The 142,738-nt window shown below is 49.0% G+C and overlaps 3 protein-coding genes across 8 annotated transcripts; 1 reads left to right on the top strand and 2 right to left on the bottom strand.

Annotated features, from left to right (window-relative positions):
• Window positions 1–34,230: 34,230 nt before the first annotated feature.
• Window positions 34,231–62,970, top strand: CTSB (cathepsin B). Its single transcript, XM_030555216.1, has 10 exons — window positions 34,231–34,334; window positions 47,244–47,395; window positions 51,089–51,174; window positions 52,366–52,480; window positions 53,531–53,649; window positions 55,336–55,421; window positions 56,910–57,056; window positions 58,834–58,950; window positions 59,938–60,066; window positions 61,207–62,970. Exons 2-10 carry the CDS (start codon window positions 47,270–47,272, stop codon window positions 61,302–61,304), a joined length of 1,023 nt encoding a protein of 340 aa, XP_030411076.1. The 5' UTR covers window positions 34,231–34,334; window positions 47,244–47,269; the 3' UTR covers window positions 61,305–62,970.
• A 1,575-nt stretch (window positions 62,971–64,545) lies between these two features.
• Window positions 64,546–122,879, bottom strand: FDFT1 (farnesyl-diphosphate farnesyltransferase 1). Of its 6 annotated transcripts, none has more exons than XM_030555210.1 (8): window positions 88,067–88,202; window positions 85,352–85,449; window positions 78,971–79,154; window positions 73,006–73,134; window positions 71,559–71,750; window positions 70,474–70,650; window positions 70,059–70,211; window positions 64,546–67,009 (listed from the first exon to the last, which is right to left on the bottom strand). In XM_030555210.1, exons 1-8 carry the CDS (start codon window positions 88,166–88,168, stop codon window positions 66,788–66,790), a joined length of 1,257 nt encoding a protein of 418 aa, XP_030411070.1. In that variant the 5' UTR covers window positions 88,169–88,202; the 3' UTR covers window positions 64,546–66,787. The 6 variants fall into 6 exon arrangements, with proteins under 6 accessions (XP_030411070.1, XP_030411071.1, XP_030411069.1 ...); XM_030555214.1 differs by lacking the exons at window positions 64,546–67,009; window positions 70,059–70,211; window positions 70,474–70,650; ... (3 more) ...; window positions 85,352–85,449; window positions 88,067–88,202 and adding exons at window positions 105,079–105,607; window positions 109,316–109,468; window positions 110,044–110,220; ... (3 more) ...; window positions 116,140–116,237; window positions 122,745–122,879; XM_030555211.1 differs by lacking the exon at window positions 70,059–70,211 and having other exon boundaries at window positions 88,067–88,203.
• On the bottom strand, window positions 91,097–100,516 carry NEIL2 (nei like DNA glycosylase 2). The gene is made up of 3 exons (XM_030555215.1): window positions 100,377–100,516; window positions 92,948–93,147; window positions 91,097–91,426 (listed from the first exon to the last, which is right to left on the bottom strand). Exons 1-3 carry the CDS (start codon window positions 100,514–100,516, stop codon window positions 91,110–91,112), a joined length of 657 nt encoding a protein of 218 aa, XP_030411075.1. The 3' UTR covers window positions 91,097–91,109.
• Window positions 122,880–142,738: the final 19,859 nt, after the last annotated feature.

The raw sequence follows: 142,738 nt of genomic DNA, 5'->3' as shown, positions 1-142,738 counted from the left end.
TAGGCAGCAGGTTCGCACAACACAACCTGTGGAACTCCTTGCCAGGGGATGTTGTAAAGGCCAAAATTATAACAGATTCATCAACAGCTATTAGCCAAGATGGTCAGGGATGCAACCCCATGCTCTGGGTCTCCCAAGCCTCTGACTGCCAGAAACTGGGACTGGACGATAGGGGATGGATCACCTGATGGTTGCCTGTTCTGTTTATTCCCTCTGAAGCACATAGCATTGGCCACTGTTGGAAGACAGGATACTCGGCTAGATGGACCGTTGTTCTGACCCAAAATGGCTGCTCTCATGAGCATCTTGCAACTTTCCATAAGTTCTTTCTCCACACCCCTGAGAGGTAGACAAATGTTGTTATTCCCATTTTCCAGACGAGGATCAGATGCACAGAGGTTAAGTGGGTTCTGCCTGTCTTTATCTGAATAAATCTAGTCGTCTACACCGGTCATGACATTGTTTGAGTGTACACAGAACACAGAAGAAGACTCCCATCAAGCCTAGCCTTAAGTCCTTCATGTGTGAAATGCCTGATGCACTAACCTTCAGCCACCAATAGGTGTCACAATTCTCCCAATTACCAATTGAATGTCGGCTGTAGGCAGGACTCAATAATTTTAAGTCTGCTGCCTGGCAAAGAGAAGTCATCCATTGTTGTGTACAGTGCTGCTGAAGCCCGTGTCAGTTGCAGGATATTAGAGAGACAAAGTGGGTGCGCTAATTTTATTTATTGGGCCAACTTCTGTTGGTGAGAGAGAGGAGCTTTCGAACTTATACAGACGAAGAAGGAGCTCTGTGTGACTCAAAAGTTTGCCTCTCTCACCAGCAAAAGCTGGTCCAATAAATGCTATAACCTCACCCACCTGGTCTCTCGAAAGAGAAGTCAGTCATATCATGGGTCTTGTGCAGTATTGCCAACCCTGAGTGTTCACCTGTCACGAGTTAGGCCCCCAAAAACCATGAGACTGGCTTAAAGAGAATGAAATCATAATTATTATAATGACTAACAATTATGACAGAAAATCGACAGCTCACAGTCGGAAAGGTTTGCCCTTCTGCTGCATTTTTGATGCCTAAATAGTTACCTCTGGCGCTGTGAACCTAGTTCCGTAGCAAATCGTGGAGGTGGTAATTGTTTTTATCTGTAGCACCTCAAGGTTCCAGCCACATCCCCAATGACTGGCACTGAACACGCACAATCCCTGCCCTGAGCAGCATTTCATTTAAACAGACCAGACAGACAAAGCTTGGAGGGGAAAGGCACAGAGAGCATGAAGTGACTTGCCCAGAGTCACGCCACAAAGCCAGGAATAGAACAATCTCCTGACCCCCAAACAAAAGCTCTAGCCACAAGACCATGCTGTAGAGGACACCTTCTGATACATTCCATACACTGCTGGGTATCTGCAGCCATATAGTGAAGGTATGGGAGCATTTTCCAACATCTGTCCCCTCCCCTTCAGAATGAGGTGCAGCCGCCCTGCGGCGAGAGCTCCAGATGGCTGACAGGAGCGTTTGAGGCCGTTATAACCCAGCCCCCTTCAAGCTAGTGATGGTTTCTAAACAAAGCAGAAATCCAAGCCCAGAGGCTGCTCCTCACCAGGAAAGCTGGAGAGGAAGCCCCCTCTGGTTACTTCAAAGCAAGCAGTTTGGCTGCACTATCTCGGGGTAATTTGTGAGGGAATCACAGAAATATATAACCTCTTTGAGAGCAGAGGGGAGAGCTGAGATGCTCCCGGATGGAATGTTAAGAGGCTTATCTCCCTCAGGAGGACAGTTATGAATATGCTGCCCTGGAAATCCTGAAGGGGCTAGTTGGAGAGAGGGCTATGAATGGTGCCTGCCTGTGTAAGGACAGGGGCATGTGCTGGTGGGTGGAGGATGCAGGCTGGGCTGTATGACAAGGCAATCTCTCACATATTACCCACAGTCAAAGGGCATCTGAACCTGAGTGACAGACATCTCCTTGCACTGAGCACATGGGAGGGGAGGTCCTTTGTACAGGCCAATAAGATGACTTGGTTATTTCTAGTGGCGAGTGTGGGGAGGGCTAATGACTGGGGAAGGGGGCAAGGTCACGTCTGACTTCGGTGATGGATGAGTGGTTTGCCCCACACAAAGTAAAGCTGCTCCAGCAGTCACCCTGCAGAGGGGCAGCGCCCGGGCCCCTGCTATCTGCTGGGAGCTGATGGACTTCAGGCACAGTTCATTAACAATATCTCCTGAGGTTGACTGACTGCCTGAGGGTTGAGTGCAGCTGTACAGTGGTAGTTAATCACCTGACATAGAGTTAAGGTTAGAACAGGGGCCCATTTCACACTTAAGACAAAAGGCAGGGAAATGTGTATGCATGTGGGTATCTTCATGTGGTGGCCACCAGCTTGGCTGACACTGTGAGGCTTGCACTGGGGACCTCTAGAGCTAAAAGCATGAGAAGTTATAGCTTGAGCTAACACTTTGTACTGGTGTGGGTGCCAGGGGCTCCCCCTTGAAGTTTTTCACATGCTACACCCAGCTGTTTGCCAGAAGCTGGGAATGGGCAACAGGGGATGGATCACTTGAGGATTCGCTGTTCTGTTCATTCCCTCTGGGGCACCTGGCATTGGCCACTGTTGGAAGACAGGATATAAGGCTCGATTGCACTCTGGTCTGACCCAGTATGGCCGTTCTCATGTTCTTATGAACCTCTCTCACTTTTACTTAGCCTGGCACCACTCAGGCTTGGCTGCCAACTCCTCCATCATGATCGCCCATCCACCAGGCCAAATTTCAGTGTGTGGGGCTGTGACCAGGCATACCAGGTTGCAATCCCATTAGGGCACTGGCCAATACCAGTGGAACGCAGTGTGCATAACATGCATAGGGCTGCAGCCGCCCCTGCAGGTCTACAAAACTCATATCTTCTGTGGATCAGGCACAGAAGGGGGGACCTCTAATACACACTGCCCAGTGGGCTAGGTATGCCCCCGTGTGTGATAGAGATTCTCAGACCAGAAGGGACCATTTTGATCATCTAGTCTGACCTCCTGCATAGCATAGGCTGTAGGACTGCATGCAGATGTGCATGAATTTGTGTGTATTGTGTGCCACACTTTGAGAATGAAGGTAAGAAAGAGAGCCTGCAAGGTGGGCTAGGCCTATGGAAATCATTCACTGCTTAGCTGGTACCGCAAGTATAGGCAGTGTAATGGATAAAGAGTCCCCATTTAATCCAAAGGAATACCATGAGGGGTGGGGCTGATTGACAGGCCAGACTTGAGCTGTAATAGCTAAGATCATCAGATAAAAGGCACCAAGTCTAGCAGTGCAAAGCACTCTAATATTATTACAAATCACTGAATCATACAAACGTAGGACTGAGGGACACATAGACACATAGACTCTAGGACTGGAAGGGACCTCGAGAGGCTTAGCGACCAGGAGCTGCTAACAGGGAGTTTTGCAAGGGAGTTCTCCAGGTGAAGGAGGAGCACATACAGCATCTGTGGGGTAAGTGACTGTCTGCAGTGTTTGTGTTTGTGTTTGGGGGTTACTGGCTGTGTGCTGAGCTTGTGTTTGTCAGTCTGTTTGGTTTGTTTGTTTGAAGGACCGTGTGCTGTAGCTGGCAGTTGGAGGTGGAGCTACTAGGAAGGTTTGAAAGCTAGAAGCCTCTGGTAATTGGCTGAGCCTTAACCAGTGGGCGGGGCATTCACTCAGGCCAGGGCTTTATAAAGCTGCGCACAAGCGACCAGGGACGTCGAGAAGTTACCTACTACAGAACCCCTGTGCCAAGGCAGAACCAAGTAAACTTAGACCATCCCTGAGGGGTGTTTGTCCAACCCGTTCTTTAAAATCTCCAATAACAGGGATTCCACAACCGCCCCTGGTAACTTAGTCCAGTACTTAACTATCCCTATAGTTAGGAAGTTAGCTAACTGAAATCTCCCTTGTTTCAGATTAAGCCAATACTTCTTGTCCTACCTTCAGTAGACTTGGAGAACACTTGTAAGAGCCCTTAACACATTTGATGAGTGTTATCTGGTCCCCACTCAGTCTCCTTTTCTCAAGACTAAACATGCCCGGTATTTTTAACCTTTCCTCATGGGTCATGTTTTCTGAACTTGTTATCACTTATGTTGCTCTCCTCTGAACTCTCTCCAGTTTGTCCACATTTTCCCAAAAGTGTGGCATCCAGAATTGAACACTGTACTCCAGCTGAGGCTCCCCCAGTGCCAAGTACAGCAGGACAGATACCTCATGTGTGGTCATACCACCCTCCTGTTAATACACCCCAAAATGATATTAGCTTTTTTCACAACTGCATCACTTCGTTGGCTCATATTCCGTTTGTGATCCACTAAGACCTATCCAGTGATTCCCCATTTCATAGCTGTATATTTGATTTTTCCTTTAGTGAAGTACTTTACACTTGTCTTTATTGACTTTTATCGTGTCAATTTCAGACAGATTCTCCAATTTGTCAAGATCATTTGAATTCTAATCTTATCCTCCAACTAGCAACCCCTCCCAGCTTGGGATCATCCTCAGATTTTATACACATACTCTCCACTCCATTATCCAAGTCATTAATGAAAATATTGAATAGTACCAAAGCCAGGATTGACTCCTGTGGGACCTCACTAGATCCACCCTTCCAGTTTGACAGTGACCCATTGGGAACTACTCTTTGAGTAGGATCTTTCAACCAGTCGTATGTCCATCTTATAGTGATATCGTCTAGATCCCATTTCCCTGGTTTAATTGTGAGACTGTCATGCGGGACTGTGTCAAAAGCCTGACTAAAATCAAGATATATCACTTCTACTGCTTTGCCCCTCTCCTCGAGGCCAGCAACCTTGTCACAGAAGGAAATTAGGCTGGTCTGTCATGATTTATTCTTGACAAATACTTGTTGGCTATTATTTATTACCCTGTTCCATAGGCGCCAACTCCATGGGTGCTCAGGGCTTGGAGCACGCACGAGGAAAAATTAATGGGTGCTCTGAACCCACCAACAGCAAAGCTCCCCTCCCCCCTGAGAGCACCACTTCGCCGCTTCTCCACCTACCACCCAGCATTTCCCACCCGGCCATGCATGTTAGCATGCTCGGGGGGGAGGAGGGGGCAGGAACGTGGCGCACTCAGGGGTCACTTGCTGGAGGATTCCCTGCAGCTTCAAGTTTTCAAACCACAATTTGAGGACTTCAGTAATTCAGACATAGGTTAGGGTTTTGTTATAGGAGTGGGAGGGTGAGATTCTGTGGCCTGCGTTGTGCAGGAGGTCAGACTAGATGATCATAATGGTCCCTCCTGACCTTAAAGTCTATGAGTCTATGAGAAGGCGGGGAAAGGGCGGTGCTGGGGTGGGGATTTGGGGAAGGAGTTGGAATATTGGCAGGTAGGGGGCAGAATTGGGGCGAGGACTTTGGAGTTGGAATGGGAGCAGGAAAGGGGTGGGAAGAGGTGGGGCCTCATGGAAGAGGTGGACTGGGGGCGAGGCCAGGGGCAGAGGCGGGGTCGAGCACCCACGTGAAAGAGAGGAAGTTGGCACCTATGCCTTGTTCTTCTCTAGGTGCTTACAAATTGATTGTCCTGGGATAGCAGGAGACCACACCAGCTGACTGAAGGCAGCTTGCATTTGTTCTGCTGCATCTCTCCCACCTTCCAGTGGAGAGGGGAGGTTAATACAAAGATCATGGGCAGCTTGTTAACCACTGGCTGGGGGATCCCCATCCCTTTCTTCTGAGGCTCCACCCTTTCCATGCCCCCTGCCCCCCCGTCGGATCTCAGAGCCTGTCTCACTGCAGCCGCTGGCCCCAACCCAGGTTAGTGCCCCCACTCCAAAGCGCCCCTGGCCTCCCCAGCCCCAGAGCAGGCAACATGGCCACAGCCTCCCCAGCCCCAGAGCACCAGGAGAGCGGGCGGCGCGGCCCAAACCAGAACCACCCCAGGACACTGGAGCCACACCAAGCAGAAGCAGGGGGGCGTTGTGGCTGGAGTGTGAGCAGGACCACACCTGGAGGTTTGGGGAGGCACAGTAACCCCCAGCCTACGATATCTGCCGCCCGTGACAAAGATGCTATAGAGTCACATGGCCCTACTTTAGATAGTTTCCAGGATGTGATGTACAAGCTGGGATAAAATTATCTTCAACACAAAGGAGCCGCTGAGCCATAATGTGATATCTACGTTAGGGAAACACGGAGTGATAAAAAGGTGGACCTGTGGACCCCATGCTTTGAGCCACTTTCCAGAAGTCCTGGATCATATGAAATTCACTGGAAAGTGTTTGTTGCATCCCACTTCAGTGGTTTGGCTTCTAGAGGATAACAGCCTACTACTGCTTGTAGCTAATAAAATTATTCCTTTTGTGCAAGAGTAAGGATTGATGCTGCAGTACTAAAGATCTCAGGTTCATATCTGATAATCCATCTCATCTGGGATGTTACAAATGCACTAGAGACATGCTGTGGGGAGAGTATTCTGGACTGCCCACAGGAGAATGGAATGGGTGAGCTAAAAGGTCTTTCCCACCTCATGTTTCTGTTCCAACACAGAAAATTACATTAAGGTGGAATTAAGGTTGAGAGTGTGTATCAGTGACTTAAGGATAAAAATCATCCCAAAACTAATTATTATCCCAAAACCAAGCATTATAAAGCCAGGAAATTCACAGCTAAGGTTATACTTAAATGAAATCAAAACATATTAAGGGATGGAAATGCAGAGACAAGGCATACAAACAACCTTAATTCTGCCCTGTTGTGGTACCATGCAATGACCATACATTTTGGATTATGGCATTCTAGTGTGTGGTCTTAGATTAGATTTCACTGCTTTTGAAGGACCTTTTTACATACTTTGTCCCCTCTGCGCTTTCAGGGCTTCCCCTGTGCTCTTGTCTCAGTTCCCCTAGCAATGCTGACTTGATGGGTTTTGGAACAATGGCAGAGTGCCACAAAGAGTCTTTCAAGGACTTATGCCCAAGATAGCAAGCACCCGCAGAACCGCTAAATGCAGTGACAGCTGGGACAAGTCATCTACCAATGAGAACTCATGACCTGTGTCCAGTTCCCCTCATATCACTGACTCATCACAGCCAATAATATTGTTGCATGCAATTTAGTTGCACAGGAGGTGTGGTGATTGGCTGAGTTGCCTCTCATATCAGAATTGCCCCACTTAAGAGTTACCTGAGCTGTTGACATACCCTCTCTATAGCCTATTTAATACAATTAAAACAATTAGATACAACAATAACTTAATTGCAACTGTATTTCTTCAAATGTAGTCTGCGCGCAAGATTTCAGTTACTTTTTGCTATGTGAAAAAGGCTGAAGAGTTTGTGTTATTCCGTTACTGAGATCATTCTGGACAATGATATGGCTGACACAGATGCTCAGTTTCTTAAAGGACCTGTTAATGTCATGAAAGGATCCACCAATATGAGTTCATGAACTAAGTAACAGATTTATTTGTTCTCAGACAGCACGTGCTGGAAGCTTGGGCAGGGAACCCTGTATTTTTCATGCATAACAAAGAGACTGGATTCCTGGTGGAGTTCCAAAGTGGAACTCGACACTAGCTATGGAACTGTGACTGGTGTCTCCCCCAATGTTTCTAGCATAAATGACAGGAGATGCCCTTTAGGCATGTTGTATTCTCGTGAAGAAGATGGGTTCTCTCTTTATCCACCAGACTCCTTGGAGCAGCAAAACTGTCCTTCTGTGTCCCAGAACAGTATTATTAATTATAATCAGGGCTTAAATTCATCTGGAGCTGTCCGGAGTAGAGCTCTGGTAAATATTTTCAACCCCCCTGAGTATTTATAGCATGTTGGGGAGGGTGCATGAAGTAGCACTTAGAGGCCCCAGCTGAGATCCAGCCTTAGAGACATGCCCTGCCCCTCACAATCAAAATAGATAAAGGGTGGGAGAAAGGGAGAATTATCCCCTCTTTACTAGGGGAAAACTGAGCAGTTAGGGCCCAGATCCTCAAAAATATTTAGGCACGTAACTCCTGCTGAAATCAAAAGGTTTTAGGTGCCTAACTAGCTACAAGGAGTGTGCATCCTAGCTGAGAATCAAATCCAGATTGCCTAAATCCCAGGCCTTAATCACAAACACATCCCTTTTAAAATAATCCCATCCATTCATTCAACCCTAGTACAAACTAGCTGTGGATAACATGTGCTTTGTACATAGGCCTTTCACCTTTGGGAACACAATGGGTGACTTCACTGCATAAGCTGACCAGGAATACCCCAGTGTAATGCATCTGGCCCAGGAAATGATCCTAACACTACAGGCAGATCTGCTCAGTTCATTCCTGCCTGGGCTGAGCCTGTCTGAGTGGACTGTGCGTAACAGGAACACAATGGGACAATCGGTGCTGGCTGCGTGAGAGCAACGACACAGGATCAAACAGCCTGGGCAACTTTTTTTTTAAACGTACAACACTTATTCAGAATTATTTGCTAGCTGGGGGAGTAAAGATGTTCTTAAAGCACAGGGCCAAGAGTGAGGGTGTCATCAGGAGGAGGGAGAAAACTTGTTCACCTTAGCCTCCAATGATAGAACAAGAAGCAATGGGCTTAAACTGCAGCAAGGGAGATTTAGGTTGGACATTAGGAAAAAGTTCCTAACTGTCAGGGTAGTTAAACACTGGAATAGATTGCCTAGGGAAGTTGTGGAATCTCCATCTCTGGAGATATTTAAGAGTAGGTTAGATAAATGTCTATTAGGGATGGTCTAGACAGTATTTGGTCCTGCCATGAGGGCAGGGGACTGGACTCGATGACCTCTCGAGGTCCCTTCCAGTCCTAGAGTCTATGAGTCTATGACTCTATTCCAAGCTCTGTTACTGACCTGCAGCTTGAGCTTTGGCAAGCCACCTAATTACTCTGTGATTTCTGTCACAGGGTTTCTGAGCTTCCACTCCACACAGAGATGAGGCAAAGCTAAATTCACGAATGTTTGGGGAAAGCTTTAAGATCCTCTGATGGAAAGTGCAACAAAGATGCCAAGTGTTTTTATTATTTGCCCTCCACAGTAGTTTGGACCGACCTACCTCGATACAATGAATTAGGCTGGTCGAAAAATTTGCTGTCAAAAGATTTTGTCAACAGAAAACTGGGCTGTCAACCAAACAGAAGTCTCTGCTTTCGTCAGAAAACTAAAAACTGAGGGGGAGGGGGCGAATTGGCTGAAAATTTGACAGCTTCTGGCCAAAAGCCAAAAGTTTTCAGTTTTCATGGCAAAAAAAAATGGGGTTTGAGTTTTCATTTGCTAATGAAAATCAAATATTCATTTACAGCAACATTTGGTAGTGGAATAAATACCCATTTTTCAAGCAGCCCTAACAAGGAGGTACCTCCCCTCCCCACCAGGCATGGAAGTCCTTAGGAAGATAAATAGTTAGACAAGAATTAGGTCAACCCAGGTCTGGGACAGGATCTGTAGTGACAGCGCCCATAGACTGGCTGCCTGGCTCGCCCCCTCTCCTCTCCCTCATCTCGAATGGGCCTGAGCGATGCCTGAAGAGGCCGTGGGAGTTTGGCTACCGTTATCCGGCCCTTATCACTACTAATGTGCGGCTTGTCACTGATCCCACTTTGCTCAATGACCAAGAGGCGACCCCGAGGTCAGGCCCGTCTCCAGAGAACCGGCGCTATCTCCGTGACCGGCTGAAACCTTGGCAGGAGCTCAAGTTTTCTGACGACAAAGAGCCCCTCTCCCCTTTATTCCCCCCAACTCCTCTCCGGTGTCTGGCACGGACCTGGGGAAGGCTCCACTCATACTTAATGAAATAGCAACACAGATAACTGCCCCAGACAGAAACATGCTGACAAATGTCCATTCAGAAAACAGTCCTCCCCCATCCCCGGTCTGCTCACACCAGAATTTGACTCATCCCAGCTGTCTGTCAAGCTCCTGAAGAAAAACACGGCTGGCTGTGTGATGTGGATATCACTGCCAACCCTCACTATTGACTCCAGTGAGGCAGAATCAAGCCCATGCTGCAGCCTTTTTTCATCATGAACATCCACCCTTGGCACCCCTGCAGGGAAGGCTCATTGTCACATAGGGAAACTGAGGCACAGCAATTCACATTCACAATCCTTCCCTGCTGCAACTAGAGTCTGCTGACATTAAAGCAGAGGGAGTATTGAAAGAGAGAGGATGAAAGCCAACTTGCTTTAGTAAGCAGGATGTTTCATGTGGGATACACCCCAGCAGGGTGGCTGAGCTGGTTATTTCCTGCCTCTGGGTGACATTCACCCCTCTGCCAATGGCCCGCTTGCACAAGGCTATACACGACTTACATCCACACAGAGGGATAGAAACCCCACCTGCTTCAAGGTATTACACTTAGCGGCAAACTTTCCTGGGGGCAGTTTATCTCAACACTGCCCACTAGGGGGCATCTTGCACCTTCCTCTGAAGCCAGCAGTGCTGGGGATGGGATACTGGACTAGACAGACCCCAGGTCCCATCTGGTCTGGCCAGGCCTGTGCTAGGAACCATTTGTCATTATAATCACAGTCACTTTTTTTTTGTTATCATTACGGTGAAATAAGCTTTTAAACTGTGCATTCAAACTGGAGTTGTTTTGGGGATGTTTTCTGGCCTGTTTTATCCAGGAGGTCCGACTAGACCATCCCAACGGGCCCTGCTGGTCTTAGAATCTATGACTCTATGAAACTACAAAATCAAGTTTAAATCTAACACCCAGCCCTGTGTCTAGCCAGGGCCCCTCCCCATCCATCCTGCCGAGAAGGCTCGGAAAATGCATGGGCACTGCAAAGCCAGAGGAAAAAGCAAAGATTTGGCCACAAACCAGCATGCCAGAGTGACCAAACTAAGCAAGTGCAGGCGCCACCACTGAAGGCCAGGCTGGGGATGGGGTGTGGTGAAGGCTTCCTGTTTTTTGCTGTGTGTCAAGAGCTGGGTGCCAGGCTGAGCGGCCCCCAGGCAGACTGCTTCTCTGTCAAGCCCGAAGCCTGCTGTCAGCTCAAGGACTAAGTGAGAGATCACTAAGAATGTGCTTGGATCCGGCTACCCCATGCGCAAACAAGCGCTGAGGAGCCAGCTAGTCTGCCGGGTTCACAGATCTCAGGTCTGCCGATTGTGCTGTCTGTGTTTGCTGTATTGCCAACCCCAAATGTTAAAAAAATCATCAGGCCCTGAAACTCATGAGATTGCCTTAAAAACACTGAGATTTATTTACAGCATGAAGGTTCCTTTCATTTGCCTTCTGGTTTTTGAGCTTTCAGGGTGAACTCTGGTCACATTTTCAAGCTTTTCTCCATATCTATGAGGAGCATAGGTGCCGACTCTGTGGATGCTCCGAACAGCTGTTTGGTGGGCCCTGCTAACCAGCTGTTTGGTAGCGGGTGGGAGACACTGGTGGGAGGGGCAAAGCAGGGGCAGGAAGAGGCAGAGTGGAGGGGACCTTGAGAGAAAGGGCAAAGTGGGGATGGGGCCTTAGGGCAAATCGGGGGTGGAGCACCCACCTGGAAAGAAGAAAGTCAGCACTTGTGAGAGGAGTAGCAACTTTTTTTTTTAAAAAAATTAAAGCTTCTCACTTATTGACCTGTTTGCAGCAGCTGGGGCTTCAAATAACACATCACATATCTTGAGTGTTGGCAATATGGTAACCACCACAGACCTTGCCAATCTGTCACAGTTAGACAGCCAGCTCAGAGAGTGTTTCACAGCTCACCGTGTAGATCCTGGAGCACACAACTTCAAGAGAGTGCACCCTTCCTTCCTGGCAGCCCTCTAGTTCTGAGCTCTGTATACAGCAGTGTGCTTAAGGTGGGGATCCTGCCCTACTACAGGCAATGGGCATGTTGCTAGCATTTCAGTGTGCACAGGATCAAGCCCTTAGTATCCCTGTAGGATGTTATGTGGAGCCAGGGAGTCTGCATCCACCCAATCCCCTCTATTGTGAAACTGGGCAGTACTAGGTGTGATCACAATCCACTCAGGTAGTAATGGGGGCCCCACTGGCAGAGTTCAAGCACCTCACAAATTGTAATTAAGTTTAAATACATGGGAAACTGAGGCACCCACCAACTTGTGTAGCTTGCCTAGGGTCACAAAGGAAGTCTCTGGTGGAGCTAGGAATTGAACCCAGGGTTTCCAAGTCCTACGTTAGCACCCTAACCACCAGACCATCTACCACAGGATGAGTAGCCCCTTTAAGGGGGAGGTAGGGCCAGCCACACCTGTGCCATTATTAATTAGCTGCTTCTAGCCTGATGGGGCAGGACTAAGGAGAGTTAGGTGCTAGTTCTCAAAGGAGCCCAGCACAGGCTAGGAACAGGACCCCAAGGATGAGGTGAAGAAAAGCTCTGAAGGGCAGAGGGACCGCTTTGTTTGTTTGAGATGCTTTAATTGGGCATTTTCTACCCTACATTTTTTTATCAGTTTGACAGAGGGGGACCAACTTCATGGAAGGAAACTGAATCAGGGGGCCAGCTGTGCCACCCCTGGTTGGCAAGAGGTGCTATGGGGCAGCCATGTCCTAGGACACCATCCTTCCTCTTTTCCACAAAGCCTAAAGTAATGTTGTGGCGGCTGGATGGTCAAACAAGGTCCACTCCAGTGTGATTCGAATAAATCAAAACCTGAGGTTGCAACACCCCAATTTGGAGAAAGTTCAGACCCAAAGCTGGGTCAAAACTCTGAGCGTCAGGCCCGTCTCCACTGCTTAAGCCAGGATTTGGATTTAGTATTAGTACTTTACAATTGCATACAGATAAAGCTTAGTTCTGAGTCTGACGTCTTTGAGAGCCTTTTACAAGCATCCCAGGGGAACCTCCAAAACCTCTGTAAAAGCCAGGTGTTGATTTTTCATATGAATTTTGGAGGATGTGGGTATTTGGGGTTCGTCGATCCACATTTACCAAACACCCATTGAGTGCGGTGGCTTCTATCAGTGTTTCCCATCCAGGAAGACACCAATGCGCCTTTCAAGCCAGCATCTGTGTACAGGAATTGCTGCCTCCACTGCTGGAGTGGCAGATGGTTCTCAGGGCCCAGCATCCCTACACCACAGATCCCGAAAGACAGTGACGAAGAATATTGTTGCTTATGCTTATTACTAACTATTATTTCCATTATCACAGTGCTTAGGGGCCCCAGTCATGAGCCAGGACCGCATTGTGCTTGGTGCTGTACAAACAGAACAAAAAAACAGTCCTTGCCCTAAAGATTTTACACTCTACAACAAGAGACAACAGAGGGGTACAGACAGGCGGGAGGGGCACATGGAAACGAGACAATAGCGATCAGCAAATCAGGCTGTGGTCTCGGCACACTGCCAGCTGTCCTCAAGGATTTCGTAGGCGTCTGGGCAAAGGAGAGTTTTAAGGAGGGCTTTGGGATGGCTGATTATGGGGATTAAGCATGGGGGCATCCTGGGAGAAAGCATAAAGATGGAGGCTGGCATCATGGGCCAATTGGAGGTGAGCGTCGACATCTCGATAGTGAATGAGAGGTGTTAGGTAGGGTGCGCAGTGGCTGTGAAAGGTCTTCAAAGTGACAATAAATAGCTTATGTTTGATGCAGGGGCAACACCAGCTTCTTCACGGTGGGGGGGCTTAGGTGGACCAGACAGAAAAATGGAGGAACTGTGCTCCCTCCTGGCCACGAGGCCCTGCCCCTTCCATGGCCCTGCCAGAAGCCAGAGCTGGGTAGTGCAGGGTGCTGGCTGCTAACAGTCAGTAACAGCTGCCTAGGTGGGGAACCTGGCTCTGGGGATGGCAGAGCCCTCAGGGAGCAGTGATTGTGAGGGAGGGTGTGCAGGAGCCTGGGTCAAAGCAGGTCAGTCTGGGCTGCTGTGAGGAGACCTGGACCTTCCACCTGCCCTGGGCAGGGCACCCCAGTGGGCGGGGACACGGGCCGGGGACTGGTCTCCGGCCCCCCAGCCTCTCACCTGGTCTTATTTCTCTGCTGCTGCTGGCTCTGGGCATCTGGCCAGCAGCCGCCTCTCTCCATTCTGCCTTCACAGCTGGGTGACTGGAGAGCAGCAGTTGCTATGGGGTGGCTATGGGCGGGGGGGGGGTTAAGTCAAATTTTGGGGTGGCTATAGCCCCTCCAACCCCCCCACAGCCACCGCTGATTTGATGTGAGAGAGAAGGGAGAGCCTGTGGAGGGATTCAGAGAGAGGGGTGACGTGGTCAGAGCAATGGGCTAGGAACGTGACCTTGGCAGCACTATTCTGAAAGGCGATGAGCAGGACAAGACTGCGTTTGTCGAGGCCAGACAGAAGGACATAGCAGTAACTGACACTCAAGCTGACGAGGGCCTGAACTAGAGTTTTAGCTGTGTAGATGGACAGGAAAAGCCGTATCTTAGAGAGGTCATGCAGCAAAAACTGGCAAGATTTAGTGAGATCTTGGTTATGAGGACCTAGAGAGAGATCCGGACTGACAATGACGCCCAGGTACAGGTCTGAGCAACAGGCAGGATGGTGGTGTTGCCCACGGTGATGGAGAAAGGAGGAAGGTAATTAAAATAATCTCGGGACTTGCAGCAGGAACTGTGGAAGGCAGAGCAGCGTTACGCAGGATGGAACTGGCCAAGTTACCTGCCTACTCTTGTATAAAGAGCCATGGGATATTTAATTAGCACAAGCAGCAAGGCCCTTGGGTTTACACAAGGTCTCACGCACTCAATGGCACCTCCATGGAACGATTGCCATGCTGCGGCCATGGCTGGGTGCAAAGGGCGCCACCTACAGACTCACAACCACCATTTCACCCCAGGCTATTCTCTGAGGTCTCTTCTCCAGGCACCGTGGGAGCTGATGAGATCCCGGTGGAGGGAGGGGGAGCGGGGGCTGCCTCAGCATCCCCAGACCCCCTCCCTTGCCATGTAAGTAGAGCCCTGGGCGCTTTGTTGTTTGGGGCTTGTTGTTGTGACCCGCCAAGGAAGACGGTTTTGGAGCTCTCTTTGTCTTGGTGGCTTCCTCCAGCGGCACGATGTCTGCTGTGCAAGAAGCCAGGATTTCCATTCCCCTTTTTTCCCCTTTATTCTTATACATTCTCTTCCCAGCGCTTTTCCTTATCTCCTGCCATTTTCCTGTTTTCTCTCCTGACCTGACGCCCTCCGGTCTCCCAGGCAGCTCCGCCATTGGCCACTGTCGAAATGTTTCCTCCTCGGACAAATGGCTTCCCTGATATAGCTACAAACGGCGTCTCAGGACAGGCGTTCAGGGATAGCTCTGGCCCTCCAGTGCCAACCAACTGGACCCCCTAGGAAGAAGTGACCCACCTCACTCAGAAGCCAAGACTGAGGAGGTCAAAGGCTTTTGAGTCCTAGAATATCTCCGCAAAGAGAGGCAACACTGTGTCTACATGTATATGACGATAAGCAAAAATCCTAACATGTTGGGCAGGGTCAGGGCTGCTTCTTTCAGATGTGTATTCATTTTCTGGCACAAACAACTTGCCTTTCTTTCACAGCACGTCCCAGTGTCTTCGTCTGGTTCTCTCAAATTGTTTTTCCGTCTGCGATCACCTTTGGCTGAGAAGGTCAGTGGAGCGGAGCAGGGGAAAGATGCGACAGGGAGCTATGTTACTAAAGTACTTTGCAAACACTATGGGCTAAGATTCTGCAACCTTCCCTCCCACTAATTAGCACTTTGCCATACCTATCAGTGGCACCATGTATGAAGTAAGGTACTCCGTGGCGGGAATGAGGAATGCAGCAGAAATCTGGGCCTTAGTAGTTAATCTGACTCCACCTGTGAGGTATGCAAGATTCATTTTACAAATAGGGAAACTGAGACATAAAACATGGATTTAAGTGACTTGGCCAAGGTCATGCAGCAAGCCAGTGGCAAAGTCATGAACAGATCCAGGAGTTCTAACTTCCAATCCCCGGTTTAACCACTAGACCACACTCCTCCCTTCCACAAGACCCTACACCTTTTCCTCTCAACATCAGTGGGTTACGGGCTGTGTGTGTCCTGGAGCTGGGGAATGATACCTCTGAACTTCTCAGTTCTGGCTGGTTTGGGAAGCAGAAACGCTAGACACTTTGTTAGAAAGTCTGTCCTGTGAGATTTCCAACACCTTTCTGGAGATTCATGGAGAGCCTGCTATTTTCACAAGCATCAGGCTTTTGGGTGTGTATTGAACACATTCCAAACGCCATCTCTACTATAAGGAACAGTAATATGTTTTTGGCATGATTTCGAATTTACAGTGGTAACACAAGAGGATTAGATATATAACTTGGCCAAAGTCACTTAAATGTTTTCCTGACTCAGTTTCCCTATCTGTAAAACATATCTTACATACCTTGTAGTTAAATAAGATACTTTTATATCTCTCACTCTAGCTGGCTATAAAGCTGTCCAGCTCCAGATGTTACATTTCACCTGAATCCGTATGTTTCACTGAGCCTTCAATACAGCAGATATTATGCTGTAAACATATGCTGAAATTTAACCATGTGGCACTCCCATTGAAATCAATGAGTCTACTCACAAAAGCTGAGCAGATCATTGATTTTTTTTATTTCAGGGCCAAACCTGAAAATCCGGGGGGGGGGGGAACCATTTCATTTTTACCTGAAACTGATATTTTATTTTTTTCTTGCCAAAATGAAAAACAAACAAAAGCTCATTTCAGATTGAAAAAAAAATTCCCCAGAATAAAAAACCAAAACAATTTTTTCCCCCAGTTTTTGTTCATTTAGTCTTTGGGCGGTTTCACCTTTTAGGGTTTTTAGTTTGTTTGTTATTTTTAAGAAATGTAGCTAAATTTCTAAACAAATCATCAATCTGAAATGAAAAGTCAAAACATTTCATTTCAAAGGGGTAGAAACTAATCTTTTTTACTATTTCAGGGGAAAAAATTCATTTTTTGTCTGAAACTTTTCACCAAATTCAACCCGAATTCACAAATTGTTTTGTTACCCTGAAAAATGCATTTTTCAACTAATATATTATTGCTGAAAAAAATTCACCCAGATCTACTTGCTACCCACACGCCTACAGTTAAACGCATGCTTAAGTGCTTTGCTGAATCAGAGGCTGATTCAGCCTTTCTTTTCAAGTCTCAGCTGAATGCCTCTTAATTTCTCTTTCCTTATCCTAATATTTAACACTTAACAAAGTTGCAGAGTATTTAAGGTTTCAGAGTAGCAGCTGTGTTGGGAAACTACTACAGAAAATCAAACCCATGGAAGTCCAGTATCTTGAATCAGTTCCCTCTGCTGACCAAATCTAGCTGTTGCAGACAGCCATTATTTCTTCCCAGCCAGTTCAACACGGAAGCAGAGTTTTTGGTTGTCCGCATTTACAATTATTTATTGAATGAATCATTTTTACTTTGCAGGTGACGTTTAATTTTTTGGCACCTAGGAAGGGGATGGGAGTATTTGCATGATTGGCTATTTGTCTCTGTGCAAGTGACCTACTCCACTATGAAGGCTGCAGATATCTTGGCACTGAGGGCTTACAAAGGAAACAAGTCCCGTCAGGCTGAGTTGGTGCCACTCTTTCTGCTTAGTGGAATAGAATCCAGTTGCTCTTGGCATCTCACGGTGCAGAAGTCAGAGTTAGACGTTCTTTCCCTGCACAAACACGTAGGCATCACACCTTCAGTTACACTTGCAGGGGATCTCAGAAGAACATAAGGTATCTCTACACTGCAAAGAAAACCCCCTGGCACCCCGTCTGAGAGCCCAAGTCAATTGACTCAGGTTTGCAGATCTCAGGCTGCAGAGCTAAGATTAGCAGTGTAGATGCTCAGGCTCTGGCTAGAGCCTGGTCTCTGAAACCCAGCAGGGGAGAGAGTCTTGTAACCTGGACTCTAGCCTGAGCCAACATATCTACACAGCTATTTTTAGCCCTGCAGCCTGAGCCCTGCAAGCCCAAGTCATTTGCCCTGGGCTCTGAGACTTGGTGCTGGGATGGGGAGGTTCTTTGAAGTGTAGGCATACCCATAGAAACTGTGGTCCTTCTAGCCCAGCATCCTATCTCTGACAGTGACCAGCACTAGTTATTAAAGAGAAAGTCATACTTCCTCCCTATCTCATCCTCAGGTGCTCTGAATTGTGGAGTACTGGACTACAGGGGAAATTCGTTCCTGACCCCAGAAGGACTCCAGCTTGAGCCAAACGATTAAATGGATTGCCCTTGTAAATGGAGTCCTGGCTAATGAAATTTCAGAGGTTATTCTCATAGACTCACAATCAGAAAGGACCATTATGGTCATCTAGTCTGACCTCCTGTGCAACGGAGGCCACAGAACCTCATCCACCCCCTCCTGTAACAAACCCCTAAGCTATGTCTGAGTTACTGAAGTCCTCAAATCTTGGTTTAAAGACCTCAAGCTGCAGAGAATCCTCCAGCAAGTGACCTGTTCCCCATGCTACAGAGGAAGGCAAAAAACCTCCAGGGCCTCTGCCAATCTGCTCTAGAGGAAAATTCCTTCCCGACCCCAAATATGGCGATCAGCTAAACCTTGAGCATGTGGGCATAACTCACCAGCCAGCACCCAGGAAAGAATTCTCTGTAGAACTCAGATCCCACCCCATCTAACATCCCATCACAGACCATTGGGCATACTTACCTGCTAATAATCAAAGATCAATTAATTGCCAAAATTAGGCTATCCCATCATACCATCAACTCCATAAACTTATCAAGCTTAGTCTTGAAGCCAGATATGTGTTTTGCCCCCACTCATTCATTTAAAGGCCTGATACTTTTTTGAAACTGCTTAATCGAGTTGCCTCCTGTGGCAATGAGTTCCACAGTTTAGTTACATAATGAATATATCACTAAATACACATATTTCTATCGAAGGAAGCCACCCTATGGGAGAAGGTAACCTGATGACCTCTTGCTGCAGGTATTTCTCTGCTACCTCCACACAGACCTTTTCTCAGCAGGAAACCCTGATTTCATTGACTGATCAGTAACGGGAGCACCACTTGTCTATTACTGATGCCTTGCGCACCGTAACGGAAAGCCAACTGGCTTTGCAAGCAATTAGGTCTTCTACTCCACACTCCCTGGGACCATTGCTACCTCCAAGTAATGACCATGTGCAGCACCCTTTGCAGGAACTCCCTCATATACATGAGCTGTGGTGGCACCATGCTCAGAGAGTAGCTGATCCTGTGAGTGGGAGGATGGGCCAATATTTAGAGCATTAGCCTGGGACTTGGAGGGATGCAGGATCAGTTCCCTAGTATGCCCCAAACTTCCTGTGTGCCATTGGGCAAGTCACCTAGGTCCAGATTGTCAAAGGTAATTAGGAGATCAGTGGGAGTTAGGCACCAGGGCCGGCTTTAGGAAGTGCGGGGCCTAATTCAAACAGTTTCGACGGGGCCCCGGCAGGGATAACTATATTAAAAAAAAAAATGTAAAAAAACACATGGAGCTTGTACTCACCGGGCGGTGCTCCGAGTCTTCGGCGGCACTTCGGTGGTGGATCCTTCACTCATTCCAGGTCTTTGGCACCACTGAAGGACCTGGCGCTGAAGTGCCGCCGAAGACCCAGAGCAAGCAAAGGACCCACCGCTGAAGTGCTGCTGAAGACCCGGAGCGCTGCCGGGTGAGTAAAAATTAAAAAGGCGCCTCTAGCCAGGGAAGAGATTCTCACTGGGCGCGGGGCCCGATTCGGGGGAATTGTTGAAATTGGCCTAAAGCTGGCCCTGTTAGGCACCAACATACCTTCGAGGATCTATGCCTCAGTTACCCTAAAAATGGGAATAGTCACACTTCCCTACCTCCCTGGAGTGTTGTGAGGACAAATCCAGTACAGATTGTGAGATGCTTAGCTACAACAGGGGTGGGGTAGCTCAGTGGTTTGAGCATTGGCCTCCTAAACCCAGGGTTGTGAGTTCAATCCTTTAGGGGGCTATTTAGGGAACTGGGGTAAATATCTGTCTTGAGGATGGGTCCTGCTTTGAGCAGGGGGTTGGACTAGATAGATTGACCTGCTGAGGTCCCTTCCAACCCTGATATTCTATGATCCTAAGAGGGGCCATATTAGTACCTTCGGTTAAATCAAAACTCCCTTCTCCCCACACTCACAACAAGGGCTTTAACTCAGTCTAGAATGTGCTTGCAGCACAGCTCCTCAAGCCCACTGCCTAAAATCCTGGCACCACTGAACCTCAGAATTTCCTGTGCTGACAAGCCAGGCTAGCTAGTTTCAAACCAGCCTGGCTGGATTCTGATTCCACTTACATCAGTGTAAATCAGGAGTAATTACATGGAAGTCACAGGTGTGAGAGGGGGATGAATCTGCTCCAGTGTAAGCAAGAGCACAGTTCGGTCTGCAGCATAAACTAAGGTTTCATTGGGATTTGTTTTCCATCCAGGCAACAGGGATTCATTCCATCCTAGTACTGGAAATCCCCGCCTGGCCACCAGATGGTGCGATATAGCAATATAATACCTGAGAGCTCTTTTCTCCAGTACTGGCTAGATACCTGCCACAATTAGCACCAAGGAAAAGCTTCCAGGGCAGATGCTGCCTTCGCTTTTACCCTGTGGTATCCCAATGAGTGTACATCAGAGTGGAATCTGTCCCTGGATGTTTCTCTTTGTGCCTGTGGAACATTTCTCATTCATTTTCGCCTCTATCAATGTCACTTACAAAAAAAACCCCTCTGAATAGTCCATGAAACCTGCCTGGGGTATCCCACAGAGGGTGCAGCCTGGCTCACCTTTTTAAAGGGACAGGGAATTAATGCTTGGATGGACTGTGCTTTAGGAATGAAAATTACTTGGAAAGCAATTCCTGGCAGAGTAAAAGGATCAAGGGACAGGAGCAGGAGCTAGTTTCTGTTTATCACTCACCTAACTCAGAGCACAGACAGGGGAGAACATCCTTACCCCACCCTTGCCCCTGCATCTGTCTTTCATTTCCTCTTTTCACTTGATTTTCTCCTCCAGTGCTGTCCTGAGGTTTTATTTTTAACCACAGCAGCTGACTTTCTGCACTGCTAAGCCTTTTGTGCTGTTTTCCCATTTTAGCACATGGTTTTTGTTGCACAACCTTGTCATCCAAGCAGGGGCTGAAGATGATGGAGCAAGAGGAGAAGATGCCAATTCAGAGCTTTTAACCACAAGTGCAGAGAAAAAGACAAGAGATTTCAGGCTGCAGCACCTACTACACAACTGGAAGTTGAATGAAAAAGCTCTGTGAATGGGAAGCCAGAGAGAAAGTGGGGGGCAGAGAGAAGGTGAACGATGCATTTGTCTGAGCTGCATCTCAGGCCCAGCAAATTATCATCGCTATTCTCTGCTAAGGCGCAGGGCCCGATTTTCCTCTTACACTGGTGTAAATCACCAGTTCAAGTCAGTGGCATAATGCTGGTGTTTGTGGAACTAATATCAGGCCCTGATTCTCTGCCCCAAGGATTGTACTGTCAAACTCCGACATACAGAAACACGCCAGGCACAGAGGCCCAGATCTTCAGAGGTATTTAGGCATCTAACTCTCATAGGCATCGGCAAGGGAGATCCCCAAAGGTAGCTGGGGGCCTAACTCCCAGGGACATTGATGGGAGTTAGGTGCTTCAATGCCTTTGAGGATCTGGGCCAAATAGAGCGTGAATGGTGCTGTGAGCCGAGACTGCAGGGGACATCAGAGCAAGGTGAAAAAAGGAGTGTGCTTTCATGAGAGGGAGGCGCTGCAGCTCCTGGATGGAGGTGTTGGGGATTGTCCCCAGAGTAAGTAGCGGCATGTGGACAGACGTGATGGGAGTAGGAGAAGGATACAAAGGGGGCTGGGGAGAGGGTGGCTTGGTTGGGGGGCACATTTCAGGCCAAGTCCCTACCATTTCTCAAGTCACATAGGCCTCGGAGGTCCCATCTGTTATGAGAATGCTGTGTATGGAGTGAGGAGACCAAGAGAGGGAGCAGGCAGGGCTGAAAGCAGAGAAGGGAAGCCAGCGAAGGGGCTCCTGGTGGACAGGATGTGATGAGGGGGATGAAGGAGTCAGCAGCAGCATTTTGGACACTCTACAGGGGAGTGAAGTGGGTGTCTGGGAAGCCAGAGTGGAGGGGATGGACATCATCAAGGGATGAGATGACCACATTGGGGACAGGACTTTTAGCCAGGGCAATGGGGAGGGAAGGACAGAGGATAGGGGGGTTGTCATGGAAGAGCCAGAAGGGTTTGGCACCAACCTGCTCTGGAGGAAGAAAGAGAGAGAGGAGCCACCAGTGACAGGTAATGGTAGAGCGAGAGGGGAGAGCTGCTGTGCGAAGTGATGGAGATGGGAAGACTGGGGAGGGCAGAGGAGGGGTCGTGGCTTTGCCCCATTGAGTTCAAGCTGGCAGCAGGGCATCCATGGCTTGATGCCGTGGAGACAGTCAGAGGTGGGAGAAGGAACAGGCTGGAGTTGGAGGAGCAGATCTGGGATTTGCTCTGAGGAGATGACAGTGGAAGGCCTGAGAACACATGAGGTGACCTGTAGAGGAAAGAGAGAAGATGGTCCAGGAGAGAATCCCAAGGGATGCCAGCAGGAAAGAAGAGGATGAGCAGCCACTGATGGAGCAGCTGGAGAGGAAGGAGAATGAAAAGAGACAGAACCAAGAAAGCTCCAGGTGGGGGGAGATCAGAGGAAGAAGGAGCCATCAGAAAGCGGTTGGGAGACCTAGGAAAACAGAGTTTGGCCAGGAGGAGATCACTGGTGACTGTGGCAAGAGCTGATGTCTGCGAAGAGAAGACGGGAGCAGAAACAGTACTGTAAGGGAGCTCAGAGCACACTGAGCAGTGGAAGGAAGGCTGGCAAGTCCCCAGGGAGAGCAGGTCTCAGGGAGGAAGGAAAGTGGAGCATGGTCCAGACTGACCACATCTGCAGGGCCCCACACCCACTCGTTGATGGAGTCTCAAGATGCAGGGTCCCCACTGTGTGATGCACAGTCCCCACTGGATAATTTGTGGGTCCCTTTGAAAAGCTGAGGTTCCTACAGAAGACCAGAGAGCCCCTTTGAGAATATATGGCAGAGGACTCTTGGAGTGCATGGCCAGGCTCAGCTGATCTGTTCTCTCCTGTCCTGTTCCACCTGAGACACATGCTGTCTGTTAAGCTGATAACATGCTCCCCGGCTCACTGCGCTTCATAGCACTGGCAGAAAGAAGGCGTCCCCTTTGGAAACAGACAGGGAGCTGCATTTCCTGGCTTAGGGACGCCTCCAGCATCACATGATCCATTGTCTACAGCCAAGCTCTAAAATACAACCGCATTTGCTCCGATTCCTCAAACAGAGACAAACACCTACAGGATCTCTATCAAGCATTCTTAAAACTACGATATCCACCTGGTGAAGTGAAGAAACAGATTGACAGAGCCAGAAGGGTACTCAGAAGTCACCTACTACAAGACAGGCCCAACAAAGAAAGGAACAGAATGCCACTAGCCATCACCTACAGCCCCCAACTAAAACCTCTCCAGGGCATCATCAAGGATCTACAACCTATCCTGAAGGATGATCCCTCACTCTACAGACCTTGGAGACAGGCCAGTCCTCGCTTAAAGATAGCCTCCCAACCTGAAGCAAATACTCACCAGCAACTACACACTACACAACAAAAACACCAGCCCAGGAACCAAACCCTGCAACAAAACCCAGTGCCAGTTCTGTCCACATATCTATTCAAGGGACACCATCATAGGACCTAATCACATCAGCCACACCATCCGGGGATCGTTTACCTGTACATGTACCAATGTGATATATGCCATCAGGTGCCAGCAATGCCCCTCTGCCATGTATGTTGGCCAAACCGGACAGTCTCTGCACAAAAGAATAAATGGACACAAATATGACATCAGGAATCATAACATTCAAAAACCAGTAGGAGAAGACTTCAGTCTCTCTGGTCACTCAATAACAGACCTAAAAGTGACAATTCTTCAACAAAAAAAACTACAAACAGACTCCAATGTGAAACTGCAAAACTGGAATTAATTTGCAAACTGGATACTATCAGATTGGACCTGTAAAGACTGGGAGTGGTTGGGTCATTACAAAACCTAAACCTATTTTCCTTAATATTTCCCCCTACTGTTACTCACCCCTTCTTGTCAACTGTCTGAAATGGGCCACTCTCATTACCACTTCAAAAGTTATCTTTCCTCCCTTGGTATCCTGCTGTTATCTTTCCACCCTTGGTATCCTGCTGTTAAGTGAATTGTCTCGTTAGACTGACCTCACACTTGGTAAGGCAACTCCCACCCTTTCATAGAAAATACAGGAGCAGGTATAAATCTATTTCATGCATTTGATGAAGTGGGTTCTAGCCCACGAAAGCTCATGCTCAAATACATTTGTTAGTCTCTAAGGTGCCACAAGAACTCCTCATTGTTTGTACTTAGAAGTAACTTGAAGCCGGTCTCCACTGGCCGCAATGCTAACTAAGCCAAGCCAAGCCCCGAGAATCCAGCTAATCTGGCTGCCTCTCTGTGTATTTACATTATGCTGCAGTGCCGTAGCAGAAGGTCTGATCCAATGCCCACTGAAATCCAATGACAGGCTCCCACTGATGGATCCAGCCCTGAGCAAGCACACGTAGTACTTCAGGAGAAAAAACAATGAGGAGTCTTTGTGGCACCTTGGAGACTAACATATTTATTTGGGCAAAAGCTTTTGTGGACTAAAATCCACTTCATCAGATGCATGGAGTGAAAATACAGAAAGCAGAATATATATCACAGCACATGAAAAGATGGGAGTTGCCTTACCAAGTGGGGGGGCAGTGCTAACGAGGCCACTTCAATCAAGGTGGAAGTGGCCTATTCTCAACAGTTGACAAGAAGGTGAAAGTGTCAACAGAGAGAAAATTACTTTTTGTAGTGACCCAGCCACTCTCAGTCTTTATTCAGGCCTAATTTGATGGTGTCCATCCTTGCAGCTAAGGACATAGATGGCGCTAATGGTGTCTCTCACTGCACCAGACCTGGAACAGGAAGCTTCCTCTGTATGGCCAACCTGTAAAGTTGGCATCACAGCGTGTGAATGCACATAACAAATACCCACCTGTTTCACACACACGACTGCATAGAGAGAGCAGAGACTTTTAACGTACATTTTTTCGCTTTTAATTTCCCAGGGAATGAGAAATGAGGAAATTTACCTTCCAGAAGCTATTTCCAATCCGTGCCAATAGGGAACAGAGTTTCATATACAGTGGAATGTGGGTTCAGTGTTTTCCACCTGCCGTTCTTTCAGCTACAGATCAGCCAAGTCTTGGATGGACTGATTAAATATGTCAAACAGTGACAGTAAGACCGCACCATTCGCCTGTCTAATTTGATTCAGTCACAGAACACGTTGGCTTCCCCTTTCGTACGCTGAAAGTGGAATTCTTGCTATAAGGACTGTTCGGAGTAGCCTTGAGTTGATTATTCTGTGCGACCCCTTGTAACACCTCCCTCTGCCCACTCACCCACACCATCTCCCCCTTCCCCTCCCCCGCACACACCCCATTTCCCCCTACCCCCACACACCCCATCTCCCCCTACCCACACACACACACCATCTCCCCCTGCCCGCACACACACACACACACACACACACACACATACACACACCATCTCCCCCTGCCCACACCCATACACACCATCTCCCCCTGCCCACACACACACACACATACCATCTCCCCCTGCCCACACACACACACACACACACACACCATCTCCCCCTGCCCACACCCACATCCACACACACATACATACACATCATCTCCCCCTGCCCACACACACACACACACATACACCATCTCCCCCTGCCCCCCCCACACACCATCTCCCCCTGCCCACAGACACACACCATCTCCCCCTGCCCACACACACACACATATACTATCTCCCCCTGTCCCCCCACCACACACACACACATTAGGCACAGACTACATCTGAAGGGTGGCAAAATCTGCCTTTAAGTTATTTCTTGGGCATCTGCTCCAGAGTGAAGTTGTACCAATAACTGCTGAGCAACTTTGAACAGTGCCGTGGAGATGGCCCTTGTCCAAACTGCAAAAGCAAGAAAGGGATGAAAGGTTTCTGCCCTGGAGGAGAAAATAACATTTGGACTTTGAGGCTTTAAAGTTATTTTTCAAACCAGAGGGGGACAAATGGTGCTCGCAGCTGTACGGACGCAACCTGTACTGTCCTAGGGGTTGCGCCAGCTGAGCTGAGAAGAGAATTTGGCTTATGGACGCTTGTACAGCTCAGACGCAGAGTAGCTGATTGCATTGGCTCTAAGTCTGAGATGCTCCAGAGAAGGGGAGTAGCCCTGAAGGAAAATTAGATTGGATGGACCAAAAAGATCCCCTGTCTGGTACAATGAATGATGCAAAGGTACTAAAAAGAGCTTTTACGGAAAAGACAGAAAATACCATCATGGATGGAAAGGAGCCAGACTAAAGCAAGCTGAGGCCCTGATTCCACAATGGATTCACATTTGTACCTGCACGGAAACCCCTGGACTTCAGTGATGCTCCACATGGGTGCAGCAGTTTATCTGAGCAGATCAGACTGCAGGAGCATGACCTTGAGCGTTATTCCAGTAAAGAATTTGCATTGCCAACTGTTGCATTTTTCCACCCACACAGAGCAAAGCATCTACTTTCAGTTTGTTTTCCTTTTATTTTAGAGTCAGGAAAACAGCGAGGAAAGAAAGAACAAAAGTAAAGTCTCCAGGAGAGAACACAAGGGGTGTGTCTCCTCTGTGACAGGGCTGCAGTTACTGGAATGACAAAATGGAAGCTGCCTGTGCACACCGGCAGAGCTGGTAGGAAAAGAGAGACTGTGATTTCAGAGCTGCACAGACTATCTGACGTGCATAAGGATAATTATAATAGTAATTAGAAATGGGCCTTAGTTTCCAGAGGCTGTATTGTATACATTTCCAGCACCTCCTTATTACCTACTGAGAGGAGACTGTGTGGGCTAGGGGACAGGACACTGGCCTGAAACTCAGGAGACCTGGTTCTATTCCCAGCCTGGCCACTAGCCTTCTAGGTGATGTTGGGCGAGTCACATCACCGCTCTGTACCTCAGTTTCCCCATCTGTAAAGTGGGAATAATGCAGCTGACCTCCTTTGTAAAGCACTTTCAGCTCTCCTGATGAGCCCCTCTTTAAGGTAATAGAGTGGAAGCCAAAGGCTGGAACCAGAGCCAAAGGAAGCCAGAGGTACTGTGGAAGCACAGAGCCTCCACACAGCTGGCCCTGTGGATCCCTGAGATATCTCAGGCTATCTGCAGGGCTTGTGGGCCGGATCCTCACTTTCTCCTCCAGGGGGCAAACCTTGCCTTCTAACAGAAGAATTCAGAGGGACTTTGTGCCACCTTTCACCCTAGGTAGTACTCCCTTGTACAGGTACGATCTGCCCTCGCCTGGAGGGACCATCAGAGACAAGGGGCTGTCATAAACAGATAGCTAAGGGTTAATGTCTCTTTCACCTATAAAAGGGTTAACAAACAGTAACCTCAAACACCTGACCAGAGGACCAATCAGGAAACAAGACTTTTTCAAATCTGGGTGGAGGGAAGTTTTGGGTGTGAGTCCTTTGTTCTTGGTCTGTTCTCTTTCTTGGCTCTGAGAGTGACCACAGGAATCTCCAGGCTTTCTAATCTTCTGTTTCCAAGTTGTAAGTACAAGGATAGTAAGACAATAGGTTTATATTGTTTTTTTGTATTTGCATGGGTGTAGTTGCTGGAGTGTATTCTTTTTGGATAAGGCTGTTTATTCATTTTTCTTTTAAGCAATTGACCTTGTTTATTGTCACCTTAATACAGAGACCATTTTATGTCCTTTTTCTTTCTTTTTATACAAAGCTTTCTTTTTAAGACCTGTTGGAGTTTTTTCTTTAGTGGGGACTCCAGGGAATTGAGTCTGCAGCTCACCAGGGAATTGGTGGGAGGAAGAAGTCAGGGGGAAACTCTCTTTGTGTTAGAGTTACTAAGCCTGACTTTGCATACCCTGTGGGTGAGGGGAGAGGGAGATTTGATCTCTCAGTATTTGTGTTTCAAGGACTTGAAGCAGGGAATCTCCAAGGGTCGTCCAGGGAGGGGAGCCTGGGAGGAAGTAACAAGGAAACAAGGGGAGGGGGTTATTTCCCTTTGCTGTAAGACTCAAGGCATCTGAGTCTGGGGGTCCCCCAGGGAAGGTTTTGGGGAGACCACAGTGAGCTAGGCACTGTATAATTCCTGGCTGGTGGCAGTGATATCAGATCTAAGCTGGTAACTAAGCTTGGAGATTTTCATGCTAACACCCATATTTTGGACGCTAAGGTCCAGATCTGGGAAGAAACGTTATGACAGGGGCCCTGGCTCTAACATGGGTGGTAAGGAGTGCGTGGCGAATGCATGCTGATCTTGGCTGAGCCCGGCAGCTGGGGGAAGGTGAAGTCTTGCCTCCTGTTGCTGAGAATATAGGAGAGCTCTTGGCTGAGGTGTGCAGGGGAAGTCGCTGCTGTGAGCAGCACCAAGAGGAGATCCCAGGAGACCATGCGGTACAGAGGCTGCTGGAGTGACACAGTTAGTGCGTCACTGAGAGCTTTCCTCCTGTGCCCACTTCCCACCCTGGAGCTGGCTCCTGTATTAAAACAGAGGAAACCTTGGTGATGCCATTGTCAACATCACAACTCCACAACTGCTATTTTTGACCACCAGGGCTCTGCCCTCCCTGCCCTTTTGCTGATCTGAAGCCAGAGCCAACTACTTAGCTGCATTTTTCCAGTCTATGCTTGTGGGAACAGATTCTTGCTTTAGTCATTGATTCCTCATGCATCTTCTCGTAAAATAGCCAACTTCCCTGAATCATGTGAGTGTCACCAGAAAGCTGCCCAGGCAGAGTTCCCTGTGAGCAGCAAATCAGGGGAAAAGGCAGCTGATTAGCTTCCTGAATTATGGAGGGGTCCCCAAATTTCCCCAAGGGGGGGGTCTTGTGTAGGTACTTGTGTAGCCGACATTAGCATAGTATTTGAAGGCTGCACAATCACTTAATGTGTTAATTCTTGCCACACCCCAGTGAAGTACAGATTGTCTTGGGTGTGCTCACGTAGCCTGTCCTTAAGCAGCTTCATTGCTACTAGTGCCCAAGCTAGCTAGGGAATGCGACTACATGCTGCAGTCACTCTCCTCCCAACTGCAGTGTAGACATACCCAAGATCACAGTGGAAGCTCGTGGTAGAGCAGGGAATTGAATCTGGGTTTTCCAAGTCTCAGGCTGAAATCAGCAGGGCTCTGCCCAGGAAGAGGGGTCTGCCGGTGCCGTACAAATTGCAGGATCATGAGGCTTTGTGGCTTGTCTAGATGAACAGTTAGTGCACAGCAAGCTGGGCTGTCTATCTCGCACTAACAGGCCACAGGCTGGAAGTTCCCTGGTGCGCTGTGATCTGCTCCTGTTTCAAAGCAGGCAGCTCAAAATGCACTAAGGGAAGTACTAGTGCACGGCAGCAGGGTCCACACGCCTCATTCTCAGTGCACAGAACGGTTCTGCCTTGGAGAGGAATCAGTGTTAGGCATTAAGGAGACTTGTTTCCAACAGGATCCAGGAGGTCCCTACGTTTTCTGCAGCATTCATCACTGTTGTAGCTGAGCACCTCACAAACATGAAGAAATTCAGCCTCCCAAGAGCCCAGGGAGGTATGGGAGCATTAGCTCAGCAGTTTGAGCATTGGCCTGCTTAACCCAGGGTTGTGAGCTCAATCCTTGAGGGGGCCACTTAGGGATCTGGGGCAAAATCAGTACTTGGTCCTGCTAGTGAAGGCAGGGGGCTGGACTCAATGACCTTTCAGGGTCCCTTCCAGCTCTATGAGATAGGTATATCTCCCCATATATATAACCTACTGTTGCAACTTTAAGGAGGGGGTAACTGAGGCACAGAGAGGCTAAGGTCAAAATGTCATGGTTCTGCTGAATTTGGACATCCCAGTTTAGACGCCAAAATCCAACACTTCAAAAGTATCCCTGTGTGTGGGTGTCCAAGTTGAAAATATGTGGGGTTGTGGTTCAGAGGTGCTGAGCCCCCCCGGCTCCCACTGACTTCAGCTAGAGATTGAGATGCTCAGTGGTTCTTAAAAGCAAACCAAGAGGTCTCAAATCTGAGGCATCTTGACCTACGTGACTTGTCCACAATTATATAGCAGAGCTTGGAAGAGATCCCAGGTGTTTTGATCTACGAGACCAGTGACTTCTGTGGTGTCCGGCGATTATACAGTGCTTAAGATGCTTGCAAGCAGGGCTGGCTTTAGGCTGATTCAGCCGATTCCCAAGAATCGGGCCCGGAGCCTTTTTAATTTTTTTAACTTACCCCGGCTGAGGTCTGCTCCGGGGTCTTTCATGGCCCCGCTCCCCTGACCAAAGAACCAGTGGGAGCGTGGCAGCCCCACAGCCCCGCTCTCCCAGCTGGAGCTCCGACCGGAGCTTGGGAAGCTGCCCCACGGCCCCAGCTGAAGCTCCAGCCGGAGCGCAGCAAGCAAGTCCTGCAGCCCCGCTCTCCCGGCTGGAGCTCCGGCCGGAGCGCGGCAAGCAAGCCCCACGGCCCCACTCTCCTGGCTGGAGCACAGCAAGCCACATGGCCCCAGTTGGAGCTCCGGACGGAGTGCGGCAAGCCCTACCCTGCAGTCCCGCTCTCCTGGCTGGAGCTCCAGGCTCTTTAAATAGCCCCCAGAGCCCTGGGATAGCGGGGGGGGCACCGGGGGCTATTTAAAGGGCCAGGGCTCCAGCTGCCTCTCCCACTTCGTCCTTTAAATAGCCGCCGTAGCCCCGCCACCCCCATGCATTTCCCAGGGCTCCCGCGGCTATTTAAAAGGTCCGGGCGGGGTAGAAGCAGGGGAGCCCCGGGCCCTTTAAATAACCCCCAGAGCCCTGGGATAACGGGAGGCTTGGGGGCTACTTAAAGGGCTGGGGCTCCAGTTGCCTCTGCTGCACCCCCTGCTCTGCCCGCACCAGCCCCACCCCCCCTGCCTGCAGCCAGCTCTGCACCCCGTGCCCACAGCCAGCCCCTGCCAAACCCCCTGCTCTGTCTCCAGCCAACTCCTGCCACACACCCCTGTGGCCGTGCCCAAAGCCAGCCAGCCCCCAACACACCCCTGCCCGCCCTGCCCACACCCAGCCCTGCACACCCTTCCCTGTCTCCAGCCAACCCCTGCTGCATCGCCGTGCCTGAAGCCAGCCAGCCCCGCACCCCTTGCCCTGCCTGCAGCCAGGCCGTACCTCCAGTCAGCCCCTGCCCTGCTCCAACTAGCCCCATGTCCACTGCTGCCCTGCAGTTCCCAGGGCAATAAACCTGCACACCTGATTCAATGAGGGGGGCAGGGAGCAGCTGGGACCCACACATGTGCACACCAGCAGGGAGTGGTGAGGACCCACACATGTGAAACGGCAGTCATTAATAACCAATCAACGGCATATATGATGCAATGTACATAATATATAATTGTATTATTTATATAGTTATGGAAAGTAAATAATACATGGAAGAAATTTTTTTTTTTTTTTTTTTAGTCATCCCTGCCAGGACCCCTTCGAAAATGTTCGAATTGGACCCCACATTTCCTAAAGCCGGCTCTGCTTGCAAGAGCTCTGCTTTATTCAATGTCTGGTTCAAACTGGCTGGGCATAGCAACAAGAGCTTCACAGTATGTTGCCCAGACTCTCCCTCTGGGGAGCTCAGCCCTCAAAGGCAGGGACATCATTTGCTACTGAGCAGTTAGCTTCCCCCCAGCTTTCCCGAGGTCTATATGCGCCATTATGTCTTCTGCTCCTCTGGCCCCAACTTTGCAGGTTATGAGATAATCACATATAATGTACGTATGCTGATACATCCTTGCCTCCTACACCCCCCTCAATTTTTCTGTGCTTAAAGGCGGAGTTTCCACTAGAACCTCTTCCCTACAAAGCAAAAAATTAATAATAAGAACACTTTTAAAACCACAGCATTAATATAACACAATTACAAATACTTATAAACAAGACTGTTACGGAAAACAAATATAAGAGGTAAATATCAGTTATGAGCAATGAGCTGTTTCTGATTTTTATATCTGGCAGGATTCCTGTTGCTTTATCCACACCAGATAAGCAATTGTCTAACTGGTTTCCTTCGCGGGCCCCTTTTCTCCCACTCCATCAGCCTGGTGTGTGTAGAATTTTGAAGTGAGTTATATACATTTAGAAGACAGACTTTGATTGCTTTACGTGTATAGATTGCTTTGCTTTTCTGGGTGTTTCTAACACACGTACCTATACACTTAATTAGTTTTTTAATAACTAAAAAAAGTTGAGTTAAAAATGCTAGTTTCAAAAGTGACATCCTTGCTTAGAGAAACAAGGGCAGGGCGAGGTAATATCTTTTGTTGGCCCAGCTTCTGTTGGTGAAAGAGACAAGCACAGGCCCAGATCCTCCAAACTATTTAGTATCTGAGCCAGCCCCTAATACCGCATCCTACACATTAGGAGGCCTTAGAGTAGGCCACCCAGGTGTCCACCCAGGGTGCCGTGATCAGGGGGCACCATGCAGCAGGGCAGAAGTGTATGTTGCCGAAGTCGTGTGAGAAACTGCTCCCAGCTGCCAGGGCAGCGCCGTGTGGGGGAGCCCCCCAGATTTCTCCCTGCTTCCTCCTAGTGGAGGAACATGGGATGGGGGATGAGCAATGATGCGTAGATACTCCGCACTCCCACCCCCATCAGAGTTACTCAGGTCCCTGTACAGGGCTGTGAGGGCGGGAACAAGGAGCAACGCCAGGGCTCCCTGCATCCAGGTCACTTTCCCCACCTGGGCTGTGTTGTGAGGTGAGCATCAGGAGCTGCTGCTCTCCAGGCCTGCCCTCCCCTTATGCAGCCCAGGTGGGGAAAGTGACCTGGATACAGGGAGCCCTGACATTGCTCCTCACTCCCCGCCTCACAGCCCTCTAGGATCCAGGTCAGTTTGCGGGGGTGCAGGGTTGGGGCACAGGAGCGGAAGTGATTGGGGCATAGGAGGGGAGTGCAGGGGTTGGGGCAAAGAGGGCACAGAGCAGGGACCAGGAGTGCAGGAGGGGAGTACAGGGGTTAGGAGCAAATGGGCCACAGTGCAGGGACGAAGGGAGCAGGAAGCCTGGCGAGCCTGCTGGGGCCAGAGACAATGGAGATGTACCCACAGGAGCCAGGGCAATGGGTTGACGCCGTGCCCACAGGAGCCAGGGGCACCAAAATACAAGTTCGCACAGGGTGTCATTTTCCCTAAGGCCGGCCCATTACTCTAGTGCACTTTGGTAATAAACCAAATGACCTGGTCAGTCTTTTCCACTTGTGACTGTTGTGATTGCATGAATGTTCTGTTGTGTAATTTCAGGGCATATAAACATAAGGACAGGGTTGTGGGGGGCATGGGAGATAGGCTGTCGCTAGGAGCAACGGCTGCAAAAATAAACGGGGACTTTGCCCTGCACAGCAAATGAATTTGGTCCAGGGGCCTGAGCAGTCCTCTGAAGCATGAGGTCATAGATTCTATGCCTGCCTTTGCTGTGGGACCTTAGGGAATGCGCCGTGCCTGGAAAATGAGGGTAATGGGTGGGATACTTTATCATATAATAACTGTAAAGCTGGCAATCATTATGCAGAGGACTGTACATTCTATCTGTCACCAGGTTCTGTGTGATGCATCCTTGCAATGCCTGGAAGGGGAGGGGAAGGTGGCTTTACAGAGCTGCATCCTCGCAACACCTGGAAGGGGTGTGCGTGGGGAGACCAGCTTTGCAGGGATGCATCCTTGCAATGCCTGGAGAAGGGGGAGGGCGGGCTTTGCAGGGATGCACCCGTGCAATGCCTGGAGAAGGGGGGGGCTTTGCAGGGATGCACCCGTGCAATGCCTGGAGAAGGGGGAGGGGAGGCTTTGCAGGGATGCACCCGTGCAATGCCTGGAGAAGGGGGAGGGGGGGGCTTTGCAGGGATGCACCCGTGCAATGCCTGGAGAAGGGGGAGGGGGCTTTGCAGGCCCCAGAAGGGACGCTGGGAGCTGGGGCTGTGCTGCCAGCATGTGTGCACGATCCCCTACACCCCAGGCGGGGGGAGGGAGAGATGCACCTGGGAAAGGTCTAGCTGTGCCCGCCAGTCCCAGGGCTGTATGTGCGGGGCGAGGGGAGGGAAAATGACGTCATAGGGGTGGCCGCCCAAAGCAGTCACATGACGCGGGGGGGGCGCAGTCACATGACACGTTAGTAGGGTCAGGCGGTGCTGCTGCGGGCTGCCGGGGGGGGGGGGGAGCACGTGGGGTGAGTCAGCGCCGGGCGGGGGCCGCCTGCAGATAAGGAGGGAGGCGCCGCGAGGCTGCGGCGATTGTGGGCAGGGGCCGGAGAGCGAGAGGTTCCTCCGGTAAGGGAGGGCAGGACAGATGGGGGAGCGGGGCCGGGGGGATGATCTGGGGCAGGATGGATGGGGGAGGGGCAGTTTGTCTGGGGCCGGGGGGGGATGATCTGGGGCAGGACAGGTGGGGGAGCGGGGCCGGGGGGGATGATCTGGGGCAGGATGGATGGGGGAGGGGGCAGTTTGTCTGGGGCCGGGGGGGGGATGATCTGGGGCAGGATGGATGGGGGAGGGGCAGTTTGGTATGGGGGGAACAGCTGGGGCAGATCATGGAGGGAGGGGTTGCAGGGATTCCCATGCAGGCTGTGGATACGGTTTCCGGATGGTGGTGGTGAGGTGTGTGCAGGACAGGCGGATGGGGGGGTGCTGGAGGATGTGTGTGTGTGGTGGGGGGGAGATGCATGGCTGTTGTCCCATGCCACAAAGAGCTGTTGGGGGCTGGGAGGGGAGAGGAGCTGTGGAGGGATGGGGGGGCATGTTTGGAGGTGCAGGGGGATGGGTAAGGGCTTTCCCCTGTCCCCTAGCAGTGGACTTTCCCTGGCTGCCCTTCCCTGGTGGGAAAGGGAAATAAGGAGACTAGTGGGGAGTTGGCTCAAATTGTGCAACCATCCTGGAGTACCAGGAAATGTGAATCAGGGGCTTTTCTTTCCCTGTTTAATCTTCCCCGCAAGGCACAGGTCTAGCCTCTCAGAGGTGTCTGTATTAGCAAATGGACATCGTACCCCATGAACACACAGCCTCTGCTACTGCCTCTTCCCCTTCTGGCTTCTGATCCATGAGTCCAGATTCCTGCTGGGGCCCAGGTAGTGACTGCAGAGCTGGGGTAGCCCCTCTGCTCCGGAACTTGCAGATGGTATTGACAGACATTTCCGTTTGCTGGTGCTGAGCTGCCTTCTGCGGGCCTAGGTATAGCCAAGGTCTGTATTGTGTTGTTTACAGGAAGTGACTTTCTAGCAGCAGGTTTGATCGGTGGCAGTGAACATGCAACCAGGTACCTCTGCAGATGTGTGAACAAATCACAGCTTCCAGGGAGCCCCAGATGACTGATTTTCCTTCTGGGGAAGTCATTCCTCTTATGAATTCTGTGTTGGCCTGTTCCAGGTATTTTTTTAGGTGCAGCTGTCAGCAAAAAGAGATTCTGTAGATTCGACCCGCTCACTGCAGAATTTAAGTGTCTTCATCCTTGTCTGGAGGGGATGAGGAGCGTACAGTTGCCAGGCAGCTACAATTCTGGGCAGCAGTAAGATCTCTGCTAATACTGGGGTTTTGCAGAAATTTTGCAGTCTGTGGTATTGTTGGTAATATCTCTGGTGTAGTGCATGGATAAACAGTCAGTACACAGAAAGGAAAGATGGTCTTGTGGTTGAGGCACTGAACTGGAATTCGGCAGATGTGGATTTTTCTCTGCTGAGAGCGTTTGGTGTGACCGTGGGCATGTCATTTTGAACCTGATTTTCAGAATTACTGAGCAGCCATAGTTCTCACTGAGTTCAGTAGGACCTTGAGGTGTTGAGCACCTCAGAAGATCAAGCCCTTAATCTCTGGTCAGCATCTTCAAAGCTATTTAGGCACCTAACTGCCATTGATTTCAACATAAACACCTTTGGGGATCTTAACCTCCACACTTCTGTGACCCACCACTAAAACGGGCATAGTACTTCCCTAGCTTACAAGGTAATGGTGAAGGTTAACTAATGTTTGTAAGCCACTCTGATGGGGGGGTCCAGGGCCATGTGAATAAATTGTGGATGGGGCAGGGAGGAGTTCTGATCCCTCTAAGTTTGCAGAATTGGCAACCAAAGGAAGAGGAACTGCAGAGAGCAGAATCTGTGGTGTTTTTAATAAATGGATTTAAGTTAGGGCTGGCTCTTATGAATATTGTGTTTTGGCAGCAAGATGGTGGAAAGATCAATAAAGAAACTAAATAGAAACTGGTAGAAGGAGAAAGAAGTTCCACTGTGAAACTCTACCAATGAATCGCCTCTGGTGCTAGTCCTGAAAATCTTTAGCAGTCACCTGCCAAAGTGTTTTTTACTAATAGGTGTAACTCCTTGAGGCTGATATTATCTGACAAATTTTGCAAACACCAGCAGTTGACACTAGCTAAACTCCTTACTTATAAATACAACCAATTGGTTTTAGAGCTAAAACGTAGGGTTGTCCTTTTGTGATGAGTACGGAGTCGGGTGATTCCTGTGATAGCTGAACATGGGCCCTGGTTCTGCATGGTGGGGCTCTGTTCTAGCTGAGGAGGGTGCCGCTCCAGGCCAAAGTCCTCTCTTGTTTGTGGTCACTTGATCTTGTGCTCCTTGCCCCTTATCCAAATCTACCTGCCTGATTGAATTGGATGCCTCCCCCATTGGTAAATATCAATGCTGATTGTAAAGAAGGTCTGAAGTCCACTTTCCAATCTGGTGCAGTAAAATCAGATCCCAATTTGGAGACAGCCACTCCTGGAGAAGCTTCTTTCTTCTAGTTGGCTGTTCACCTTTTCTGACTTGCCTGTTTTTAATCTCACACTGGTTTTAAGAGTTTCACTTTAGCAGAGGAATGACACAGGAGCAGCTGCTTCCTCCTGCCCGCCCCTGTGGTTCGTTGCCTTTGCATTGCTCCCATCTGGTGTACAGGATTAAAAACAGTGGCTGCTGCCTTATGCTCTGAGGATTAGACACAAGCTTTCTGCAGCCAATGGGACATGCCCAAGGGTAGCCCTTGTACAGTTTATCTGCTCCTGATGTTGGTCCCACCCTTCAGCAGGAATCCAGCTGTAAAAAGCTGGATAAGTTGAGGCCATGCCCATATGAGGGCTTCAGTCACTGGTGTAGTTATCCTGGTGCAACCCCCCCCCAGTGCATGTAGATGTGTTGCACCACACAGGCTATCCCACTGCCGCGCCTCTGCTATAGCACTAATCCAGCTATCCCCAAATGTACACAAGGCCTGAGGAAAGGGAGTGTTAACCCCTGAATGTGTGGTACGTTTGTGGATTGTGAAAGCCTGAATCACTTCTGAAATGCCATCATAGGAGCTGCCAAGTAGAATTCTTGGGGCAGGGACTGTCTTCCTCTGCCTCATGCAGTCCCAAACTAACTGTGCACAGCCAGTCAGTACTGCAACATATTTTCGGACTGGTGTATCCAAAACATGGGGACCTGATTACACAGCTTTGGCTTGAAGTGCTGTTGAACGCATGAGACTGGGCTACTCCAGGCTAACTTTGCCAAAAACGCTAATCAGTTTTTTAAACTAAATTTGTGTTAAGAGTGCTTCACTGATGTAGGAATGCTGGTATATCATACTGGCAGCATGCTTCTAGTGTGCACACAAATATACTGGTGTGGCTGTGTCTAACACTAGGGGCTTTTGCTGGCCCAGGTGTGTCTGTCAAAACTCATGCCTGATTGACATGGCTATATCTACAGAAATCTGTAGTGTAGATGCAGGGTCAGTTAATGATTTTGTAATTGATTCCACGAAAACTGTTCAGACCACATGGAAGCCTCTTCTAGGCCAAGGCTCCAACTGCTTATGAAAGCAGTTTAGCTGAACTGGCTTTGAAACTAGTTAATTCTTGAGGGGCAGCGGGAAAGGAAGGTGAACTTCTAGTGTCACCAAGCGTCTGGGACTCTGGCTATAGCCTGAAGATAGTTCTGCTTAATAACTGTTTAAGAGACTAACCTAAATGCTGCAGCAGGGTGGAATGAGTCACATGCTTCAATGTTCAGGTTTTCTTAAGATGCCCCTGAGATGTCACTAATCAACAGACTGGAAAGGGCCAGTCTCCATTCTTGCCTAAAGGACATTGCTTCAAGTAGCTGTGAGTTGCTGCCTGAGTCTTTAATAGCAGTTCCTCTGTAAGTGTTCCAGTGTGTTCAACTGGAATCTAGGTCTTGGGTAAGAATCTGGGATTTAATTTGGTTCGTACAAAGCCTGATTTCATTCACGGGTGTTTGTTTTAAAGAGAAACAGCTTTTTAACATCAAACAAAGTCTCACACTGTTTAGACAAGATCTGTGAGTGGCATCCGGTTTTGCAAAGAAGAGTATTTTGCTAACTTTCTAGCCTCCATAACAGATGGAGTTTTGCAAGAATGATGGGGAGATATGGCTGATGTGAGTTTAAAGCTGTTAACCTTTGGTGATGATGCAGTAATGGATACAATAAATTGGGTCTGGTAGCTGCTTCATAACAGTATGAGTTACCAAGTTAAGCTGGCAATTCATCAAGCAAAGCAGTGTTTCTTTGTGTATATGCTTGCTTTGTCATGGCTTTAGCGTTATGTAAAAAACATTGGCAACTAATGCAACAGCCGTAACTGAGGGGCAAAGTTCAGATTTGTGTACTTGGCATAAATGAAATAGTTGCAGGGAGATGCCAAACTTTGTTTTCAAGTACGTACAATCCCAGACCAACCTTTTACAGCTCAGAGGTCGAAGTGATTTATCTCCACCTCCTGCTCAAGGATATGAAAGTGTTTTGTTTTATGAGTAGTAAGCCCTTGTGAGAGGGAGAGTATTGTGGCGCTTACAGATAGATAAACTGAAGCACTGATGTGACTTCTCCAGGTCCGAGGCAGAGAGAGAACCTGGGAGCCCTGGTGTCCAGTTTCTGCTCTAACCACTCCTACCCTGGGATGTGGAAAGGCTTTCTGGCTATTGGTTTGTGAGTGTGTAGTTGCTAAAACTCCAGCATCTAGTGAGAACTAGGTTCATTTTTGGCTGGGTCTTGCAGTGATTGAGACATACCACTACCTCCCACAAAATCAGAATGGTACAGCAGTACATGAGGGAGGATTGCATTCTTCAGTCCTCTAAATCGCACCAGCATAACATGCTGCCTGCTTTGGATCTCTCATTTCCATTGGATAGTTAAGTGAAATAGACAGACATGGCTCTGTCTGCCCCTTCCAAATCTCTGTCAATTGGGGAAATAGTTGAAATATGGTTAGGTGGGTGGGAAACACTACAGGACTAGTCTCATGAGCTGAAGACAAGTTTCTGGGTCCAAGTATCTGTTCCTATTTTCAAGATACCAGCTTCCTAAAGGGATCTGGATTTCAAATTGGATGGTGTGACACAAAATGAAACCACTGATCACATGTCTGAAGTGTCCTTAATGCAGCTGGAAGTCAAATAACCATTTTGGAGGCTTCTGACACGCATTAAACTTGTGACCAGGGATGAGAGAGCTGAGGGTGGGGGTGGGACTTCCTCAGTCTGCAGAGTTTCTGGGTTTTTAAATCTGTGGCTCCCACTGGGCCCTAATTGTGTCTTAATGTGAGATTATCACTTTGCCCCTTTCAAGCCAAGTGGTGAAATTCTCCACTCAGCATTATACTTTGACTCCCTTGCAGAATCAGACATCAGGGCATTGTTCTGCATTGTAAAAGTTACCTGTGCTGTCAGAAGAGGTAGACAGTTTACATCTATGGAGGAACTCTTCTATATTCCTATTATAGTTGTTCACAGAACTAGTAAAGCAGGGAGCATTGTACTAGATGCTATATAGTAAAGTAGGGAGCATCTCCTATAGTGCTTACTATGTTAAGACAATGGGTAAAATGTTCAGAAGCACCAACTCTGTCCACATATCTATTCAAGGGACAGCATCATAGGACCTAATCACATCAGCCATACCATCGGGCTCATTCACCTGCACATCTACCACTGTGATATATGCCAGCAATGCCCCTCTGCCCTGTACATTTACCAAACCGGACAGTCTCTACACAAAAGAATAAATAGACACATCTGACATCAGGAATCATAACATTCAAAAAACCAGTAGGAGAACACTTTAACCTGTCTGGTCACTTAGTAACAGACCATTTTGCAACAGAAAAGCTTCAAAAACAGACTCCAACATGAAACTGCTGAACTCGAATTGATATGCAAATTAGATACAATCAATTTCGTCTTGAATAGAGACTGGGAATGGCTGAGCCATTACAAACATTGAATCTATCTCCCCATGTAAGTATTCTCACACTTCTTATCAAACTGTCTTTACTGGGCTATCTTGATTATCACTTCAAACGTTTTTTCTCTTACTTAATTGGCCTCTCAGAGTTGGTAAGACAACTGCCACCTTTTCATGCTCTCTGTATGTGTATATGTATCTCCTCAATATATGTTCCATTCTGTGCATTTGAGGAAGTGGGCTGTAGCCCAGGAAAGCTTATGCTACAATAAATTTGTTGGTCTCTAAGGTGCCACAAGTACTCCAGTTCTTTTTGCGGATACAGACTAACATGGCTGCTACTTTGAAACCTATATACAGTAAGTATTTGTAGAATAGTCTAGTCCTGAGCATTGCTTAGTGCAAGTGTCAATAGCTCTGTGCTTGGGACACCCGCAATCCTTCATCTAAGGGAGAAACCCTTCCAGGCTCTGAATTTCCTGCTCTTTAGGGTGTGATACCAGCTGATAAAAGAGAAACTGATCAACTGCAACTAAAAAAGAAAACCGTGCAGAGAGAAGAGGAAGTGGTGGGGGCAGTTCAGAGTACTAATCATTACTTCAGTGTGTAATCCAACCACACCTGGGGTGCGGGGGATTGGGCACAGAAACTGGTGCTTAGCTGAGTCCTCTTTTCTGCTTTGCCTCTCATCTTGAACAGACTTAAAGCCTCTTCAGGATCTTTATGCCCCAGGCTAGTGTGTGGAAAACTGGCAGGAAGACTTCAGTGAACATTCTGCTATTTGATTTTTGTGAGAAACTTAGCAGCAGTTTCTTCTGCCAGACTCACTCACTGATACGTGTGGGCTGTCTCTTAAAAATAAAATTAAAAAAAATTGTGCAAAGTACCGAATTGCTTTGCTGAACAAATACAGTAGAAGAATCAGGCTGCTTAAAATCTGTCTCTCTGGGCTAGTCTACACTAGGGGAGGGGATCGATCTAAGATATGCAACTTCAGCTACGTGAATAACGTAGCTGAAGTCGAAGTATCTTAGATCGAATTAGCTACTGTCCTCACGGCGCAAGATCGATGTCCGCGGCTCTCCCTGTCGACTCTGCTACCGCCGCTCGCGCCGATGGAGTTCCAGAGTCGACGTCGACAGGAATGCATTCGGGGATCAATATATCGTGTCTAGATGAGACGCGATATATCAATCCCTGAGAAATGGATTGCTACCCGCCGATACGCCGGGTAGTGAAGATGTAGCCACTGGCTGCGGACCGAATTTAAATGCAGAGAGTGTGTATTTGTTTTCAATTTGGTTCTGGCTCACTGGAGAGCAATGTTCTCTCTACCTCAGTGTGTCAGATTGCAGAATCTGATACCAATTCACAAGCTTCTCTGTCTCAGATTTTGTACAAACAAAGTATTGTCAACTGAAACTCCGTAGACCTGTCCTTGAGTCCCACCGTCTAAAAACAGAACCCCACAATTTACAAAGCGCTTTTATATCTTAAATGCTGGGGAAAAAAGGCCAGTTATGTATTCTGACCTTTTTGAGGTAGGAAAGTACGTGCAGCCTCATCTTACAGTAGCAGTTCAGAGACCTGCTCAGGACTGCAGAGGGAATATTTGATTAGAACTGAGTTTTAGGCTAACGTGCATGCTTGGGCCTCTTGGGGCCAGATTTTTCCAAAGAGCTCTGCACCCGTGGGAGATGTGGATGAGCGTCACTCTTGAAAATGTGGCCACTTCATTTAAGTGCCTAAAATGAGATTCAAGTATCAAGGGGTAGCCGTGTTAGTCTGTATCCACAAAAACAGCAAGAAGTCCGATGACATCTTTAAAGAGTAACAGATTTATTTGGTCATAAACATCTGAAGAAAGCTTATGCCCAAATAAATCTGTTACTCTTTAAGGTGCCACCAAACTCCTTGTTGTTAAGATGGGAGTGAAGCTCTTGAAACTCTGGGATCCAAGTTGTGCTGTCTTGAGCCCTTGGAAAATCTGGCCCTCAGGCAGTGCCTCTCTCAGCTAAGAATTTGGCAAAAGTTTGCCTGATACAGCAGTTGTTCCATAGGATGGCACCACAGCCTGCAGCACCAGAACAGAAGTGTTGGGTAGCCTGCATCTGAAATGATAGCCTGTCTAAACCGTGCCTCCCAAGAAGACTGTTAAACACGTTCTCTCTGAGCTAGAGCAATCTGCTGGATGTTTTTGTCAGACCCATCCTAGAAGACTACGGTTCTGCAGAATTTAATATTCTATGTAAGATTCTAGCTCTTGTGGCTGCGAAGAAAGCCATCGGGATTTGACTCTGCAGCGCTGGCTCACTTGGGTCTACAGCCGCTGGCGGTCTGATTCAGCATTACCCTGTGTGGCCTAGCCACTTACGTCAGTGGTGAGTGAGTGTAAAACGGCTTGATAGTGAGTTATGCTAGCTTTCCACTGACATAAATTACTACTTGAGACGCAGGGTATTAGTGAATTGAGCCTATAACACGCCTATATTCAGCCCAGGTGTTGATTCTGAAACCTAATGACATTATTACCGGCTTGCTGAATGTTTCTGCTAACATAAAAGCAGTGAAATGCTTATCCATTCTGTTGGCAGCAGCAGCAGATCTAGCATGTGAGGCAGCTTCTTCTTGGTGCCTTCTGAACCCCCTTGCCCAACGGTGATTGGAGGTGGGGAGAAATGAGCCCTGTGGCTCTCACTGGTAAGTGATGCTGAATGCAATAGCTAAGAGATAGTATAGTTATTCAATGGCCATCTGTACCTCTGCAGGCTGGAGTGGTGGAAGGAGGAGGTGGTTGAAGTAGAGAAGGGGATCTGGAAAGTACAATGTAGATGAGGCATTGACTGACTTGTGCTTGTTATAGTTGGCATTGATGGGCTCTCTAGTCAGGTGACCTTGGATCTAAACGGAAGCTTACTGTTTGGGAAATAGCGGCTAAGAAATCTATTAAAGATTTGGCCAAAGTATCCACCTGTAACTGCCAGTGGCTTGACTCCTTTTTTTGGTATAAGGAGGCTTTCTGGGAGGTGGCAGGGGATGTAATTAAGAAAGTGTTGCACCTTTAATGGCTACTGGGAGCAATGGTTGGGTGTAGAATTCCTGCACTTCTCTCTTCTGCAGCATAATCTAAAAGAGGATCATGAGGAATGCTCCTTTCTGGGCATTGGGTAGGGCCAGTACAGGTTAGCCTAGGGGTAGGCAACCCATGGCACGCGTGTCGAAGGCGGCACACAAGCTAATTCTCAGTGGCACTCTCACAGCCCGGGTCCTGGCCACCAATCCGGGGGGCTCTGCTTCTTAAACATTTAAAAGCCCGTATTTACTTTACATACAACAATAGTTTAGTTATATATTATAGACTTATAGAAAGAGACCTTCTAAAAATGTTAATGTTAATTGCTGGCATGCGAAACCTTAAATTAGAGTGAATAAATGAAGACTCGGCATCCCACTTCAGAAAGAGGCTAAACCAGGGGTCGGCAACATGTGTTTATCAGGTTACCATATGTAATTAGAGGATGTTTTACAGTTTAAAAATCACACTAGTGTTTAAAATATTCCTACAAGTAACTCCCAAGAGCTAAAAGTGACTAGTGGCAAATAGAATATTTTTCTCTTGTCAGTATTTGTGAGTTCGCCTGTTTTTTGTGTATTGTCAGTTTCACAGTCCATCTCCTTCTCCCCCCCCCCCCCCCCCCCCCCGCAGTCAGTTTCCCTTATTTGTGTAGGTCTTCTCACAAAGCAATGGGGAGAGAAACATCTTAACTGTACAGGAAAACGTGACTAAAAACCACAAACTAGAAGGGGATCTGGGGGCAGCATCTGAAACTACTAATTTCTCTGTGAAACGGCACCTAGATTTCAAGTTGTGTCCCACTGAAAGTGCAGATATCAGAAGGGTTAGCTTAAAAAGAAATAACATTTGCAAGGTCAGACTTTTCTTCCAGGGGATTTCCTATGGTTTCCCCTCTCAAAGAAAAAAGTACATGTCATTCTGGCCATTTCCAGAGTTTACATTAGCAGTAAAGATCACCCAGAGATGTGCTCTGCACAGCAACCCGTCTTCATCTGGCAACTATCTGGCATCTTACCTCTGAGTGGGAGAAGGTAGCTGATGGTCAGTGAGTGCCCTTCACTTGAATCGATCTCTGCCTTAAGGACTCCATCAGCACTGCTAAAGCTATTGGCACTGGGTACTTGGCAGGCCACTGAGGGTATGTCTACGCCACGATTAAAAACGTGCAGCTGGCCCAGGCCAACTGGCTTGGGCTAAGGGGCTGTTGAATTGCAGTGTAGACGTTTGGACTTGAGCCTGGGGTCTAGGACCCCATGAAGTGGGAGGGTCAAACTGAGCTGCAACCTGATCCCAAATGTCTGCACTGCAGGTAAACAGCCTCCTAGCCTGAGCCCCATGAGTCCAAGTCACTGGCACGGGCTAGCTGTGGGTGTGTGATTGCCGTGTAGATGCAACCTTATGCTTAGTACTTGCCCCAAAGAGCTTTCTGATTGTCGCCTGTGCAGGGCTGTGTAGGCTCGAAGCATGTTCAGGCTGGGATAATCTGCTGTGTGGCTGCGATGGGAATCTGGCCTCTAGGGGATGGGGAACTACACTTGGCGGTCTCTCTTCATCCCTTGTAAAATGGCTCTCGCATGGCTTGAGGTTTATTTCCCTGGGCCAGGAACAGGGTTTGCCAAACAGCTCAGCGAATGGGGGTTCTGGCCCAGCATAGCTGAGTCTCTAAAGCCTGGTTCAAAGCCCATTTGAAGATGGAGTATTTCCACTGACTACATGGGACCTCACGTCCTGCACTGTGCGTTTCAGCAAATAACTGGTGCGTACCCTGTTAGAAGTCACTTCGTGGGTTTGACACCATTGGCTCCCTTTCCCATCCTGAAGGGTGGATGAATGGGAGAGTAGCTGGTATACATTCTCTTAGGCTATGTCCAGACTACCCGCTGTATCGGCGGGTTAAACTCGATTGCTCGGGGATCGATATATCGCGTCTCATCTAGACGCGATATATCAATCCCCGAGTGCGCTTATATCGATTCCGGAACTCCCATCAACCCCAACGGAGTTGCGGAATCGACAGGGAGAGCCGTGAACATCGATCCCGCGCGGTGAGGACGGGTGAGTAATCCGATCTTAGATATTCGACTTCAGCTACGTTATTCACGTAGCTGAAGTTGCGTATCTAAGATCGATTTCCCCCCGTAGTGTGGACCAGCCCTTAGGATCGTCGGCATAACTGAATTTATAACCACTGCTAACTGCCGTGGGAGGGAGTTCAAAATTGGGCTTTGCAGAAGTTCTGTTGTACCAAAAAGCCGTAAAGAGAAGAGACAGGTCACTTGTCTTCATTTTACATTTCCTCTGCGATGGAGAATATTTTTGTTCTGTTTTAAGCCAGTTAAATCCCGTGATCGAAGCCATGGAGTATCTGGGGCCTTATCTATATTGGAAAAGTTGCATGAATGTAACTAGATCAATCTTTAAAAGCAGACTTTTGAAAATTTGACCTTTTGTCTGTATTAGAAAATTGCCTGAGTGATTTAAGAGCCTACGTTTCATTTTTGAGTTGCACTGACTCGTTAAAAGTCAACTCCTGAATCACTTCTGAAATTGGAAGCTTCAGGGTAGACCTGGCTTTGGTATTTGTGTGCAAACCAGTTGAAGTGCCTGGATGAATTTGCTTTCGCTGTCTGCCCGCACTTTACCAACGTGACGTGCTAGAAAAGTATTGCCAGAGTGGTAAAAAAGTGACAGACCTCTGAGTCTCTGTCCAAGGCTGATCTGATCCATCCATAATGGGAGTTTGGTCACTATGTTCATTTTATCAATGTGCCCTGGGTTGGTGGTTAGCAGGGGTTAGCTCTGCATCTTAAAGCATGAGCTTCTGTTGCCATACTAAAAGACCCAGCTCTTAGTCAAGGCCCGTCAACCTTTATCTGTGACTCAGTTGTCACTGGAGAGCAGCGGAGTTCCACACGGGGCACATGTGGGTTACATCAGCTGTGCCCTTTCCTGACCTGGGGGAAGGTTGCTACATGGTCTGAGATGATCTGTTGTCTGTCCTCAATCCTGGAATTAGGTGTAGCTTTTCTGCATTGCTTGTACCCCTGTGAGGTACCAAAAAGGCCAAGCTGGGATCACCGCAGCGCCCTCTGGGGTGGAACAGAAGAAGGTTCACCAGAGCACAGCAATACTACATAGGAGGCAAAGAATAATGTAGCTTATTAAAAGTTACTTGTGGGGGAGGAAATTCTGGTTAAGCACAATGGAATTTCCTGAGCTCGAACTTCCTGAGACACACAGAGGTTGACTCCCTATCTCTCTTTAAATCCTGTCTGTGCTGGGGGTGGGGAGAGGGTCAGCAAAAGATTCCTGCTGCTGCTAAAATTCCCCAGTGTGGGCAGGGCCATGCTGACAAAATGTCAGGACTCAGGCCCTCTCGAGCAGTACAGTGCACCCTTACCCATCCTGCTGCAGCACTGATTCAAAGGGTAGAGTGCCACCTGCTGATTTGCCATGAGCACTTTGGGTTGCGGTTTGGGATGGAAGTTCGAGGGGAGAATTGGGAAGTGGGGTAGTCCCTGTCAATTAATTTGCCTTGAAAACAGGACGACAGTCCTTTCACAAAGATCTTTTGGCATTATATAGAACAAGTGAATAGTTTTGCACTGAGTTTTATTTAAGTTGTTGGCAGGGGAGAGGAATGAATGGGTGCAATTCTGGAGGTCTCTGCATGTGATCCTTCTGGCAACCAGGGAGGTACTGTGAATCTACCAAAGCAGCACAGCCCCCTCCCTCCAGTATCCTTCTCGGCTCACTTGCAGGGTAATGCTACATACTCCATGTAATCACGTGACAGGCTCTGCCTAACAGTAGCTGGCATCTGTTTCTACAAGTCCTTGCCAGGAAGAATGCCAGTTCGGAAGGGGTTAGCTGTGCCTCTAGGCAGACACAGTGCATGGATTGACGTGCGGATCTCTTTCCAGGTGACGAGTACTGCTTTGTGGCCAAGATGTGGCAGTCTGTGTCTGCCCTGTGTGTCCTGGTGACTCTCGTGAGTGCCCGCAGCGTCCCCTACTTTGCTCCCCTCTCGCACGATTTGGTCAACTACATCAACAAACTCAACACTACATGGCAGGTGAGTAGCAGTGCTTTTTCTCCTGTGCTCTTGGGGCCTGTGGCCAGGTTGCTGATGGAGAGCAGTGGCCCTGTGCACTGGTAGTGCCTGCCTGGATGGATGGGATTGCTGCCCTGCAAGCATGTTCCAGCCCTGACTCAGAGGGACCACCTCACACAGCCAGGATAGCTGTGTCTAGGCAAACTTTGCCTCTCCTAAGGTTGCCTGCCATGGCTGGATTTTGCTGGCAGCTGTTCACTGGGATCCAAAATCCTCTTGCGTAGGTCACTAAGCAGCCATTAATGTATGTTTTCACGTAGCACTTCTCCTTTGCAGAAGATCTCAAAGCACTTTGCAAACTGTATAAGAAACTCGGATCTGTGTCAGCTGTTCAACAGCCCCAAAGAAAACTAAGCAGGAAGTGATAAATCCTATCATGAGCGTCCTGCTCGCAGTGCCAGTTTGCTAAACAGGATGTTAATAGCACACCTGAAATTTGTCTGGGTCTGATGTATGTTTGGGGGAAGGGGAGCTTTAAGCATGTGGGCGCAGCTTGAGAATTCCCATCCTGGGAGCAGCACGGTGCTTCCTTTCGCCATGTTAGGGCACTGGCTTGCTGAACTGCCAGCCTCGCTTCCTGCAGCCCCTGGGTCATCTGTGAAAGTCGCCAACCAAACGCTGACCGGGCCTCTGTGTTCTTGGCTTATAAGATTTGTTGCAGTCCCAGCCAAAAGTGGGTGTGATGGCAGATGGTAACTATTCTTGGTCACTGTCCTGAAATCTAGTGGCCTTTGAGCGGTGTGTGGCCTAGTGGATAGAGCACTGGAGAAGGGGACCTGAGAGACTTGGGTTCTATTCTTGGCTCTCCCACTGGGTGATCTTGGGGAAAGTCACTTCACTGATCTGCCTCCATTATCCCCATTGTACAGATGGGGAAATACTGACCTCCTGTGCAAAGTGCTTTGAGACCTGCTAGTGAAAAGTGCTGTCTAAGAGCTAGGTATAATGATTAGATGTAAACCTGCATCTTGTTAACCCAGCCTGGATGCTGCTTCAGACACACCGGGTAGCCTGTCATTCATCTTTCTTGTATGCTGCTGCACCGTTTCCCATAGCTTGGACCAAAATCACGTACTGCCAGCAGAAAATACCTGCGTGTATCCACGGATGCTGAAGGTCCACATGTGCTAGGACAATAACCCATAGCTCACAATGGCTCTTACCCACCAACTGAGCTGCTGCTGCCCATGGGCCCCATATATTCTCCATACTCCCAGTAACAATAATGGCTATGGGTTTAACCTCACCTGGAAGGCCATGTCTGTACTAGAGACTACGGCAGCATAGTTTGGGCACTGTAACTATGCTGGCATAACCCTGTAGTGTAGACACGGTCTATTGTAGAAAGCCCACTCTCCGAGCGATAGTAGCTTGTTGACGGGGCCTAGCTGTGCCTGCTGACCTAACCTCATAACTTTGGTGCTCAGAAAGGGTGGATTTTTCACACTGCTGAGCACCGTAGCTATGTCGACCAGGCCAAAGCATGTTTGGGAATGAAGGAGATGGTGGTTTCTGCTGATTCAGCCATCAGTAAAGAGCACTTTGGAGGAATCCTGGCTAGCCCAGCCTTGAAATGCAGAATGGGTGTCTCCATGCATGACGGTTGGTTGTATGTGACCTGGGGTTGGGGGGATCCATCTAAGTTACTCAACTTCATGTAGCTGAAGTTGACGTACTTAGATCAACTCACTGCATTGTCTTCACCATGGTGAGTCAACTGCTCCTGCTCCCCTGTCAACTCTGCCTGCGCCTCTGTGGCGCTGGAGTACAAGAGTCAAGCATTCGGGGGTCTGTTTATCGCATCTAGACTAGACACAATAAATTAATCCCCGCTGGATCGATCGCTGCCCGCCAATCGGGTCAGTAGTGTAGATATACCCTCAGTAAAGTGGTACCGAATGAGGCATGGTCCCAATCTGCCAGTCCAGTTGCTTGCACCTACACCTACACAATATCTGCATACGACTGCCATTGACAATGAAGAAAACGCAATTGAGAGCAAGCAGTGCAGCATATTCAAGATGCTCATTGATTCTAACTGGAAGTAATGAATAGACAGGAAGAAAACTGCTGCAGAGAGGTGGCTTTGCAAGGAACACCCCGCCGCTCGCTCTGCGCGAAACACAGCAGCCTTAACTAGAGAGCTGGGTGAGCTGTCTGACCTAGCCCGGGTGCTGGGGAAACCCAACTGATGGGTATCCATCAGGCAAGACTGGCCATGCTGGGCCATGTTGAAACCCAAAGCTCCATGGATGAGTAGTATCCCTCCTTGCTGGAGTGCTGGGCACAGGCAGCTGTGTTTACCTGGACAGGAGGAGAGTGTTGCTGTCATTTGCAACGGCTTGTCCAGTTCACATTGGCAGGTCAGGCTGCTTCCTAATGGACCAGGATAGAAGGACAAATGAGTAATAGCAGAATGAAAGGGATCCAGCTGATGATCACGTGTGTGTCTGAATCTTACCTGCTTGTGTTACCGCTCAGGCTCTGGCTACGGCTCCATGAAGAGTTAGGGAGGTGACTCCCAGCCAGAGCCGTCCCTTGGGTACGGCGAATCGGGGGGGCTGCCCCAGGCTCTGCACTTCAATAAAATCGTGAGGAGGTGAGCGGGGTGAGGAGGCGAGTGGCAGACAGGCGGGGGGCGAGGAGGAGCCCCCTTACCAGAGCCTCCCCCTTCTCCCAGCACCTCCTGCCTGTCAGCGCCTCCCCCTTCCCCCTCAGTGCCTGCCACCTGCTATGGATCAGATGTTTTTCAGGGGGAGGGGGTGGAACTGGAGGTGGGAAGAAGTGGAGTGGGGGAAGGGGTGAAGTGGGGGTGGGGCCTGGGCAGAGCACCCCTGGTAGATGAGAAACTCAGCGCCTATGTCCTTGCACCCCCTAGGGAAGGCCCTGCTCCCAGCTCACGTACACGGACTCGCACTGGCTTGAGGAGATAAGCAGAAGTATAGATCGTAGTGTAGCCAGAGTAGCCTGGTCAGTTTGTCCTTGGTGTTCAGCCGGGTTTGTACTTGGCATGACTAAGCTGTGCTTCCGCTGCCCATGCTCTTGCAGCTACAGCGCCGTTTAGATTCATGGAGGCCCAGTGTATTGTTCGTGAGCTGCGAGTCACCTCCCTAGCTCGTAGTGCAGACGCTGTGTGTGTGTGTGTGTGTGTGTGTGTGTGTGTGTGTGTGTGACACAACTAAAAGGAGGGAGAGCAGGGAAGGGTGATCCAGTGGTTGGGGCACTCTCCATCAGGCTCGGGAGGCCTGGATTCAATGCTGTTCTCAGCTACAGACTTAACCCCTCCCTGGCTAAATACCCTTGAGGATCTGGGCCTTAGTCTCTTAGCCCACCTGTAAAATGGGGGTAGCACTTCCCTCCTTCCCTGGAGTGTTGAAATCCATTGGAGACTGAGGTGCTTAGATGCAGTGGGCATGGGGGCTAGAGAAGTACCTTGGGTAGAGCAGAGACTCGTTTCCTTCAGCGAGGGTGCTGTGGGGCGTCTGGTTTTGGGTCGATCTTTCACTAGCAGAAGCAGAAGGACATTTCAGGAACTTGGCAATTGTGATTATAAAACCCACAAGAATGGGCAGAGGGAGGATCTAAGGGACAGGCCCAGTGATGCTCACTGCTGGTGCAAGTCTTGGGGTTCAGGCCTCTCTCTCTCCCCCCCAGGCTGGGCACAATTTCCACAATACTGACATGAGTTATGTGAAGAAACTGTGTGGCACGTTCCTGCATGGGCCCAAACTGCCAGTGAGGTGAGTGCTTTGGGGTGCAACACTTGAGGCTCTTTTGAAGGGTTGCAGAGGAGAGGTGTTTCCAGGCCAGAAAACACCTACAATGCTTCAGATCCTCCTCTTCCCTCTCCACTGTACCTCTGCCAGCCTTTCCCGGCACAGGAGCCTAGTGTTGTGGAGATCCCTTGCTAGGGAACTGAACGGAACTTCCTCCAGACCTTGGCTAATGCCCACTTGTGAGCTGGCAGCGTTTAGTGTTTTTTTGAGGATGTGGGAAACTCAAACCTGGGGCTGACTTAGGACCACCCTTCTCTGTCCAGGCCTCCACACCTTTCCTTGCCCTTTCCTGCACCTGTCTCTTAATAGTACAGTGTGCTTCGATAGCTCCCTCATCCGAAAATCTGTGCTGCGCTCCCAGACAGCACCCTGTGTCTTATAGACATGGGGTCGGGGGAGAACCGAAGCGAAGCGACTTGTCCAGCATCCTATCGGCAGTTTGGAAGTGCTCGGAAAGGAACCCAGACCTGACTCCCACTCCTGTGCTTTCAGAACCCTGCTTATATTTACACAGCCAATGTCCATCTAGCTCGGCTGGAAGTTATGGCCTGGATGCAGGAATCGTGTGGTGGAATTTTCCAGTCTTATTTTGCAGGAGGCCAGATGAGAAGTGCAGCGGACCCTTCTCACCTTAATCTGTGAACCAAACTACAGTAAAACCCCATTTATCTGACCATTCTGCTCTCTGTATTGACCAAACAACCAGTGCATGCAGGTCCAGAAGTGGGCCATCTCAACTGTGGCCACTAGACGGAAGTGCAAGGCTGCAGTGCCCATTCTCTGGATTATCAGAGTTTCAGATTATCTGATCTGGCCCTGATCCCAACTAGATTGGATAAATGGGGCTCTGCTCTACTGTTGAGTGTAACACTTGAGGCTCTTTTGAGGGGTGGGACAGGAGAGGTGTTTCCAGGCTATGAAACACCTACAGCGCTCCCCTTCCCCCTGCACCGTACCTCTGCTCTGGGCTCAGAGCAGTGTGGTGGGGTCTGCTCTACCCTGAACCCACCTAATCATTGAGTATCTTACTGCTCAACCTTGAGACATTTGTCTTGGGTCTCTTCTAAAGAGTCAGTGTAGAAACATCAGTTTCTGTTAACTTGGTCTTACGACATTAATCCTCCATGTAACCTGGATGCCTGTCTCCCATTACAGGGCAGAGTTTGCTGGAGATGTGAACTTGCCGGACAGCTTTGACTCCCGGGCACAGTGGCCAAATTGTCCAACCATTAACGAGATCAGAGACCAGGGCTCCTGTGGCTCTTGTTGGGTAAGAGGATCATACTGTGAAAGGGTTGGTCTACCCTGCAATCAGATGGGGTTGCAGCAGTGCCAATGTACCTGAATGAGCGAGATCAAAGCTAGCTCCAGGAACAATAGCAGTAAAGCTGTAGCAGTGTGGGCTTGCCTCTCAAGTCTGTACCCAGAGTCCTGGGCAGACAGGGCTAGCTCGGGTCAGCGCCTGTGCGACTGCAGCTTCACTGCTGTTGTTTCTGGTGGCTTAATTAGCTCTGCATGCACAGAACATGCTGCTCAGAATTACTCCAGGGGTGTGTGGGTTTGTCATTAAACTGCAGAGAACCTTTCTCAACACATGACATAACCACTGGGCTGCAAGGTTTCATTCCTCACAAAAGGAGGGGACCTGTCAGTCTGTGCAGTGGGAGGTCATAGAATATCAGGGTTGGAAGGGATCTCAGGAGGTCATCTAGTCCAACCCCCTGCTCAAAGCAGGACCAATCCCCACACAAATTTTTGCCCTGGATACCTAAATGGCCCCCTCAAGGATTGAACTCACAACCCTGGGTTTAGCAGGCTAATGCTCAAACCACTGAGCTAGCTCTCCCCGAGAGAGATCAAAGGTGAGTGTGTGAGATCTATGCTGCCTTTATATTTTCAAGGGAATCCAAGCCTCCGTGGGCTGCAGTAGCATCTCTATCTCCAAGCAACTGGACTGGGACATGCACTCATTAAAAACTCCATCTTAGAATAGCCCTGCACAGTGATCTGTGGTCCACCTGTCGAGGAGGGACACAGTGCTGCTATTACCTAGTAGTGAACTTAACAGCCACCTGCAGTTGACTCTCTAAAGATATGTGGCTCTATTTGCAGACTGGATGGAATGTCCATCAGCCCAATATGTGCAGCCCTGCCCCCATACCCCTCCGGCCCAGCCAGCCATCACCACAGTCAGAACAAATTCCCTTGGGGCTGGAGCCACCTTAGTGCGTGGTCCAGTTGTGTCTCCTTAGTAGCAAACCCTCCAGCCCCTCCCCTTCCCTTGGAGGGTGTGTGATGCTCTTCCCTCTGTGTTTTGTAGGCATTTGGTGCGGTGGAGGCCATTTCGGACAGAGTCTGCGTGCACACCAACGGGAAGATAAACGTGGAAATCTCAGCAGAAGATCTGCTGTCTTGTTGTGGCTTCAAGTGTGGGATGGGGTGAGTGATTCTCATGCTTCAAAGAAATGCCTAGCAGGACCTTTGTGCCAGCCCAGAATAGAAACCAATGAGCTAGATCATGCACTGCACTGACCTCCCCCTGACTCTCCAGTCTAGGATCAATAAATATGAATGTTTTTTGTGTAGCACCTAGGGCATAAAAGGGAGACCTTGTGTTCTCCGCTCCGCTGCCGAGGACCTTTGGTAATGCTCATCAGGCATCTCTCTGGGTTCAAAGGGAAACCAATGGAGCAAAACCTCCGTGGTGGTTGGATGTGTGCTCCCACGCTCCCTGCAGCTTAAAACAGCTCAAACCCTGCACCTCTGCAATGTTCCAGCTCGACTAGCTCCTTTCCATCCTCTGGTACTCACTGTGCCTCTGAACTGTGTCGACCCATTGGCCCTAGTGTCTCAGTGCCGTTCCTTCTCCTTTCTGTATTGTATTGACATAAGCAGGCATGCAGGGGGATTTCAAACCAGCTGTAGCCCGTCTTGCCAAGTGGCAAGGTTATTAGAACCTTGGAAGAAGGTGGTATTGAAGAAAAAACTCCCCATCTTTTTGCTCCATCTTAGTGCTGGTCATTGCAGATCTTACAGCTACGTAAAGTCCTAGATCTAACTTGCAACTTCCAGGCCAGCTCCCTAAATTGAGGCTTTGACAGAAATGGAATGAGTTTATACTCTCCCCTTTTGAGTTGGGACTAGAAGTTTCAGTGTTACAGCCACGCTTTTCTGTGACTCCTCTCCAAACTGGAACATTGGCAGAAATATTAAATCGTGCAAACTCCAGAGTGCCACCTTTGCCTGGCTGTTGGAAGACTCTGCATGAGAGGGAGTTAGTGTAAAGCCTTGACCTGCAAGCAGATTGTGCCTGATCTTAGCTGTGAGCACGTATGGACTCCCTTTTGCTGCAGGGGGGCCACTCTTGTTCTTTGAGTTAAGCATGTGTGGAAGTGTCTGCAGGATTGGGGTCTGTGACCACCTGGGCTGTGTGCAGACCCCCGTGTTGCTGTATTTCCCTGTCTCACATCATGCACAAACTGAAGAGTTACACTTGGAGAGTGCAGAGCAAGCCCTGCCTCTTAGACCAGGAGCTTGGGAGTCAGGACTCCTGGGTTCTCTTCCTGTCGCTACTGGCTGTCTGGCCTCGTTCCAGTTAGCCTTCAGTTGAGTGGGCACAGTGTTCCTTGGGGGCAGAGGCGTGCAAAGCAGCTGATGAAAAGGTGACGGAGGCTGCAAATGCTGCTTGTAACCAAAGAGGAGGCCATGGCCAGAGTACTGACTGGGACTTGGGAGACCTAGGCCCTGTTCTCAGCTCTGCCACTAGCCTGCTGCAGGACCATGAGCAAGTCACTTCACCTCTGTGCCTCAGTTTCCCCATCTGTAAAGAGGGGCTATGTATTGCTACCTCCTTTAAGCACTGAGATCTAGAGGCAAAACAGCTAGGAATAACCCTTTCACCCACCTGGCTACTCCAAGCTGTAACAGTTCTATTGTAGCGGGAGCCTGACGATCAGCGATCCGCTTCCATAGTCACTGAGCATCTGAATTCTCAAGTGTTGCTCGATGAACTGGCTTGTGTCGAAAGCAGCCCTCTGGCTGTGCCAGAGACCTTCACCCACCTATGTAGAAGCTAAGCACTGTGCCTGGGATTTGTGACTGATGTGTTTGTGGTGGTTCTTGCAGGTGTAATGGTGGCTATCCTTCTGGAGCGTGGGCATACTGGACTGAGGAAGGCCTGGTATCTGGCGGACTCTATGACTCCCACGTGGGTAAGCCGGAAGCCATGCAGGCTGTCAGTGCTAACCAAGGGAGTTGGACTATGTGGGTGTCATGGTTACAGGGCTAGCCTCTGAACCTTTTGCTGCTCTGAAAGCACCCACCCACACACCCTGAAACAAGCATGAGGCTTTATGCCCTCTCCTTCCTTGGGGTAGAATCCCACAGTCTTCCCGCTCTTGGACAGGGTCCTGGGCTGCAGCGCCCTGTGCATGACTCCAGCAGCCCTTTGCCCTGGTGGTTCTTCCCTTTGTGACCTGTGGTGAGCACAGTGACACAAAGCAACCATCTTGAAAACCTAAATATTGTTTGTGTAGCCACTGAACAAAGCATAAGAGAAGAGGTTTCTTTAAAACCAGAGGGTGTCTGTCTTGCGTTGGCCTGTTGGTCTTACTCACAACTCCACCTCATCCCTCAAGGTCCGGGTTCAACATGGTGTGCGCGCTCTCTCTCTCTCTCTCTCTCTCTCTCTGCCCTTGAGGGACTGACTTTTAAATGCAGCCAGAGGCTTTCTCCCTCCCTTTCTTGAGCTTGGCTCTGCTGCCAGTTAGAGCTCGCCAGGATGTTGGAGGCGGCTCTAGTGTGTGTGTGAAAGCGTACTGGGAAGGATACATGTCCACACTGACACCCTCCTCGTCGCATTAGCAGACAATCAGTCCACATATACGCGCACGGTAACCATCCTTACAACACAGCCACAGCATTCATAAACAAGCGCAGGGCAGCTCCAGCTGCCTCACTAGGGACCAGCTACTAGTTCGTCTTTTAGAGATGACGAATGGCTCTAATGTAAGGAATGTAGAGATGGAAGGTTTGGCTCTAGCAGAGACCTGTCCCTTAGGGTAGCACAGGCAAGTCGCCATGAGTCATTCTCTTCTCCACGCACTGAAGGGTTTGTGGTGCATAATTGCCAGGCCCCCATGGCAAACTGGACCTAAATTCCAAAGGTCCCTGGATTCTGCAGCAGGCTGGGATCTCTGCGGCAGTGTTAAACATTTGAATTATGAAAGCTAATACATCAGTTGTCATGCTAATATTTGTGTCAAGTTTGATCATGCTGCAGACTTGTACTGATGACCCAGTTAGACATCATGGAGGGGATGGAAGTGCTAGTAACTGAGTTGGGGATTCTTGACCGTAGGGAGGCATAAAGGAGGTTGAGTATGTGAGCTGAGTGCATTTGCTGGCTGTTCATTTCTATCCATCAGCAGTGGACGTATCAGAGATGTGACTTGGTTTATCATTAGGTTTCAGAGTTAACACCATGAGATAATGGGTAGGTTGTGTCTGCAGAAAGAGCTGTTTCAGGCAGACTCCGGAAGATATCACCGCATCACTTTACACTTAGGGATTTGAGAGTGTTGGGGCAGGGGGCTGTGGAGTGGTGGGGTACGTGGGGCCCTGCAGCACTCTGGGAGAGCAGCCTCTGAAAGAGGTTGGTGGGGGAGAAGCTGTCTGACCTCTTCTGTCTAACCCAACAGGCTGCAGACCATACTCCATCCCTCCATGTGAGCACCACGTCAATGGGTCTCGACCCTCGTGCACTGGGGAGCAAGGGGACACCCCAAGGTGCGACAGACACTGTGAAGCAGGCTACTCACCTTCATATGAGAGTGACAAACACTTTGGTAAGAGGAAGCCACTTGCCCCAGCCTACCAGTGCACTTCTCTTGCCTTTAGATTCCGAAAGACCCTCCTGTGCAGGGTCAGAACCATGGCCTTGGTTCGTAGCCTGTCGCCGGGAGTTGTGAGCACTACGTGAACAGTAGTATTCAGGTCCCTAGTGTAGTAAGATGAGGCCCTGAAATATAAACTATTGTGTCAGAGGCCTAGTCTGAGGCCTGAAGCCTGAACCAAAGTACTTCCAGGCACTGCTAAGCCTGGTAGCTACTGACAACACGTAGCATGGCTGATTTCTTTAATGAAAAGTGTATGTCGCAACCACTGGCCTTCCTGTGCAGGGGTGGAATGTCCCTCTGGCTACCACAGCACTTGGGTGTCCAGTGTAGTTTGAGCTGTTGCTTTTTAATGTGCTGCAGCAGCTAGAAACAAGGAGAGCCAGCGCCGCATGGCCAGCAACTAGTGTCCCCGGGCCAGCAACTAGTGTCCCCAGACCAGCGTGAGACCCTCTGGCTGTGGGTGGATGGGTGACTGCTTAGAACCACAGTAAAAACGTGCCCCTGCTGAGAGAAGAGGAACCGCACAGGAGCCCACTATTGCATCCCTTCACGGGAGAGCCATTCCAAGTGCACAGGCACTGCGCTCTGGAGCTCTGACATCTGCTGGCACCCGACCAAGCCCCTGCAGTGCCCTTGCCGTGGTGCTGTTCAGGCATAGAACTGGTGCAGAGGGCACTTGGCAGAACTTCCACTGGCTCTGGGGAGGTCTCTGGTCCTGGGATATTCACATTCTCCAGGAGCCCTTGCCTTGAATCCTCCTTTCCCAGCTGGATTTGGTGTTTGTCAGCTGAGGTTAGTCCGTGCCAGAGTGAACCCCATATTGGAAGTTCCCTGAACTCTCCATGTGTGTCCCTGTACTCGGGCTTAGCCAGATGGTGAAACTGAGGCACATTCTGCTCTCACTTGTGCTGGGCACTCTAGGGTTTGCAGGAGGTTCTGTCTAGCTGCATCCCTGCAGAAAAGCCCAATATCCAGCATCTCAAAGTGTCTGTAAACTGCACTGGCAAATCGGTAGCTAGAGTGGCATGATGCTGTATGATGAGCCCTCTCCTGCTGGAGCAGCGGCAGCTTTCCTTTACTATGCAGGAAAGTTAAATCTGTAAGATGGAGGAAACTCATCCCCTGCCACGAGGGTAGTGAAGCGTGGCGCAACCAGTTTGACAGACCGTTGTTCTCTTTTTTTCTTTTGTTTTTTGACTGGGAGCAAAGTCAATTAGTGGTTTCTGATTTCACATCCTCCAGTGCTCAGGAGTACGCTCACCCCTCAACGGCAGGGTCCCGCATGGACCTCAGAGCAGACTGGCTCGCAGTGAAGATACTAGAGGCTAATCCAGGGGTAGTTAACCTATGGCACATGTGCCGAAGGCAGCACGTGAGCTGATTTTCAGTGGCACTCACACTGCTCGGGTCCTGGCCACCAATCCGGGGGGCCCTGCATTTTAATTTAATTTTAAATGAAGCTTTTTAAACATTTAAAAAACCTTATTTACTTTACATACAACAATAGTTTAGTTATATAATATAGACTTATAGAAAGAGACCTTCTAAAAACATTAATGTATTACTGGCACACACAACATTAAATTAGAGTGAATAAATGAAGACTTGGCACAGCACTTTTGAAAGGTTGCTGACCCCCAGGCTAACCACTGCAGCTTCCACTGGGTCTGGGTGAGTTGATGTAGATGCCCACAACTTCTGAGGTATATCTGCTTCTGATCTGCAGGAGCTACGTCTTACAATGTCCCTCCCAGCGAGAAGGAGATAATGGCTGAGATCTACAAGAATGGCCCAGTAGAGGGAGCATTTGCTGTGTACGAGGACTTCCTCATGTACAAGTCTGGTAAGCATTACAACCAGGCCTTGGCGTGTTAGCTGAGCAAATGCTTCACAGACAGAGGGGGTGAGTGTTGCTGGGTGAAGTTTTCTGGGTTGCGTTAGGAAGAATATCAGACTGATCACAGGCACCCTCTCTTGGCCTTTAAAATGAACATGCTGGGCAAGTGTGACACTTCACACAGGGTAAGGCACATACTGTTATCTTTGGGTGCATGCCTGGCCCTCCTCATTGCAGTTTTATCACGTATTTGGGGAAACTGAGGCAGAGGTTTAGCCAAATTTTAAAGGGCAGCCTTTGATTTTTTTGAGTGCCTAATGTGAGAACTTGGACACAGCTTCCAGAGGCTTTCAGCCATAGCTTCTGCTGATCCCTGTGGGAGTCATGGATGCTTGACACCTCTGAAAACCAGGTCCAAGTCAGGCACCCAAACAGGTCAGTATCTTCAAGTGACCAAGTGCCTTGCCTAAGGGCACCCCAGGGAGTTAGTGCCCAAAGTGGGCACTGAGATCATGACTCCCAGTTCGCCAAGACTGCTCCCTCTTCAGACTAATTCTTCCCCACTCACGCACTCCTCTCCCTCAGCCGTCTTCGAACGTGGATTGAGTGTTTGTTGCTGCTTCCTTTTGAGACTTGGCTATGCAGTGTGTGAGGAACACACACAGCCCCACGGCCTTTCTGGAGTTTGGCAATACTAGGAAAGTCACCTCTGGTTTTGTATTGAGAGAACTTTTTCATAACTTCAGGTGTGTTTGAATGAAAATTTCCTTGCCCAAAAATGTTTTTTGTTGGTTTAAAAAAACCCAAAAAAACCTTACCCTTCATTTGTGCTTCCTTCATCTCTTGGTGCTCTGATACCATAAGAACTTGAAATAAACTAATGAAATAACATCAATTCTAAGTCCCCATCCCTTCCACCCGCCCCCAAGTGGAGTCCACAGTAGGAAAACTAGGGCCCTTGACTAGGATCTCGTTTCATATCACCCCCTGCAGGTGTTTACCAGCATGTCTCCGGAGGAGAGGTTGGTGGCCATGCTATCAGAATCCTTGGTTGGGGCGTAGAAAATGGCACCCCCTACTGGCTGGCTGCAAACTCCTGGAACACTGACTGGGGTGACAATGGTAAGCAGCCAGGATGTACTTTGGAGCAGACGAGAATGGTGGATTTGTTTTCTCTTTCTAGAGGGTTAATCTGCCTGCCTTTAAACCTTGGTATAACTGGAGCGCTCATAGGAAGCAGGAGTTTAAAGACCTTCTCTTCCTTCTAGCAGGCTGGCTAGGAATAGCCAGATTCTGTTTGTTTAGCAGGAAAGTACTGACCTAGCTGGCAGAGCCTGGAGCTAAACCTTGCACAGTCCATGAGCTTGTGCAGTGGGCATTTCATGCAGTGCTGCTGATCTGGTTGTATGACCTTGTAGGAGATGGGTGATTGGGTGTCTCCAGCAGGGCTCTCCAGATACTGACTGATCCTGCCTGCGTAAGCTTTTCTATGGTTTTCTTCACCCTGGTGCTCAGAGCATCTCCCATCTGTTCTCACAACACCCCTTTGAAACAGGGAAGCCTCCTCCTCCACTGAGGGGGAACTGAGACAGGGACTTACTCAAGGTCAGCTAGGAAGTCCCTCCCAGTGGCATTTTGGACCCATGGGAAGTCTCTTGGGTTTGGGTTTTGGTGAGCCTTCCCTGCCCCATGGCTTCAGATAGGGGGCGAGATAAGATGGAAGTAGCTGATCAGTAGTCTTCATGCCCTTAATTGTGTGACTGACTGACAACAGAGAGGAGAAACAGTGGCTGAAGCAACTCTGCTGGGGAAGGGGAGGGTGGTGTAGTGGGTAGTTCACTGGGCAGGGGGTTCATAGGTTCAGTTCTGGGCTTGGTCAGACTCCCTGTGTGATCCTGGGCCAAGTCGTTCTCTACCCTGTGCTTTAGTTCCCTCTGTCAGAGCTCCCTCCAGGGGTGGGAAGGGGCTAAATCCAACGGCTGAGGCACTCTATGGCCCTCGTAAGCATAATAAAAGGATCTCACCTGGCCTAACATGGGGGGCTGACCTGTGAGTAACAGGGAGCCTTAGCAGAAGTGCAGGAAGTGAGCATACATCTTCTAACAAGAGAAGAGGGCCTGGAGCTCTGATGCCCAGAAGGAACTCAGGCCATCATGCCACAGGGAGTGTTTGATGCCAGTCTGGAGAGTAAGAATGCCCTAGGTTGACTTTTTTTTCCTCTCCCACGTGGGATTAGTGACTCTCTCTTTAAAACCTCTCCAGGTTTCTTTAAAATCCTCCGAGGGCAGGACCACTGCGGAATCGAATCAGAGATAGTGGCTGGCATCCCCAAAACAGAATTGTACTGGAAGAGGATCTAACCCCCTGGCTTGGGTGCAACTGAAGACATCAAACTACAGATAATCATGCCTCTGATTCTTATATCCAGGAGCAGGCTGGGCACAGAGCCTGCACTCATGAGACTATGGTTGAAGCTACTTATTAAAACCTTTTTATCTTGTTTAGTTGTGTGTTGGGGATGAAGGAGGTGGTTTCTGTATCCATGCGCTAGCTGCCTTTTCTACTGGAGCTCTCTGCTCCCCAGCCAGTTTGTGTGGCTTCGCTACACACAAGCATTCCCTTCTCAAAGGACTGAGCTAGAAGTGACAGCTCATCACTCACCACAATATTGGGATGACTGAGAAACTCTGGTTTTTACCAGCCTTGTTCAGTGAACCCTCTTGTCCGAGCTTGGGTGAAGCAATCACTTCATTTTGGAAACACACCAGGATAGGCCAAAGTACCTGGATGGTCTGGGAGGCAGGACTGGATGACCTAGGGGGTCTCTTCCATCTCTAAGACAATGCATGCAGCTGCAGCCTTGCTGGCTGCTGTCCCCAAGTTTGACTTCTGCACTGCTGTGTGCCCAGAGACCTAGCTGCTCAGAAGTGGGTATGTGCCAACCCTTGTCTATGTTGTAAACATTGCACATGCACTTCTGAAAACATATGCCTAGGTTTATTTGCTAACCTTGTTTCCTGAGTAGGGGGAGCCTATTAATGACACAATACTGATGGGCTGGCTCTGGATGGAGTAGAATAAGGCTCTCCTACAACTAAGCTGTTCATAATATCTTCCTCTGCTTAGTGTTTTTTTTTTAAATAAACCACTTGGCTCCTCAACCAGTTATCACCCCCCAGACCTGTAATATGATCAACTAGCCTGTTTATACTGGCACATGGATGCTAAGAACATCTAACTGAACTAAAGCAACTGTGGTGTTCAAATGAAGGTCAATGTGGGGCTTGCGGATAAAATTAATTGGGCAGGGTTGCTGCCTCTCTTCTTCTGGCAGATGCTTATCTCAAAGTGTGGTTCAGCAGATTGGTTGAAAGCAGCCTTTGGGCAGTAGGCTGACTCTGCAATGGCAATTCTGTCCTATAGTGCTTTAGTGACTGCAAATTTGAATTCAGGCTGGGTAGGAGAAGAGGGTTCTGTATGATTCTCAAGGCTTGTCTGTATGATGGGGAATGCACACTCCAGGGGTGAGGCTTCTAAAGTGCACTAACCTAGAAATGGAACTAGGTTGAGCAGGCACCAGCAGGGTCTACCTGGACAAATCAATGCATGTTAGAATGCTTTAAGAGTCACCTGCCTGTGGTGCTAATGGCCTGTGTAGTCAAGCCGTAACTTCAACTCACTTGTAGCTTGTGCAACTAGTAATCTAGCTAACATTTTTAGCTGAGGAGGGGGAAGGGGCTGGAATTGGATGGATGAAGAATGGTGTGTGCATGGGAGGTGGTGGCACTAATTTAGTTAACTGCTGCTAGTGTAACAAGCTGGAAGAGCCTGGTGGTTAAAGCAGAGGGCAGGTTTTGCTTACTGGAGAGATTCCCTGCTCCTGCAGTGAGTAACACCTGGGGAGTAGACTTGCATTTTGTGTTTAAAGATGGACTCTAACTTCTGTTGCAATCACTTATCCACTAGTAACATGGCTTCAGTGTAGCTGAATGGAACAATTGTGCCAATAAAAGATTTCTCCAAGCTCTTGTACTGTGTCCTTGGAGGCAGTAACAGGAATGAGTTCACAATGGGCCTCCCAGGTTAGGCTTGAAGTGGAGCATAGGCAAAAAAATGTGATTTCATGCCTCTCACAAGGGTGTTCTTCTACCCTGTGCAAGCTGTAAGGTCCCTATTACTATACTGAGCACCTCCCACCTTCAGTATTTGTCCTCACAGCCCCCCTCTACTTTAGGGAGTGCTACTCTCCCTTTCCCCAGTGGGGAGTGGGGGCCCACAGACTAACCAAGGGGATTTAAACTGCACTACCTCACTCCTGCCTGGATCCCCCTCCAGTGCATGGTCAGAGTTTAGTAAGCCAATTGGATTTATCCAAGCCCCTGTGCTGAGCTGGGGCAGTAGGGACTGAGGGAGGTTTGGGCATACCCCCCCCCAGCAGGAATTCAGGCACTCTGGAGGTTAGGCACCAGCTGATTGGGTGGTCACACCCTCCAATGTTGGCTTTAGGTGCTTACAGTAACAGTTGTCCAAGAGCCTCTAGTGCAGCATGAAACTGAATTGAGATGTACAGTGCCAGTCTGCTGCTCTAAGCAGGGCCTCATCCTTCTCTACCTCAAACTCTTCTGGCATGAGACCTCCTTCAGCAACTGGCACTAACCCCCCTTTAACAGCTCTGGCTCCACCTCTTTTACATGCTTGGCCTGGAGCAGTGATTTGACAGCTCAGGATTGAAGCAAGCAATGCCTCTCAGTGCAAAATTTATTCTTCACTAGTCCAGCAGATACCTCAGGGTTTTAACAAGCACAGTGAATAAACAGCCTCAGCTGTTAACTGATTGAGAAGCTAAGGTCTTGGCTACACTGGCACAGCCCTGCAACTGTCTTGCTCAGGGGTGTGAAAAAAGCACCAGTGTAAACAGTGCCCCAGGCCTGTAAGCTAATCCCCTCAGGGAGGTGGAGTACCTACAGCTCTGGGAGAGCTCTTCCCTCTTCCCTTTCTCTCTCCTCCCCCCCCCCCCCCTTGCTGGTGCCTTGACAACACTCACACTTCAAAGCACTCCTGCAGCAGCGCTTTGGAGTTTCAAGTGAAGGGACCACAGATTGAAGCTCAATGTACAATACAGGCCATAAGACTGCCACATACTTCCTGCTTGAATTAGAAAAACCCATCCACTTGTTGATGTAAAATTTGCCAGCACTAGAGAATCCATCACACCCTGAAGTAAGCTGTTGCAATGATTACTCACTGTTAAACTCAGACCAGCCCTAAGGTATAATTTTATCTAGCTTCAGTTCCAGCCATTACATCATGTTCCACCTTTGTCTGCTAGACTGAAGAGTTATTACATATGTTCCCCATACACCTACTGATTAAGTTACAGAATGTTAAGCAGTGACTCAAATAGCTTGAGATCCCAGAGTCTACCACTGCCAGGCATCTCTTTAATTTGTGCTGCTTCTGCTTTTTAAGTGTAGAAGTGTTCCTATAGGAAGACTGAAATGTTGTGCAAAGCTTTCCCAGGTAGAGCAATGTCTTCCCACCTGTCAACTAAGATTTCACTACACAGTGTCATTAGCCAGCTGAATAATGGAAGCTGACGACTTCTTGGTAAAGAAATTTATTGTTGAGAAGGGAAGCTGAGAACTTAAGCCCAGACCTCTCAGCATAAAGAGCAAACACAACAATATTCACATCAACGTTGAATTAAGCTAAGTATGTACACAGATCACCATGGAGTAGAGCTCACCCTGTAATAGCATTGTAGTGCTGTACTGGTCAAACACCGAACCACGAGACAGTTCCTGGTAGAGATCCCAACTCCTAAACGTCACCTACCTTTCCCACAATGGGTGCACATCTACCACTCCAGCTGCTTCTGCTGTTTAAAAGCAGCCACATCAAGCTTGCTTTGGGGAACAAGGTTTAATGGGGGGAAAGTTGCTTCCCAGAACAGCACTGATAATAGCCCGTCAGCCCTCTCCTCCAGGGCCATACTCCACTAGACGTTAATGAAAAGCAGGGGAGTCACTTATGGCACACTAGTCCACAATGTAACAGTAGGTGGGGTGAGTCAGAGCTACAGCAAGTGTCTATCCTCCTTAAAAACACACTTACCTCTATTCAAAGACACTGCTTTAAAACTTGAGCTGTGCTAGCTAAAAGACAAATGGGGGGAGGGTTAATATTGAGGACACCTTCTGAACACAGCCAACCCACCTGTTTTTAAACAGACTTCCTGGTGCCAGCCCTACTACTTCTACAGTCATCACAGGAAGAGCCTTTAAAAGTTTGTTTCAGAGCTGGTTGGAGAATTTTCTTGAGTCCAGAGAGACAAGTGTGTGTTTCCTTCATGAAGGTCCTTCAGGACAGATTTGTGAAGATTGCCACCTGCTGAAATTGGCAAGACAAGGCTAAGTTCAGAGCTGCAGTAAGTGGAACTCCGCCAGTGCAGCTGAAAGCAGCCCATAAGTCTCAGTCTGAAGAATTTCCATTCTTGTCTCCAGCAGAGGCACTTTGAGTTTTACAGGAGCTGGAAGCAATCGATAACATGGACAGGTAACAATATTCACTGTAGACTACATCTGAACAGCCAGTGTCCCGAAGGACACAGCCATAAGGGGTCAAAACCAGCATTGTGTGTATCTTCATTGCTGACAGTCCTGCAGGCTGTATCTGCGCACCTCAGACGGCATGGGTGAAAGGAACGCTGCTTTAGCCACAGAAAACTGGCATGTGACGAGAGTTATGTTTCTAAAGGAAGTTTGAATGCACAGGGAGCAGGTATGCAATCACCGTCCTTCCAGAGCCAATTAGTTGCCACTCTAACGAGGATACCTATATGCCTCTAAGCCATACTATCAGCCTGGGTGGAGGCACAAATACAGGAGAGGGACCAGGGGGAGAAAGATTCCAACATTCCACTTGTTCTCTCCAACCTCAGGAAGGTTTGCTGACTCCAGACCTGCCTTCTTGGCTCCCGTCACTAGCAGTACAGCTGTATCCTACCAGACTTCGCAGTCATTCCCCACCTATAAGCCATCCAGCCTGCCCCCACACATTCCCCACCTTAACTTTTGCTGAGAAATAAGCTTTGCATGTACTGCCATCTACTCAGCTTTCAGAAGACAGCACACGTCTTTCAGCCTCGGAGCTCTTTAAAAACTGTACAAAATGATCTCACGGGAAAGCTACATCCAAGTTATCACAATAGCTCTAATATTTAAGGCTAGTATCTCTTCACAATTCTTTAGCACAAGGATGGGAAGTCCCAGAACTTACGCACTCATCTCTGTACTGGAAGATCCCCAGCTATTTAGAGAAAGGGTCAGAAAACAGCCAGACATTGCCCTGGTGAATCGAAGGAATGGTGGCTTCCAAGATGGCTGACTTGCTGGAAACATTCAGTTGCTGAGCAATGAAAGTATGGAGTTCAGAACACACACAGGCCAGATGAGAGAATGCAAAGGCTCATGTCATGCAACTTTTTACAGGAGGGAAGTGTCAAAATCACAAGTGACAGACAATTTAAAAATTTGCTGGCCAGAATTAAGGTAAAAAAAGTCTCCCACAAAGAGGAAAAGTGAGTCTCAACCAGTCTTACTTGTAACCTGTTCATCCGAACAGCAAATGCAGCCAAATCCAGCTGCTAGTTAGTGACTGAAGCACACAATACTGTGAGCCAACCGACACCTTCAGACTTGCCATTCCATTCACAGCTTTAAGGGCATACACAGTCTGGCATCCCGCAGGGCAGCAGATCCAACAGGGAAGAGAGAAGAACCTGTCCCAACTTTATCCATCCACTGACCTTCACTCTCCCCATCAACCCTCTCCCCATCAACCCTCAGTTCTCGCTGGCCTGTACATACTCCTCTGATGCCTTTGACATCGCACTCAGATACTGCCAGCTCAGCGCTGCCAGAAGCATGGCGCACGAGAGGTAGATAGGGGAGTAATGGTTACGGGAGACCTCGACACCATTGGGCAAACTCATTGTCCGGATTGAGACGATGATCTGCTGGGTCTTGTTAGATGAAGGGTCTGTGCTTGGGACCTTCCGATAGATCTGGAGAGAGAAAAACCCATACAAGGTTAGGGAGTAACCCTAAAAACCACACCCCACAATTCCTATGACAATATATGGCTTCTGTGGAGGAGGTGCTATGCATATTCCAACAAGGTAACACTTGTTACCAGCAATCCAGCCAGTTTTTAAACCAAGGGGGGGATCAGAACCATGCTAACTTCCTTCTAGGCAGGGAAACTCGCCAAGAGGGAATATTTTACCTGAGCACTGTGCTAACTGAACTGAGTTTAGAGGATAAGCCCCCAGTTCAAGCCACATTAGCCAGAACTTGGTTTAATGTTTATTAATCCTGCTGATTCTCTGTTAGGGCACCTACAGCCCTATACGGGAGTCTATTATATAAATAGGGCCCTACCAATTTGACATGAAAAACGTGTCATGGACTGTGAAATAAGCCTTTCCCCATGAAATCAGATCTCCCTGAAATCTGCTAGTCCAGCCAAGCTGGGGAGGACAGAACTTGTCCTTCCCCAACACGGCCATTATCGGGGAGAGGAGGAGATGATCAGACCTACTTCCACAGACAGCACAGACATGAGGGTAATACACCCTCACATCTGCACTGCAACAGCCCCAGAGCTAGGGTCTGGGCTTCCACCCCCCACAACTCCTGCTGGGGACTGGGATGCTCAGGGTTAGGGCTTCCCACCCCCTGCGACTCTTGCTGGGGCTCCAGGCACCTGGTCTTGGGGCTTCTGTCCCCCACAGCTTGTGCCCAGGCTCTGGGCTTCTGTCTTTCTCACAGCTCCAGCTGGAGCTTGAGGTGCCTGGGCTCCGGGCTTCCCTGTCCCCACGGCTCCTGCTTGGGCTCGGGGCACCAAGGCTCGGGGCTTCAGTCCCCATGATTCCTGCTGGTACTCAGGGCTTCAACCACCCCCTGTGGCTCCTGACAGGGTTTGGGGCATCCATTTTTCAAATGGCACTGGCCCCTGGCCCATAGGCCCGTGCATTAATCTAGCACTGGCCATGACTAGCACCTCGGAGCTCCTGGCTGGGGCGCTCCCAGGAGCGTGGGGAGATCAGACCCACCCCAGGAGCCCATTCCAGCTGCAAGAAGCTCCACAGTTGCTGCCTTCAGAGCCCAGCTCTGAAGGCAGCACAGAAGTGAGGGTGGCAATTGTGTAAACTCCCCCACTCACCATGATCGATTTCTGAGTCAGGACCCCCACAGTTACAACACTGTGATATTTCAGATGTAAACATCTGAAATCATGAAACTGACCAATTTTAAAACCCTCTGGCCATGAAATTGGTAAGGACCTATATATAAGTCTAAGTAAACAAACATTAAAATGGTTTTTGCTTTGAAACCCTTGCTAGCTGCTCCAAATCCCAATGAAGACAGGACCTAGACGTGTTGTCATAAGACATGTTATTCCTATGGTTAGGTCAGGTTAGGCCAGAGCTACAAGGAATCTGTACAGCCACTAGGAGCTGTCTGACTCAAGGATTTGGAAAAGTATTTGCACCTTGCTAGCAAGGTCTATTAGACAAGTAACTCTGATTGACAGAACCAAGATATTTCCTGGCATGGACTGACCATACTGTTCTCAGACACTTCAGACAAGATGCTATCCACACAATGCAGGAAAAACAGGACAATGTTGTCAGCAGCAGCCACAGACACAACCATAGCTGGCCCTGCCTGGGGGGATGTGATGCCACCCTAAGCAGCTTCTTCCAAGAATCAACATTGTTTAAGCAGAATTCTCGGTTTCAACCTTCGTATGGAGGATGACAAAGGGTGAAATCTGGGCCCTGGGAAAGCAGAGAGTTTTGCTCTGGACTATAACTGAGGCAGGATTCTCCCAAAGTCCGCAAATGTAAATACTAACAAAGGGATTGTTTAAAGAGAAATTCCCCAGCAGAGAAGGGGCTATTAAATAACCCAGCTGATTGTGTCAGGCTTGTACCAGCCCTTAGTACACTTCCCTTTCCACCCAGCAGGGAAAAGCCACAGAATGCTTTACTGCGGCCTATTCGCTATTGAACTGAACAACAACAGGTAACTCCAGGCACCGGAAAAGGCTGCTTGGTTTGTACAACAGACACTTTGGTTTTTCAGTCTAAAAAAGTATGTGAGGACCCCAGGGCCATGGCATACAGCGTTTGTGATTGGTTCATTCAGACACTGCACAGCCACATCAGTGGCTTGGCGAGACTGGGGACCTAACCTATTTTTGTAACCCACCCCTCCTCTACCTTTCCCTTTCACCATCCTCTGCCTACTCATCTTGGTTGGGACATGTCTAACTTCAGACAGAGACAATCAGGTCAGCTGTCCATGGTAATGCAGCTCTCATTGATTCCAACGGGAGTACTGCAATAAGTGCAGTGGTACCTATTTAAGGAATGCACCACCCTGAAAAGACTGTTTTAGAAACAGATCAATCAGATCACTAACGTTTGTCACACAGACAGGGCAATTGACAGCCACAACAATTAAAGCTCTTTATTTTTTAAGATGCACTGGAAATATATGAACCTACCAGACTGGCATAAAGAAAATGAGAAATCCCCCGTTATATTTGCTCAGTAGGATACTGTGCAACATCCATACAAACCAGTACGTGGGGTTAAACACCCATACATGTTACACAATTCCATATAAAATCTGAAAATTATGAGTGAGGGCAGAGGTTAATACTGGCAGTTAGTCATCTCAACAGTAGTTTTCACTTCTGCAAAAAACGATAATTCTATTCTGAATTTATTATAAAAGCCACTCTTCTGTTTTCAGGGAAGTGCTAACACTTCTGGAGAATACACTTTCGACTATAAAGATTTACAGCACTAGAGAGGGGGCAGGGGGGAACTATGTTCCAGACTTTACTATTTCAAGCTTTTTCATGCTAATATCCTTGTTCCTAGATAATCTTCAATAGTTTTAGCTAAAGCAAAATGGCAGTTGCTAAACTGCTGGATATAGTGGAAACCCCAGTTTAACCCTAACAGCAGAACACTGAGGATTAAACAGGGAACAGCTACATTTGAATATGAGTCTTTCAAAGCAGATCACGAAACCTACCTCTTCCACATACTGGTACATTATAGCCTTGACTGCTTGTATGTTTGTGGCGTCCATCATTAAAGTGACAGCCTGTCCTTTCCGAATCTTCACTAGACCTCTAAACACCTGTTTGTTATTGTAACAGGCCGCCAGAGTGGCGATGGCCATCACCTAGGGAGAAATGACAAGCAGCACTGAATAGAGTGGAGTCATTCCTCGGGGGAAAGATCCACTCTCTCAAAACGAGGCAAAGACTCAAAATGCTTGGCAATCTCCACGTTGAATTTATTTAATATTGGAGAGGAAAAAAGAGGATCAGTATTAAATACTGTGTATAGAACTGAGAAGACATCCAGCCCCAAAGGGGGTGAAGGTGGGAGGGGGAAAAGACAATGAAAATATCTGGTTCAAACATCTGGAAACATTAACCTACCTGTGGAATAGCGCAGAAGTTGAAGACACTTTGGTTTTTCAGTCTAGATAAGTAGGTGAGGACATCGGGGATGTGGTGCAATGCATTTGTGATCAGTTCATTCATACACTGGACGGCCACATCAATGTTCTCTGGCTTGGTGAGATCTGACAACTTCTTGGCATACCTGCTCCAAACCTGGGAACGCCAACAGTACATAGGAACACCACTCAGCCATTAGCACTTTTCAGACATTCATATTCATAAGAGGGCCTGTATCAAACTGTCAAATACAAAGATCTTATTTTACTGCACCTAATTATTGTAATCAGACTTTGTTACAGTCAGAAGCAAGATCCTTAACACACAGTTCACTCTGACCTACTATTCCATTCAGTCCCATTCCCTTTCGACAAGGCACACTGGGAAAGAGAAAAATTGGACCCAGCTGGTAGCTCTGAAGTTAAGCATCCATGCCTTTGATTCAGAAAGGCACTTACACACACTTTAAAGCACAAGTAACTGCACTGACCTCGGTGGGCCTACTCACATGCTTAGAGTTACATGGTGTGTGTAAATGCTCTTCTGGATTGGGGTTGGTGCAGCAGACTCCCCTTGTTATGAAGATGGTCTCCCAATCTGAGTTTGGCCAACTCCTCTTAGATTACAGGAACCCTGTCCCATCCTGCAAACAGGGCTGGTGCATGGAGCAGAGTGACGGCATTCAAGATTGTCTGGAGAAACCTCCGCTGCCACAGACACTCTGATGAACAGATTTTATCCATGGGACAGGCATGCTGACAATTGACTTTCTGGCTATACCACTGTGAGATCTGACAGAAGAGTTTTGCCTAACTCCCTAAAGATTTGTGCAACTTCATTTGAAAAAAAACTAGAAACCTTTTATATCCCGAATAAGAACCAAAAGATAAATTCTGTGAAATAAGTCTCCTAACAAGTAGTCCTGCATAACTCTGTATCAAAGCAGTAACAGTATCTCCAGAGCTCATCAGAAAGGAATAGGAGTCTGCATCATTGCTCTAATACTTCCCTAATAAACCATATTAGGCAGAAGTTGTCATCTGAAAAGTGCTGGTTTCCCTTACCTCTCGGGGCCAGAATTCTCTTCCCTCCAGTTGGTCCTCCAGATAATCACGAATGATGTTGGTTTTCTGAAGAAAGAGGCCCATGGAATTGGCAAGCTCTGTGTCCTGTCCTACGATAAGGTCTTCTAGCTCTGATGCAGAGAACAGACGGGAAAGGCCAATCCCCACCAGCCCAGCAACATAGTGACAATACTGCAAGGTTTGGAAAGAACAAAATGAGTTGTGAAATGTCTCTCTCCTAGTCCATGTGGCTACATCCAAATTACTCCCCTAGGTTATTTATGGTTATTTAAGGTTGTTGGTGTCTTCCAGGGGACATTTCCCAAGATAGCTCCCATGCAGTTCAACTTGCTGCATATCAAGCCCATTTTGCTGAAAGTGTCAGTGATATTTGAGTCTGGGTTGGAATACACTGAGCGAGGGCTCTCTGGCATGTGTCTTCATGCCAGTTCTCAACAGCCAACATCCGCATACCAAGAATATGCTTCTACGGTGTGGATTCTACCACCAGACCATTGCTCCATGCAGGAAAAATAGCAAGCGTGTCATTCACCGCTGTTAACGGCACCGGGCTTCCATCACTCAGATGAAAGACCCAAATGAGAGCAGATCCTCCTGTGGCCCATTTTATACAGTGCACGTTCCAGGAAAACTGCTCAAGGCTTTATGGTATGTACTTGCATTTCAATGAACAGTCTGGCAGCCAAAGCAGGGGCCTGAATGCTTTGTGTTCTTAGTCAAGGAGCTAAGCGGGCAGGGAGTAAGTCAGACCACCTAAAATTCTGCACTACAGCTGTGCTATGCTTTACCTATCAATAATGCACACAGCCACTGTCATCCACAAGATCAGTGACAAAAATAGCTAATCGATGCCTTGGGAAATTTACATAGGGATCTCATCGCTCAGACAAATCTTTATGTTCACGTGGAAGCCGCCCACAAAACAGCAAGACTCAGAGTTAACACTTTGTCCTTTACTCATCTTGGATACCTATGTACGGCCAGGGTGAGCGTTACAATAAGCAACTGTAACCATCACGATGGAGCAGCAAGTGCAGAATGCCAGGCCTCCAGCAGGGGATACGTGCGTTGCCCTGAGCATAGAATCATAGGACTGGAAGGGACCTTGGGAAGTCATCTAGTTCAGTCCTCTCCCCTCATGGCAGGACTAAGTATTATCTTGACCGTTCCTGACAGGTGTTTGTCTAACCTGCTCTTAAAAATCTCCAGTGATAGAGATTCCACAACTTCCCTAGGCAATTTATTCCAGTGCTTAACCACCCTGACAGCTAGGAAGTTTTTCCTAATATCCAACCTAAGCCTCCATTGCTGCAATTTAAGCCCATTGCTTCTTGTCCTATCCTCAGAGGTTAAGAACCTTTTTTCTCCCTCCTCCTTGTAACAAACTTTTACGTATTTGAGAGCAGGGCTCTCAATGCTCACTTACCTTATCCCACTCATGCTGGGTGTCAACCTTCTTTTCCAAGAACTCGGCCATTCCAGCTCCCATCTTGTGACAAATATCTGCAATCACATCTCGATACACCTTTGCCAGGTTTCTGAACTCCAAGGAGATCTACAGCAGAAACCACAAAGAAATAAACATTGTGCTGAAAGTGGCATTTGTCAATAAACCAGGAAGCAGGGTGGGTGGAAAAAGTTACAGGCTACTGGGGTCTAATCCTGCTCCACTGAAGGGGCTGACAAAATTCCCCACTGGCTTCAATGGGGGGGATTCAAGCCCCTCAGCAGTAAACACAAATTCAGCACGTGCAGAAACAAAAACTCCTGTGATCTCTGGCCACAACTCAGATGCAGCTTGTAATTTCTTGAAGGCAGTACAGCCTTGGACAGCATCACTTGGGAGCTGGTGCATGAAGGAGTTACAAAAGAAACTCTATACACCAAGTGTACCTTTATGAAAGAGTCCCACCAAGTGAACAGCTCATAGAATGATTTCCAGTGTTTTATTGCAGCTCTGTTCTCTGTGGGCTCACAAATGTCAGCATGAGCAGCACAGTTTAAAGGCCAGAAGGGACCGTTATGATCCTCTTGGCTGGCGTCCTGCACAACACAGGCCAGTTGCAACCAGTGATTCCTGCTGCCAGCCCAACCATTAGTGCTTGAACTAGGACACCTGTTTTAGAGCACCCAGTCTTGATTTAAAGGCTCCAAATGACAGAGAATCACTACATCACTGGGCAATCTATCCTCATTGTTAACAGCGTGCATCTTATTTCCAGTCTGGACTTTGGTGACATCCACTTCCGGCCATTTCATTTTATTCCTTTGCTACGTTAAAGAGCACTCCAGCATCAGACCTCTTCTCCCTTTGTGGGTAATTACAGACAGCCTCCTAGCAGTCTTTTTAAAATAAATAAATTGAGAGATTAAAGGAGTTCACAGAAACTTTCTGTCCACAGTTGAGAACACTGAGCTGGGACTGAGGAAACCTGGACTCTATTCCCAACTCTGCCACTGGCCTGTTGGGTGACCCCGGGCAAGTCACTTCCCCCTCCATGCCTGTTTCCCAGTCTGTAAAATGGGGGTAATGATTCCGACCTCCTTTGTAAAGTGTTGAGAGATATACTGACAAACAGTGCCATGTAACTGTCTGGAATTGTTATTCAGCAGTTTGAGACCTTCTGTATCTAAGTTGTATTGTAATATAGTTTGAACGGGAGTGGATGTGTTAGAAGAGCAGGCCAGTTACATGAATGCAGCAAACAAAGATACTTCACAGAACAATGCAGCCTCCTGTAAATACCACTTACAAGGACAGATCTGCTAAATTAACACGTTGTTTGTATCCCAAGCCTACATAATAAACTCTTTTGTATTGCGGTAATATTTCTGAGCACTGCAGCAATTCTCCGACAAGCAGCTATTCGCATAGATGCCTTCAGGCCATTCACAGCAATCACTGGACTTCCCAAATATTCCTTTGGGCTAGGATTATCAGAGGGGATTTACGGGAGTTAGGTGCTCAAGTCACATTGAAATTCAGAGGGCTTCGGGCACCGAACTACTCTCAGGGTATGTCTACACTACAGAATTATTCCAATTTTACATAAACCAGTTTTGTAAAACAGATTGTATAAAGTCGAGTGCATGCAGCCACACTAAGCACATTAATTCGGCAGTGTGCGTCCATGTATCAAGGCTAGCGTCACCTTCCGGAGCATTGCACTGTGGGTAGCTATCCCGTAGCTATTCCATAGTTCCCGCAGTCTCCCCCGCCCATTGGAATTCTGGGTTGAGATCCCAATGCAAAAAACATCGTCGCAGGTGATTCTGGGTAAAAGTCATCACTCAATCCTTCCTCCGTGAAAGCAATGGCAGACAATCATTTCGCGCCCTTTTTCCCTGGATTGCCCTGGCAGACGCCATAGCATGGCAACCATGGAGCCCGTTTTGCCTTTTGTATACCCTGAAACAACCGGGAAAATGTTTTTGACCTTTCAGGCATTGGGAGCTCAGCCAAGAATGCAAATGCTTTTCGGAGACTGTGGGTAGCTGGAGTCCTCCATGCCCCCCCCCCCATTTGATTCTTTGGCTTTCCGTTACGCTTGTCACACAGCACTGTGCTGTGGCCTCTGTCTATCATAGCCTGGAGATTTTTTCAAATGCTTTGTCATTTCGTCTTCTGTAATGGAGTCTGGTAGAACAGATTTGTCTCCCCATACAGCGATCAGATCCAGTATCTCCCGTACGGTCCATGCTGGAGCTCTTTTTGGATTTGGGACTGCATCGCCACCCGTGCTGATCAGAGCTCCACGCTGGGCAAACAGGAAATGAAATTCAAAAGTTTGTGGGGCTTTTCCTGTCCACCTGGCCAGTGCATCCGAGTTCAGATTGCTTTCCAGAGCAGTCACAATGGTGCACTGTGGGATACTGCCCGGAGGCCAATACCGTCGATTTGCAGCCACACTAACCCTAATCCGATAGGGCAATACCAATTTCAGCACTACTCCTCTCGTCGGGGAGGAGTACAGAAATCGGTTTAAAGAGCCCTTTATATCGATATAAAGGGTTAAATCGGTTTAACACTGCTAAATTCGGTTTAAACGTGTAGTGTAGACCAGGCCTAAGGCTCCTATGAAAATCTGAACCTTAATCTTAAATTACCATAAAATTAGCAACAACTACTCCACCTAAAAACATCATCTCCCTCCCACCCTATGATTTCAATGGAAGTAGAATCCAGCCTTTAACTGATCAATTAAAATTCAGGCTATTTACAAATCCTGTAAATTAACTGATTTTTTTCAGAAATTGTACTGCTCCTGTTCTTGTGAGAATTACTACGCAATGGGTTAAGCGCACTCCTTGGAACACTAACCTAAAATCTACTACAGAACAACTCCATTCAGTGAGTGAATCCCAGCCCGGTTTCCGGCACTGGTGGCTCACCAAATCCCAGCACGACTCTCAGCTGGAGCACTGAAGTAATGCTGTAACTAGAGGGCAACTACTCCAGTATGAAGCATGCGTCTTGTTCCCATGCGCATTCCCAGATGGTGTTTGGGTGGCAGAGCTGGGAGAAGAGGAATTTTATACCAATAGAAATAAGAAAAGGGAGGGTGGAGTTAACTAGACCCCAATAAAAAAATAAAGAGAGAGTTAGTTTATTAAATTACACTTCCGTTATGCACAAAACTTTTTGGTTAAATTACTGGTAAACGGTTCAGGAAACTTGTGCTACAGCTCTATTTATACAGCCCTTTCATCATCTCACATCTGAATGCCACAGCAGCATATAATGCAATGGAAGTGTAAACGTGTGCTGTTGCAAATCAGTTTAAAATTGTGATTACTTTCATATTAAGAAACCTTGCGTGAAAATTTCAAAAGCATCTAAGTGACCTGGCATCTAAATGATTTACTCTGTCAGGTTTTTGCATTTCTTGACTTTGCAGTTTTCATGGTGCTTGATGTTGAATACAACACCGATTTTTACATTATTATGCGCTGGACAGGCATAGCATCAGAATTATAAACTCGTCCTTAAAAAGAAAAAGCAAGAGGTAGAAGCTGACAATGGAATATTAAACTATAGGGAATAAATAAAGTTTCTAAGAGCTGCTACCCTGTTCCTTTACTTTTAATGTATTCCACATGAGGCTCACTCAAAAAAAATTTCAGCAACTGTTTCTGCAATAGATCTAAGTGTTTAAATAGTTAATACAGTAGGTCTGACTTCTTGCTGTTAGCCACATAGTGAAACATTCTTGGGCTAACATTTTCCCCTGTGTGCTTACACACTTTAGACTGAAACTATCAGTAGGCTCAACTGCTGGCTCAGCAAGGACTGGGGCCTTCATCGATTCTGAGGCCTGGGGGCGGGACCACTATTATCATCTCATCTGACCTCCCGCATAGCACAGGCCTAAGAATTTAACTCAGGAATCCCACATCGAGCCCAGTAACTCTTGGGTGAACAAGATCATAAGACATCCAGTCTCGATCTAGAGACTTCAAGTGACAGAGTCCACCACATCCCTGGTTAATTTGTTCCAAATGTTAATTCCCCTCACTGTTATTTCCAGTCTAAATGGGTCTAGCTTTCCTTCTTAGTCATTGGGTCTTGTTATGCCTTTGTTGCTAGATTGCCCTCCATAGTATCAGGCATCTTCTCTCTCTACAGGTACTTGCAGACTGTGATCAAGTCACCTCTCAACCTTCTCTTTGATAACGAGGTCATTCCATTTAGCTTAAGCCCCTCATAAGAAAGGAACAGATTCTCCAAAGCCACCACCCACATTACTCCCTCTGTTAACTGAGCAGCTTGCTCTCTGACCTCCTGCCATCATCCCCCTTTCCTCCAGTGGGCAGGGCCTATCAATCCCATGACACACCTGAACTCTTCCGACATGGAATACAAGAGTTTGCAAGTCTGCCATTTTGCTGAGTGAAGCTGATCTGCTTTTTCAAAACCCGAGGGAATATAGAATAGTTAGCACCAGGTTTTCTGAGTGGTGCCTCATTTGCATACATGCAACGTTGATCAACATTCAGTTTTCCAAATTGTGAATGCAGTCTCATATGCAAGTGACTAGCCCTCTGAACACCTAGTGCGGCACAGAACTGCAGTGAAACACACACAAATGCAAGTGGGTGAATGCATAAGATCTTAGGCCTCTGTTCTTTAAAATACAGCCCTCAGTGTCAAAACTGAGAAGTGCCGGAAAATCTGGGACAATTTAGAGTTACAAATGAGTTGGTTTTCTACATCCCTTACTCATCTATTGGGCAATAGTCAAACAGCAAACCCAGGGACACATCAGCAGCTGCCACCAATGACCGCAATCTCAGTCATCTCCAATGTACAACCAGAGTGAAGAACCAGCTGGGTTTTGGCATAGATGGCAAAAGCCATTTCTAACAGTACTGATCAGGAGAGCACCACAGTGTATCATACACGATGATAAATCTGCTCATGAGATATCCTCTGTTATACTGACAGTTTTCCAAGTTTTGAGCTCTGCCAATAAGACCAGTAATGGAAATTTGATTATGAGTTCCACAGTCTGCTGTTATTATTAACGATAAAAATTTTGAGACTGAGATATTAAGTCTTTGGCTTTGAGACTTCAATCAATCTCTAGCTGTTAAAGATCACGTTGGGTTGCCTCCTGGGCACAGATTATCCCACATTTACTTAATGGAACATTCTTGCACATTCCTCTGAAACAGATTCATAGATCATAATGCCAAAAGGGCCATTGTGATCATTTAGTCTGACCTGCATAACATCGGCCATAGGACTTCCCTGAACTACTTCCTGTTTGAACTAGAGCAGATCTTTTAGAAAAACATCCAACCTAGATTTAAGAATTGACAGTGATGGAGAATCCACCACAACCTTTGGTTAAGTTGGTTCCAATTAGCCTCACTATTAAAAATTTACACCTTATTTCTAGTCTGACTTTGTCTAGCTTGGACTTCCAGCCATTGGATTTTGTTATACTGCTGCCTGTTAGGTTGATTAGTCCATTAACAAAGTTTTATTCCCCAAGCAGGTACTCACAGGCTGTAATCAAATTACCCCTTAGCATTCTCTTTGTTAAGATTTATATAGACTCAAGAAGCTCAATCTATTACTATAAAATATGTTTTCCAATCCTTTAATCATTTCTCATGGCTCTTCTCTGAACCCTCTCCAATTTATCAACATCCTTCTTGAATTGTAGGCACCAGAACTGGACAAAGTATACCAGGAGTGGTCGCACCAGTGCCAAATAGCATCTGGTACTGGCCACTATTGAAGTCACGTTACCAGACCAGGCAGACTTTGGGTCTGATCCAGTCTAGCAATTCTACTTTAAACCTCTTTGCATCTTGATACGTAGCTATCAATATAATCAGCGGGTTATAATTAATAGATTGAAACAAAAAATCTAACAGCTCACCGTTGGGAAGTCCTCAAGCACCTGCTTGTCCTTTTCCTTGCTCTCCATGTATCTCCAGTCCGGCTGATACAGATAGGAGTGGAAGTCATGCAACATTGGGACCTTGGTTTCTAAGTTGATGGTCATATCATCTTCTACAGTGTCCAGAGCTCGGAGAACCAGATAGAATATGCACACAGCATGACTACGGAGGGAAGGAAGGATTTCCTATTTATCAAGATTCGCTATGACATGGGCGAGTAGTTAAAAATCATGTGGCTTTTGTGAAAGACATTTGAAAATTAAACAAAGGTCTTTCCAATTCTGCAACCTGGAAAGTATTTCTAGTTCTGCATACAAATCAGAGATGGGCTCAAGCTATAAAATTCATGTCAATATTCGAACATCCTGAGCGTTTGAACATGTCAGAACCAGATCTCTGATTCAGGCCCATATCTACCAGAAGGACACTTACAATTAAAAAATCATGAGGCAAAATGTAATTTCATACCATAATCTGTCTCTGTAGTAGCTATGCTAGTACCAGTGATCACCATTAAAATGGCGATACCTTTTTAAACAATTTAGTGGCAACCACTGTAGATACAATTCAAACATATTTAGATACTACATGTGCCTAGATGGAGAATCAAGAAAGGATCCGCTACAGATGCTGGAAAATCCTTGGCCTCCGATACACCTGGGCTAGCCATTCAGATGCTAGAAATGAAGGACAGTCCAGTAGCTAGAGTGCCAGCCTAGACCATGGAGACCTCAGTTCAATTTTCTGATCTGCCACAGGCTTCCTGTGTGACCTTGGGCCAGTCACTTAAGGAGCTGAAACACAGAGAGACTATAACATGGGGATAACAGCACTGTCCTACCTCACAGGGGTGTTTCAAGGATAACTACACCGAAGGTTGAGATGCTCAGATGCTACAGTAAGGGAGGCCATGTAAGTATCTTGGATACCCACACATCATGAGAGTATTTCCCTGAGGCTGAGCATTCCACTGCAAATGTATCACTCACCTCAGGGTTAAATCACAAAGGAAAGTGCCTTGAACCTTTATGCTGTGGGTTTTATGTGCTTACATGTGGAATCTTAGCACTATGGGGCACAACTAAGTGACTTACAACGTGCAACAGTTTCTTTAGACACCAGAATAGTTTCTCCTTCAAACCAAGTTTTGTGTGTGTGTGTGTGTGTGTGTGTCCTTTTTGCCAGAGTAGGAGGAGATGGAAAGCTCAGCTGTTTTTTAAACTTATTAGTAAAGGTACTGTATCATTAACAGACTAATGTAATACTGATCTAAAGTGCCAAAAGCAGCACAATCCACTGCTTTACTGAGAGATCCAAATTTGCAACAAGTCTTGGTCAGAATAGCGGTAAAAGAAAAGTTACTAAAACCCAGCGGCCACTAGGACCCAGGGACCCAAGTCTGAGAAGACTGGAATAGTAGACTGATCCTGGGGCCAGGATCTAGGCATTCAAGCGGCCATATTCCGGGTGTCTTTTTAAGCACTAGAATCTATGAAGAGTTCTGCTAAACATGGATGATGCAATACAGCTCCTGAATTTGAATGCTGTCTCTGCTCTGGCTTGCTGTGTGGTTTTGGTCAAGAAATCATCTCTCTACTATGCTCAAAACTCATAAATCCTAGTGCCTTCAGCAGAAGTTTTGGGAGTGTGAGGAATGCAGGTTCCTGCCCTAGGATTATAAAAAATCCCTAGCTGTTAAATTAGGGTAATAATTATTTCAAAAGAGTTATTGCAAAGGCCAATTAGGTACTGTGTTTCTAACACTCTGGAAATGTTTAAATGCTAATTAATAAACAACAGCATAAATGAGCTAGGACAAGAATGAGCAATGAAAGATTATATGGTAATGGGAAAGTGAGTGAATCATTTAGCTATTCACTACTACACTTAACTTTGGGTTTGTTTTATTAAAGGAGGTATTTTGGGGGGAAATAAATTGTAATTAAGGCTATGTTTTGTCACAGGTATTTTTAGTAAAAGTAATGGATAGATCACAGGCAGTAAACAAAAACTCATGGCCCGTGACCTGTCTATGATTTGTACTATATACCCCTAACTAAAACTTAGGTGCTCTGGGGCGGGGGGGTGGCCCAGGGGTGCCACGGGTGCTCTGCGGCGGGGAGGGAAGGATGGCCCAGGGATGCTGCAGGTGTTTGGGGGGGGGGGCAGAAGGGGCCACCATGGGTGCTGGGGGGGAGGGGGCAGCCTGGGGGCATCACAGGTGCTCTGAGGGGGGATGGAGGCAGGAAGCAGCATGCAGCTTGGGACCCCGCTGGTGCTAGGGGAGGGTGAGCTGGTGGGGCTGGCAGACTCCCTAACCGGCTCCCGCATGGCTCCCAGAAGCAGCCGGCATGTTCCTGTGGCCCCTAGGAGGAGGCGTGCCCAGATGGGCTCCATGCGCTGCCCCCATCCCAAGCGCCTGCTCCGCAGTTCCCATTGGCTGGGAACCATGGCCAATGGGAGCTGCGGGGACGGTGCCTGGAGGCAGAGGCAGCACACAGAGCCACCTAGTCGTGCCTCCGCCTAGAAGCCAAGGGAAGGACATGTTGCCACTTCCAGGGAGCCCCTCAAAGTTAGCACAGCCCAGAGTCCTTGTTCCCTCCCTCCCCCAACACCCGTTCCCACACCCCAACTCCTGCTGCTGGGGGGGTGGGGAAAAGAGGAGTGCTGTGGCCCAAGGCTGCCCCAGCAGCAGTTGGTGCAGCTGGCCCAGGGGCTGCCCGAGCTGCTCAGGCAGCCGCCGGGCCAGCCACACTGGTTGCTGTAGAAGTCACAGAGATCCCAAAAAGTCACAGCACACATAACTTTCGTGACAGCCTCACAGCCTTAATTATAATTATTGGGGGATGTCTGGCAAATGTTCATGGAACACACTTAAAAAAAAAGGTTGAAAGTTTGGCTTTTGTTTGGGAATCGCATCCATAGGATGCCTTTTTTTTTTTTAATTTTTCAGGCCTGTTCTTATCACACTTCATTTTTACATAATCTCATACATCACCTTTTATTCCCAGAAGGAGTATTGGGAGCTGGGATTGTACATTAAGGAATGCTAAAAATATGTTTACAAAGCTTATTACCATTTTAAGAGGCAATATTTTTTTATGTGGTGCTTTAGCTCTGGGCTACTATAACTTACGTTGCAAAAACTCCAAGCAAAGCTTTCCAACACTGTTATGTGCTAGTTTCTAATTACAGTAATTGAGGGCATTCAGAGTTAAAACTGGATCTCTGCCCTTGACACATGCAAGATGGGTGTCTATACCGCACCACGAGGAACACGAACACTTGCCCACTGTTCAAAGACTCCTGAGAAAAATAGCTACTGGCTAAAGTTAAAACACACAGCCAAACACATCCCAGCGCACGAAGCTTAATTGTGAATTCCGAGGCTTATTATTATTAGTGGCTATAGTACCAATACTACACAGCACCTATGGACCCCAGTCAAGGACCAAGACCCCTGGGGCTACATGCTGTACAGACAGAACAAAAAGACTGGCCCTGCCCCGAAGAGCCTAAAATCTAACTAGAAGACAAAAGACAAGATGGATACAGACAGACAGAAAGTGAATAAAAAAAAATTATAATAATCGTGAGACAACACTGGTCAGCATGATAGGCTTGTACATATGTTAAGGATTCAATACTTTCAATTTTTATATTGTTTGTTTATAGTGCAATTCTTACCTTATACAAAGTATGTATCTGTGCTATACACATGTATCTATAGCTAATCAAATATGAGGGGGAAACAGAAGTTGGTGAAGAGAAATAATTTAGGACTTTCACTCTGCAGTATGAGGAGTTTCATCATTTCAAATGTTACTCAGTTTACAGTAGAGATAGCTATTAAGAATTACATAACATGTAAGTACATAGCAAGTCTCTAATGAAAGAACCCCAAAACTGAGGCCCTCACCACTTTGGTTCATTAAAGTCCCATGACACTTTCGACAAGAATTAAGGTGTTCCCCGTGCTGTTGTAGCCATATTGAAAGTTAAGTAGTTCTATTTTGAACTCCATCCTTTCTACCCTAAACTGTTAAACAGTGTTACCATGCAATGTTATAGAGCTGCCTTGATCCACTCCAGAGTTAGCTATACTACAGTGGCAGGAGAAGCAATCCCTCTGTATCCATTAATTAAGCAGGTGTTGCAAAGCTTTATAATTATTTGTATTATGGTATGTAACAAGGTGGACCACTGCTCTGGCCCTGAAAGGGTTAAAACAGCCCTGGATAAAGGCTGGGGCTGGAGAAAACAGCCTTTCAGGCTGGGCTGATTGGGGAAGTGGCGGCAGCTGGGGCCACGCCCCAAACTGAACAACAGGCCCTTATATAAGGCAGAGAAGCCAGGCACACAGTCTCCTTCTGCCTGTAGAGGGAGAAGGGCCTGGCTGCAGGGAGCTAGTGCTGGGGGTTGCAAGGTGCAGCCCAGGGGTAGGCCAAGGCAGCAGGTCCAAACCGTCCTTGTCAGTGATGAGTTGGCTGATACTGCAGTCTGCCCTAGGGCGTGGGGCTAGACAATGACTGGCAGTAGCCATATGCTGAGGCAAGGTGGGAATAGAGGGTGGGGGTTCCCTAGGGAAGGGAGACCCTGAGAACGAGGGGTCACTGCCAGGGGGCAGCACCCTATGTAAAAGGGCACTGGGTCCAGGGAGGGACACAGGGCCAGTAGCAGGAAAGGTGGATCACCAGCCTGCAGAGGGCGCTCTGGACTGAGCTAATTCCCGAGGACAACCAGTAGGAGGCGCTGCAGGGGTGAGTCCACCCAGTTACATGGTAGGATCCAGGAACTTGATTCAAAACAAGGGCCCAATTGTACTGGGCTCTTTACAAACACACTATGCCCAGAGAGCCTATGATCTAGATAAGACCAGGAAATGCAGTCAGAGACACCAGTTATGGGCATAAATGGCAAGTTTTGAAGTGCTATTTTTTTTTAAGACATCCAGAAGAGATTAACCAATCTCTACAGTAGTTAATGTTTACAGAGTATACAGAGGGGGAGAAAGGGATGGCCTTTTGGTCAAGGCACTGCACTAGGACTCCAGAAAGCTGGTTTCAGGTCCCGGCTTCACCACAGCCTTCTGGCATGACCTTGAGCAAGTCACTCAATCTCTCTATGCCACCTCTGTAAAACAGTAGCAGTACAGCCTTGCCTCACAGGGGCACTGTACAGTGTTTAGTTAGTGAGTACAGGGATGAGGGACATAGACGAACCAAGGCAGAACTTTGGATGAGAAGTACTGAATGTAATGGGTACAGTTTACTAGTGTACTTTGTACGTTGTTTGGGAAATCCAATTAAATGAATGTTATATATTAAAATATATGAACATCTGTATAAACCTAAGCCCTGTCTGTCTGTATCCATCTGTTGTTTCTTGTCCTACACTTAGACTTCAAACTCTTTGGGGCAGGGACAACCTTTTTCTTCAATGTTTGTACAGCAGCTAGAACATGGGGTCGTGGTCCATGACTAGGGCTCCTAGGTGGTATGGTAACACAATAACTAATCTGCACTCAAGATCATAGACAAGGCCTGACTGTTGACATAAACATATACTGTGTCACCAATAACACTTGCAGTGTCTCTTACATAGACTGTTATATTGATATCTGCAAAGTACTCCATGACCATTACATGAAAGGTGCTAGAGAAATGCAGGGTATTTTTACACTACATTAGTACATTTTCAAACAACTCTAGTGAGCCATTTGCATGGAAGGTGCTGAATACAAATGCATGACTGCGACGCAGACCCCAGCCCACCTGGAACTAAGAATCTAACTCCACAGCTAGGCTTCATCCCCAATGACCATCTCAAAATCCAGACCCTGAATCACCATGGGTAACAAGCACTCAGGTAAAGGCAAGCTCAGCTATAGCTCTCAGACAACTCCCTGCTACCAGCACACCGTGAGAATGAGCACGTACCTTGCATATGGCCAGTGACACATGGGCTATCTACAGGCTGATGTTTAACCCTCTCCTGGCCAAAGCAGCCAGGGCTCCTGCTCCTGGGATATAACTCTCTCCTGGCCAGCGAGCTAGATGCTCATGCAGTTTAGGCCTGGCCATAGGGTGACCAAATGTCCCGATTTTATAGGGAGAGTCTCTGTATTTGAGGTTTTTTCTTATACAGATGCCAATTACCTCCCACCCCCGTCCCGATTTTTCACACTTGCTGTCTGGCCACCCTACCTGGCCAGCACGTTGCACCAGTGATCTCTCCCCGGTGCAGGGCTGGCTCCTGCAGGAGGTTGCCCAGTGAACCCTCTCCTGTCCCGGCCAGTCTGTGACGGGCTCCTGCTGCCGGGACGCGGGCTAATGAACCCCGCGGCGGCGGACACTCACCGCAGCTCCCCGTCCAGCGCCTGGATGACGGCGGCGAAGCTCCGGCTGGTCTGGTTCAGGTACCGGTAGCAGGTCTTGAGGCCGTCGCTGAGCGCGTCCTGCGGGCAGAGCAGAGGGGACACGGGCTGCTGGAAGCGGGGCGAGGCCGGGCAGGCTCCGGGCGGGGAGCCCTGGTGCAGGAGGCGGCTGCCCCCGCGGCGCCGGCCCCCCGGCAGCGGCAGCGGCGAGGACGAACAGCGCTGGCCGCCGCCGCCGCCGCAGCGCGGGGGAGACAGCGCCAGGGTCCGCTTGAAGAGCGCCACGGCCTTGGTGCTGGCGGCCATGGGGCCGGGCCGGGGCGGGGCCGCTGCCCAGCCGGAGTCCGCGGCCGGGACGGGGCCAGGCAGAACCAGGCGCGCGGGACTCGCTAGGCCACGCACGCTGCGGCCGACACACCCACGGGCGGTCCGGGAGCCCCGCCCCCGGGTGGGGGGAACCGCCCCGTTAACCCCGCGCGTCCCGGGGAGACCGAGACTCCCCCCCCCCCCGTTAACCCCGCGCGTCCCGGGGAGACCGAGACTCCCCCGCCTCCCTCCCCCCGTTAACCCCGCGCGCACCGGGGAGACCGAGACTCCCCCGCCCCCCTCTCCCCGTTAACCCCGCGCGTCCCGGGGAGACCGAGACTCTCCCCCTCCCCCAGTTAACCCCGCGCGCACCGGGGAGACCGAGACTCCCTGGCCCCCCTCCGTTAACCCCGCGCGCCCCGGGGAGACCGAGACTCCCCCGCCCCCCTCCTCCCGTTAACCCCGCGCGTCCCGGGGAGACCGAGACTCTCTTTCCCCCCCCCGGCCTATTAACCCCGCGCGTCCCGGGGAGACCGAGACTCCCCCGCCCCCCTCCGTTAACCCCGCGCGTCCCGGGGAGACCGAGACTCCCTCGCCCCCCTCCCCCCGTTAACCCCGCGCGTCCCGGGGAGACCGAGACTCCCCCGCCCCCCTCCGTTAACCCCGCGCGTCCCGGGGAGACTGAGACTCTTCCCCCCCTCCCCCCGTTAACCCCGCGCGTCCCGGGGAGACCGAGACTCTCTTCCCCCCCCCTCCCCCCGTTAACCCCGCGCGTCCCGGGGAGACTGAGACTTTTCCCCCCCTCCCCCCGTTAACCCCGCGCGTCCCGGGGAGACCGAGACTCCCCCGCCCCCCTCTCCCCGTTAACCCCGCGCGTCCCGGGGAGACCGAGACTCTCTTCCCCCCTCCTCCCCCCGTTAACCCCGCGCGTCCCGGGGAGACCGAGACTCTCTTTCCCCCCCCCTCCCCCCGTTAACCCCGCGCGTCCCGGGGAGACCGAGACTCTCTTCTCTCCCCTCCCCCCGTTAACCCCGCGCGTCCCGGGGAGACCGAGACTCTTCCCCCCCTTCCCCCCGTTAACCCCGTGCGTCCCGGGGAGACCGAGACTCCCCCGCCCCCCTCCCCCCGTTAACCCCGCGCGTCCCGGGGAGACCGAGACTCCCCTGCCCCCCTCCGTTAACCCCGCGCGCCCCGGGGAGACCGACACTCCCCTGCCCCCCTCCGTTAACCCCGCGCGCCCCGGGGAGACCGACACTCCCCCGCCCCCCTCCGTTAACCCTGCGCACACCCGGGAGACTGAGATAGTTGTTATCAAATTCCTAGTAAATTCTATGTCACCCTCTTATCCTAAAGAAAATACTTCAGTACAATAATCCAGAATTCATGACCAACCCTACAATGAGCCAATAGCATGTTGACATATGTGAAAAAACAAGGGAGGTCTCAAGACAGGAATACCATTGGTCATTTATTTAGCATTGCTGTATATGTCAACAAGATTGAACCGATCTTCCTACAGGCACACCGGCAGGTGCCTTGGTATTTGTGTTTTTCCTCCAAGAGCACTGAATACAGATCATCCTAGATGAGAAAGGGGATTACAGGAATAGTGAAGAACGGTTAATGCTAATCTCTTCTATCTTTTGTACTACTATGGAAAAAGAGAAGGAAACAGGACCAAGATTTCAGAATATGGGAGGGGGCATACTATAAAAACCAACAGGGTTCTGACAAGAAGGGGGGTTAACTAGGAAACAGTGCCTGTTTCTCCCTATTTGATTAACATACTAAGGTCCACCTCTTGCAGAAAGAGTAGATGGCTACTGACATCAATGAGGTACTGTGTATGTGCCCATTTGTGTGTGCCAGAGGCAGCACAATTCTGATTTTCCAAAATGCCTTGCACAAGATCAATGCTTGGGATAAATGCACCGGACAGGCTGCTTTCCAAGGGACACGACTGATAGTCAATTAATCCCGATTTGTGATTAACCAGGGGTCAGACAATCATGCGCAGGACTGGATTTTAAACGTTTGGGTTACAGCCCCAGGCGTATTATGAGCCTATGGGCAAGCACCCTGTGCCGAAGAGGACCCCACTGAGATCAGTGGGGCACTGGGCAGGTGCGCGGTTCTGCTTGCAGGGAGGCGCTTACAGGATCGAGGCCCAGGTGGGTTATTAGGTGGCCCGGCAGGGATCTGGGAAGTGAGTGAGTGGGTCACGTCCCACGGAGCCCGCATTACACAGACAGCGGCTGTGCAGCTGGGGAGATGCGCTGGGCGGAACTACCCGGACCAGAACCGGCGGATTTCTCTGGCCAGCAGCGAAACGAGACGAGCCCCCCCCGGGGCCAGCGCCCCCGGCCCAGCCCGCCCCTCCCGCTCTGCTCACCTGGTCCAGCGGCGGCATCACCGCCGCGCCGCCGCCCATCTTAAACCGCAGCAGGTTGTAGATCTCCCGGGGGCGGCCCAGCCACTTCCCCACGCGCTCCATGGGCAGCCGCGCGCACGCGACAGCTCCCCCGCCCGCTCTGCCCAGCAACCTGCCCCTCCGCGGCTCCCCCGCCAGAGCATCTTCCGCGGCACGGCGCGGAGAGAAGAGAGGAGACACGACCCCGCCCACAGCCGCTGACACCGGCCTATCAGCGCGCGGCGCTCTTGGCTCCGTGGGTGGACGGGGCGCTCATTGGTCGCCCCCTTCTCGCACCAGAAGGACGCTGGCCAATAATCCGGCTCCGGGGCTGGTGTGACGGACGTCGAATTCCTCTGATTGGCTGGAAGGGAAAGGTACCGCCCACCCCTCCCTCGCGAGGGGAGCAGGAGAGGAACAGGCGCCGGGTTTCTTAAAGGGGCCGCGGCTCATTTCGGAGACAGGGAGGTTGCGGTGTGGTGGCCTTGGAGGGAGGGGGCCTCCGACAGCCCAGAGCAAAACCCACCCCAGGGCAGCGTGTCCTGCCCCTGCCCGACATAGCCCCACCCCCTGCCTTGCCAGACACCCCTAGTTCCAGCATTTGGAGACAAACTGCTTTGATCCCCCAGAACCAGCCCTCAACAGCCCAGCTGCTGCCAGCTGTGATGGTCCCTGTGCCTGGCACCACCAGCCCGTCCCACTTGTCACCCACCCTTTTGTGCATGTCCTGGAGAGCCCCTCTCCCTGCACTGCATCCTGCAGAGACCTTGTGCTGGTCTTGATCCCGCCACTGGTCCAACAGCCTGAACCCAACTGCCCTCTCCCCTCCTCAGATCAGCAACGTGCTGCACCCCATGGGTCAACTCCAATGTCTCTGGACAATGGCTAGTGTCCCTACAAAGGCAATGAGGGCCCAAACAACTACCTGAAAATGATCTCTGATCCCACCACCTCCGCCCCAGAGGTATTTCTCCATTGTTTCTTTCTAACCCCAGCATTTCAAATGCCCTTTTGATTTGGTTTTCACCTGCATCAGCCTAAAGGGACAAGTGACTGGCTGCTGGTCACAATGTCTGGCTGGAGGGGTCAGGCTGGTTCAGGTTCGGTTGCACTATAAATTATGAAGATTTGAATTTCTAATGCATCAGTTCCTCTTGCTAGTGTTTCTGCTCTGTACTAAATATGAATGATTAATAGAACAAAGTGTGTCACTTTTGGAGCCTTCTTTGTTCCAGGAGTCCCTGGTGGTTCAGTGGCCAGTTGTGCTTTTCTCCATCGGTGGGACAGCGTGACCACTGGAACCATGTTTCTCAACTGCAGATCAAGCCACAGCTATTCAGGTTCTTTTGACCTCCAGGCTGCATTGCTGTGACAGGTCCTACAAGGAGATATCTCTGAAGAACACTCAGAAGCGGTAGCATAGTGGCTCTCAAAACATTTTTACAGGTGACTCCCTTTCACATAGCAACCCTCTGAGTGTGACCCCCCTCTTTTAAATTAAAAACTTTTTTTATATATTCAACACCATTATAAATGCTAGAGACAAAACGGGGTTTGGGGTGGAGGCTGACAGCTCGCAACCCCCCCCCCATGTAATCACCTCACAACCCCCTGAGGGATCCCGACCCCCAGTTTGAGAACCCCTGCTGTAGAGAGTGCAGAATGTAGAGACACATTAAGTGCTCCACACTGCACTGGCTTCCCTGTCACTTCCTAATGCAACGTGAGTTGTTGCCTTTGGTTCATACAGCTGTATATGTTTAGGGTCTAGCTAAAGCCTGATCCAAAACCCAATGGATTCACTGGGCTTTGGATCAGGGTTTAAGTGAAAGAGCCTTTTTCCCTGTATGCTGCCACAGCACTCCCAGTCAGCAAATTTGGAATGGCTGGAGGCCGTCTGTTCCCAGTGGAGGCCTTTGACTCTGACACTCTCTCCACCCTATTAGTCTGACCCAGCTCAAGTTTATTACTGTCTAGTTGCAAAGCATAAATACCATGGGCCGAGATCATCCCTGGTATTACCCCACTGAAGTCAAGTTACACCAGGCTGGAATGCAGCCTCTTCTGTTCATTCAAACTTTTGCCTCAGGAAGGCTAGCCGGTGATGCAGTTTGCAAGTTTAGGGAGTGTCTTGTCTACCTGTTAGGAAATCGTGATTATTTCTTACGATTATTTCTCCAGAGTCAAAGTCTTTGGGAATAGACATATCCTCTTAAAAATAATTGATGCTTCAGCATCAGCACATGGTGAGCACATATCTAGCATGGATCTAAGCCGCAATGCAAATGAGTTGATTGTAACATCTTAAAGCTGAACAAGAGCATGATTTCTTTCTCCACCAACGCAGGCGGGTGTTGGCAGAAAAGAGTTTCTCGTTGAATTGCGAGAGCTCCGCGTCAGAAGCTAGCACAGGCAATTGTAAAAGCTTTCCCCACTCTGACCTGGCTCTTGGCTGAGAGTGCCAGTAAGGGTGCCAATTGTTTTGGGATGTGAACACATGGTGCCAACCTGTTAGGGTCATAAGAATGCTTAATCACCATCAAGCCAGCTGCATGTGAATTGCTGGCTTAGGGAGAAAAGTTCTATTTCCCATCACTTACTCTTCCCAGCCAATTGGTCTGGCAGGAGGTTTGCAAAACAGTTAAACAAACAAGACAATCACACTGACGTTATTTATACTGCTTCACTGGCAGAAGAAAAATTGAACATATTCACATTTTTACATGAGCAAACCTGAAGGTGCCAAGTATTTCAGTGACTATAATTCCGATCTTCTGGGGGATATTTACACCTACTACTGTTTGCTTTATTTCTCCTCATAGCTCAATAATGACTTGGGAGTGTCACAAAAACATCCCCTCCCTTTTTAATGACGCTCTTATTTTCTCTCCATGTTTTGCCTTCCAGGATAAGTGATTTCTGCTCAGCACAACAGACAGCCTGTCACAAAAAGATCAGAAGGCGACGTTCTGCAAGAAAGGAGAGTGTGCTCATAATCCACATTCAGGCTGGCATATTTGTTCACTCAGTGTTTAAGCGATTTGGGGTCATTCCCTTCAGGAGGTACTCGAGGCTGGCACTGAGGACACCACCAGCTAAGCCTCTTAAACCCATCTTGGGGTCCAAAAGTTCCCTGCATCACCTTATGTCCAAGAGGACATTTTTCTTTCAGGTAGATCTGATAGTGTAATCCTTTTCCAGCCAGCTTCTTATGCAGCCAGTCTGTGCTGAACTGAACAGCATGATCCAGCAAGGATTCAAGAGCTGAGAGAGCCAAGAGCGAGCCTTGCGATAATGGGTGGATCCTTGCCAAATATAAGATCTCGTTCTTAATGATGTTCCCTGGGACATAGGGCGAGAAGAGATTTGTAAATACAGGTGCAATAGTGAGACAGTGAGAACTGATCACATGAATAGCAGGCATGGTCTAGTGGTCTGAGTGCTTGTCTAGGACTTTTTGTGCCTGTCAGAAACAGATAGTTAAGGGTTAATAGAACAGGAGTACTTCATGTCTCTTTTGCCTGTAAAGGTTAACAAGTTCAGAGAGCCTGACTGTCACCTGACCAGAGGACCAATCAGGGGACAGGATACTTTCAAATCTTGAGGGAGGGAAGTTTTTGTGTGTGCTGTTAGATTTTGGTGGTTGTTCTCTCTGGGTTCTGAGAGTGACCAGACGTGCAACCAGGTTTCTCTCCAATCTCCCTGATACAGGTTCTTATAGATCCAAAATAGTAAGTACTAGGTAGATAAAGCGAGTTAGGCTTATGTTTGTTTTCTTTATTTGCAAATGTGTTTTTGGTTGGAAGAAGTTCAAATGTGTATTTGGCTGGAAGGAGTTCAAATTTGTATTTTGCTAAAAGGATTTTAATTTGTACTTGTATACTTAGGCTGGGAGGGTATTCCCAGTGTCTATAGCTGGAAGACCCTGTAACATATTCCATCTTAAATTTACAAAGATAATTTTTACTGTTTTTTCTTTCTTTAATTAAAAGCTTTTCTTGTTTAAGAACCTGATTGTTTTTTTATTCTGGTGAGACCTCAGGGGACTGGGTCTGGATCCACCAGGGAATTGGTGGGGAGAAAGAAGGGAAGGCGGAGAGAGAGGCTAATTTCTCTCTGTGTTAGGATTACTTTCTCTCTCAGGGATAGTCTGGGAGGGGGAGAGAGAAGGAGGGGGAAGGTGAATTTTCCTCTCTGTTTTAAGATTCAAGGAGTTTGAATCACAGTGATCTTCCAGGGTAACCCAGGGAGGGGAAGCCTGGGAGAGGCAACTGGGGGAAAGGGTTTACTTTCCTTGTGTTAAGATCCAGAGGGACTGGGCCTTGGGGGTCCCCGGGCAAGGTTTTGGGGGGACCAGAGTGTACCAGGCACTGGAATTCCTGGTTGGTGGCAGCGCTACAAGTACTAAGCTGGTAATTGAGCTTAGAGGAATTCATACTGGTACCCCATCTTTTGGACACTAAGGTTCAGAGTGGGGAATTATACCATGACAGTGCCTATGATTCCAACTCCCTCTATGGCCTTGGGGAAGTCAGGTAACCTTGCTGTACCTCTGATTCTCTGTCTGTACAGAGGCTAATACTCATCTACCTCTCAGGGGGATTATGAAACTTAAGAGCCTGATTTCCAGAGGCGCTGAGCAATAACAGCTCCCACTGAAGTTGGCACATATGAGAATTAAGTCCTAACAGGTTTGATTTCATAAAGAGCTGAGCTATCAGGGGATATCAAAAAGAAGAAGTTATGTCTCCATGCTAACGTTTAACATGCAGGGTTTACAGCTAATAAATCAGAGACCCATCTCTTAACTGGGCCAAAATATCACTGTTTCTGGAGCGTATTCCCCTCTCTGGTGGAACATACCCAGACCGGAGAAATATCTCTGGTCCAGAAGAGTGTAGCAGATGGATGTCGGCTGGCGCAGGGCTGCCAAGGCCTGCCCCCTATGGAACTTGGGAGACAGGATGTCAGAAGCAGGTTCCACAGCGGGAGAGGTGCACCAGTGGATCTGGCAGTTGTAAAAGACGAGAAAGCCCCCGCTGTCGAAGTGCAGAACCAACCTACAATAAACAGGATGGAAATTAGAGTGAGAATATCCTGGCTTTGCAGTGTGAATCCAGAAACATTACAAGAACAATCATAGAATCATAGAATATCAGGGTTGGAAGGGACCTCAGGAGGTCATCTAGTCCAACCCCCTGCTCAAAGTAGGACCAATTCCCAACTAAATCGTCCCAGCCAGGGCTTTGTCAAGCCTGACCTTAAAAACCTCTAAGGAAGGAGATTCCACCACCTCCCTAGGTAACCCATTCCAGTGCTGCACCACTCTCTGAGTGAAAAAGTTTTTCCTAATATTCAACCTAAACCTCCCCCACTGTAACTTGAGACCATTACTCCTTGTTCTCTTCCAGTCTAGCCGAATGTGCATGCAGAGATGGGAGGAAGGGGATGAAGAAAAAAGTTGGCGACGAAGGAAAACAGTGGGAACCAGATGGAGAAATGGTGGAAGAGGAGGGGAAAACCCTATATATTTGCTAGCGGTGTCAATTGCTCAGCCTTAGTACCTAAGCCTCTGAAATCAATGGGAGTTGAGGGCACTCAACACTTGGCAAGACTGAACCCCCTTGTGAGCACTGCTGTGTTTTCCTGTATCTACTACTCCAGACACAACACTGCATTTAGTCATTCGGAGCCAGATGGGACAATATACTGTAGTGACCAGAAAAATACCTAGAGTGTCGCAGAGGAGGAGAGGCGGGGTGGGTGGGTTGACTGGGAAAAGGAGCCTTGTTTTTCCTGATTTGCAGTCATGTGGATTTAGTCAGCATCTCTTGGGGCAGATCTTCTAATGTTCTTTACCCCAGGGAGATTACATCCCTATTTATATTTAAGCATAGCTTGTCTTATTGTTTCTTCTTAGCTTGAGAAACCTGCCAGTTTCATGGGAACATTCTGCAGGAATCAACACATCCAATGCCCAGGACTGTAACGTTGAGACCAGGGGCGACTCTAGCTTTTTTGCCGCCCCAAGTACAGCAGTCAGGCAGCCTTCAACGGCATGCCTGCGGGAGGTCCCCAGTCCTGTGGATTCGGCGGCTTGCCTGCGGGAGGTCCCCGGTCCCACGGATTCAGCAATTTGCCTGAGGGAGGTCCCCGGTCCCGCGGATTCGGCAGCTTGCCTGCGGGAGGTCCCCGGTCCCGCCGATTCAGCGGCATGCCTGCGGGAGGTCCCCGGTCCCGCCGATTCAGCGGCATGCCTGTGGGAGGTCCCCAGTCCCGCCGATTCAGCGGCATGCCTACGGGAGGTCCCCAGTCCCGCTGATTCAGCGGCATGCCTGCGGGAGGTCCCCGGTCCCGCGGATTCAGCAACTCGCCTGTGGGAGGTCCCCAGTCCCGCGGATTCGGCGGCTTGCCTGCGAGAGGTCCCCGGTCCCACAGATTCGGCGGCTTGCCTGCGAGAGGTCCCCGGTCCCGCGGATTCGGCGGCTTGCCTGCGAGAGGTCCCCGGTCCCGCAGATTCGGCGGCTTGCCTGCGGGAGGTCCCCGGTCCCGCAGATTCGGCGGCTTGCCTGCGGGAGGTCCCCGGTCCCGCGGATTCAGCAACTCGCCTGTGGGAGGTCCCCAGTCCCGCGGATTCGGCGGCTTGCCTGCGGGAGGTCCCCGGTCCCGCGGATCCGGCAGCTTGCCTGCGGGAGGTCCCCGGTCCCGCGGATCCGGCAGCTTGCCTGCGGGAGGTCCCCGGTCCCGCGGATCCGGCAGCTTGCCTGCGGGAGGTCCCCGGGCCCGCGGATCCGGCAGCTTGCCTGCGGGAGGTCCCCGGTCCCGCGGATCCGGCAGCTTGCCTGCGGGAGGTCCCCGGTCCCGCGGATCCGGCAGCTTGCCTGCGGGAGGTCCCCGGTCCCGCGGATCCGGCAGCATGCCTGCGGGAGGTCCCCGGTCCCGCGGATCCGGCAGCATGCCTGTGGGAGGTCCCCGGTCCCGCGGATTCAGCAACTCACCTGTGGGAGGTCCCCAGTCCCGCGGATTCGGCGGCTTGCCTGCGAGAGGTCCCCGGTCCCGCAGATTCGGCGGCTTGCCTGTGGGAGGTCCCCGGTCCCGCAGATTCGGTGGCATGCCTGCGGGAGGTCCGCCGGTCCCACAGCTTCAGCATACCCGCCGCCAAATTGCCGCCAAATCTGCAGGACCAGCGGACCTCCCACAGGCAAGCCGCCGAATCCGCGGGACCGGCGGACCTCCCGCACGCAAGCCACTGAAGGCTGCCTGACTGCCGCCCTTGAAGGGACTGGCAGGGCGCCCCCTGCGGCTTGCCGCCCCAGGCACGCACTTGGAGCGCTGGTGCCTGGAGCCGCAGCTGATTAAGACATTAAACAAGCAAGCAATAACAAAGCCACTTTTGCCTCTTTAGAAACTGGGCATTGGGCATGGGAGGCGGGCAAGGGGAGGAAAAAGAGAACGGTGTTTGCCACGACAGAGGATTCGGTCAATACCTGGGCACAGGATCCTTCCAGTCCCCTCTTTTGTTCGCCTTATTAGCTCTCGAGAACTCATTAGCCCGGATGCTGCCATACAAACCAAAATGGAAGCGCAGCCATTTCCAAGTGTCCCCTGCTGCATCTGAGGCATCAGGCACTGAGCATCCCATTTCCTGCTTCCTCTGCACACTGTGTTCTTCAGGGCTTAGCTGAGCGACATCCTCCTCCTGTCCTTCCTGAGCAAGGGTAAGGGAGCATGCCCCGCGGTCAGCCTTTCCTTGGATGGTTGGCTCTTCTTCCACAGGACCTGGAGATGGGCTTCCACCCATGGTCCATGCTTCTAGAGCCGCACCGAATGCCAGGAATAAATTCTTTCCAGAGGCCTACAAAATAAAAGTCAAGGGAAGCATTTGAGGATGTGTGCATTTGCAAACAATGAACAAGAAACCCTCAGCGCCGAAAGGTGAGGTTCCAAGTGAAGGGCATGCAGTTAATGTGAGGGACCTGGAGGACTCTCTGGGAGCTATGAGCTAGCAACATTAGAGCAGGGACCCACATCCCAAGAAGTCTTGTTCTCTTTGCCAGTTTAAAGCGTCAATACGGCAGCTATGGGCACCAGTGAATACCCCACAGGTAGTGTGAAGAATACCAAACTGTATTATACTGATCAGCCACTAGGTGGTGCTGTATGTAACACACCTGGCAGAGCGTTAAAGGATTTTATAGTGAGCACCTCTGGTGTGTATCTCTCTGAGAAGTAAGCTCTGTTGGCATTCTAGATCTGATACAAAAGCCTGACCTGCTAACAGCAGCCCTGCAGCCTACTGTGTGCAAGATGTGCATGACAGGTAGAGAGATCGTTTACAAGCTGAAGAGGCCCTTCGGTTTGGAACAGCTACCCTAGCAAGCCTAGTGCAGCCACAATGGAAGCAGTGACGTTGCCTCCGGGACTGGAGCATCCATGGGAAAAAAAGAGGGGGTGCTCGGCACACATTAGCAACCCACCAATCAGCTTTTCCTCCTCTGCGCCTCCTTATTGCCGCCGATCGGCTGCTCAGTGACAGGCGGGAGGCGTTGGTGGGGAAAAGCGGGGGCAGGAAGAGGTGGAGCGAGGGCAGGGTGTGCTTGGGGGAGGGGGAAGAGCGAGCGCGGGACCTTGGGGGAAGGGGTGGGGTGGGGGCTTGGGGCAGAGAGGGGCTGGAGCACCATTGGGGAAAGCTGAAAGGCAGCGCCTGTGAGTTGCGGGGTTGTGCTGACGTAACAAGGGATGACATCAGATGCTGATGACCTAATGGTTCTCCAGCAGTTCCCTTCTTCCACTAGGCTGTGAGGAAAGGTCTCCTCTCTGTTCCCCTTATCCTTATTTACTGCAAAATGGGCTGAGGCCAAACTAATCTCACGTGCTGTAAACCACCAAACAGCTGCCAGGTGGAAGTTATTTTTGGTTCCTAAGGGACCTGGCCAGGATGGGATAGAATCCCTATCCCCTATCCCAAAGCCATGCTGGAAGTAATGTGCATGTTCATTGTGGACTTTGGTCTACATTCATGGCAGCATGGATTTAAACGTGTGACAATTTCTTTAGGTCAAGTCCTGACCTTAGAGTAGCTTATAAATATAAGCAGGGGAATCTCTGAAGGTTTGTGTGTTAATTGTTTGTAAGAGGATACAAAGAGGGTGGGAGTTTGGTCAGGGACTTCGTTAACACTGAACTGGCTGCAGCAATTGCTAGACTGGGTCCGTTTTGCTAGTCTGAGCTGAGGAGAGGAGCCATCCTCAGCTGATGGAAGGAATGTCTGTCTAGCCAAGCCAACGAAGGCTCATGCACCTGCACATATTTGTTCCAGTTCCAGGAAGATTGCCGGAATGGGCAGGAGACTTCAGTAATTTTGCCCAGCATGCGTGGTTTCTAATCCTGCTTCAGGGTCTCCCAGGGAAGATCTGGGACTGTAAGAACCTGTCCAGCTAGAACCTGGGACCAGGAGGGTGGTTCTGGGCCTCTGATGTGTCAACATTGCCACAGGCTGGGCTCCCACTGGAGAACACAGTGAAGCTAGGCTTGGCAGGAAGTATTGCCCAGCAAAGCCAGAGTGGTGGGCCCTCACTCCCCACTGATTGGCCAATACCAGTATTTAAACCAGGAAATTAGCATGACGAGCTGCCTGGACAACAACCCTGCCCACCAGCTTGCCTGCGAAAAGACCCTTGAATCCAGCTTCTGACCCTAGTTTGACCTTGACATTGCTATTTGATTGCTGTCCGCAACCTGGCACCTGACCCCGACTTCCTGATATCCTGACCTGGCTCGATTCTGACCCTGCTAGATTATCTACCTGCCACCTGCAGCTTGGTGCCCAACACTGACTTCTTGGCATTCTGACCCAGCTCACTCCTGACCCTGCCACTTTTCTCCTAACTGAAACTTGCCAGCTGACCAGGGCTCACCCAGCTGCCCATGGCCCGGCCCTGACAGGAACATAGCGTAGTTAAATATTGCACCGAAATCTCATCCCTGTTTAATGCACCAGAGCCCAGCTTGCGGCTTCCAAGCTGCCTGTCAAGTACAGGAACCTAGGGGTACGTCTGTACCGCCAACGAAAAGAAAAACCTGCGGCAGTGAGCCCACGTCAACTGCCTCGGTCTCACAGGGCTCGTGCTATGTGGCTAACAATAGCAGGATAGGCGTTCCCGCTTGGGCAGAGCCTGGGTTCTACAACCCACCCCCTTCGCCAGGTTTCAGAGCCTGGGCTCCAGTCTGAGCTGGATCATCCACACTGCTACTTTTAGCCCAGTAGCGCAAGCCCACGTCAGTCACTGCAGCAAGTGGGTTTTTTGGGCAATGCAGACGTACTCTGAATGTAGCTCTTGCAGGCTTGATCCGTGTGAGCTCGCTTGGCCTCAGGTGTGGGAGGAGCACAGATCACAGGAGCAACCCCCTGCTGCCGGATACATCCCAGGTAGAGCTGAACACACTCACTGGGGAGGGAGTCAGGAGGTGCCTTTCCACCTCTCACCTCTGGGGCTTGGGGAAGATACAAGGGAGAAAAAAAATCTGGGAGCCAATGGAATTCCCCCTACTCCCCTTTCCCTTTCAGCATCAGCAAGGAAGGAAGTAGAAGGAAAGAGTGACATGTCTCATCTCAGCAACCAGGGGTAGGAGAGAGAATGGAGACAGTATCATAGAGCCAACAACTTCAGTGTGTGCCCATTACATAAGAGCAGCCATACTGGGTCAGACCAAAGGTCCATCAAGCCCAGTATCCTGCCCTCTGACAGTGGCCAATGGCAGGTGCCCCAAAGGGAATAAACAGACAGGTTATCATCAAGTGATCCATCCCCTGTCACCCAATCCCAGCTTCTGGCAAACAGAGGCTAGGGACACCATTCCTGCCCATCCTGGCTAATAACCATTGATGGACCTATCCTCCATGAATCTATCTAGCTCCCTTTTAAACCTCGTTATAGTACTGGCCTTCACAACATCCTCTGGCAAGGAGTTCCACAGGTTGACAGTGTGTTGCATGAAAAAATACTTTCTTGTGTTTGTTTTAAACCTGCTGCCTATTAATTTCATTTGGTGGCCCCTTGTTCTTGTGTTATGAGAAGGAGTAAATAACACTTCCTTAATTACTTTCTCTACACCAGCCATGATTTTATAGATCTCTATCAAATCCCCCTTTAGTCTCCTCTTTTCCAAACTGAAAAGTCCCAGTCTTATTACTCTTTCCTCATAAAGAAGCCATTCTATACCCCTAATCATTTTTGTTGCCCTTTTCTGAACCTTTTCCAATTCCAGTATATCTTTTTTGAGATAGGGTGACCACATCTGCACGCAGATGTCACGGGTCAGATTGTCACCACACACATCAGTCGATGAGGTTGCCTACCACGGCATGTAGCCGATCGGTGAGTGCTAGTAGCAAATATACTCAATGGCCAGTGATGGGATACTACATGGGGAAGGCTCTGAGTTATAAGAGAATTCTTTCCCAGATGTTTGGGTCTTGCCAAAATGCTCAGGGTCCAGCTCATCGCCATATTTGGGGTCATGAAAGAAATTTCCCCCGGGTCAGATTGGCAGACATGAGGGGTGGAGGGAGGTTTGCCTTCCTCTGCAGCCTGGGGCATGGGTTACTTGCAGGTTTAAACCAGTGTAAATGGTGGATTTTCCATGACTTGAAGTCTTTAAATCAGGATTTGAGAACTTGAGTAACTCAGTTAGGGGTCTGTTACAGGAGTGGGTGGGTGAGGTTCTGTGGCCTGTGATGTGCAGGAGGTCAGACTAGATGATCACAATGGTCCCTTCTGGCCTTAAAGTCTATGAGTCTGTGATTATTTGGCGGGGGGCCTCTGCATGGCATTCAATGATGCTTTCCCCCTTGACAGTGAAGCCCCTTTGACTTAAAATTCCACTAGGAAGTTAATTTATTCTGGGCTATGAACAGTCAAAAAGCAAAGCAATCTGGGTATTTTCCCTGTGCGTACCCTGGCTCCCCCATGTCCCTCCCTTTCTGTAATTCTGACCCTCAGCTCAACCCTCTCGATATAGAGTGGCCACTGTTCACAGCTGAAGGGGCCTTCGCATTAGTCCTGTAGCCATGTGGGTGGTGCCTAAGCCTGTCTATACAGCACCTGTTTAGAGCTGCAAACTAAGGACATGTTCCACACTGAGCCCAAGAGTCTACTCTGATGTTACTGTAGGTTTCCGTGTATGCCAACACCCAGCACCTTTGCAGCACCAGCACCTGTTAGGGCAGGGAAAGGGAGGTTTGTGAGGCAGGGCTGACATCTCCAGACAAGCCTATCTTTTAGCTTAGCTCACCTGAGAGTCCTGGAGCCTCGTTGCTTTCAGATCCTTCAGGTTTCTCTGCCTGCTGCTTCCTCCCACCTTGGCCACTACCTGCCCCACAAAAGGAGCAGTCAGCAACTGGAAACTCTTCACAGATGGGCCTTCTGGCATCCCTGGCTGGATTCAATGGGAGCTGCAGGTCTCACACTGGGGGTCTCACACAGGGTACCCTAGAGCGGAGGTGCATAAAATCAGTGGTTGCTTAGGGAAATGTGGTTGCACATAAACAGGCCACTATCCCTGGTCCTCTCACGTTCCGTGATCATGCTCCTCACCCATGTGGGAAGGGTTATAGAAACACTCAGATCATTTCCCTTTCCCCACTCAAACTCCAGCTGCAGCAGGAAAGTCTGCAGTGGGCTGAGTCTGGCCTGTGTTTCTCAAGGTGACAAGCAGCAATACTCTGGTTTAAGCTTATGCTCTCCCATTAGATTCAATGGATGGGGCTTTTATCCTCATCTCAGCACGGTCATTATATATTTAAAAAAAAAAAAAAAAGACAGTCCTAGTTCCCCTGCTACAATGTCCCTGCTTCCCCGTTCCCTCACGTTGGGATGTCACTGGCCATGCCCTGTTGAATACTTTGTGATGTGGATACTGGGGAAGTGTATTGAGATCACCAAACAGCCAGCGGATGGTAACAGCTTCCAGTCAACAGGTTAAAGCTAGGGAACTAGAAGTGAAATGCCAGTCCCATCATTCCCAGTCCCGTAGAGCCATCCACTCCACCCTCCTAAACTATCCTTTATTTCTCTCTTAAAATGTATTGGCATGAGACAGTCCATAAGTCAGAGGGGTGGATTGTGCAGCCCATCTGAACAGCAAGAGCAAGGAAGCAAAACCACAGCCTTGTTTGCAGAACTGCACAGTGAATTGTTCCTGCTTCCGTCACTTAAAAGGAGTCAGTGAGGGCTTGATCCTGGGACATCAGTGAGTTGGCAGAGTGATGAATAGGACCCAGGAGTCTTGACCCACCGTCCCCTGCTCTAAGCACTAGGACATGCTGCCTCCCTCTGGATTAAATAACCAAATAAAGTTAGTGCCATTTGATTCTGAACAAACTAATATAACCAAAGCCAGATAACAACCCACAAGAGGAGAGAACTTAAAACAGGTTTGTTTGCATTGTATAGTCTTAACCATCCTGTTCATCCCTCCCACAGACCTTGTTTCAAGGGGCAGCATCATCTCACCACCAAAACTCCCTACACATCCCAAAAATCTAGTACCCCTCATTTTCCCCTGCCAGAAACACAGAACCCCAGACCTGCAGTGAGATAGTTATCAGCCCCGTAGGAAGCAATCCCACAACACTGCAAGTTTCCTGCATGTCCTTGCTGTTGGGTCTTTGTCACACACCATATCCCGCATCTGGGCCTTCCTCACCTGACAGCAGGGCTGCATCTATTACTGGCCAAGCCACCTGGGGTCTTAAACTTCAAGGCTCTTTCTTTTCAATTGTCTTCAATTTGGTGATGTCGCACACAATGCAGACAAGAAGAGCCTCACTGATACTCACTGTGTGCCTGTTAGGACAAGCCACAGAGGGGAGCAGAGCCCTGCTAATCCCAGCCTCTGCTCTGGCCCACACCTGACCACACCCCAGGCCTGCCACTATATGATCTCTCCCTCCTGCCAGGTTCACACACCACACCCTCTGCAGGCTTTGCACAAAGTAGGAACAGTTGTCAGACCCGCTCAGGCGAATACCTAATTACAGCTCTCCAGAGCAATCGAGCCCAGAGTTACTAATTGGGCCATGTTTTTGTTCTGCATCAGGGGGTAGCTGTGTAAGTCTGTATCCACAAACACAACAAGGAGTCCGGTGGCACCTTAAAAACTAGCAGATTTATTTGGGCTTACCTTTCATGGGTAAAAAAAGCTCACTTCTTCAGATGCATGGAGTGAAAGCATATTTGTGGAGCATATTTGGGGCGGGGAGTCAGATTCTGATGCTCCAAAAATCATGGAATTAGCTTAAACGTGAGATTTAAAAAAAAAAGTGTTGGGGTCTTTGTCTTCTGGTTTTTGAGCCTCTTGGGTTCTTGGTTTTAAATTTTTCTGTGCCAATTATGAGGGCTAGAAATATACACATTTCTTTAAAAATTAAAGCTGATATTTGCGCTTATGAATTATTACGATCGTGATCAGAGTGACGATGTTTCTTAGGGTAGTGCTGATGTGCAAGCACAGAGTAATAAACAAAGTCCTGAATTGCGTCTCATGCAATCACATCCCTTCAAGGAGCTCAGGTTTTAAGAAACCTGCCAGCAATCATGAGATGTGTCAGCAACTCTGTCTCGGCTTTGACTGTGCCTGTGAAGCACTGGCCCATGGTGGGGGCTCTGCAGAGCTGCCGTGCCCCAGGGGAGTTCCAGAAACCATTGTGCTCCAAGAAGGAACAAGGCCTCCCAGAGCAATCAGTGCGCCAGGAAGCTTCCCCACTCCCACTGCCTTTAAAGAGGCACTTGCCCGTCACAGCGGGCAGCTCTGCTAGCCAGTGGGAAGGTGAGGAGGAAGGCCAGGACTGTCTTCCTGCCCCATCGTGAACTTAGCTTGAGGCACTTCCCCTCCACACTCTGAAGTACTCCCACCCCCATACTTCCTCTTTTCTTGTTTGAGATTTTGCCTTTCCCAGCTTTTCAAATGCAAAAATGGGACATATGCAGGCGCTCTGGTCTGCCACTCCTGCTGGGCAGTGTGGGTGGTGTGGCTGGCTCCATCCGGGTGGCAGGGCTGCAAGCTCCTGCTGCTTTGAGCAGCGTGGTAAGAGGTCGGGGGCTTTGGGTAAGGGTCAGGGAGTCCCAGGGGCAAGTCAGGGGACAGGGGGCGGTTGGATAGGTGTGGGAGTCCCAGGGGTCCTGTCAAGGGGCAGGGGTGTGAATAGGGGGCGAGGCAATCAGGGGATAGGAAGCAGGGAGGTTGGTAGGGGGTGAGGTCCCAGGGGGGCAATTAGGGGCAGGTGGGAGCTCAAGAGGGGGCAGTCAGAGGACAAGGAGCAGGGGGGGTTGGATGGGTTGGGGGTTCTGAAGAGGGCAGTCAGTGCAGGGCTGCCCGGGGGAGGGGGGAAGTGGGACAATTTGCCCTGGGCCCTGCAGGGGCCCCCACAAGAGTTTTTCAGGGTTCCTGGAGCGGGGTCCTTCACTCACTCCGGGGGCTCCGGAAAACTCTCGCGGGGCCTGGGCCTCCGGAACTTCTTTCGCTCCAGGTCTTCGGCAGCAATTCGGTGTCGGGGGGGTCCTTCTGCTCCGGGACCTGCTGCCGAAGTGCTCTGAAGACCTGCGGCGGGGGGTTCTTCCACCCCAGGACCCGCCGCCGAAGACTCCAGGCCCCCTGAATCCTCCGGTGGCCCTGAGTCAGTGGGTGGGAAGCAGGAGGGGGCAGGGGCCAGACCATTTGGGGAGGCACAGCCTTCCCTACCTGGCCCACCATATAAATTCGCAACCTCGATGTGGCTCTGTATGGCTGGTGGGAGATGGGAGAATTACTGCAGACACAAAGAAGGGAGGTATAAGTTTGAGAACCATTGTTCTAGATCTTTAATCATTTCTGTTGCTTTTCTCTGGACTTTCTTCAGGTTTGTGTATATCTCTCCTGAAAGGTGGCACCCAGAACTGGACACAATACACCAGTTGAGGCCTAATCAGCCAGTGGGGAGTAGGGTGGAAGAATTACTTCTCTTGTCTTGCTTACAACACTCCTGCTAATCCATCCCAGAGTGACAGTTTGCTTTTTTTGCAACAATGTTATACTGTTAACTCCTATTTAGCAGTACGAGGTAAAAGTGAAGGGGAAGGGGCAGAAGAGCAAGGAGGAAAGGATACAGGGGGAGGAAAAACAGGGGAGTGGCATATCAGGGGAAAGGAGCCAGGCAGGGTGAGAAATCCCCACATTTTGTTAATTGTTTCTAGGAACCCAGCGTGTTCCGGTCAATAGGCACTTGCCCCTGTGCTTAATCTTGAAGTTTGTAGGTTTAAAAGCGCAGAAGATCTCTAGTAGTTTGACACTGATGGGTGTTGCTTTCTTCAGGTCATTCTAGTCCAATGTAAATTCAGATCAGATAATTGTGCCCATAACTCCTGTGTTTCAGGTGCAATGTGGATTATTTGAAGGTGGCATAGTTCGTGTGGTAACGCTCATTTGCGGTGTTTCTTCTCTTAAATCCAGGGAAGGGGCTTAAGAGACGCTGGTGAGCAGTTATGGGTGAATAAATGGGGAATACATTTTCTCAGGTGTTACATTTTCTTGCTGAGGATCCTTTAGTTTGGCGGTAATGTGGGGAAGGGGGGGCTTTAAAAGTGGCAGATGAGGTGTGATGGCCACATGGCATAAATAGCTCCACTTTCCTGCATCCAGACAGCTCTGTGGCACAACCTAGTCTCTCTCCCTGCAACCTGTAGTACAAGGATGGGAAGCACAGCACGCACCCACTCATCACTGTAGTGGAAGACCACCGCCTTTCTAGACAAGGGGTCAGAAAACAGCTTCCCCCAGCTTACTGAAGAGTTCCTCAGTGTGAGGAAAGAGCTTCCAAACCCAATGATGCAAGTTGGAACAGTTACAATCGCTGAGCATTGCAGACAGTGGGATAAGAATACAAAGCACAGAAAGAGGAGAGAGGAAACTCACAAATGCTGATGTCACATAGCCTTGTATTGGAAAAGAGTGTCAACATCGAGGGAGGCAATCTGAATTTCCATTAAAAAATATCACAGTCAGAATTCAGGTAAAACACCGTTTCCCATAAAGAGACCCCAGCTGTCGCATTTGTGACTTGTTCATCCGAACAATGAAAACATCCGACTCCGGCTGCCAACTAGGAGCTAGTGGCTGCAATACACCTAATAGCTGCAGGTCAACCAGCACCTTTCCATTCACAGCTTCCACAGTCTGGAATCCCACAGGGCAGCAGACCCAACAGGAAAGAGACATGAACCTGTTCCCAGCATTACCCAACCACTACCTTCACCCAACCAACCCTCAGTTTTCCTTGGCCTGTACATCCTCCTCCAATGCCTCTGACATCGCACTCAGATACCGCCAGCTCAGCGCTGCCAGAAGCATGGCGCACGAGAGGTAGATGGGGGCGTAACGGTTACAGGAGACCACCGTGCCATTGGGAAAACATATTGTCTGGATAAAGACAAGGATCTGCTGGGTCTTGTTAGAAGACGGGTCTGTGCTTGGGATCTTCCGATAGATCTGAAGAGAGAAAAAAAGACCCATGCTAGGTTAGGAAATAAGCATGAGAACAACACACCATCTAGTAGCCCCTCAAATGTGAAACGGGACCTCCCGCCCAGGAGCCATAATCACCACAGTGATGCCATGGATATTTGAACAGGACAATACTCCCCAGGAATGGGAAAGCTGCCCAGTTTGAAAGCTGCACTGGGATCAGATCTGCCCAGATTAGCAAGATTCTAGTCCCATTTCCCTGGGAAGGTTTTGTCGGAGATCTGTGCTCACGGCTGAACTCAGCTTTAGCCCGTACTCCTTAGGAGTCAGTCTGCAATGGCATTTGAGCCATTAGCCTGACCGAGGCCTATAGTTTTTTGATGCTGCTGGGATTTGCATGGACTTGCTGTTTCCGCGGTAGGGCACTGTCAGCCGCGTGCAGGAGTCTATTGTTTAAAACTAAGTAAGAGTTCCTGCTTGGAAGTCCTTGCTAACACCGCCTGCACTGGGATTTGAAACAGAGGACACATTTTAAAAGATAGTTAGGTGCCTAATTCCCATTGGTTTCAGTGGAATTTAGAAACATAAGAACTTAAAAACTGGGCCATGGGGCCTAAACGTTTTGTAGCCCGTCTGTCATAAACAGAGTGTTACGGGTTAATGTCTCTTCTACCTGTAAAGGGTTACAAGCAGGAAACTGGACACCTGACCAGAAGACCAATCAGAAGACAAGATACTTTTAAATCAGGTGGCGGGAAGTTGGGTGTGAGTTCTTTGTTCTTTGTTCTTCTCTCAGAGGGTCTGAAAGAGACAGACATTACTACAGGCTCTCTAAGTTTCTTTTCATATAGTAAGTAAAACAGGTGGTTTAGGCTTTTTAATTGTTTTACTCTATTTGCATTTGTAGATCTGGCTGGTTAACTTTTATATGTGTAGTTGCTGGGAATATTTTGATTTGTATTAGTACTGGTGGGAAAGTCTCTTTCTGGTGTCTGTAAGCTATAAGACCCTGTATATTTACAGCTTGAAGTTACAGAGATAATTCTTTACTTTTTTCTTTCTTTTATTAAAAGATTTCTTTTTAGAGAACCTGATTGATTGTTTTTCTAAGGCCATGTCTACATCTAAAATTTTGCAGCGCTGGTTGTTACAGCTGTATTAGTACAGCTGTATAGGGCCAGCGCTACAGAGTGGCCACACTTACAGCAACCAGCGCTGCAAGTGGTGTTAGATGTGGCCACACTGCAGCGCTGTGGGCGGCTTCAAGGGGGGTTCGGGGAACGCGAGAGCAAAACCGGGAAAGGAGACCAGCTTCACCACGGTTTGCTTTCGCGTTCACCGAACCACCCTGCAAACCGCAGGGAAGGAGACCTGCTTGCTCTGGGGGTTCGGGGAACGAGAGAGCAAACCGGGAGGAAAGGAGACCAGCTTCGCGCGGTTTGCTCTCGCGTTCCCCGAACCCCCCTGCAAACCGCAGGGAAGGAGACCTGCTTGCTCGGGGGTTCGGGGAACGAGAGAGCAAACCGGGAAAGGAGACCAGCTTTCGCCGCGGTTTGCTCTCGCGTTCCCCGAACCACCCTGCAAACCGCAGGGAAGGAGACCTGCTTGCTCGGGGAACGCGAGAGCAAACCGCGGCGAGCTGGTCTCCTTTCCCGGTTTGCTCTCGCGTTCCCTGAACCACCCTGCAAACCGCAGGGAACGAGACCTGCTTGCTCGGGGGTTCGGGGAACGAGAGAGCAAACCGGGAAAGGAGACCAGCTTCGCCGCGGTTTGCTCTCGCGTTCCCCGAACCACCCTGCAAACCGCAGGGAAGGAGACCTGCTTGCTCGGGGAACGCGAGGAGCAAACCGCGGCGAAGCTGGTCTCCTTTCCCGGTTTGCTCTCGCGTTCCCCGAACCACCCTGCAAACCGCAGGGAAGGAGACCTGCTTGCTCGGGGTTCCGGGAACGCGAGAGCAAGCCGGGGAAGGAGACCAGCTTGATTACCAGAGGCTTCCTCCTTCCACGGAGGTCAAGAAAAGCGCTGGTAAGTGTCTACATTGGATTACCAGCGCTGGATCACCAGCGCTGGATCCTCTACACCCGAGACAAAAACGGGAGTACGGCCAGCGCTGCAAACAGGGAGTTGCAGCGCTGGTGATGCCCTGCAGATGTGTACACCTTCAAAGTTGCAGCGCTGTAACTCCCTCACCAGCGTTGCAACTTTCTGATGTAGACAAGCCCTTTGTTTCCCTTGTTTTCTCCCAGGGAATTGGGATAACTCACCAGGATGGGTGGGGAGACAGGAGGGGGAGAGATAAAATCTCTGTTTTCTTGAATCTGTTTGCCTCTTTGTGGAAGGGAAGGAGATGCTTCCCGTATGGTGATTTAAGAGGTTAGATCAGTATTTCAGGATAGCCCAGGGAGGGAAGTTCTGAGAGGGGGAAGGCGGGGAATGGTTTTATTTCTCCTTGTTTAAGAACCCAAGGGATCTGGGTTCTTGAGGTCCCAGGGAGGTTGGGGAGGTCAGAGTGCCCCAAACACTATATTTTTGGGTGGTGGCAGCCTATCAGATCTAAGCTGGTAATTAAGCTTAGGGAAATTCATGCTAGTTTCTCATTCCTGGACTCTAAGGTTCAGATTTGAGAAAGAATGCTGTGACACCATCATAAGCCCTGTTATTAATATAGTTAAGTCAGATGAGCCCACAGCTACTTGGAGGTCATACAACCACTACAAAGTGGCAACTCAGGGGCAGCGTTTGCATCTTGCCAGCAAGAACTGTCTGTGAACCGGTTAGCTCTAATTTTAACAGGGCCAAGGTACTCCCTTGCATGAGCCACAGTATTGTTCTCAGACACTTTTCAGACCGTTCCCATCCACACAGTCCAGGGGAAACCTGACAGAACGTTGCTAGGAACAACCATAGACCCAAGCGTAACTAGCACTGCTCTACAGTGGCCCTGCCCATGGCTCTGTGACATCCCCTGAGCAATCTTCTTGCAAGAACCATTTTGTTTAATCAGAATTGGGTGGCCTGGTTTTCAATGGTAATTGATTCCAGTGGGGCTGGCAGCTTTTCACCAGCTCCTCAGAGATGAGGACCATGTTTTTACTTCTGTGTAGCATCCAGTGCACTTCCGAGAACTCCCACTGACTACAGGAGTACCTGCATTAAGGGACTGTGGCACTGTGGGATGACAGTTTTAGAAATGGGTGAGTCAAGCCACCAAAATTTTGCCCTACATATCAGCCAATTTGCACAGTAATAGCAATTAAAGGACTTTTGTTCTCCACGATGCTCTGGAAAGATAGAAACTTTCCAGACAGGAACTGTGAAATTCCCCATTAAGTAACCGTACAGTATTTATACAAAAAAATATGGGGCATTTATACAAATTGTAGCATAATGCAACATCCTATTGCATACAACTGTGTAATATTGGTGTTGCATTATGCTACAGTTTGTATAAAATCTGAACAACACCTGAGACACAAATGAGTGAGGACAGAGAATCTAAAGCAACAAGGAAAATAGCCGCATTCCAGACTTTACTACTTCAAGCTGTTTCATGCTACGCTCGTTTCTAGATCTTCAGCAATTTTGGCCAAAGCAAAATGAAAGTTACTAAACGTCTGAAACAGAGGGTTACGGTGGTACCCTCAGCTTAGCCCCAACTGCATAGACCTGAGGAGGAAAGCGGGAACATCTACATTTGAAAGTTAGTTATTCAAAGCAAGTGACTCAACCCACCTCTTCCACATACTGGTACATTATAGACTTGACAGCCTGTATGTTTGTGGCATCCATCATTAAAGTGACAGCTTGTCCTTTCCGAATCTTCACTACCCCCCTAAATACCTGTTTGTTATTGTGACAGGCTGCCAGAGTGGCGATGGCCATCACCTAGGGAGAAATAAGACAAAAAACAGCATTTACTCTGTTCTGTTAGCCGTGCATGCAGAGTGAAATTCCTGACTCCATTTGAAATTGACGGCAAAGCACCCATTGATTTCAATGGGGCAGGATTTCAACCACAGTGTAAAAGGCAGAGCTTAGCTTAAAGCAAGAAGTAGAGGAATGATTTCTAAAGAAGCAATGCTCACAATGGAAGACTGAAGCAAAGACAAGGAAGACAGAACAGAAAGGTTCCTAATATTTTCAATATTAACTATGTGGGATTGTCTTAGTTTAGGAGAAGAAAAAGAGTCCTGTTTATTTACATTCATCTGGCAGCACCCTCTCCAAACCCCTCACACCATATCCAAAAGCAGAGTCATTTCCCTTGGGGAAACACAATTCTCAGGACGAGGAGACACTCAAAATGCATGGTAAGCTCCACATTGAATGTATTTATGCATTGTCATTAAATAATGCTACTATTAAACACTACGCATAGACCACAAAAGACATCCAATTCCAAGGGAGAGGATGAAGCAGTTAGAAGATCCTGTTTAAAACATCTGTAAATGTTAACCTACCTGCGGAATAGCGCAGAAGTTGAAGATACTTTGGGTTTTCAGTCTAGATAAGTAGGTGAGGACATTAGGGATATGGTGTAAAGCATTTATGATCAGTTCATTCATACACTGGACTGCCACGTCAATGTTCTCTGGCTTGGCGAGATCCGACAGCTTCTTGGCATACCTGCTCCAAACCTGGGAATGCCAACAGGACACAGGAACACCACTCAGCCGTTAGCACTTTTCAGGCATTCATATTCAAAGGGGGCCCACATCAAGTTGTTCAAACAAAAATCTTATTACTGAACGTCACCTCATTCTCATAATCAGACCTCGCTGCAGTCAGAAAAAGGACCTTTAAAACACTCGAGTTCACTCTGGCCTCCAATTCCATTCAGCCCCATTATAGGGCCTCTCTCAGTGAGACATACTGGGGTACAGAGACTAACTTCCAGGAGAGAGTCCTACCAAAGTGGTGAATTTCTAGACAGGCACAAATCAAAAGCATGTGGGATCCTACTCTGCTAAGAAGAATTTCACCCAGGTGGGAGCTCTGAAGCTGAACATCCAAGCCTCTGATTCCGCAATGCACTTACACATTTATTACAATAGTGATTTCATATCCTGCCAGTGGTACTGGTACGCGGAGCACAGCAATAGCATCCAGAGTGTTCTCTGACAGCAAGGTTTCTCTAAATGCTCTGCTGAACAGGTGCATGGCCAAGGACAATAAGCCTGGTCTCCTAGATCGCTGCTTTGCTCCGTGATCACAGGGAGGCAAAAACAGCGCTGACGTTCCAGCTTCTCTTCTGGGTTTTGCTTTAGTGGACACATTAATGAGACATTTGGATGTGAGCCATGCACTTGCCATCCCTTTGTGTGGCAGTTATTAGTATGCAAATTTATCAGTGTTAGCAATAGGGTTTAGCCCCGGTGGGACACACACTGCTAAATGTGACTGCTCAGAGCTCTAGGGCAAAAGCATTTGGCCTAACTCCAGACAAAACAGACTTGGGCAAGTTTTTTTGAAAAAGCCCAGAGTTCTATATCAGAATAGGAACTGAAAGTGAATTCTGTGAAATGAGTCTCCTAACTAGTTCTGACTAAACTGCATCAGTACCAGTATCTCCAGACCTGTCCCTTTCAGATGAGCTGTCTGCATCACAACACTAATACTTCCTAATGAGCTGTATCTAGCAGAAGTTCTCATCTAAAAAAGGTCTGGTTTCCTTTACCTCTCTGGGCCAGAATTCTCTTCCTGCCAGCTGGTCCTCCAGATAATCACGGATGATGATGGCTTTCTCAATGAAGATGCCCATGGAATTGGCAAGCTCTGTGTCCTGTCCTATGATAGGATCTTCTAGCTCCAGCACAGAGAAAAACCGGGAAAGGCCAATGCCCACCAGTCCAACAACGTAGTGACAATACTGCCAGGTTTGGAAAGGGAAAAAAATGTGTATCAATCTATATCCCTTAGTCCAAATGGCTACAGCAAAATGACACCTATCAGTTACTGAGTGTGCCGTGTGTTCCTTTCCTTGTTTTGATGACTATGTCGGGTGTATTTCTTTCATCTCTGAATTCAGAGTTACATGGGCTGAGCACTCCTAATATGTCTCTTCATGCCTGTGCTTGACAGCCACATCCCTACACCAGGAATATGCTTCTGCAGCATGGAGTCTACCACATAGGCACTGCTCCACTCAGGAAAAATAGGAAATGTGTCATCCACAGGTGTTAGCGGCTCAGGGGTTCCGCTTTCCAGATGAAAGACCCATATGAGAGCAGCTGCTCCAGTGGCCCATTCTAGTCAAAGAGCTCCAAAACAGCATCATAAGGATGTAAGAACAGCCATACTGGGTCAGACCAAAGGTCCACCTAGCCCAGTATCCTGTCTTCTGACTGTGGCCAATGGCAGATGCCCCAGAGGGAATGAACAGAATAAGTAATCATCAAGTGATCCATCCCCTGTCTCCCATTCCAGCCTCAAGCAAACAGAGCTAGGGACACCGTCCCTTCAAGGCTCTTTTGTGGACATTTACAAACACTGTCATCCACAAAGGTCAGTAACAATAAACAGCAGCTATTCAATGCCTGGTGAAAGTTCACAGAGATCTCATCGCTAAGATAACTCTTTACATTCACATTGAAGGAGGCTGCCCAAGTAGCAAGACTCTGAGTTAACACTTTGTCTTTTGCTCATTTTGGGTATCTTATCTACAACTGGGTGAGTATCACCAATCCCAGGGGAGAAGAAACTGGAATGATCATGCTGATGGCTGCGGCAATTGCAGAATGCCAGACCTCCAACAGGGACTGTGGGTGTTGCTCTGAGCATGCTCTCCATGCTCACTTACAGATTTACTTACTTTATCCCACTCTTGCAGAGACTCAACCTTCTTTTGCAAGAACTCGGCCATACCGGCTCCCATCTTGTGACAAATATCTGCAATCACATCTCGATACACCTTTGCCAGGTTCCTGAACTCCAAGGAGATCTACAGCAGAAATCACAAGAAAACATAAATAGTGCTGAAAGTGAAGCAGAATTTGGCATTCATTAACAGGCTAAGAGAATGATAGGTTATAGCATAATGGGTTTTTTTCCTGCTCCCCACTGAAGGGACTGGCAAAACTCCCCACTGGCTTCAATGGCAGCAGATTCAAGCCACTCAGCAGTAAACACAGATTCAGCAAGTTCTTAAACAAAAATTCCTCTGATCTTTGGCCACAGCTCAGATGCAGTCTGTGTCTTCATGAAGACAGTATGACCTTGGGTAGCATCACTTCATGAATGACGGACTTACAACAATAAACTCTGTGGCAAGAGTCCCAGCAAGTGAACAGCAGGTAAACTGATGGGAACAGTGAAAAAAAAGAGATTTCCAGTGTTCTTTTGAAGCTCGGCTCTCTATCTCCTCCCCAAGGGCCATCTCCCCAGATGTCAGCATGTATGCATTGCCACTGGATGCCTTCCTCCCAGGCTAAGCAGCATCCTCACATCACTCCTAGCCTCAAACTGCTCCCACGGCTCTCCACGTATTCCAGAGCCTAGTTCAAAGCTGCTCTCCTTCTTCTTAAAGCAACCCATGGATTGGTCTATATCTTCCAGACCTCATCTCTTTCTTTTCTCCACTCCCCGAATCCTCTATTCACCTAGCATCAGTCTTTCTCTCTCTCACTTCACTCCAGCGTCCTCTTCTGATAGCTGAAGGAGCCTCCTTATACTACTATTCTTCTGGCCTATCCTTGGTACCGTGTCTTTCCCTATGATTGTAATTTTCTTTTAATATTTCTGTAGCCAGAAAGGACCACTAGGATCATCTGGCCCCACCTCCTGCATAACACAGGCCAGAAGTTTCCATCATCATCAGCAGTTCCATCATTGAGCTCAGTAACTCCTGGTTGAACTAGACCATACCTTTAAGAGAGACATCCAGTCTCAATTTAAAGACTCCTGGTGACAGAGAATCCACCACATCCATGGTTACCTTGCCCTAATGGGTAATTCTCCTCACTGTTTTAAAGGTGCATCTTATATCCAGTCTGAATGTGTCTAGCTGTATCTTTCAGTCACTGGATCTTGTTATGCCTTTGTCTGCTAAATTAAAGAGTTCTCCGGTAGAGTCTTAACCTTCTCTTTGATAAAATAAATAGAACAAGCTCCTCAAGACTCTTGTAAGTAAGCAACAGATTCTCCAAAGCCTCCACCAAGGTAACTCCCTCCATAAACTGGGCATCAGGAGGTCACAGAGCAAGTTGCTATCATTCCCCTTCCCTCCAGAGTATGTCACACCTGAGGTCTATTGACATGGAGAGCATGAATTAATGAGTCTGTCATTCACAGTATGAAGCTGATCTACTTTTTCAACACCCAAGGGAACATATAAATTTTAGAGCCAAGTTTTCAGCGGGTGACCCTCACTTGCACACACGCAAAGTTTATCAGCATGTAGTTTCCCTCCGATTTTGAATGCAGTCACATGTGCAAGTGAGTAGACCCCCTAAATCACCAGTCATGCACAACTGCAGTGAAATGTACATGACTGTAGGTATGTGAATGGATATGATTTTGGGCCTCTAAAACATAGTCCTCAGTGTCAAAGCTGGGAAGTGCCTCAAATTCGGGGCAGTTAAACTGTTTTCTGCATCCCTTATTCATATGTTGGGCAATGCAGGCCAACAGCAAACCCGGTGACACTCCAGCAGGCATTGCCAATGACCATGTCTTCAGTCAGCTGGCAATTCCTACATACCAAATTGCAAAGATATTTGAAGCGGATACTGCTACTAGTCAACATATGGGTTATATTATCGTTTGAAACATGGAAATGAATGGCTCACTGTTGGAAAGTCCTCAAGCACTTGCTTATACTTCTCCTTGCTCTCCATGTATCTCCAGTCCGGCTGATACAGATAGGAGTGGAAGTCATGCAACATTGGGACCTTGGTTTCTAAACTGATGGTCATATCATCTTCTACAGTGTCCACAGCTCGGAGAACCAGGTACAATATGCACACAGCATGACTACGGAGGGAGAAAATGATTCCCTATTACTTGGGATTCCCTATTACTCAGGAAAGTAGTTACAAATTATCACATGGCTTTTGTAACAGACATTCTCAAATTAAAAAGCCCAGCAGCAAAGTGGGGGCTACCCAATGTATTGCACTGAATGTAGCATGTATGATTACCTGCCTTGTGGGCAGGAGACGTATGTGTGTGCATTCGGTGCAAGGAGCTTAAGGCCATCAGAGACCAAGTATGGGCTCTGGACACCAGAGTGGCTGAATTGGAGGAGCTAAGGGAGGCAGAGAGGTAGAATCACAGAATCAAAGAGTTAGTCTAGCCCCCTAATTTACCCCCCTGCCATGATGCAGGGCTTGTTTTTGTCTAAACCATCCAAGATAGATGGTTCCAGCCTCCTTTGAAAACCTCCAGCGAAGGAGCTTCCACAGCCTTCCTAGGTGGTCCATTCCACTGTCTTGCTGTGATCTGTAAAAAGGGGTAAACAGTGAGGGGACAAAGTTTGCAGTTGATACAAAATTGCTGAGAAAAGTTACAAAGGGATCTCACACAACAGGGTGAGTGAGCAACAAAATGACAGATGAAATTAAGTATTGATTAATGCAAGGTAATGCGTACTGGAAAACACAATCCCAACTATACATACAAAATGATGGTGTCTTACTTAGCTGTTACCACTCAGAAATGAGATCTTGGAGTTCTCTGAAAACATCCGATCAATGTGCAGTGGCAGTCAAAAAAGCTAACAATGTTAGGAATCATTAGAAAAGGTCTAACTCAGTGTCTATATTATTTTCATTCTTTACAATGGAGCAAATCATGGCATTCACTAAGTACTATCAGTTTCTATTGTGCAGAAAAGATTTTGCCTTAGGGCTTGTCTACGTTTGAAATGCCAGTGCAGCTGCACTGCTTGCAGTGCTTCCAGGTAGACACTGCCCTATGCCGACAGGAGGGGTTCTCCCGTCAGGGTAGGCAATCCACCTCCCCAAGTGGCAGTAGCTAGGTTGAGGAAGAATTCTTCTGGAGGTTAGGTCGGCTTAAGTACACCACTCACGGGGGTGGATTTTTTACAACCCTGAGTGATGTAGCTGGGTTAACCTAACTTTTTAGTGTAGACCAGGTCTTAGTTACTTTTGGTTCCAGTTTAGCTAGAGATGCAGAGAGGGTATTTCTTTGTTAGGACTAGATCATTCACAGAGAAGAAACCAAGCAGGAGCTGAAAAAGCAGGAAAGCTGCTTTCTTCTTCCAGACTATGAATAAAACCTTGGTGTGAAAGGACAAGATCTCAAAATTCTACCAACTTGAAGACCATGGGGCCAGATTTTCAAAGGTATTTAGGCTCCTAATGATGCAGATAGGCACTTCTGAAAATGCCACCAGGCTCCAAAGCAGGTCAGGTACCTATCTCCTACTGACTGTGCCTGTTTGTGGTGCTTCTGCTGGGCTCTTGCTGCTTGCGTAACCCTCTACTGACCAGCTAAGCTAGGTGCTCCCATGGTATGGATACATTTACATTAACCCTGTCCCAGCCAGCCCAGCTAACTCCCTCATGTCCAGTTCCCCACTGTGGTCACTCCCTCACCGCAGCTCCCCGTCCAGCGCCTGGATGATGGGGGCGAAGCTCCGGCTGGTCTGGTTCAGGTACTGGTAGCAGGTCTTAAGGTTGTCGCTGAGCGCGTCCTGCGGGCAGAGCAGAGGGGACACGGGCTGCTGGAAGTGTGCAAGGTCAGGCAGACCCCAGAGGGGAAGCTGTGGTGCAAAAGCCGGCTGGCCCCTGCAGAGCTGGTCCAGTGGCAAGGAGGAACATACACTGGATACCCCACTGTCCCTGGCCACCCTACCACAGGGGGAGCAGCATGGTCTGCTGTGCCTCCTAGCAGAGTTCTGGGAGGCCTGGAGAGAGCACCCATCCCTTAATCCTGTGTGCCCCAGAGACCATGACCACCAACGACTGATACTGGACCCCCAGGGAGAGTCCCCTCCCCATTAATTCCATGCACCTTGGAGCAAACCGTGACTTAACGCTATGTGAAATGGCCACCCCTCGTGCCACCTACCAGGATATCTTGCAGCCTCAATAATTATGTTCAATGCATAGCACCTTCTCTGTGCTGCTAGATGGTAAAGATGGATTTAAAATCTATAGGTGAGTTATTTGCCCGTCCACTAGTGCACTGCAAGGCTTTATGGAACAGAAACATGCATGGCTAAGAAAAGAAAACAGTCAACTTGAAATCTAGTTGATTTTTGAAGTTTAAATTAGTTCCCTGTACTACACTTCCCTGGGTTCTGCTGCTTTATGGTTTTACATTCACATTTTCCTTCTTTTCCCTGTATTTTTCACTCCCCTAACCTCATGCGGAAGCACAACACAAACAGGGGCAAACTGACTGGCTATGCAGAGAAATGCTGATTCCTGAAAGAAATTTACCACCACCAGACCCCAGTTGTCAGGACTGAACCTAGGATCTCTGGAGCATAGTGCATGAGCCTCTATCACATAAGCTAAAAGCCAACAGGCGGTTAGTTAAGGCTGTAGAGCAGACTCTGGTCTCAGTGCCATTAGATGGGATAGAGCAGCACCCCCAGGAGGTGTGTGGGTTACAGTCACTTGATATGAAATGTTATCATATGCAATGAGTAAAGCTAGGAAGGAAACTCCCAGAATAAATGGGGTTTCCTCTGATCTCTGTCTGTTGCAGTACTCTTTGGTATCACTTGTCATGCTAGACAGGTAAAACATTTTCAGACAGGAGCATGATAGAAAGTTAAAGTGTTGGTTTAGTATCTTTTATGACCAAGGGAGAATTTTATGACCCAAAAACTTTCAGACCAAGAGGGATCGGTCCATATTGAATTTCCTATATCCATCCACATTTTTAGACAGACCATTCCTCATCTCATCTCATCTGGAGACGGGATAATTAAACCCAGGGGAAATGATCAGCCCTAACTGTAACAGAGATTGTTTGGAGGGAGAAGGGGAACATATTTTGAAAGTGTTTTCTCCAAGGGGAATGACTTGCCTCACATTAGTGTCAATCTGAAAATAGTTGCTTAAAAATAGCACTTACCCTCCTTCTGAACAGTGACTGCTAGCAGCCACCAGCTTGGGAACACAAAGTAATGCCTCAGTCCTACTAGCTGATCAACACTGGTGTGCCCCATTGGGCTGCAAAACAGGCAAGATCTGCTCTCAGGGAGCCCCCGTGACACTCACTGATCACATCCACACAGATCAGCTTGCAGGACCTGTGCCTTAGGCCACAGCTACACTGCAAACTTTGGCTGACACAAGCTACACTGGCATACAGCCGTCACAGTTAGTATTTTGCGTGTGTGTGTGCATATGTAACACCGACAGACCCCCGTTGTTGGCAGGTGGGATCGAACAATGAGTAATTGACAGAACAAGAAGCAATGGTCTCAAGTTGCAATGGAGGAGGATCGGGGTGAAAGTAACCTATAGGACTTACCAGTACTGCTGGAATCCTGAGGGGGGCGTGGCCTCATCTGGAAGAGGCATGGCCTCTCAAGATTTAAAGGCCCTGGGGAACCAGCTGTGGCTGGGAGACCCAGGGCCTTTAAATCAACCAGGGGCTCCCAGCTGAAGAGGTGGCTAGGAGCCCCCTGGGGCTCAGGGGCAAATTAAAGGGCCTGGGGCTCTGGCCGCCAGGGGGAACCCCGAGCTTTGTGGGGCTGGAGCAGGGATTTAAAGGGCTCAGAGCTCCTGCCGCTGAGGGAAGCCTGGAGCCCTTTAAATCCTGGCCCGAGCCTAGCCGCCAGAGCCATGGCCAGAATTCAAAGGGCTCTGTGCAGCCCAGAGCCCTTTCAATCCCCGCTGTGGAAGTCGGTGTGGTCCAGCAAGGCATACTGGCTCTTGCCGGTGCGCCGGACCAAACCGGACTGCACCAGCTTACTTTCACCTCTGGAGAGGATTAGGTTGGATATTAGGAAAAACATTTTCACTAGGAGGGTGGTGAAGGACTAGAATGGGTTACCTAGGGAGGTGGTGGAATCTCCTTCCTTAGAGGTTTTTAAGGTCAGGCTTGACAAAGCCCTGGCTGGGTTGATTTAGTTGGTGTTGATCCTGCTTTGAGCAGGGGGTTGGACTAGATGACCTCCTGAGGTCTCTTCCAACCCTGATATTCTATGATTCTATGAACCTGGGACCTCTGGAGCTAAATGCATGAGTCCCAACTGCATAAGTTAAAAGCCAGGTAGCCCCAGGGCTGTAGCAGACTCATTCATCTCTAACTGGTCTCAATGCCACTAGAGGGAACAGAGCACCACACTCAGGAGATGTGTAGGTTACACATGCTTGGCTCCTTGTGTTGGTGCTGCACATACTCACCAGGAATGCTTGTGTCGATGCACAGTGTAATGCGTCATGAGTAGGTATATCAGTGTGCAACTCTCCGCCTCCAGCCCATTGTCATTTGGGAAGCTTTGGCAATGCATGATGGGGCAGAAATGAGTCGTGCAGGGGTGACAAGAGCAAGGGGTCAATTTCCCAGTGTCTCCAGCCCAGAATATCATCTATATCACATAATTTTTGCACCTTTTCTTTTAAATCCCACAAACTCACATCACTCTTCTCCTTGTGCGCCATCTCTGACAGAAGCATATAGCCTGCCCAGCGCTGCACCTTTATCACAAGCATTGCAAGCACAAGGGGCATGATCCTCCGATATTTGCAGAGCCATAAGAAGAATTGATCAGTGGGGGACGTAACAGTATCCCTTCTTCTGCATCCCCCATGCAATATGCTCATAGATGTCCACCTCTCTATGGCTTGTCTGGAGTTGTGCCTGTACAGCCTCTTCTCCCCACAGGCCCAGGAGATCCAGTATCTCCTGTCCACTCCCAGCCAGAGCGCGTCTGGAGCATGTAACCAGCACGGTCAGCTGGGCAGCAGCACACAACAAGGGGGACCTGCTAGGTATGCTTGCCGAGCTGTACCATGAGGAAAAAGCATTTCAAAAATTCATGTAACTTTAAAAGAGAGAGGGGCCTTCCAGTCTCTGTGACCTGAGGGCAGTAGAGTTCACAACCATGACAGGAGCCGTTGGTGTCTGGCATTGTGGGACAGCTGCTGGAGGACTGTTAGGTCAACGTAAGAAATGCAATGTCTACACTCATGCTATGTAAACATTGGTATATTGACCATGGCTCAGTGCCACTTGGGGAGATGGTGCTACCACGTCATTGCAATGGGACACTTACATTGGCGGGAGACAAATTTAAGTGTAGACACATGCACAATTAGGTCAATGCAAGGTGGCTTATGTCACCCTAACTTTGTAGTGTCAGCCAAGTCTTAGGCTCTACTGCTCCGGCAACTCATGGTGCTCAGGCAGACCTCATAGACTCATAGACTCTAGGGTCAGAAGGGACAAATATGATCATCTAGTCTGACCTCCTGCACAAAGCAGGCCATAGAACCCTACCTATCCACTTCTATAACAAACCCCTAACCTATGTCTGAGTTATTGAAGTCTTCAAATTGTGGTTTGAAGACCTCAAGCTGCAGAGAATCCACCAGCAAGTGACCCATGCCCCACGCTGCAGAGGAAGGTGAAAAATCTCCAGGGCCTCTGCCAATCTGCCCCGGAGGAAAATTCCTTCCCAACCCCAAATATGGCGATCAGCTAAACCCTGAGCATGTGGGCAAGACTCACCAGCCAACACTCAGGAAAGAATTCTCTGCAGTAACGCAGATCCCATCCCATCCAACATCCCATCACAGACCACTGGGCATACTTATCTGCTGATAATCAAAGATCAATTGCCAAAATTAAGCTAGCCCATCATACCATCCCTTCCATAAACTTATCAAGCTTAGTCTTAAAGCCAGATATGTCTTATGCCCCCACTACTCCCCTTGGAAGGCTGTTCCAGAACTTCATTCCTCTAATGGTTAGAAACCTTCGCCTAATTTCAAGTCTAAACTTCCTAGTGTCCAGTTTATACCCATTTGTTCTTGTGTCTACATTAGTACTAAGCTTAAATAATTCCTCTCCCTCCGTAATATTAATCCCTCTGATATATTTATAAAGAGCAAGCATATCCCCCCTCAGCCTTCTTTTGGCTAGGCTAAACAAGCCAAGCTCTTTGAGTCTCCTTTCATAAGGCAGGTTTTCCATTCCTCGGATCATCCTAGAAGCCTGTCTCTGAACCTGTTCCAGTTTGAATTCATCCTTCTTAAACATGGGAGATCAGAACTGCACACAGTATTCCAGATGAGGTCTCACCAGTGCCTTATATAACGGTACTAACACCACCTTATCTTTCCTGGAAATACCTCGCCTGATGCATCCTAAAACTGCATTAGCTTTTTTAATGGCCATATCACATTGGCGGCTCATAGTCATCTTGTGATCAACCAATATTCCAAGGTCCTTCTCCTCCTCTGTTGCTTCCAACTGATGTGTCCCCAATGTATATCTAAAATTCTTATTATTAATCCCTAAGTGCATGACCTTGCACTTTTCACTATTAAATTTCATCCTATTACTATTACTCTAGTTTACAAGGTCATCCAGATCTTCCTGTATGATATCCCGGTCCTTCTCTGTGTTAACAATACCCTGCAGCTTTGTGTCATCCTCAAACTTTATTAGCACATTCCTGTTTTTTGTGCCAAGGTCAGTAATAAAAAGGTTAAATAAGATTGGTCCCAGAACCGATCCTTGAGGAACTCCACTAGTAACCTCCTTCCAGCCTGACAGTTCACCCTTCAGTACAACCTGTTGGAGTCTCCCCTTTAAACAGTTCCTTATCCACCTTTCAATTTTCATATTGATCCCCATCTTTTCCAATTTAACTAATAATTCCCCATGTGGAACCGTGTCAAATGCCTTACTGAAATCGAGGTAAATTAGATCTACTGCATTTCCTTTGTCTAAATAATCTGTTACCTTCTCAAAGAAGGCGATCAGGTTGGTTTGGCACAATCTACCTTTTGTAAAACCATGTTATAACTTGTCCCAATTACCATTGACCTCAATGTCCTTAACTACTTTCTCCTTCAAAATTTTTTCCAAGACCTTACATACTACAGATGTCCAACTAACAGGCTTATAGTTACTCGGATCACCTTTTTTCCCTTTCTTAAAGATAGGAACTATGTTAGCAATTCTCCAGTAGTACGGTACAACCCCTGCATCCAGTCAGGGTGACTTGCAGGATTGGTGCCTTAGCCAGTACGGCTGGCTTTACTGTGGGTAATTCATGGGATTAGTACAGTGCTGACAGAGTCTTTCACCTCTAGGACTTGAGTCTGATCCTGCCCCAGAAAGAAGTGACCTGTTCCCACTGAATCAGTGGGAGTTTTGGCACAGGATTGGACTTCAGCAGCTGTTACCATGGGTCTACGTGACATTAACTGCTGACTGAAGATGAACTTTGTGTCCCTCCACTCATTGTCTTATCTTGATCCAGTGTCCTTCACTTGGACCTGACAATGAATATTGTGTCACGACTGGGTCAGGGCCTTGCCTTAGCCAGCTGGCACACATCAAGACCCTCTGCCTTCAACTGGAAACATTCAATAAGACTTTGGTCTGGAAACAACCGTGTTGCCCTCAAGCAGGGCCGCCTAGAGGATTCAGGGGAGCTGGGGTCCTTGGCGGCGGGGGGCCTCCGCTTCGGCGGTAATTTGGTGGCAAATGGTTCTTCCGCTCTGGGACCCGCCGCCGAAGTGCCCTGAATATCGGCAGCGGGTCCTGGGGCGGAAAGACCCCCCGCCACAGGTCTTCAGGGCACTTCGGCGGCAGATCTCAGTGGAAGCACCCCCCGTCACCGAATTACCACCAAAGAAGCTCCGGGGGCCCGAGCCCCACGAGAGTTTTCCAGGGCCCCTGGAGTGAGTGAAGGACCCTGCTCCAAGGGCCCCAAAAAACTCTCGTGGGGACCCCTGTAGAGCCTGGGGCAAATTGCCCCATTTGCCTCTCCCTCTGGGCGGCCCTGTCCTCAAGGACCAAGAGCCTCCCCTAGTCCCACTACCGCCGCCACTTCAGGGAGCTGGCATTGGGCACACTGCCCTAGGGATAGATGGGAGCACCAAACAGCTGCAGGCACCTACTTGTTAACAGGGCAGCATCAAGGCTGGACACTGGTTTCAGGGGTCAGAGAAGACGCCCCGGGGCCAGCACCCTCAGGCCGCTCCCCACCCGCTCTGCTCACCTGGTCCCGCGGGGGCATCACCGCCGTGCCACCGCCCATCTTAAACCGCAGCAGGTTGTAGATCTCCCGGGGGTGGCCCAGCCACTTCCCCACGCGCTCCATGGGCAGCCGCGCGCACCTGAGGACGAGCGACAGGGGCACAGCCTTTCTCCCTAACACCGCTGCCCGGCCGCAGGAGCCTCCCAACACGTGTCAGGACGGGGCTCATCCCCGCCTCCTGACCGCACCTAGCAGGAAACCTGGGGTGCGCACGGGGCCGGTGCAACCACTAGGCGGCCGCCTAAAAGCCTGCTCAGGGGAGGAGGTGGGATGGAGGTGAGCTGGGGGGGCATGGAGGGGGTGCCCGCAGTAACGAACGGGGGCGCACAGGGGAGCCGCTCCCCGCCCCACATCAGCTCCACTGTGCCTCCTCCGGCGAGCACACAGCCCAGCCAGGGCCGTCCTTAGGCATAGGCAGAATAGGCAGCGGCGTAGGGCCTCACACTGCCTGGGGGCACCACTCAGCAGGTAGCCCAGACAGTGTAGGAGCAGGGCTGCTGGGTCCTAGAGAGAGCCGAATGCAGCACAGTCTGAGGAATGGGATTGGCTGCTGGGGTCTCTGGGAAGGGGAGGGGGTGGGGGTTGGGAAAGGAGCTCATCTGTGAGTGTGACTCTTTCCCCCCGGCTGAGGTCAGGTGAGGCTGTGGCTCTGGAACCAGTATCCTTTGTTGTCTCCCATAACATCCATTCTTCTCCCCCCTGCCCCACGGAGCACCCCCTCCTTTCTCCCTCCTCCCCAGGAGCACCCCTCTCTCTCGCCTCCCTCCCCTCCATCAGGGCTAGGTTAGGTGAAGTGCTGGGAGGGAGGGGAGACTGGCTGGCTGCTTGCTGAGGAATGAAAGTGAAAGTAACTCACTTCCTGGGCAGGCAGCCAGAATTGGAATGTCACACTGTCTATACAAGACAAAGCCCCAAATATCGGGACTGGCCCTATAAAATCAGGACATCTGGATCTGGCCACCCTAGCTGGGGAGCGCCTCTCCCCCAGGCTGGCAGCTGCCAGCTATCCATCTCATCCGGGGGGAGCTGCATAGGGCAGGATGAGCTGCTGTGGCTCCATGGGTGCCCTGTCCCTGAGATCAGATGCTGTGCTAACTTCACCATGGTCCATAAGGCTGGTGGTGGTGCCCATTGGCGTGTGATTGGACCTGAGGGTTTGCTGCTGCTGTTGCCACTCTGCACCCCAAGAGGTGGATTTTGGGGTCCTGCAGTTTTCCACGTATCTCCTCCTCTACTGCAGCTGTTGGACCAGCGGGCTGGGGGGTGAGCCAAGCATGAAAGCAGTACTGTGTTGCCATTTAGATTGTCATTTAACAACTTTGTTTGCCAAAAATTCTTGCTAACAATCCTGAATCCAATTTCAATATTTTTTTTTTAAAAAATCAATATCTTAGCCAAAAACAGAAAATTAAGTTGTTGACAATTATTAGTGACAGGTTTGGTTTGAGGCAGGGAGCGGGCCAGTTTTCATCAGAGAAACTGACTGACTTTCCTATAGCCTGTTACTCCTGATAAGAGCCCTCCAACAACTGTAATATGCTCATCTCCTTACTAGTGTATAAAGCAGGGGTCGGCAACCTACGGCACACGTGTCAAAGGTGGCAGGTGAGCTGATTTTTAATGGTATGCAGCAGCAGGCTGAGCAGCTCAGCCCATCACTGCTCTGGGGTTCCGGCTGCTGCCCTATTGCCAGCTGGGATACCAGCCATCGGCCCCACTCAGCACCTGCTGCTGGCCTGGGGACCCCCAAGGAATCCCAGGCTGGCAGTGGGTTGAGCAGGCCAGTTGAACCACTCAACCTGCTGTCAGCCTGGGGTTCCATTCACTCAGCCAGCAGCGGGCTGAGTGGGCTGGTGGCGGGCTGAGTGGGCTGGTGGCGGGCTGAGCAGGGCCGGTGGGGGGTTGAGTGGCTCAGTCTGCTGCCAGTCTGGGGTGCCAGCAGCACTCAGCCTACTGCTACTCTGGGGTTCCGGCTGCCGGCCCCTTGCCAGTCAGGAGCTCAGCCGCCAGCCCCACTCTGCCTCCTGCCAGCCTGGGTGAGCAGAACCCCAGGCTGGTAGCGGGCTGAGGGGGTGTTGGCGGCCGGGATCCTGGCTGGCAGGAGTTGGTGGTCAGAACCCCAGACCAGCAGCGGACTGAGCAGGGCCTGGGATCCTTGTCTAGGGTTCCAGCCACCAGCCTGCTGCCGGTTTGGGGTTTCATTTACTCAGCTGGCAGTGGCCTGAGCAGGACCGGTGGTCAAGACCTCAGATAATAACTATAGTTTATTTATATAATATAGACATAGAGAGAAACCTTCTACAAACATTAAAATGTATTACTGGCACGAGAAACCTTAAATTACAGTGAACTTGGCACACCACTTCTGAAAGGTTGCCGACCCCTGGTATAGAGTGACCATATGTTGTACTAAGATTCTCCTGCTTTTTTTTTCCCTTGTGAGTCAGTATAACTTTTGCCAGCCCAGAATTTGGGCAGCCAATGTTTTACGTTTTCACAATGTTTTCTCCAACGTTCATAAAGTAAATACATAGTTAATATGAGTTAAAAAGGCCAGGAACACTTCTTTGTGAAGAATCTGTACAGCAGATCATGCCCATAGATGATCCAGAAAAGAAATTTGAGGTTGAATTTTTTAATGTTGTGATGGATAAAGCAGTATCTGCTGTTGATGAAAGGTTTAATACCTTGCAAGTACACCATGAACAGTTTGGATTTTTGTATGACATAACTAAATTCAACGAAATAGGAAAACAAGAGCAACTAATGACAAAGTGCAAGAATCTAGAGAGCCTCCTGAAGCATGGTGATAGTTTTGATTTAAATGGACTTGAACTGTACGAAGAATTGAGTACACTGTCATCAATGTTGCCACATGCAAAATCGGTGATGGACTTTGTACAGTTTATTCATACCCGCAAACCTGTTGACATATATCCTAACGTGTACATTGCCACTCGTATTCTACTGACAATTCCTGTAACAGTAGCATCAGGAGAACAGAGTTTCTCAAAACTAAAGCTCATTAAAAACTATCTCCGCTCTACAATGAGTCAGGAACACTTGACTGGTCTTGCTGTTCTTGTGATCGAACAAGACACGACTTTGTCTTTGTCATATGATGACATTATTACTGATTTTGCAGCCAAAAAAGCCAGAAAGATTGCTTTTAATTAAAAACAAATCTTTGTTTCAATACCTCTTCATATAAATTTCCAATAAAATTTTGATAAATTAAAAAAATATGTTATTTGCATCATTCTGTCATATCAGAATTTTTTCTATAGTGCTGCTTCTTTAGTGCTAGTCCATCAGCATTACAGTGTGCTTAATTAAGTTAAACTGGTTTTAATAATGTGAATGTGGCAAGTTTTCCAATACTATAAGCTTATGTTTGTGTTGCGAAGAGAAGATCAGGCACAGGGGCATCAGTTTAATAATCTCGCCTAGGGCACCATAAATCCTAAGGCCGGCTCTGAGCCCAGCTCTAAGTCTCTGCGCCGCAAGCCTGGGAGGGGAGGAGAATAAGAGCGCAGCGGAGGAGAGCTGGTGGAGGGGACTCCCTGGGCGGGGTTAGCTGCCGCGGCGGGGGTTAGCTGCCGCGGGTGGAGTTAGCTGGGTGTGGGGGTTGCACAAGGTGGAAGTTCTTGCACGGGCCCTGGTTGCGCATTGGCAAGGGATGCTTAAAGGGGCTGCAGCTCATTTTGGAGCCGGAGAGACTAGGGTCCAACCCTGTGTGTGGCACCCCAGGGGCCCTGCGGGGAGGGGGCATCCAACAGCCTGAGCAAAACCCACCCCACGGGCAGCACATCCTACCCTGCCATACACTGCCCCGGCCCCACTGCCTGACACTGCCTCCACCAGACAGGGAGCCCCCTACACCCCAACTGCCTCGCTGCCTGACACTGCCCTCTGCCAGACGCTGACCCTCCACCCCTCCCCAACTGCCTCATTGCCCCCGGGCCAAATACGGCCTCTGCAGTCTGTCTGCCTGACAGCACCTTCCCTGCCTGACACTGCCTCCCCACATGACATGCCCCCCCACCTCTGCCACATACAGCCACGCCCAACACTGCCCCACCCCCACCAGACACCACCCCCACTGCCCAGACACTGACCCGCCAGGCACTGCCCTATCACCCCGTGCTTTTCCCCACCCCTATACAGACACACTGTCCTACCCAATTTCCACTGCTGTTCCCGACTCCTATACCAATAAAGTGCTCTGTCTACCCAGCACCAGCCCTCGGAAACCTAGCTTCCAAGTAGACTGGAGCGATGACACAGTTGCTGTGATGGTCCCTGTCCCTGGCACCGCCGCTGTCCCGTATTGTATCCCATCACCTTGTGTTACCTGTGTGCACCCTGGCAAGCTCCCTCTCTGCTCTGTGCCCTGCAAAGACCCCTCTCTGCCCTGATTCTGCTGCTGGACCAAGTGCCTGAACCCAACTGCCACCAGCAATGGATCCTCTGGGGGAAAATGTCATGTCTCTGCTTGTCATGCTGTCTAGAGTGGTTCACGACCGTGAGTGCCAATTTCAGGGCAGACTGACAAAAGCAGGGCAGACCCCTCAGTTCGGGGAGTATGTTTTATAATTAGATTTCACCCACCCACTAACAAATGTTAACTCCTGAGTCACGGTAGCAATCTTCCCATGGGTCTCCCCCTCCATCTTTTGCCCTTACTCAAGAGTCCGGTCCGGTCCTATCATGACCGCATAGGATAATGACTTTACCACACCTACTCTCTGCCACTGAGGCCTTCTTCCTACCGTCAATGGGATGACAGTCATGGAGCAAGTATTCATGCAAACAGCGGCTGGTTATCGTCACCCCTTTCTGTTGCCACTGTGGCCCAAACAAGGTGCTTCAGACTAGGAAACATGAAGCTGCTGAGTCTACGACTCTGCTTGTGGCTTCCTGGCCTATTCTAATGGGAACTGTCTTTTTCCCAGACTTGCCTTTCACATTGGCCAACCCACTGAGTTCCGTGAACCCGTAGCCCATGTATGGGCAGTCTTTCTTTTTGGGTCCTTTGCTCCCACGCTGGTAAACTACTGCGTCACCAGTCAGAGCACTTGTATTTGCCCCTTGCATCCCTTTCCTGACTTTTGATGAAGGAAGATCCTTAATCTTCTTTCCCCTTTCCCAGCTTGTAGGGGGATGCAGTTGTCTCCATGGGAAACCTCCTTCCACATACTCCTCCATTAGTTTTACTGCAGCGTCTAATGATTCTGGCTGATGCCTCCAGACCCAGACCCTAGAAGCCTTGGAGAGGCTCTGCATAAACGGCTCAAGGATAATTGAGTCCATCAGGGTCTTTATGTCCTGCCGATCTGGCCTCAACCACTGAGTGGCCCAATCTGACCTCTTCTGTGAGAATGTCCTGGGATGTATTCCACCTGGCCTCTCTACATTTCTAGTGGTACCTCTCCACTGACAGGCCCACCTTGACCAGAATAGTGGCTTTCAAAGGGTCATAGTCTCTGGTCTGGGGTTTGCTCAGGGCTGTATAGGCTGTTTGAGCCTTGCTGGTGAGATAAGGGGCCAGTTGTAGCACCCAACCACCCAAGTACCCTCCAGCATGGGCAGCCACCTGCTAAAAGGGCACTGGGGGCATCTCACAGGGCCATTTTATGTCCCTGACCAACTGCCCTGTTTCCAGTTCCTTCACTGAAAATTACTAACAGCTGCAGGAGCTGCTGCTGTGTTTGAGACCTCTCCTTAATAAACTCCTGTAGCATCCGCTGCTGCTCTGCCTGCCAACTCAGGAGAGCTCCTCTCCCCACCTGCTGGGTCTTCTGCATCTCTGTCTGCTGTTCCACTATGTCCATTTTCCCCTGCCCTAGCTCAGGTTACCCGTCCAGGCTCCTTCTCCAAACCAAGAGAGTTAGGATCTCGGACAAGACCCCATGTGTCACAGAACTCTTTGGTTAGCTACTCCCAAAGGAAGAGTAGCCCCCAGCTTGCAAGATTCAACTCAGGATCCCCACTCTACTTAACACACAGCATTTAGAGATAGACACAGCAAACACAAGATATTCACATGGTAGAAAGTAAAATATTGGAAATGTAAGCAGTCAGGATGAGCGCTACCCTGACATCTGGTGGTGAATTGTAGGGAGTGTGGAAAGAATTGCAAGAATTTCAAAGAGTGTGGAAAGATTTGCATTGGCATCCACCCCCCATTTAGCATAAGCCCACAGCAGACTGGGATGGTTATTTTAACAGCTCTGGGATCCCCAATTTCTTTGTTGTTGGGGCAGGAGGAAAAAAAGTTTGTCACCCTGATTGTGTGAATGGGGAGCTGGGGTACTGCTTTGTGACAGAGATGACTCAACCCCAGTTGGGTGGTACTTGCTAAACATGGGACATGGGTTCCAAAACCCCATGAATAGAGAGAGAGAGAGAGAGAGAGAGAGGTAGCGGTAGCCTGCCTGCCTGCCTGCCTGCCTGCCCGCCCGCCCTTTTGAGGGCTTGGGACACCAATTGTACATTTTCCTCTCTCCACTGTTAAAAGGTAGAGCTAATTTTGATTCTAATATGAATCCATCTAGAGACTGCTGAGCTGAATTCATCTTGAGCCAATAGTGCACCAACACCAGAGTTCTCCTGCTAAAAGCTGAAATCACTGAAAGAGCTGAGCTGAAATTGCTGAGTGCTGTGTTAACCTGTGGGAGAGCCTGAAGACCTACTGTTAAAAGCAGCTGGCAGAGTGGAGCAGTTTACAGCGTGTTGGAGCAGCGCATGGAACAGTGAGCAGAGTGAAGTGGTTTGCAAGGACAGCTGGAGGAGCGGCACAGCTGGTGTGGTGAAGGCTGCAGCAGAACTTCACGGAGAGGTGGAGTAGTTGGTCCTGGCCCATGTAAATGCCCCTTAACACCCTGTGTGGACTCCTCCCCCCCCCCCCCCGCCAAATACGGCCTCTGCAGTCTGTCTGCCTGACAGCACCTTCCCTGCCTGACACTGCCTCCCCACATGACATGCCCCCCCACCTCTGCCACATACAGCCACGCCCAACACTGCCCCACCCCCACCAGACACCACCCCCACTGCCCAGACACTGACCCAGGCTGGGTGGGGGGTTAAAACTCGGCAGATAAACTCTTGAATTCTGGGGTGGCACTGACCAGAGACTTTTGGGTTGTTGGACTTTGGGGTAATTGGACTTAAGACCCTAAAGGGGAAAGGGCAAATGTACTTGGAGGTGGGTTTTGTTTATGGTTTGTGTTATAACCCTGTTTGTGGTGTTTCTCCAATGGGATGCCGCATTGTTTCCTTCCTTTATTAAAAGGATTTTGCTACACTCAGACTCCGTGCTTGCGAGAGGGGAAGTATTGCCTCCTAGAGGCGCCCAGGAGGGTGTGGTATGTAAGTGTCCCAGGTCACTGGGTGGGGGCTCGAGCTGGTTATGCATGGTGTTATTAAAACGGAACCCCTCGATACTGAACCCAGCCCTTGTTGCTGCCAACTCAGAGGGGCAGAAGGGTTACATTCAGTTGGGAACTGGTTCTGCTTTGAGCAGGGGTTTGGACTAGATGATCTCCTGAGGTGTTTTCCAACCCTGATATTCTAGGATTCTACACCCTGGCTAGCAAACAGCCTGCAGCTCTGCTCAGCATGCAGGGGCCTGTGCATAAGTCCTCAGCCTCCCCTTTTGTCTAAAAGAACCAGAGTTCTTTGTCAACCCCCCCACCCCCTTACGGGCTGGTGTTCAGCTGGGTGTTGTATGGCACAGCTCACCCTAAGGGAGCTGACCTGTTGCTGCTCCCCCTCGGCAAACATCATCCTGTTACAGGCTGCCACTTCACATGGTGGCCAGCCTCCAGAGCTCAGCTCCCACGAGTCTTCCCCTCACAACATGCGTTTGTATGGATGTTTGGCCGTGTTGCCCAATCTCCCAAATCTATTCAGTGATTTTGGCCCCTCTTGAAGGAGCTAACACATCCACAGCTGCCCATCGCCTGCCCAGCAATTAATTCTGCCCCCGCATCAGCTCAGCCCCCAGCCTCCACCCATTCGGCACCCCATCCCTTCATCCTGCTCAGCCTTCTGTCCCCCATCAATTCACTCCCCCGAGCCCATGAGGTCTGCTGCCCTACGGGCAGTGGTACCAATTCAGATATTTCTCAGGAGGGACAAATGCTGGTCTTTGCCCCATATCCAGCAGGGACCCCATTCCGCTCAGGTCTCCCTGAGCTCTCCGCTCTCTTACTCACCCAGCACAGGAGCCAGTGGCAGCAGCAGTCGTGCTCTCGGTGGGCTCCCCTGTAATCTGCTGTATAGGAACAGACTCCTAATGGGCCAGCTCACAGCACCACTTCTTCCCCAGTTCAGCCCTCCCAGCTTCTGCTCCCTCTCTTCACCCCACGCCCCAGGTGAGGAGGGACTGAGAGGACTCATCTGCTCCATCCCAGATTGGGTTTTGTAACCAGGAGAAGTGGAGGAGCAATCCCCATTGCTCCTGGTGGAGTGGGGCAGGGAGCCAGAAAGCAGCCCAGAGCAACTGAGCTCTTTAGATGCTAAGACATGGGGGTGGTGTGGAGGAAAAGGGGAGAGCCCTGACTGCAGCAGCTCTGATTGGTTCTGCCCCGGGAGGTGGGGCAATGGGGAAGGCAGCCCATCAGAGGTGGTTTTCTGACAAGCAGGGCTGAATAAATGTGATCAGGGTCCGGAGCCTCTGGGTCATCACCAACCCAACTCCAGCCTGGCCCAAATCCTGTCACTCGTAAAAAAATCATGAGCATTGGGAACACTAGTTCAGTGTCACGGGCTCAGTTACTTTGTGGTGTGTTTCCACCCGTGGGGAACGAGCAGTTTAGATGGCAAGCCCTTTGGGGCAGGGACTGGCTTTTTCTTCCATGTTCCACAGCAGGGACTTGGCCCAGGATTGGGGCTCCTAGGTGCAACAGCAGAATATGTCTGTCCCAGGGATTATCAGCAGTTATGAGGCTGTTCCATTTATTATCTCTATTGTGAAGAGCAAGAACATGGCAGACTTGCTGAGCTGGTCATGGATATATTTGTGACTGGAGTTAGGTCACCAATCGCCTTCCCATGCTGTGGGGCCAGTCTAGCACAGAGGGGCTGAGGCCTCGCTCCAATTCTAGCTGAGGTGGCTTTTTTCCAAGGCAAAGCCACAAGTATATGTGTTAAAAGGGGCCAGCCTGAGAGCTACTGAAGCAGGAGATGTCCCCCAGGAGAGTGTGGTGGGAGAGAAGGGGGATGGAGCAATGCTATGGGCACTAGCCTGGGTCTCAGCAGGCCTCCACTGCCACAAACATTGGGTGACTTCGGGCAAGGCACTTTTTGCCTTTCTGTGCCTCACTTCTCTTCACTTCTGTGCCTTGCCTTCACTAGTGATCAATGGCTCTACATCTAGTTGGCAGCCGATATCAAGTGGAGTGCCCCAAGGGTCGGTCCTGGGGCTGGTTTTGTTCAATATCTTCATTAATGATCTAGAGGATGGTGTGGATTGCACCCTCGGCAAGTTTGCAGATGACACTTAACTGGGAGGAGTGGTAAGATACCCTGGAGGATAGGGATAGGATACAGAGGCACCTAGACAAATTAAAGTATTGGGCCAAAAAAAAAACTGATGAGGTTCAACAAGGACAAGTGCGGAGTCCTGCACTTAGGATGAAAGAATCCCATGTACGGCTACAGACTAGGGACCGAGTGGCTAGGCAGCAGTTCTGCGGAAAAGGACTTAGGGGTTACAGTGGACGAGAAGCTGGATATGAGTCAACAGTGTGCCATTGTTGCCAAGAAGGCGAACGGCATTATGGGCTGTATAAGTAGGGGCATTGCCAGTAGATCAAGGGACATGATCATTCCCCTCTATTAGACATTGGTGAGGCCTCATCTGGAGTAATGTGTCCAGTTTTGGGCCCCACACTACAAGAAGGATGTGTAAAAATTGGAAAGAGTCCAGCGGAGGGCAACAAAAATGGTTAGGGGGCTGGAGCACATGACTTATGAGGAGAGACTGAAGGAACTGGGCTTGTTTAGTCTGCAGAAGAGAAGAATTAGGGGGGATTTGATAGCTGCTTTCAACTACCTGAAGGGGGGTTCCAAAGAGGGTGGATCTAGACTGTTCTCAGTGGTAGCAGATGACAGAACAAGGAGTAATGGTCTCAAGTTACAGTGGGGGAGGTTTAGGTTGGATATTAGGAAAAATGTTTTCACTAGGCAGGTGGTGAAGCACTGGAATGGGTTACCTAGGGAGGTGGTGGACTCTCCATCCTTACAGGTTTTTAAGGTCAGGCTTGACAAAGCCCTGGCTGCGATGATTTAATTGGGATTGGTCCTGCTTTGAGCAGGGGGTTGGACTAGATGACCTCCTGAGGTCCCTTCCAACCCTAATCTTCTATGATTCTCCAGCTTTAAATGGGGATAATAGCACTTCTCTACTTCCCAGCGGCGCTGAGGTGAAATATGTTAGCAGGTGAGGTACTCAGATACTACAGGAATGGGAGGCAGATAAGTACCTCAGAGAGCTCGCAGTATAGGCAGGGATGGCACAAACTCCCCTATGCTGCACCTGCAGATGTAACAGCTTCGGCAGGGGAGACGTGGGAGAGCTGTATTCAAACCCCGGCTCTAAAAATAAGGATCTGAACTTGAGCTTCCCACATCCCAGGTAAGTGCCATACGGTGATGGGCTGAGAGAGGCAATCCCACCCCTGCTGTCTGGTCTTAGGTGTGCTCTGGGAAGCCTATGGGATCAGGGCCTCGCTGGTAAGTGGTGGTGGTGGAACATCTAGTTTGAGAAGCCTGCTTGGGGGCCCTGGGGCTTTGCTTTGGTGAAAGCTCTGAGAAGCTTGTTAGCTGTGAGGCAGCATCAGTGCACAGGGAACTCTCTGTACATGCCCGTTGGTGGAAACTGAGGCATCTATGGGATGAGGCGGTGATTTTGAGAATGTCATTGGCACCTAAATATTGGCTGTAGGTGCCTAAGAGGCATTTAGGTACCTAAATACCTTTGTCTACCTGACCCTTGCACCCTGCCAATGTCCAATATTGAAAATAACTTGTTTGTGTGCACACACCACTGTCCTCGGCTGGATGCAATCAGAATTGCTCATGTGTGTCATAGGTGTTATTTGCAGGGAAATCTCCTTTGCAGGCTAAGGATCTTGTGCTGGAGGGAGCAGGGGGCTCTGAATGGACATGGCGTGCAGCAGAAGAACTGTGCAGTGGTGGGTAGTCAGATAATTGCTGTAGCATTTTGAAATCCATAGTGCTAAGGAAAGCACTGATTTAAAAAGCACCCGTATTGTGACAATATTAAAACCAGATCATGGTCTGAATTGTTTATAGGCAAATACCATACGTTTTGTCTTGTAACAGACCAAATAAATCACATGTCAGAGTCTGACATGTCTAGTGCAAATGTGCCAAATGGGGGAGTCACAGGGAGCAAGGCGGGCATTCAAACTGTAAAAATCATCATCAGCAGCAGCTTTTGTAACAATGCATTTTATATGGGATTATTTCCCCAGCTATTGACAGAGGTTCTAGGCCAATCCCTGCTCTTTAGACTGCTGTGAATGGACCCAGCCTCTGAGTGCCTTAGCGCAGTAGTTCTCAACCAGAGGTACGTGCACCCCTGGGGGAACACAGTGATCTTCCAGGGGGTACATCAGCTCATCTAGATATTTGCCTAGTTTTACAACAGGCTACCTAAAAAACACTTGCGAAGTCAGTACAAGCCAGAATCTCCTACAGCCAGTGACTTGTTTACACTGCTCTATGGATGATATTGAACGGTAACATGTGCGTATACACACTGTATTAGACGTTTGTTTTATGTCATTTACTGATGCATGCAAGCACATTAATGAGGGTGACGTTGTCATTTTTAAGTGACGTGCACCCTCACCTCTCTGACCCTTCAGGCTGCCCTGTGCTTAAACCCAGCAAAGCCCAGAACTCCACCTCAAGCCATGCACCTTCTGGGTTACAGTGTAACTCCCTCAGGGGGCCTATGGCAGGTGTGAAGCGTGTAACACCCACAGAGACATATTGCCCAGAGTCTAACCCAATTGCCCTTTTAGTCATAAACACAAGAGATTACAGATCATACAAAATAATCAACAGCCTAATGCAGTGCCCTGTATTAGCTCACCCTTCCCTTCGGAGTCCTTGGGGTGAGGGGGTGGGCAGGCAACCTGGACTCAGGGGCCCCCTGCCTTGTGCGGGGCCCCTTCATAATAGCCTTTCACTCCTCTCGAGCTGCAGACAAAATGGCCGATAAAGGCCCCAGCTCCTCCCTATTTAGAACTTTTAGCCCCTCTGTCAGGTGAAAGAAGCTGGATAGACCTTAATCTGCTGTGCTCATTCCTGCTTACGACAAAATGGCTACCCCCGTGTGCAGCTCCCCAGCTCAGCGCTGTGCAACAGCGTGTGCAGCTCTGCCTTCTAGCGCCAGACTACTCTGTTGCATTGCAAGGGAGCCCAGCTTGTCCATCTCCATTTGGTTTTGCTCCCCAGCTCAACTCTGCATCATTACAGGCAGGCACGTGGCTGAAGAGCAGTTTTATTTTTAAAATAACGTCGCTGGGTAACATCAAGGAGCATTTTTATTTGTATGTTTAGCTATTTACATTTTCTCCCTTGCACAAAATTATGGGTTTTAAGCACTTTATTTTTATCAATTTAAATTGTTCTAAATATCAGAGAGGTGAGGTTCTGGAATTATGAGAGTGATTGCATGATAGGGTTGCTTGTGCTGGTAGGGGGCAGCGCTCAGCAGCCTGGGGAGTCACTTCTGGTTTTATTTTTCATGTTTCTAAATGCTCTTGCTTCAGGGTTTCAGCTGGCCATCTTCAGGGGGTCAGGAAGGGATTAGCACCTTCCCCTCAATGTATTTTGGGTTATGTTTTTTTTTTCCCATTGCCTTCCTCTGAAGCATCAGGACTGGCCATGGCTGGAGATTCGGCAGGAAGGGCCAGGACTCTGAGATGGCACTGAGCATTCACTCTCAGGAGTTTGGCTAGTGGTTCTTCCTCATATGCTCAGACTGTAACTGATCACCAAATGGGGGGTTAGGAATTTTCCCCCAGCTCAGATTGGCAGTAACCTTGTGGAGTTTTTTTGCCTTCCTCTGCAGCTAACAGGTGCAGGTCACTTGCCAGGATTATCTGAGTATATTTTAATCATCTCCCTGCCACTGTGGGGTCCTAGGACACTGGTGCACCTTGGTTCCTCCTGTTTTCTTCCTGTGGCACGTAGTAGTCTCGTCTGCTGTGGGTCTCATTTCAGTTGTTGGGTTTAGTGAGCAGGGGCTGAATGGCATTGGTGGCCTCTGACAGACAGGCAGGGCTGACGAGGGTGGGGGGAAGCTGGTACAAATTACTGGGGCCCGGTGATCCAGAAGGGGGCCCAGGACCCAGCTTCCTCAGCTTTGTTGGCCCTGTTTAGCTGGTCCTTGCTGAGAGGCCCGAACCTGCTATTGGCGGCCTTGCAGACAGGAGGTCACACGAGATGATCTGGTGGTCCATTCTGGCGTTAAACTCTCTGGCTCCCCAGAGTTCAGGTATGTTCAGTTCCAGGAATTTAGTTGCTGGCTGGGGTGGTATTTTTTTGTGATGTGGATACTTAGGAACTGCACTGAGACACCAACCATTTAGCAGTCACAGCTTTCGGGCAATACATTCACACCAGGGAACTAGAAGTGAGGTGTCCTATACACCATGCCCAGTCCCCTGGAGCCATCCAGTCCTCCATCCTCAACTCGTCTGTGTTTCCCTCTTCAAATCCATTGGCATGAGAAGGGTGGACCATGTAGCCCATCTTAACAGTGAGAGCAAGGAAGCAAACGCGCGGCCTTGTTTGCAAAGCTGCGCCATGCAAACTGCCCCTACTTCTGTCACTCAGAGCATCGCTGAGGGCCCAACCTTGTGATGTCAATGAGAGATGAGGGTGCCCCACACTGCAGAAGATCAGATGTGCCTCTCAATCTGTTGCTGAGGTTAGGTTTGACATGAAGCACAGCGACAGCTCTTGGAGAGCGGAGGATGCCTCTAGTGCCGAGTCTGCGCCAATTAGCATTCATTTTGGTTTCAATCCATTGCGCTTCTAAGGAGAGCAATACAAAACTGGGGACAAACAAGGAAAAAGCTAACGGTTCAGGTAATAATGTAATAATACCTGGTTCCTGTACAGGGTGTTTCATCAGTAGATGCTTTACAAAGAAAATCAATACCATTAAAAGATGGCAAAACAGATGTTACCTGCATGTCCCTCTTGGTCCTGCATGAAAACAGTGGGATTTTCTAAAGCAACTAGGCACCTATCCCCCATTGAAATCAATGAGTTTTTGGCACTTAGATGCTTTTGAAAATCCCACTAGGCACCTAAATACTTTTACAAATCTATTCCTGGGTGCATCAGAGGATCCGACCCTTTCAGGGCAGTCGTGTGTCAGACCAGCCTATGCTGGCCCTACAAAAAGCGCATGCAAATTTTCCAGCTCCCAAGTGGGCACCCTACTGCACAATCCCCTCAATCCATCACCCCTCTGGAACATGCAAATTATTCCAGCCCAAATCCTATCACCTCTCCCCCGTCTCCATCTCTCTTCTTCTTTCCTAGTGTGGGACCCATCTCCCTCCTCCCATCCCTATCCCAGGCCCTCCCTTCTGATCCACACCCAGCCCATCAACTCCCAATTGTGCCCCTGTCTATTCGTCCTTGTCCTGGTTTCTTCTGTTCTCCCCTGTCCTCCTCTCTCACCTTCTTCATCCCCCTCCCACCCCAATCCCATCCTGCTCCTCCATTATCTTCCAACCTATCCTCATACTCCACCCAATTCTTCATCTCCAGCAGTTCTTTAGTCTTGCTCCTCCCCCACCTTCTCCCAGCCCCCTCAGCCATACTCCCCTTGCCTCATCCTCTCCGAGCCCCCCTCCTCCTCTTCCCCGAGCTTCCTCATCCCATCAGTTCCCTTTCTCTTCCTTCTCCCTACCCCCCAGCCCTCCTCTGTGCCTCAGAGACTAGTTTGGGCTCCTTGCTCAGCAGCTGCAGTATCATAACTTCTTCTCCCTGCCTGCTGCTCACCACTGCCCCCCACTCCAGCCCATCAGTGGCTCTTTCATTGGAGACGGGAGGAGCTAAACACAGAGAGGCAGCATAACTGGCTGGGTGGTGAAGGAAGGGTGGGATTTCACACACTGGCCACACCCACGCAGCAACTGACCACAATCCTGAGGCTCAGCTGGGGAGAGTACAGGTTTGGAAACTTGTGCCTCCACTCAAAAGCTGGGGTTACACAGGCCTGGTGTCACCAGAATAAAAACAACAGATTTATTTGTTAGTCTTTAAAGTGTTACCGGACTCCTCGTTGTTTATTTGTACCGTTCTGATACTTGGCACCAGACTAAAAGGCCCTGATCCTACGAAGACTCACACCGAGGCTTCACTTTGGGCATGTGAGTAGCCCATTGAATTCCCAGGAACTGCGCAAGTGCTCAAACACGTGTGCAGCCTTGTTAAATCCTTTGGTTTAAAAGTCATTTATTTCAAGTTTAATTTAAAGCAGTTCCTGGTCAGCCTAAACTAAATCAATAGTATACTAAGAAAAACTTGAAGAGATCATTAAGGTTGCAAAGTCAAGCACTCAACAGTTTGGAAATGTTAGAACCATAATTCAAGCCCCTTGTACACATGCATTATGTTGCAATCTTACATGATAACACACTATTATTTTTCACAAGACATACCAGGCTCAGGCCAATAGGTCACTGATACTCTACATCATCTGTACACTTATATATATTTCCAATCAATTCATTACAAGAACTCAGCATGCAAACTCCCGTAAGAAAGAAGGTTTATTATTATAATTTTTATTACCATTGTTTTATTTCCATTAGTTCGAAAGGTGGAGAAGTTATGTGGATTGGTAGCCATACTAATTCATAATATATATATTTTTACATCTTTAAATAATTACAGCTTGTTCATTTTTCCCCCCTTACAAATAAGTGTGTTTTCATGGGACCTTCCCGATGAGTTTGGGAAGCATCAAACTTTACAAAAGGAAGAAGAAAAACAAAAAAAACCCACAACATAGTCACAGCTTCAGAGTTACATTAAGAATTCTTGATCAGCATTACAACTCCCCTTCAAAATTCCTTAACGCTTCCTGATCAGAGACGTTCCAATCAGCCAGTAAGACTGCAATCGAAATACAGATCTTTTCTGATCAAAAAATGCATCAGTGATTAAAGATATTGCACTTTCACAAAGAGGAAAGACAATTAGTACTGGTAAATGACTTTTCTAACCCACCAGTATCCACCATGGATACCGTCTCCGCATGTCCCTATATTGCCAAAGGGCTGATAGCAGAGGTCTGATTTTACTGGTATTTGCAGCTTAGACCCTCTTCCTGCAAACCTTTAAAGTACATATAAACTTACTCATGTGAGGAACCTCATTGATTTTTATGGGGCTACTCACATGACTGAATTTTTGCAAGATCGGGGCCTTCCATTTTAAGCTCTTTAGGGCAGGATGGGGTGCTCAGTTTTTGCACAGCACCTAACACAATGGGGCCCTGATTGAGACCACTGGTCATACTGTAATACAAATAATAAATAATCTTGTCTTTATAAGCTTTCAGTAACCTGCTCATCTTATTGTAATTAGAGATAGGCCAGAACCAAAACCAAAAGAAACAAATCTCCCCCTCCCCCCAATCCTGGATCCAAGCCCCTCCCCTCCAAACTAAAGAAGGGAGTGGCTGAAATACACCCCCTCCAATTTATAAATGGACTCTCACTTTACAGTAGACTGTACCAAACCCCCGAAGGCTGTTGCACTCTGACCTCATCGCTTCATAACACCTCTTAGGAGGTTTCTCAGATCTCCCCCATTTCTAGGATTCATCAGACTAATAAATATGATTGCCTTTCTCAACATCACCCCCTGCTAAACCAGCTCTGACCTGCAGAAGGATCTGTACATGGTCCTAGGTCTTGCAGCTGACATTTAGCCCACCGCTGGCCTTCACAGACTAATTGCTTGGAAGCCTTGCGTTTGAATTAATATGTCGATTTCCCATCCTGTGTTTGTACAGCACCTAGCACAACCAAGTCCTTGTCCATGACTGGGGCTCCTAGGAGCTAAAATAATACAAATAATAAATAAGAATAATAATTAGCTTAGTCTCTAGCTAATGTCTAACAGCTATTTAGATTGTGAGCTCTTTGGGACAGGGACTGTCTGCTACTCTGGCTTTATGCAGTGCCTAGCACAGGGAGATCCCATTCCTGGTGGATCCCTAGGTACTACCATCATAAACTTGATTAACAACAACACTATTGGGTGGGAAGTAGTCTAGGGCTGTGGATCTAAAACATCTGAGAGCAGAGTTGGGTGATTTAAAAGAGCAGTAGAACAAGAAGCTCTCTTGATTCATCTGTATTTCTGCTGTGTACAATGGAGAGAGAACTAAGGATACATGAATATATAAACAATTCACTTTTCTGCCTATTGTAGCAAAACTGCTCTCCTCATGCCCCCAGAGCTCCCTGCTTCACAGGTGTCTACATCTCTTGGGGCAAACCACTGAATGGACTCAAAGAGAGAAAGGAACATTCTGTTTGCTTTGGATCCTAGCAGGGGCGGTTCTAGGTATTTTGCCGCCCCAAGCACGGCAGGCAGGCTGCCTTCGGCGGCTTGCCTGCGGGAGGTCCCTGGTCCCACGGATTCGGTGGCACGCCTGTGGGAGGTCCGCCGAAGCTGCGGGACCAGTGGATCCTCTGCAGGCATGCCACCAAAGGCAACCTGCCTGCTGCCCTCGCAGCAACCGGCAGAGTGCCCCCCATGGCTTGCCGCCCCAGGCACGCACTTGGCGTGCTGGTGCCTGGAGCCGCCCCTGGGTCCTAGATTCCAGAGATGGCAAGCAGCTAGATGACCATCTAGCCAGGCCCTGCTCCCCATCAAGGTACGATACTTGAATTTCTACATTTACCAGTGTTTTGCCCAACCTACTTTTAAATGTCCCCGGAGGTTGGCATTACTTTAGGTCAAGTTCAAGGTGTGTTTGTGTGAGCATGTATCTCTCTAAGGGAAAGGAATATACTGGGCAGTTTCAGGCACAGGTGGACTGTGAGTTCACCAGATTTAAAGAGGTGCTGTTACTCAGGGAAAAGGCTGGCTGAAGGATTCAGTGAAGGAAGGAGCTGCCTAGCCAGAAGAACCACACCCATGCTCAGGGAGATGCTGTCAGCTATTTGCTGCCTCTGTGCATTCATCTCAAAATCACATTGTCTTTTGTGTTATTTTCCCCCAGGTATAGGAGCTTGTCTTTTTCCAGCCTAAATACCCTGTTATTCTTTTCTGATCATATTTTCAACCTCGCTACGGGCCTGATTCAAAGCTCACTGAAGTTAACAGAAAAACTCCCATATATTTAATTAGGCCTACTACTGTCTATTGTTTTTCTGCCCTCACGAGCATTCGCAACTTACTATGATCTGTAGATCATTTAGTATCATCTGCAGATTTTATTAATACCTCAGGTACTGCCACTTCTAGATCATTAATGAAGATGTTAATAAGACCAACCTTGACTCCGGTCCTTGCAAGGTAAGAGGATGAGGGGTGATGCAGATAGAGACTCTAGGAAACTTAGAAGTTAGAGATGGAAAAGACCTAGCAGGTCATGGAATCCATTCCTATGGGCCCTGTGCAAGACTGTTCCTTATTATTGTCTGGATCATGTCCTCCCTACTGCAGGATACCCCATGGGAGGTGTCTCATGGTGAGAAAAACACCACAAAGATTTCCTACCACATTGTTCCGCCACCAGGGGGTGCAATTACCACCCACCTGCAATCAGCTGTGGAACCCATCCAGAAACCCTGTGGATCTCCAAAGATCTATTCAGATCCCAGGAGAACAGGAAGGGTCCACACTTTCACTGCAACGCTTCATCCCTCGCTCCCAATCCCTGTCAGCGCAGTTCCATTAGCATCTCCCCAGCTGCGCCTGCCCCAGGAACACCCCCTTAAAGGGGCATCACACCAGCCAGCGAAGTTGCAGTGGAGAGACAAAACAGCCCTTTATCTGTGCACAGCCCCATCTCTGGCCACCCACTCAGCCTGGTGTTGACTTCAAACCTACAGAGAGGCCTTTGCAGGGTTGGAGGGAGATGGGGAATGTTGCCATGGCGACAGCTTAGGGGCCTCCTTCACCCCATCTGTTCAGGAGAGACTCACACACCGAGAACCCCTTTGTATATGGATCTGGGGGGGGCACAATCTCTCCCCCCTCCCCATATTATCTTTTAGTGCTTTACATAGTCGAGTTTTGACTCTAAGGAAGACAGAGAGAAAGGTTGGGCAGAAGAGAGGAGAGATGGGTGTCTGAGAGCTGAGGGGTAGAGAAGGAGATGGGGGACCTGTTTGGTTGCTCAAAAGAGCCCCAAGAAGTTCTCTGCCTAGACAAATAGGGCTGGCCCTCCATGGGGCAACCACTCTTCTGGGCCTTGTGGGGAGACAACACTAGTCTCTTCATATTTAAAAAATACATGTAATTAAGCTTGTCCCATGGACATCACAGCTGTGTGTTTAGCTGGCAACAAGATTTTCCCCTGCCTATGATGTTCAGTTACACAGTGGTTGATCACAAAGCAGCTTCTGCCCATGGTGATGCCATTAGGAAAGCTGAATTGCTAATTGGCTTTGATTGGACATGGCGGGGGGGGACAGATCTGCGTCTGGGGTAAAAGACAGATACTGCCTTGGAAAAAAGAAAATCAGATTTATCATTGGCAACGGAAAACATCAGAAAGAATGTAAAATAATGATTTGTGATAGGCCACAGGGTCATACACAATTGCAGCACCATGTTACGGCGGCAATCACAGTGTTCCCCTGCTCTAGGGATCCTCGAGCCACACTCTTCGTTATCTCAAAGGGCAGAATCCAACATTTTCCGTC

This window comes from Gopherus evgoodei, chromosome 3, assembly GCF_007399415.2.
Source record: "Gopherus evgoodei ecotype Sinaloan lineage chromosome 3, rGopEvg1_v1.p, whole genome shotgun sequence".
Classification (NCBI taxonomy): Eukaryota; Metazoa; Chordata; order Testudines; family Testudinidae; genus Gopherus; species Gopherus evgoodei.
This window is presented reverse-complemented; position numbering and strand designations above follow the sequence as displayed.

Bases quoted from the DNA above. Each gene is read 5' to 3' on its own strand.
- FDFT1 (XM_030555209.1), bottom strand. From the start codon at position 85,674: ATGGCCGCCAGCACCAAGGCCGTGGCGCTCTTCAAGCGGACCCTGGCG. The intron at 79,155-85,351 runs GTGAGTGTCCGC...TTCCCTCCGTAG, and splicing joins GCGCTGGACGGGGAGCTGCG to TCATGCTGTGTGCATATTCT. The intron at 73,135-78,970 runs GTGAGCTGTTAG...TTTCTGCTGTAG, and splicing joins TGCTTGAGGACTTCCCAACG to ATCTCCTTGGAGTTCAGAAA.
- CTSB (XM_030555216.1), top strand. From the start codon at position 47,270: ATGTGGCAGTCTGTGTCTGCCCTGTGTGTCCTGGTGACTCTCGTGAGT. The intron at 52,481-53,530 runs GTAAGAGGATCA...TGTGTTTTGTAG, and splicing joins GCTCCTGTGGCTCTTGTTGG to GCATTTGGTGCGGTGGAGGC. The intron at 58,951-59,937 runs GTAAGCATTACA...CACCCCCTGCAG, and splicing joins CTTCCTCATGTACAAGTCTG to GTGTTTACCAGCATGTCTCC.
- NEIL2 (XM_030555215.1), bottom strand. From the start codon at position 100,516: ATGCCAGAAGGCCCATCTGTGAAGAGTTTCCAGTTGCTGACTGCTCCT. The intron at 93,148-100,376 runs GAGCTAAGCTAA...TCCTGTTTATTG, and splicing joins AGGCTCCAGGACTCTCAGGT to TAGGTTGGTTCTGCACTTCG. The intron at 91,427-92,947 runs GTATGTTCCACC...CCTATGTCCCAG, and splicing joins GAGATATTTCTCCGGTCTGG to GGAACATCATTAAGAACGAG.